The 121,896-nt window shown below is 46.3% G+C and overlaps 1 protein-coding gene across 1 annotated transcript; it reads right to left on the bottom strand.

Moving 5' to 3' along the window:
- Positions 1 to 17,173: 17,173 nt before the first annotated feature.
- LOC119431425 (uncharacterized) lies at positions 17,174 to 69,612 on the bottom strand. The gene is made up of 5 exons (XM_037698917.2): positions 69,458 to 69,612; positions 29,586 to 29,721; positions 25,752 to 25,816; positions 25,525 to 25,646; positions 17,174 to 22,192 (listed from the first exon to the last, which is right to left on the bottom strand). Exons 2-5 carry the CDS (start codon positions 29,663 to 29,665, stop codon positions 22,013 to 22,015), a joined length of 447 nt encoding a protein of 148 aa, XP_037554845.1. The 5' UTR covers positions 29,666 to 29,721; positions 69,458 to 69,612; the 3' UTR covers positions 17,174 to 22,012.
- Between the last annotated feature and the right edge of the window lie 52,284 nt (positions 69,613 to 121,896).

Here is a 121,896-nt window from a genome sequence, read left to right as displayed (position 1 = left end):
CATCAGGCCAACCATACTCATTGCGGCTAAACAAGCTATTTTTGAACAAGAAGTGTTACGTTTACTGTTCTACCACTGACAATGTATGCGAAGTCGACATGCCACGTGCAGCACGCTCTTCAGTTCGGTCGCGTCAAACTGTCGAAGGTAATATTACAACAAAACTAGCACATGCGCAATGGACTAACAGCATATCAGTTTTTTTCACTAACGTGCGAAGCTTACTAAATAAACGTGCTGCAATGTCCTCACTGATTGATTCATGCGCTGCTGACATCGTATGTCTCACCGAAACATGGCTCTCTGCTAAGATAAAAACTAGCGAAATTTTTGATCGTGAGAAACTGTATTCATGCTATCGCTGCGATCGTGGTGGGCGAACAGGTGGAGGTGTCTTGATTGCAGTTACTGAAACGCTCACTTCTAACTCCGTTTCCATAGAAACATCGCTAGAACTTGTCTGCGTGCGCGTTGTACTCGACAACAGAGATGTCATTTTTTGCATATGCTACCGCCCTCCAACTGCTTCGACGTCATTTTGCGATGACCTTCATGACGCATTAAACAAATTAGTTGTCAGATACCCTAACTCGCCGCTTTTTCTTCTCGGGGACTTCAACTTTCCCGATATCATTTGGCATAACGACACGGCAAAGCCCCAGTCTTCTCAGAGTACCCAGTTTTTGAACACTTATTTGGACTTCCACTTCACTCAGCTTGTACTGAAACCTACACGCGTGTCTGCATCTTCATCTAACATTCTTGGTCTGATTCTCACTACGAACCCTGAATTGTAGTTTGCCCAATTCACTATTTCAAGGGCTTAAGTTATCACCTTGCACTCACTTTTCATATCAACACAGGGACTACTGCTAAAAAAACTGCGAAGGTCATCCCCGATTACAGCAAAGCCGACTTGGCTTCCATTACCGCTGAAATGGAAACTTTCGCAGCTTCTTACATCGCTAATTGCAATCAGCGTTGTGTTGAAGAAAACTGGTTCATTTTCATAATTAAATTGTTGTCATTTATCGAACGCTTCGTGCCGCAGAGAACAGTCGTTTGCACCCCACGGTCCCCTTGGTTCAACCCCTTTTTGAAAAGACTTCGTAAAAAAAAAAAAAAAAAAAAAAAAAAAAAAAAAAGCGGTTGTTTCGTCGCGCAAAAGCTTCACGCAGTGAAGTTACTTGGCCCGCTTACTACCGCACTGAAAGTGATTACAACGCAGCTGCCGCTAGTGCGAAGCAGCATTTTTACTCTGTCACACCTTCCGCCCCTCTTGCAAACCAGTCCTCGTAAATTTTGGACCATAGCTAATGGTACACCAAGTAAAATAATCCAATTAACATACCCCAATGATGAACCTCTTGCTCCTGAAGAGTGTTGTAATATATTTAATGATGTATTTTCTTCCCATGTTACCGCGATGCCACATAGATTACCACTTTTATCCAATTCAGGTTTTTTGCCCATGGATTCAATTTCTATTGACTGGGTTGGTGTTAGTTGTCTAATTAAGAATCAAAAAACGTCTTCCTCTGCCGGCCCAGACCGCCTGAATTAAAAAATTGTGAAGTGTACCAATGTATTTCCTGCTGTTATTTAGTCGCACATTTTCACTCAGTCATTGCAGCAGTCTGTTCTTCCATACGACTGGTGCGTGGGAAAGTGATTCCAGTTCACAAATCATATAACACGCACTCACCCAGCAATTACAGGCCTATCTCACTAACAAGCATTTCATGTAAAATTCTCGAGCATATAATATATACGCATTTGGTTGAGTTTCTAGAATCCAACTCCTTTTTCAACTCCTGTCAACATGGTTTCCGTAAGTTTTTTTCGTGTGAAACACAGCTCTTATCATTTACGAACGATCTTTTTGCAATCACTGATCTAGGTACAGAGATCGATTGCATATTTCTCGATTTTGCTAAAGCATTTGATTCTGTGTCGCATGATTTTCTTCTGCTTAAGCTGACTGAACTTAACCTGGACGTAAAAGTACTCGAGTGGATAAAAAATTTCTTTCTAACCGGACGCAGTTTGTAAACGCTAATAACTGTACTTCTCGGTTTTCTAATGTACCAGCAGGTGTTCCTCAAGGCTCAATCCTGGGTCCACTTCTCTTTTTAATCTATATTAACGATCTTCCGAACTGCGTTCTTTCTTCTTCCATAAAACTATTCGCAGATGACTGTGTTATTTACCGTAAAATTAGTAATCCTTCCGATTCCTAAGAACTGCAGGACGACCTTAACCACATAACTGAGTGGTGTTCTAATTGGTGTATGCAACTAAATTCAAGTAAATGCAAGGCCATGCGCATATCTCGTAACTCTGCCATTCACACGTACTTTATTAATGGTGCACCTGTGACGTCAGTTACCTCTTACAAGTATCTCGGCCTTCACATATCAAGTAACCTTTTTTGGCATTCGCATATTGACTATGTTACTAATAACGCTAACCGCATGCTTGGTTACTTGCGCCGTAATTTTAGCTCTGCCCCTTCCTCCTTGAAACTAACTTTATACAAAACTTTAGTTCGCTCCAAATTGGAGTATGATTCAGCCATCTGGGATCCGACTCAGTCCTCATTAGTTTTCACTCTAGAGAGTATTCAAAACCACAGTGCATGCTTTATCTTGAATAATTATTCTCGCTATGCAAGTGTCTCATCAATGAAACGAACTCTTAACTTACCTGATCTTTCGTCACGCCGCAAATGTTCCCGTATCTCCCTTTTTCACAAAGTTTTTCATTTGAACCCCCTTTTAAAAGAAACCCTTCTTGCCCCTCCGTCTTTTACTTCGTCCCGCACTGACCACAGCACAAACCGGTACAGTGACTCATTCATCCCTAGGACAAGCACGGACTGGAATCGCCTTTCCGCATCAGTCGCACTCATCACCGACCCTACCAACTTCAAGACCGCTGTTCAGAATGCCGTTTGTTAATATTTTTGTTTGTATTTTTACTGCATTATTTTTTGTTTTTGACTCCACTCCTTTCTGTAACGCCTTCGGGCCTTGAAAGTATGTGAAATAAATAAATAAATAAATAAATAAATAAATAAATAAATAAATAAATAAATAAATAAATAAATAAATAAATAAATAAATAAATAAATAAATAAATTCTTTTTAATGAACGATCAAGCGAAAACCGGCACATATAATATATTCATCGCGACGTTAACACATTTTCCCTACGTCGCGTACATCCGACCGGCGGTAATGCGCTAGGAATTAAGTGAATGCAGTGCTGATTTTGCTCTGGAATACGAGCGGTAGCTAGACGTTCAAAAGACACTTGCTCACTTATTTTTGCGTTTAAAGAATGGTGGAAGATTGAGCTAGTTGGTAGCTAGGTACAAACTTTATTTTTGTCCGGCAAGTTGATAGGGTTGGCTTCACCCTGCCTAGGCGTCTGTCACGAGCCCTTGGGCTCTGGCGGCGTCGACGGCCCGCTGGACTGCCCACAGTTGATCTTCTGGGGCTGAGCTGAGCAGCACAACACACCAACGCGCGCGGAGGCTTTCGCTAGAGTCTGTCTCCCCGTTGCTACTCGTCAGCCCTTGGCATTCCCACAGCATATGCTCAATAGTTGCTCTTGAGCCGCATGACTTGCATTCGTTTGTCTTGTATATATCTGGATATTGTATATTCTACATTACAGGATTACAGTATGTCCTCGTTTGTAACTGCCGCCATTGGACAGACTGCGATTTATTTAGTTTTTGATGATGTGGTGGATAAATACACCTTTGCATTTTATAATGTGTTGTTATATCTTTGAATTTGTCCAATCTGTCTCCCCACTCCCAATCTCCGTCCTCACCTTCTTCGGCGGCCCCCGAGTTGATGGCACCAATGTTTGTCGCAACTCGGTCGGTTAGCCCTCGAGCTGCGTTGTGTGCCGCCTCGTTGTTTCCGCCGTCCCCCGGTGAGGTCGGAGTATGGGCAGGTGTCCATAGTAATTGAACGTGTTTGCTTTTGTTTACATTCATGGTTCCTTTTAAAAGTATGAATGATGTCTGCCAACGAGGATTTACATAACTAAGTTAGTTTCATTGTTTGCGAGCCGCTGCCTTTGCCATTACATGTGCCCGTCTGTGATTTTGCACATTTAAGTACTTCTGTTTCGAAGAAGCCGCCATTGCGTTGATCGTTGGTAAATATCGCCAGGAAAATCACGTACATTGGGCTGCCAGACAGCGAAATCCCGATTTTTCCCTGGATCCCTCTTTAAACATGACATCCAATTTCTACTCCCCGAATATAAAAAAAAAGAGTAAAAAATGAAAAAGACCGCGGAAACGAAGGACCCTACCCACGAAGAAGAGTGCTTTGCACGCCTGATACGCTGGTCTGTCAATTGCTTGATAAAGCATGGCGACCTTTATCCACTGCATTGCAGCGCGCTGTTCATTGATTAAGGTTTGCGCTGGGGCTGTAGTTTGGAATGACGTAATTAGAAAACAACGCTGCAGAAGTTAGGAATACACACAACGTGAGCATTATAGCACATACGATGAATCGATTCGTCGTCTGTGCACGTGTTCACGTGTTCACGTGTGTGTGTGTGTGTGTGTGTGTGTGTGTGTGTGTGTGTGTGTGTGTGTGTGTGTGTGTGTGTGTGTGTGTGTGTGTGTGTGTGTGTGTGTGTGTGTGTGCGTGCGCGTGTGCGTGCGCGTGTGCGTGTGTGTGTGTGTATTACGGGCGCTGTAATTTATGAACGCACATTTAACCCCACACGCGCGTTTTGCTATAGTTCCTCCCCCTTTAAACAAATTTCATCGTGGTGGCGGTTATAGATTTTAAGGTGGGAGACCTAAATATTGAACCCTTTGTAAAGCATACTTAAAACGTTCAGGAGCGCTTGCATACGTAATTTACTGGAAAAGCCACAATTGACCCACACACTGTAAACTATGCCTGCACATTTTGACTCCTTATTTTCACCAAATACAAAACAAGTTCCTCCTTTACTTCGCCGAGGTCATCGAAGAAATATATCTTCCCTCGTGGAACGCATAGAAATAGACAGAAAACGAGTATTTAGTAATTACTGCCAGCGATTGTAATCAGGTAAGAAGCACTAAAATTTTTCATACATCACACCTAACGTGAACCCCATTTCCACTGAATGTGAACTTAGTGCCATGCAAAATAATCCTAAACGGCACTTCTAAACAGCGAATAACCCTCCGCGGTGGAAATTAGCGGCTATGGTGTCGCGGGATCAAATCCCATCCGCGGTGGCCGCATTTCGATGGGGGCGAAATGCAAAAATGCCCGTGTCCCGTACATTGGGGGCATGTTAAAGATCCCTTGGTGGTCAAAATTCATCCGGAGTCCCCCTCTACGGCGTGCCTCATAATAAAATCGTGGTTTTGGCATGTAAAACCCCAGAATTCAATTCAATTCAAAACAGCGAATAACGGCAGACTCACGCTTTGAAGCACTTGCTAAAGCAATTTTAGAATTTAACAACAAACATAACTTCGCATGCTGATTGGCCATAACGTCTCCCCCATCGCCCCCCCCCCCTCCCCCCACACACACACACTTTTTTTTCCCCCATCAAGTTCGATTTGGCGGCAACTACTATAGTTCTCGCGGGACAGCGCCGTTTTGCTGTACTAACTCTAATTAGCCCACATACTTTGCAGTTAACCTAGCGATTACCCATAACATTCCCCTTATTTTCACAAATTATAAACAAGGTACTTTGTTTATACTGTATTCCCTGAAGACAACGGAGAAACCGACTAAGAACCACTCATTACGCACAAAAATAAGGAGAAATTGAGGGTTAAGTATTTATTTCGAAAGTTCATGATTGAGCCAGAAACGTTAAAGTTTAGGCATAGATTACACTTAACATTCCGGTCCCTGTTTTCACCAAATGTAAACCTGCATGGTGTGACGCTGAGTCCTCTCGGGACACTGGGAAACATAGCTGAAATGGGTGTACGAATAGTGATTTTTGAGACCGAATTGAATACGAATCGAATAGCGCCAGAAGCGAATTGAATCAAATATCAAATAGTTTTCGAATAATGAAAGCCGTTATCACAAATATTATAAACCCTTTTCAAGGCGATCTCGTGGGCGCCGTCATGTTTGATCACGTGGTGACGCGTCCATTGCTTGCCTCAGGTGCCTCCGCGTTTCCAATGGATGTGCATGACGCCCGGTGCGGCTCAGCAAACCTCTGTTTCCGCGGATATCGTATAGACGGTGATTGGATGCACGACACGAAGCTTAAGTCACAGCTTCAGAGGACATGCAAGCGCTTTCGGTGCTCATTACGCTTTGTCCAAACAGCGCGTGTAGTGTATGTGTGTACTAAAAGCGGGCTTAAAAATGTATTCCAAGCTGTCCAAACTCTCCGCTTATGAATTAAATCAGGATCAGTGTGCTTTGCTCTTCGTTCTTTAGCTGGCAAGAAGTTTGAAGCAGTGGCTTGTCATGTTTCTGACTCGGAGATTTCCTCGATGCGGTCACTATCTGATTGTTTATTTCCGCTTAATCGCTCGCAAGTATGCTCAGTTGCGATATATTTGTTCTAGCTGCGCGCAGGGCTTGGAATGTAGATGTTCTGAACTTTTTAATAGCTTGTAACACAGACGTATTATCGCTAGTCACTCGTTTACTCTGTGGACCGTCGCGAAACGTTCAGCTTCGAACATTCGCGTGTAATTCGGCGCATTGATTCAAGTGTGCGCCCATTCACTTATTCTTGATACGCTGGCGATCATAGTGGGCGTAAGTTTACGTGTGAGTTCGGGTTGATGTGTGCAGATAAAGTGCAAGAAACTTACTATTCCAGGAAGCGGCGCTACTCCCTTCGCCCCTGTGCAACTAACAGTCTATATATATATATATATATATATATATATATATATATATATATATATATATATATATATATACTCACTCTTGCCGACGTTCCGGGGTTGAAGTCCTTTCTTCGGAGGTGAGCGATACAACACTGGCGGAAGAGTGAATTATCTTATCCTCGAAGAAAGCCGTGCATCGCGAAGGGTCGGCAGCAAAGTCAGTCCTTATGTAGCAGAGGTCCGTCGACCTGGCCACTTAGATTCGTTCTATTGCAGTGGCGCACCTACGGGGGGAGGGGGGGGGGGTGTTCGGGTGCTGTACCCCCCCCCCCCTTCTTTCCCTCTGAGGCCGAGTTAACCCCCCCCCCCCCCCCCCCCCGTCCCCACGCGTCCAGCCCCACCAGTCCAACATGTACATTCAGTGCTTTGTTCACATTGTCATTACAATTCAGGAGGTGGCTTGAGGTCGAATTTGCCTGATTAACACAAACACTCTATCACTGTCTTGTATATATATTCATTGTATTCATTCACTCTTAAATTACTTTGAGTAAAACACATGGAGAATCGTCATCATTCTTGGTGTCAATATATTATTATAATTATTAGGCATTTTATTTGCTGTTGAATTCCTCTGGCTAAAGCAAGAAAATTGCATATTATGCAAAGTGCTTGCTCCCCCCCCCCCCCCCCCCCCCCCCGGCAGAGATCTTGGGTGCGCTACTGTTCTATTGCTTCATATTTTTCCTTTAGTGTCCGATTAAAAGTATGCCCTGAGAACACACCTTCTGTGGGATTCATGCGCATTTTATTACCAATGATTTAGCTTCGGACACCGCGCACAAGCAGCGGCAAATTTGGAACAGCAGATAGGGACAAAAGCAACACATTGTTTCTATAAACCACAGTTACTTTTTCAGCAACATTTTTGCTTCTGATTTCAACTAAGGAAGTTCCCTGAAGGAACTTGCTCGGAGCAACTACTCCTCTGCTATAAGGTGTCCTGCGCTCCCCAAAAAAGGCTGGCGCAGGCACCATTACAATTTCTTGCTTGTATGGCATTTCTTGCAGTCTTGCGCCGCGCCGTCTTTTAACAGCTTTCGAACATTTTCATGAACAGAATGTTTTTCGTAAAACTTATCGCACCATTCGTAAAATTGTAAAACGAACCCGCATTCGTAAACTTTTCGAAATATTCGGGAGAGTTGGCAGTGTGTGAAAAACTTTATTGAAAGCACACGGAGGTAGCTTGAGGTGGCCCGGAGGGGGCCACCTCTCACACTCACTAGGTGGGCTCCTCATTACAGGAGCCCATTGGCGGCCGCCGCGGCTTGTGCTCGGTCGACCAGGGCCTTCTGGCTCGCCAGGTCGGAGCAGCCGAGCAGGGCTGCCTCCCAGTCCTCTCGGGTGGGGTTTGGTTTTGGGGTGAGGTTCGGGGTTTATTGGCATGCCCACACCATGTGGAAGATGTCCGAAGACTTCTCCGCACAGTGCGGGCATTTTCCTGTACAGGCAGGATCAAAGTGTTTTAAAACTGCTGGGCACAGCAGTGTTTTGGTGTAAAGGCGGAGGAGTGTACGTTCCTCTGCCTTTGTAAGGCCCTTACAGGGCTTAGGATAAATTGCGTGGCCTAATTGGTATAGTTGAGTAATTTCTCTAAAAATGAGGGCCGGATTGGGTTCGGGATTCATTTCGGAAAGGTCTGAAGGCGTTGCCCGGAGAGTGAGCGCGCGGGCCGCGGCGTCTGCCATTTCGTTGCCTTCGAGGCCCATGTGAGCAGGAGCCCATACGATCGTTCGAGACGCGGGGGCCCCGAGGTAGTTACTGTTTTGATAGATGCGAGACGCAATGAGAGGAATGTACCCCTGTTCAATATTTCTGCAGGCCCCTCTCGAGTCAGTATGATGACGCGCGAGTCCTGGTCTGCAGCAGCTAGAGCGATGACGACTTCCTCCGCATGTGTTATGTCTTGAGCTCTGAATGTTAGGCCATTCACCGCGACGTTTTCATGGACGACTGCGGCCGTGTATCACCTCCCCATGGTGAGGGCCGGAGGCGTCCACGTAGAAGATTCCGTGCTTGTTCCCATAGTGGCGGGCCAGTGCCTCCGCCCGCGCAAGGCGCCTGCCACTGTGGTCGTCACGTATCATGTTGGCCGGAAGAGGCCGCACGTGCAGGGCGTATCTCCAGACTTCGGGGATGCGTACGCCCTCTCAGGGGCGGATCCAGGTTTTTTCTGAGGGGGGGGGGGGGGGGGGGGTCAGCTTCTTTCAATGATGATGATGATAGTCGCCTTTCTCATTTACCGAAATTCACCGTTTCTGCTCACGATAAACCCACGTTTTATACGACAAGAGCAACACCTGTAGCCCACCGTGGTGGCTCAGTCAGCTCAGGCGTTGGGCTGCTGAGCACGAGATTGCGGGATCGAATCCCGGCCGCGGCGGCCGCATTTCGATGGAGGCGAATTGCAAAAACGCCCCTGTGCTTGCGTTGTAGTGCACGTTAAAGAACGCCAGGTGGTCAAAATTAATCCGGAGCCTTCCACTACGGCGTGCCATAATCAGAACTGGTTTTGGCACGTAAAACCCCAGAAAGAGGAAGAATACGTGTTGCGAAGCCAGGTATCGTTTTCTCCGAGCATATAGTAAAATGACGTTACCCAATATAGCCATGTGCTTGGCGGCTGTGCCTGATAATGCAGGGTGTTCAAAATTAAGCTTTATGCTTTTCTTAAAGTTAGGCACTGTGAGGCACGCGGAGACCACCTGTGCAAATAAGTTATGTGGCCAGGGGGGCACAAAGTGAGATGATAATTATCGCTGTCAGCAGCTCAATTAACTAAAATTGAACAATTATTTTTGGTCGACTGCAGTGAGTGGGTATGTTTATATTGAAAACTTAGAGGCAGTCGTGTTTCTACACAGTATCAGTCGGAAGAATTATTCTAGCGTGTTCGTTCTCCGAGATATCCGACTCCAAATTCGACGCGAGAGCTGTTTATGCTTCGCATTGCTGTTGAAGGGAGGCATTTTGAACATCTTTAGGGCATTGACATCTTGATGGTTGAAGTGTTTTCATGAGATTTGTGCATGACAACACCAAACTTAAAGCGGCAGTCTGAAATATTCGTTAGCATATATAGCTAAAGAGGTTTCTGTTGTTAATGGTGGAGTTGTTGCTCTAGATTTCAATAAAACTTACAATACTCGGAAATAAGCAGTCAATTTATTTGCGAAGCCCAGGCAAGGACCATGCCCGGTCGTCTAGTCACTATTACGCACGCGCACTGCCCTCCGGCTTCTCCGCGCGCGCCACAGTTTATCTCGGCATGGCAAAAGCGCGCTATCCGTATTCGCTCGCGCATACGGCGCGCGGCGACGATTTTATCATCGCCCTTGGAATCTATACGGAACCTCACGGCGACGGCGACGCCGACGGCAGAAATCCGGTTGAAGTGTCCATATAATTGCTATCGCAATAAAATGGATTTGCAACCATTTTTAACCCAGCCTTTGCTTTTGCCGACTTTTCATGTTAGCTGTACACCTGCCCTTACATGGAAAATGACATCCACCCAATAGTAGCAATTGCTGCAAAGGAAATCCCATACGGGTTCCTCGAAAGAAAAGCCTTGCAGTTGAAGAAAAATTCGTCCTCGTCCGGGACTCGAACCCGGGAACACCGCCTTTCCGGGGCAGCCACTCTACCATCTGAGCTAACCAGGCGGATAGCACATGGCAGAGCGAAGTCGAATTTATCAACAACTCGAAGCAAAGGCAAGTGTTTGACGTAATAGTTCAGTGGAAACCCGCTTGGTGGAGAGCAGAAATTAAATGGAAAATGATATCCACTCAATCGTACCAATTGCTACAAAGGAAACCCATACGGGTTCCTCGAAAGAAGAGCTTCGCAGTTGAAGAAAAATTCGTCTTGGTCCGGGACTCAAACCTAGCAGGTTCTCCACCTGATGATGATGATGATGATGATGATGATGATGATGATGATGATGATGATGATGATGATTTAATGTCCTCCTCTTTGAAACGGGGCGGTGACAGATAGTCGCCTAGCCTGCGTGATTTAATCAGGTATGCTATAGATGTTTTTTATCTAGCATTTTTGTATACATTTTATTAACCTTTTTTTGTTCAATATCTACCTTGTACCTCTACCCATGACTAAGGGATCAAATAAGGTCGTATCAATCTCTTCCCTGCTTTTTTCCACCAATACTCTAAACGTCGCTTGCTTATCTCGACTGCTGACCGGTTGATGCTTCCGTCCAATAAACCCAAGTGCTTCTGGAAGGTGTACGTTACCTACTGTTCTCACTGGGTGAATCCCTTCGCATTCCATTAGGATGTGTTGAGTGGTCTCCGGATCTTTGCTGCAGCATACACATGCCTCATCTACTTCTGAATATTTGCTCCGGTATATTTTGGTCCTTAGACAACCGGCTCGAGCCTCAAATAGCAAGGCAGGGCCATTTGTGTTATCGTACAGATTTCCCCTTCTAATTTCTTTCTTCTCATTCTTGTAAATATCCTTTGTCCTTTTTGTTTCCATTCTTTGCATCCAATTAACTTCTCTATTTCTCTCACTTTCTTTCTGATGACTCCTGGTTGTGTATTTACGAAATTTCTTGACCTCTTCCTCCATTCTATGACCACGCTTTTCAGATACAGATACTTGTGCACTTTAGCCGCCCATTTATTTTTATCCATGTTTTTCCTTCAAAACTAATTTTGCTCTGTGCTTCTGTGACTTCAAAAGAGGCCCAACCCATGTCACCTTGCACTGCCTCATTTGTGGTTTTACCGTTGGCTCCCAGAGCCAACCGGCCTACTGATCTTTGGTTAACTTCCAACCCCGAAAACATATCCGATTTTAAGAATAGAATGGCATTTGCGAACTTCAGCGCTGGCACCATTATTCCTTTCCAGATTCCACGTACCACCTCATACGTATTGTGGCCCCACAGTGCTCTGTGTTTCATTATTGAAGCATACCGCTTCCCGTTTATTTCCAGGTTATCTTGGTGGATGCTTGAGTAAGTCTTTCCTTCGTTTATGTATACGCCGAGGTACTTATATTGCTTGACTATGGGTATGACTTGTTGTTGAATTGACACCACGTAATTACTCGTCTCTTAATTAAAGATCATAATTCGTGATTTCTCTGTGCTAAACTTAAGACCTGGATTTGTCCCTGCGTTGCCACAGCTAGATATTCGCAAGTGTCTGTAAATATCTTTTATTGAATTGAATTGAGCTTATTAATCACTCGAAGATATGTACATTGGGTATTATATAAAGGTGGGGCCCTATAAATCTCGTAGGAGTTGTGGAGGGGGCCCCTATGTTATATGCTGTCATTTAAACACTAGAGCGCGTGCGAAAAAAAAAAGAAGTATTGTCCGCTAGCAGCGCTATGTAGTCCGCAAACATCAGTCGAGGGACCTTCTGTTGCAGCCATTTATCCATTACACATGTAGGATAAATCAAACCCTAATTCAATGTTTTCCAGTCGTCTTTCTATGCCCTTAGCATAAAGCGTGAACAACAGAGACAGAGGACATCCTTGCGTCAGTCCTTGGTGAATTCCTACCACTTCATTACCTTTTCGTCCTTCCGATACAACTTGTACTCGGCTGTCTCTATATATCTCCCTCAGCAGCTCCACGAAATCGTCACCTATGCCTTCGTGCTTAAGAATTCCCTGTCTACGTTGTCATAGGCTCCTTTAATATCTAGCAATGCTATCGATAAAGGTCTATTCTGAGCTACTGAAATCTATATGCACTGAGCTGGTACAAACATATCCTCTAAGCGTCTGCCTGGCCTGAACCCATTTTGTAGTTCCCCCAGTACATCATTTTTCTCCACCCTCTTCGACAGTTCTAAGTTCTAACTTTATGGCTTGCATTGCCATTCTATATATCACCGACGTTACTGTAACTGGCCTGTACGAGTTCGTCTTATCCCTATCTCCTTTTCCTTTGTAGGTCAGGTTCATCTTGCTTTCGTTCCATCCAACGGGAATTTTCTTCGTTCTAATTGTTGCTCTATGGCATTAGTCAGCAGTGCCTTGGTCTTTGGGCCGAGGTTTTTGATTAGCTGTATTGGGATTTCATCGGGTCCTGCTGCCGTGTTATTCGAGACGTTTTCTGCTGCCTTTTTCCAATAAAAGCTTTCTATGCTAAATTTTGATCTCTGAGGCTTCTGTGTTGTTCCTGGATCTGTTGTCTGAACTACTCTTTCTTGCGTGCCGAAGTTATCCCTATTAACGTCTGTGATGTACCGCAACGCATCGTCTCCTTCGTAGATGTTACTGTCTTCATCCCTTATAGCCGTTTGCGAGTTTTTAGTTGGAGTTCCGAGTGCTTTTATAGGGTTCCAGAATCTTTTTGGGGCGCCTCTGCCTCTTTTGCGATGGTTATGCACCAAATGTTCACTTGTGCATTTAATTTTCTCTTGCACGAGCTCACTCGCCATCCTTTTCTTTTCTCGGTATTTGTTCCATCTAAGGAGCACCTCGTCTTCATGTAATTCCAATTTTGTGGCTTCTCGATGATCCCTAGACGCCTGCTTACGCTCTTCTATAGCTTGCTTTATTTCCTTGTTTCTCTACTTACGTGGTTTCCTCTTTCCAATCCAACAATTTTTTTCCGTGTCTGTCTTATTTCGTGCTGCATAACGTCTACCAGTTCCTTATATTCCCAGACGGCTGGGAATATAAGGAAATAGCCTGGGTAGCGATCATAGGCGCGCCTATGATCGCTACCCAGGCTATTTTTTCCATTTTCGTCTATTATCATTTGGTTTAGTTGTTCGTAGACCATTTCTGAGACTAAGACGTAGTCGATACATGAGTGCCTGTTTCCGCATTGCCACGTCACCTGTTCATGACACTTATTCTCACTGTTAACTACTATAAGGTTCTGTTCATCACACAGATCCAGCACAAGAGAACCGTTGTAATCAGATATCCCTCTAAATCGTGCATGTGCGCGTTCATATCTCCCACTAATATCACCTGACTCGACTTCTTGAACTCATTAATATCGCTTCTAATGCATTCAACCAATTCTTTATTTTTTTCTCTGCTATTACTACCTGCCCATAGGTAAGCCACTCCCATCCACGTCTTTTTGCCTTGCCATAAGCCGCTAATTCATAAATGTTCCTTACATGTCTATTTTACCCTTTGCCACTTCAGACCTCGCCTAATCAGAATGTCTATGCCTCCGCCTTTCCTTGACCCGGTCATTCTGCTGCACAGTACACAAAATTGTCATTAACAGGCGGCTGCTCCAAATCTCGTAGATGCGTTTCGGTCAAGGCGTGCACGATAATCGCTTCGTCATTCAGCTGCGTTTGAATCTCCAGCCATATTTCCTGCTTGCGACCACTCTGCATGTTTATGCAACAAATTTTACCTTCTCTATTCTTATCCTTTGTGCGTCTTTTCCTAACTCCTTGTGGTCTAATTCTACCGTTTACTGGTGTGTCGCTACATTAAATAATTAACTATATTCAATGCTTACCTAGCGCTACATTCAATTATTGCCTGGATGGATGGATGGATGGATGGATGGATGGATGGATGGATGGATGGATGGATGGATGGATGGATGGATGCTATGAGCGTCCCCTTTGAAACGGGGTGGTGGGTTGTGCCACGAAGCTCTTGTTATTATTTTGCCTAGTGTATTACTCTGCCTAGCGGGTTTCCGGGACTCCACCTAGCGGGTTTCCACTGAACTATTACGTCATACACTTGCCCTGTTGAAAAAAAAAAAAAACAGTTTTTTTTTTCGCAATGATTTGTTTTTCGGTGGGAGCGAAATGCAAGAAAGCTCGTGTACTGTCCATTGGGTGTACGTTAAAGAACCTCAGGTGGCCAAAATTAATCCGGCGTCCTCCACTACGGCGTGCCTCATAATTAGACCGTTCTTTTGGTGCACAAAGCTCCAGAATTTAAGTTAATTAATTGTCACTGCAGTTTTATTTTAATGTATTTTGATGTACGTCCGCCTAAGCAATGAAATATTTAAGGCATGTACACACCGGGTTTTTTCGGCGGGCCAAGGCGGGGCTTGGAGCCATGGGCCCATGCTGGGCTTGGACTTCAAAGGGTGGGCCAGGGCCGAAAAATCAGGCCCGTGCAGTGCTCTACTTCAAGTTGGCACGCGTGCGCCTTCTGATGGAGCGATACCCGGTTGCGCGTGCTTCTTTTTTTTTTTTTTCTTTTTTTCATTTTCTCGTAATAGCAGATATCTCTTACCACTTGAGTACTGTGTAATCCGTCGCGACAGTGTTTAAGTCCGAGCGATATGTCAGTAATATTGTTTTCTGTGCCATTAAGAATGTCATTCCAGCTGTTGTTTTCAGTGCTTCTCGCATCAATTGGTTCTTCTTGACACGCAGGAAGACTGATAGAGCTAAAATGTTTAATGAGAAAAGCAGAAAGGTCGGCCGGAGGAGCTTGATCTCTGGCCTACTATTGCGTAGAATGAAAGGAGAAGGTGAAGGAGAGAGAGGGAGTGTGCATGACGATGTTAGTGTACAATGGACTACGTACACGTGCTGTACAAATACATAATCAGCGCACAGCGTGTCCTTGTGCGCATGCGTCTGTCATGTAGAGAGCCTGCAGGTAAGGCCTCTCTTCGTTAAAAGAATTCACACAGAAACTCCTCTGGGAGTTGACTAAGTACGCGTAAGCATTGTGCCACTTGTTCATCTCCACGCAGCCCGGTGTCATTATTAATGTTATGAAACTTGATAAACGACAGCGCTGCGGCAGCAGGAACTGCTGCGGACGGCAGCGCAAGGTGAATTTATGACGCACGCCAACTACTGCAGGTGGCGGCGCCAGGTGCGCTGATGACGTTCCGGTAATTATAAGCCGTTATCGCTCTTCAGCGCCTTATCCATCCGCGTCGAACCCTTATCAACCGTGACCAACCGTACTCCGGCGGTGGCAGCGTATGGCGCGGCGGCGCGGGCCCTATCTGGAAAGCGATCTGCGATGGGGAAGAGCGCGCCGAGTGCTGTTAGCTTCGTGTGCACTGTGTTCTCGCCGCTTAGTTCGCGTTGACGCGAGATGCAGCACTCGTTGCTGCTGGCCCTATATTGAAAGCGGCTGTCCTACGCGATGGACGGACGGACGGGTTTTCTCGTCGGGTAGGCATAGAAATGCTTATGCATTTAAAACGTCAAGGCGCTCGCTCTCGTTACTAGCAGTGCACTTTGAGCGTTGCCCCATGGCCCCAGAATCTTTCGCTCCGAAAGAGGTCTGCCGTCCAAACCAACCAGACAATGTGCATGGCGAGTACGAGGTTCTGTGCCAGTAATCGGAGTGATCGTCTCTGGAGTATCACATGTCTGACAGTTGGGGTCATTTTCGCTGTCTACCTTATGATAATCCCCGTAAATGCATAAAGCAACGAGAACAGTCTATGAAGCTCTGCCCACTAAGGCACGCTACTATTATATTAGCTTATTAGGATAATAACTATTATATTAGTTATTAGGATAAAGAAAAAGGTTAGAAGTAATTACAATTTAGCACCGTAAGTGCCTTGATGTTTCGTGACTCTGGAAAACTGGGGTCGTTTGAGGATAAGTCGTTATGCTTTACGTGCTCTGAATAAAATTTGCAGGAAAACAGCACCTACGTACTTCATGTGCTTCCCACATCATTGTCGGGAAAATACGTTTCTCAGCCAAGGGAACGTTTTTATACGGCGCCATGTAGCATCTGCGGTCTCCAGTGCTCCGCTTGAAGCCGTATTCAAATGCGCTTAAAAATTCGAGCTTTGAAGAAAGGGGTAAAAACAGCGCGAATGACAGGAAGAAAACAGAGACGACGTGCATAGCACTATGTACGTCGTCTATGCTTTCGTCCTTTCCTTCGCGTTGTTTTTACCCCCTTCGCCATGAACCAACCAGCCCAATTCCATTTTATGGTTGCGTCCACTGTACCTATGTAACCCCAACCGCAAATGTCTTCGGAGCATGGGATTCTGTAAAAAAAAAAAAAAAAAAAAAAAAAAAAAAAAAAAAAAAGGGGGGGGGGGGGAATATCGTCTCAACCAGTGCATCTTCGAAGCGAAGCGTTCAGTGCGCTTCCGTACGACTACCGCATTTTTAACATATATATTTCCGGCTGTATGGAGAAGTGGCGACGAAATTAAACTTTTGGGGAACTTCCATGCTACGAAAACTTTTGTGGTTGGCTGTACATTCCTGTGCGTGCTTTTGCTTTCAAGTGATAAGTTTCACTTCGAGCTACGTAGTTTCAGAAGTCAAAATATGTCATCGGGGACGTTTTATTATTTGTCAACGGTTTATACACATCTACACACTACCGAAACAGACGAACAGAAAATAAACACACGTATAAAAAAGCATCATACCTTGCTGCCACACCTGTCAATGGGACCCTCGATTCTTGGAATGTTACGAAAGTTACAAGTGGTTAAATGCTATGTTAACTTGGCACATGATTTTAATGTTGTACCTACACAATAAAATGTTGTGTTTTATACTCTACGAAGAAGGAACTATGTACACTTCGCGCTACATGTACGCGAAAACAGACACATAAGAAGAAGCGCTCTCATAAATAAGATCAAGCTCAAGAATTAAAACAGTCAGGTACCATTAAAAACCATCCTTAATAACATAACACTGCAGGAGGCCAAAATGAGTCAGAGGACAAACACAGAGAACAATAAAAACGTGACAACGCTTAAAAGCACCACCACGTTTGACTTTCACATATTAACAACATTAGCAGCATTTGTCATGCGAAAGCCCGAACGTACATTTTGATATATCACAGCAACAGTTAAGAGCTGCGTTCCTTTTTAATGCAGGAGTTGACATAATAAAATGCATTGAGTTCGCCGCTTACATAATGGTCTTTCAATGAAGTCACGTCAAACGGAAATAAAGAGCTTTGTTTTTATTCATATCTGAAGAGCTGTATTACTTGTACGGATCAAAAAGAACATGACCGCTAAGCAATCTCGCAAACGGGATCATACGAGTTTTCTATTGAATAATTATTATCTGGCTAATTGGATAAAATAATGCTGCAAATGCTATACGAAGCAAAAATATGACTTTACGAATGGCTACTGTATAGCCTTATTCGCATCGCCACATTAGTACGAATAAGATATAGAAAATATGCACAAAACTAGTCAGACTATACCTTTAGACAGGTGCACCGCGCGATACAGTGAAATCCCATTTCAATGAACAATTACAAAAGCCCCGCGCTGATAGCAGGTTCATGTGCTGGTTTCCTTTTTTTCCCTTTCACTTGAATGAACTTGAGCGAGCAGCTACTTGAAGTCTCTTGAAGTTTGTTCAAGTAAAGTTAAATCAGGCTCCTTTAATAAACCTATTAAATGACTCATAAAACTGTAATGAAATTTATGGCAAGTTAAAACAATCGCCAGACAAAAAAATAGATATATAGGCATACATACGATGTTTCGGGGTCCATACGGGTCCTCTATTCTTAAAGCCAACTGCAATGAAATTTCACTTTGGCTAAATTGGTAATGAAGGAGTATGTATAGTAAATACTACTTAAGGAATCTTGGCAATGTTGCAGGGCTGGTAATTGTCTAATTTTACTTATTAGCAGCCCTTAAATAGCACCTAAGCAGATGAAGCGTGTAGCCTGGTGGTTAGCGGTCATGGCGGAGCTCCCAGTACACCGCCTCAGAGATGTGGGCTTTACCGTGGGTGGCGCTTAATACCGGAGAGTCGCGCCAACACCACCACCAGGTGGCGTTGAGTCGCGCGTTCTGAGTCATGCACCATTACCGGAGTTTCGGTATCAAGAAACTGCAACTTTTGGGAGCCTTTCGTGACGCATCCACTCGTACTTTAAACGTAAACATTTGCATGGAGTCTGCTCTATAGCTACACTATGTTAAATTATTAGACTTTTTTTTTTCGCGGTCAAAAATTGTGTTGCAGCTGGCCTTTAGGGGTCCGTATGAGTCCTGAAACGTCATTTTTCCACTTATCTTTTATTTTTAGATGACTGCTTGTTTTAATATGTCATGTACCTCCCTGTCAGACGGGCTTCCATCGAACACTTTATTATGTAACGAAGGTTAGAAGGAAGCCTGTGGCCTCTAAGAGGGTGAAAGCAACGAAAATTCGGCTCAAATCCACTGAGCGATCGTTACCGGCCATCTCATTCATTACTCATTTCCATGGACAATGCATTGTGCCGAATTGCAAAATATCAGAATGAGAAAATAAATGGATCGAAAGGGTGCCTCTAATCCGAAGGTTACTTTCATGGTAAGAAAAGTCATGCGCCAGGGACGCGCAAGACAGAGTCGTGATATGCCCATATTACCGTTGCCACGTTACTGTAGATATACAGGGCGAAGCCACAACGTCATTGGCGACACCTGGTGAAGCTTCAGTCGAAGACGATTCATTTAAGTAAGCAAAAGTTACATAATCGTGTGCACACGGTGACGGACAGGTTAAGGCATGCGGCGCCATCTTCATTCAGCTACTTTCGTTTAACTTCAGGTATGCTGCGCGACACTGTGAAGTTATGGTCATTTTCGCTGAATACGAACTCAAGATGTTGTCACTGCAGCTTCCTGGTACGACTCAACGTAACGGTTCTTTGGGAAAGGTCTTTAAACAAATTTCGGCAACATTTTTTTGGCCTTGGTTTTATTGTCTTCGATAACATTAGTTTTCTTTTTCATGCTTTTCTTTTCAACTTGCCGCAGCTTATGCGGGTCACGCTTTACAAGTTTGCGTGCTGCCGCGAATTTTTCTGTCAATACCCAATACGTAATGAAAACAAAGGTGAGAAGAAACTAGTTCAAAATACGCTTACCTTCGTACTTTCATTGCACACAACTTCTTACGACCTTCTCTTAAGACGCCACTTGCTTTTTAGTAACTGCTGTTTCCTGAAGTAAACACGCTTGTTCAAGCTGTGGATAACCTCAGTGCTTCCAGTGTATAAAAAGCCAGCGACATAGTTCTGCTGGAGAGAAAGCATTTTGGTTATAAAATTAAGGCAGTGGCCAGAAAATCTAAAAAAACCTCCCAGAGCTGTAAGCAGAGACAAAGACACTTCTTATTTTTTCGGTGTGTTTGTGTGTGCGTGTCTGCGTGTGTGAAGCTCGAGACCAAATAAGCAACACGAAAACGCAAGAACTTGGTTGCTTTCAATTTTTCGAACTATATATCAGTGAAACTTCATTTCGATGCAGCTGTTGGCAAGTGGCTTGCTATAGCACACATTGGCGGCGTATAGTAATTGCAGTTGTTTCATCAATGAGCTGTCCTATAATCAGTATAGGGGGCGTGGCGTTTGCTGAAGTACCGGCGCGTAGTATCCTCTGATAAAGTGAACAAAATCGGTAACCACAGTCACTAAGCCAGTTTTTTTTTTTCGAATTTACTTAAATAATTAGAGTTTACATCGAAGCAAGATCTTGAGTACAGCTTTGGTGTAGAGCCGCTTTTACATCACTGCCCGCGCATAGCAAGTGATGACTAACAGACGCACACCTTAGTATGCGGTAGAAACACAATGTTTCTTGCTTTACTAGTGCCGATTTCATGACTGGCCGTAAGTTAGATCCAAAGCCATGGCTAAGAGCACGCAGAAACACAATGCATAAAAGTATGACGTAAACATGTCACGTACCGAGCACAATCTGCAAGACAGATATGGCACACACAATATACGAGTATAATAAGAAATATCGTCAAAGGTTCGTTTCTTAATGTCCCTGAGTGTCTACCTCGTTAATGTTAATAAATGCATGCTCAAACAACCTTGTTCATGTATGTTCACAGTTATAGCGATCAGTGCCCGCATTCACGACGCAGTTGAAAGCGAGTTGGTAAGAACTGGCGTCGGCCAATCGTGCTCGCGAGCATAACAGTGCAGGCCGCCGTTAAACGATAAACAGCTCTGACAAACGAAAGGCTTTACAAAGTCGGTCGGCCCTTTATATGCGTGACATATACTGCTTTGAAGTATGGCTTAATCTTTTTCTGTAGCGCAGTACGTGTGACAGAACGGCCAGTACTATCACAATGCTCAAACTTCAAGCATGTTAGCTATAGACCAATATACTTAATTTAGTACATAGCTCTGTATATGCAATCATAAGATTTTTCTTAATCCAACGCTTTGTAGCAGTCGAAAACTACATCGGTAATAAAATTACGTCCCTAAATTAAGTCAACACACACTTCATTCCACGCATGGGATGCTCGTGGTCTTGCAGCGCTGTTATACGATTATACTAGAATAGTTTGTTTATACACAAACTTGATAGGCTTCAAAATATTCGCAACGCATTCCTAATTCGCGCATAGTGATAGGTTTACAAAATGTACCCTGAGGAGAAGTTACCACAGGGCGAATGTTCTAACGTTCATGGGTCAAGGACACAGAATGATTAAAACACGACAATGACACACAGCACGTCAGCTGGACCAACTTTGCCCTAGAAAGCCACAGAAATACGCCAAAGTGCGCTTTTTCTCTCCTCTCTCTATAGCGCGAAATTTGTTTGCAGAACAGGGTCCTTTCGTCCAGCTCGTTTAACAAGTTCATCTCAGACTGTCGATGCAAAATAGCGTGGTTTCGTGTGCTGGCGGTCGTATACTACTACAGAAGGCGGCCAGATGCACTGAAACAGCAATGCAACTTTTAAAAAACCTACAGGAATAACTTATTAGTGTTAGCCAGAAGAGCAAAACACGCGGCACAGAGACGTGCGCTTGAGTGAACTCCGCATACATGCAGTGAGTAGTAGTTTCACCGTGCGCCAGTGTTACGGCATGCAGTTCGACAACGTTCACTGTCAGACTATATTTCATTCATTCAGTGAGCGCTGAACCAACAGCAACAAAGATTCGAATATTTAAAATATCCTGGCGTAATAACCCTGTGTCCAAACTTATTTCCAGACATGCATCGAAACCATTACGATGGTAAACAACACCAAGGAGGGGATCGATGACGTCCCGATGGTCGAGTATGACAACTACATCCACATGCGCGGGCTATTGGTGGACGTCAGCCCTGTATACGGAGAAGGCGTCGCAGAGGGTATCGGGCTAGCCTTGCACGTCACTTGAGGCCTTTCTTCTTTGGCGGGAGCTCCTCGATGTCTTTTATGCCGAGTACACAAACTCTGGTCTCCCAGAGGGCGTCCGCCAGCTTTTTCCGGAAGCGTTTGTCGTCGAGACCAGAGGCACGGCGCTTCCGACAGGGTTTCTGACGCAGCTTGTCTAGGCAAGCAAAAAAGGCCTGCAGTCGGAAAAAGAAGAGCGAGGACATGAACATTAAGTGTACCAGATAACACATCAATAACATGTTCGCAAATGATACAGTCACGTGGTGGTAACGGTACGCAAGTGGGCGAGGGAAGCGACGATCAAGAGGCAAGCTGTTTATTAGGAAAATTGCGACAGCAAAGCGAGGAAACATTTTGGCGGCGGCGATAGTAGAGATCACGGCCAGAAGTTGTCGAATCGAAAACTACTTATTTCATGTGCCTTTTATTTAAAGGGGTCGTTGTACATTTCAACTAATTTGGTGACACTTCGAGAAATTACCAAAGGTATTTCGGTCAATGATATGTAGGTCGTACCTACTTTAAGTGGAATTAGGTGACAACCTTTCCTACTAAATTGATCGCACGAAGTACTCCTTGTATGTCTTGCTTGGTTGGAAGGTGGCGCGAGTTTTACATTGTATGCATTATTTCACCGCACGTGATGTTCTCTATTCACTAAGGGGCGATTCACACTGGGCGACATGGGAACCAACACTCTCCGTAACCACGTGAGCAAGAGCACAGCCAAGGTGGGTGGAGGGTGCACAACTGAACCCCCCCCCCCCCCCCCTCCCGATATTTGTGTGTACCAGGATACCTGCCATAAAACGACGTGCGACAACACCCGCCTGACTCTGTTCCCTGAAAAAAAAAAAAAAATGCTGGCTACGCTACTGCGCGCGAGAAACGTGCTGGGGAATGTGTTCAACGAAACGCCGACAGCTTGTTGGCCATCAGTTGGGCAACACAATGTCAGACCGAAAAAGATGCTGGATAACGCACTCGGAGGCTGTTCCATGCATGTCCCGAATGAAGCGGTGTTCCACTGTAATTTAAAATATTTTCTTTTTTTTCATGCGAATATGTAAGCATGCTTACACCGCAAATGCAGTGGTCGTACAGTTTGCCTTTCTAAGGTATGTGCAGATGTCAAATACATGCGACATGATTCTGCAGGCGACCGTCCTCAGCAGCATTCAGAATTTCACAGTACGTGCCACGAGTAGAAGAGTGGATGAAATAAAAAAAAAATGCGATTGCATCTTTAAGGCGCGCGCCATGAAAAGTGCCCCCTGAACAAAGCACGCGCGAAAAGATGTTACAAAAGCACGTAGCGCACCACAAGATGTGCGACAGAAAAGGTATACGTATAAGACAACTCGCCCGCCCGTTTTAGCCCACGCTGTCGCTCATTTTCGTTGTCCAATCTGTCACACCAAGCCATATCATTGTTTCCAAAGTTCTTGTGCAATGTGACAGCATATTTGACAGCACTGGTGTTGACCTACGTGTTGGCGCTTGGGAACTTTGACCGGTGTTTGGGAAACATCTTCCGAAGTATTAGTAGTCGTTAACCAAGAAGCCGTGAGGGTAATAAGGGCACCAGCGCGTCTCACTCCCAATCTCGACACTCCGAGCATGTCACTTGTCATTCGGCGCGAGCATGCAAAACAACTTAAACGACGGCACGTTCCATCATTCGCGGCTATCCGCTCTCATTTCTGCTAAGATCCACTCCTAAATATGACATTGGATGACCTCCCGTCATAGTGCTATTAATTCTGTTACCATCAATAAAATAACAAAGCAGTAGCAACCAGCCGGCCCCAGAAAGAGAGAGACCTTTGTCCTATGGGCGATACACAGGTGCAGTTGTTTACAGGAATAGATGGCGAGTCGAGTTCATCAGCCCGACACCACAAATTCACATCGTTCACATCTATATACCGACTCGCGCAGCGTTGTGAACCGGCTGTAACAAGTTACCGAAGCAATATGTACCTGTGAAGAGATTCATAGACTTAACATGTCCCAATTCGCCACCAAAGTCCACTTGGTGCTGGGTCACGGTCACCATCACTGTCCAGACGAGCTCGCTCCTTCCCCACCTGACAGCCCACCTACTTCCCTGCCATTCGACCCCCGCTCAAACCATGTAGCCAGAGTTATCTCCTCTCATTAGGCACAAACGCTCTAATTACCCTGTGTGCCTGTCCCCTCCCCGTATACTATATCGCTCGGGTGGAGGAAGTCTCTCGTCAGAGACTTGGACCGGAGAGGCCCTTACACCTTCTGCAACCTGCGCCTGGGGTAAACATGTAAACATGTCCGCTATAGAGATTAGTAAGAGGCGGTTGGAGGTTTGGTGGCAGAAAAGTAGGGAGACAACAAACAACGGAGACGTACAGAAACAGAGTTCCCAGTAATGGTTCAAAAAGTTTGATGCTTGGAATTCTTTGTATTTGTGTGTTTTCTCAAAAATAAAGGTAGGACATTAAGCAAAATAATAACAAGAGCTTGGTGGCGCAACCCACCACCCCGTTTCAAAGGGGACGCTCATAGCATCCATCCATCCATCCAGCACCCAGAGTCATACAGAAGGTATTGTTGTATTGTATTACACAGTAGGTATTGCTGCGGCTGTGTTCGACCCCCCTCCCCCCCCCCCCCCCCCAAAAAAAAAAAATCGCATTTTTGCTCCTTAGCGATGAACGCGCATCCTCGCGCCTTTTTGTTGAGTGGTCGAATTACGTACGTATACTTCCAGATGCAAACGCAGAAGGGAAATCAATTTTTGAAGCGAAGTTTTCTTTGCCTCTTCTTTCGACTTTACCCCTGCTGCTGCTGCTGCTTCTATCTTGCACACCGCGTCGGGGGGTGGTTCAGAGCGTAGGGTCTAGGCGACACTACAGAAGCGGTCGCACATCAAATAGACACTTCAGTGCTGGCCGCGGTAGCTATGCGGCTATGGCATATTGCTCGACGTCGCGGGTTCGATCACGACTGCGACAGCCGGATTTGGACGGGAGCGAAATACAAGAACGCTCGTGCACTTAGGTCTAGGTGGACGTTAAAGAACACCTAATTGTCAAAATTAATCCGGAGTATGCGGCGTGCCTCATAACCTTATTCTGGTTTTGGCGCATACAACCCCTAATTCCATTAAAGTTTAAAACTTCTGCTACGATGCGATGTGCCGCGTGATTCAATGACAATGCTCAACCCTCTCATAGGTTATGAACAATGGCGCACAAAAACGCATCAAGCAGACACATCTCCCTGCGTGTTCTGTGTACTGCGCAGACAAACAGCAGTGGTGCACGCAAGGTAACGTTTAACATCAACTCATCACTCTCGTATTGGACTAAACGTTGAAGACGTTAAACCTTCGCCGTCAACATCACCGCTAATTATCGTCAGTCAAAGCAAACAGCACAGAAAACTTCGCTTATATCGGTTCAAACAGTGCGTGGGACCCGCATAATTTTTTTTCGTTTTTTTTTTTTCTTTCTGCAGCACTCACCTTTCTCAGAGTACACTGAGTGTTGTAGTAGTCGGCGCCAGACAGATATTCAACCAGATTGAAGGCCCGCATGAAGTTCTGTCCGCAGCGGCGTAGCGCCACCTTGTGACAAACGTCGTATACTGAAATAGGGAAACCAAACAGTTGGTTACCGATCGTGCTTTCAAGCAAACAACCAAATACAATTAGTAAAGGCCATATAATGACGGAAATTAATAGAGGCTCACCATTTTCTTCAGTACGATTCTTGTTCTCTTCGTGATACCTATGCAAGAAGTCCTGCTTCTTCACTCTGCGGAGAGGTGAACAAAAATGTAAACACCACATGCAGACAAAGACTTATACAAAATTAAACTGGACTGGAAGCGTATAAGAATCGCAAGAAACGGGTATCTGCTGCAAGAAATAGAAGTAGATCTAGTGATTAACATATCTGATGGTAACAACGACTGGAAGGTTAAGTATTTCAATCCAGCGGTTCTAAATTGCACAGTACATCGCGAAAGTTCGGTGACATGAACGGAAGCCGACCGCTGCATAGTTAAGCAACTACACAGGTCTCGTAACGCAGTGAGCTTACAAGCAGATTTGTGTAGCGCTAAGGTGTGTATAGTCTTTAGTGCTCTCTTTAAGATAGAATTCCGTTATACCGAGTGTGCTGCTGTTTTTTCGCCATGGCGTCAGCGCGGTTTAAGGCTTCATGACAGCAGGGACGTGAGCTTTGCATGGAAACCATGGTGTGAGCGGGACGGTGTATTACAGCGCTCAATTTATCGTACTTCTTTGCTGCAGGCACTACCTGAGACAACTGCTGCCTACCTGCCGTGGTCGCTTGAGGCTCATTCACACTAGGCCGCCACGACACCGATTTTGGTCTGCCGACTGTTGGCGACAGCAGCTTACAGGACGGAAACGCTGTGGCCAACGGTTTAAAGGAAGGAAAACGCTGTCACCAACAGTCGGCAGACTGAAATCGGTGTCGTGTCGGGGTAGTGTGAATGAGCCTTTAGTGGGCTATGGTGTTGGGCTGCTAAGCACGAGGTCGCAGGATCAAATCCCGGCCACGGCGGCCGCATTTCGATGGGGCCGAAATGCGAAAACACCCGTGTACTACTTAGATTTAGGTGGACGTTAAAAAAATCACATGTGGTTCATATTATTCCGGAGTCCCCCACTACGGCGTGCCTCATAATAAGATCGTGGTTTTGGCACGTAAAACCACAATTTATTTTTAACTGCTATATGTCGCAGTCAATACCGGAATCTTGATATAGGACTGTGCAGGCCAGCGCTGTCTATATGTGGACGCTTCCTGGTCAGCGATTCGTCGCATGCAGTACAGTGACATCAACCACGCTCCGACTACAAATACTTAGACACTGCAGAAGACGCTGTTTGCATGGCAGCAGTGGCGCGCGCAGGGCAGTGGATGGCAGGGCTCAAATCAAAGCACTTCTTTGATGCACGTTGGTGACCTACATTGTATGTCTCTCATATTGCCGTATTTGAAATGTGCCATGCCACTGCTGCCATTACTGTACTAGTGCAATTGTGTTACCACTGCAAAATGTCTTATTCGTTATGTCAAAGGTAAGCAAAGAGCTGGTCTCTGCTTTCGAAGAGCTGAATAATGAAATTGAAACGGAACTAAAATCTCCTAAGGATTGCTTGAACAGGGACATCCGCAACGAGTTCAGGGGCAAAGGCAAGTCCATAGAGTTTCATACAATAGCAGCTAGAGCGAACTGCGGCGGTGGTGTCTACGGGAGCTGCAAGCAGGGCAGTTCAGCCCGCATGGGAATGATGGGTATAGTACACGGATTTGGCTAAGCTTCGTCCTTTTGACTTTAAATGGCTTCATAACTTTGCAAGCTGGTCATTTTCAACAAATCGCTGTGTCATAAGTAATTAAATTGACATTGTAATTGCCGGATGCCAGGATTCGAACACAGGACCTCTAGCACAGAAGCCCCATATTGAAACCATTACGCCACGGACGCATGCGTCGACAAGTGGCAGAGAATCTCGCAGGCAAGCCATCGCGTTGAGACGCTTGGCGCGCTTCGATTTGGTCATCTCGGCAGGCGGAACCGCTGCAATTAGTATAGCGATTATGCGTGTTCTCAGAGTCTCATTTCCTTCTGTATTAAAAAAAAAGTATAGATTTCTGTGAAATTTAGGCCAGTAAAGGCAGATAAAGCGTAGTGAACGAAGCTAAAAGATCGTATGAAGCCACAAGCGCGAAGATAAGACAAATCCACGTACTAACAGTCATTCCCATTGTGGCTGTACGATCACAGCGACAGAGTTCCCTCTAGTAATTATTGTAGGAAGCTCTATGTCCAATAGTCATGACATCTTAACGATAACAGGCGCGCGCCTTGGTCCAGATTGAGTCCAGGCCATGACCGACCGTGCACGTTGCGAGGGGCATATGCGTTCCCACGTCCCGGCACGTTGGTGCCAAGTCAGGTCAGAAGCTGCGCGCATGTGCCCCATTGCAAGATGAACGGTCAGTTCGACGGCGCGAAATCGCAGCATGTGCTGTTAAAAACTGTTTTCTGCGCCCGCTATAGGCTGTGTGTTGTGGCGCTGCTGTTAGCACGCGAAGTTTCAGGCTGCAAAAGAAAGCCGAGAGACCTGTTTGCAGCGCGGCAGGAAATAAACTGACGCGTGCCAGCTTTCGCAGTGCGCGTTCTGCCATCGGCGGCACGCCTTGCGCGTTTTCCCCGCTAGTGTGACGTAGCTATGCACACACCGAATCGCGCTTACATTCTATAAGCCCCGATAAAAGGACTATATGCTCAAGGTTAGTCCGTTAGAAGACGCTTGATCTGGGTGTTTCATGACATAAGCCAACGACCACATACCTCATTAATAGGTAACTAAATAGGAAATAAGAAAGTGTACTCAGAAGAAGGACAGGCAATATGTGTGCGAACACGCAGCCGGTTTTCATAATCGCTCAGAGACCTTGGTTATTCTTCTTGCCTTGGTGACATTTATAGTTGGCACAGCTTATATTGCGACAGCTCACCCTGCACGCTTTTCTGGGGCAGCCTCGTGTCGCCCTCCTCCACACACATACCGCCTGTTTATGCAGCCAAAATATCCGCGTGTACAAACGTGCCGTCGAGATCGAAGTGATCCTGTATGGCAGCCTTCTGTATGGCGTTTATTTTTGCACCGATAATCGCCGCCATTTTGACCATGTTCAGGAAAAATCTTGCCGCAGTACGCCAATTTATCTTTTCTCAAATTCTCAATTTGCGCACTACTGTGCGCGATGTTCCAATGTCGACGCCAAATAAGGTGGTGTGCCTCGTGCATTATTATAAGCTGAACGTATAAGCTGGCGGAAACTAGCCATGGCAGTGCTTGTCGAGAGTGTGTTTCCTTTTCCCGCTCTCTTTGCAATGGTGACATACACTGTGCCCCGACGTAAACATGTATCAGAGCCTAAGTACGCGTAAAGGCATATAGTGATGCGGACGATCCAGGAGAGCTACGTCACCACTGTGAGCGATTGGCATATATATATATATATATATATATATATATATATATATATATATTATGAGCGCAGAGGATGCTCCGACAATATACTTATTAAACACATTTCTTCAGTAGTATATGGACAAGGGATCACCCTTGTCCATATACTAAAGTCGTTGGTACACTAATATACCAAAGTCGTAGATCGGATCACCGTAAAAAAAGCATTTAGAAAAAGGCTGCGCCACTCTTTTGTCATTTTCGTACTTTTGTTCTTGTTGCTTTTAACGCAATTGACGACTTGCGAGTAAATCAACCCTACAATAATTTCTGCATCTCTAATGAAAAAAAAATCTGTTGTGCAGCACGCTGTTGTGAAGTTTTGAGCTTCTATCTCTACTTTCGCCCATTTATACAACCGAGGCATCAGTGTTAAGAAAGAAGTATACAGAGCTCAAAGTTGTCAGCAACGCGCATGCATGTCACATTAACGTTATTAGCTCCGTATGTCTGGCCTCGCGTCGACACTGTGTACGTGCCCTCAACGATCACACGCGTTCTCTCACTTGTATTTGATCTCTCGTCGGGGTTCGGCGACGACCACCAGCACAGTGATGAGCAGGACGGTCACTGCAGGGAAGCCCATCCCGGGCAGGGGCTGCGGCGGGAGCGCCTGGCTTGTATGCTGCCTTAGTATGACACCTGGAAAGGGGCACATTATCGGTTATTCCGGCCGGCAACGCGCAAGTGCTCATACTGCGAGTACAAGTGCTGCGAATAAGTAATTGCATTGCATGCTAGAAGAGCACGATCCTGCGTAATATAAACGCAAGTTAAGAAGTAAAGCTGGCGGTCCCAGGCGCCAACACGGCATCGTACTGCAAATATGGTAAGCCTTTGTAGTCCACACGCTGTAAATTGATAGCAGCGCCTCATGCATTGTAATGGATGTTTGCTGGTGCAGTTCATATACGTAAAATAATCTGTAAGAGATAAAATGCTAAACGATTGCATTCCAGTGATTAAATATAGAAAGACTACTAAAAATGACGACGAAGAAGCAGAGAGGGGCGCAGCGCGGTGAAATCATTTTAGAAAAAAAGAAGGCAAAGACATTTGCGCCTATCACGACAACGAAAAGGAAGCAGGTTTTTTTGATGCCTTTGCCGATAAATCGTGGAACAAGTCCAGTCGGGGACTTGTTCAGTCGGGAACCGGGGACCAAAATTAGCCTGACCCAGCAAGCCAGAACTCGCATCATGGTTGACCCCGTACCGCGAAACATCCACCCAGTGCATAACGAGGGTAGAAGATTCCCGAGAGCCAAGTCGATCCTTAAAAAGATCAATCAGCACAAACTAGGGGCCCTCTTTGTCGATGCTGCCAGATATGACAGTGGGGATAAGTTCGCTGTCTCGGTTGTAGACGCGGAGGGCAACCTGCTTAATGCAGCTTCTGTCTATACTAAGTTTGCACATGTGGCGGAGGAAGCGGCGATCGCTCTGGCTTTTCACAGCGCAAAGTTCCCCTTATCATCTTCTCGGACTCACGCACAGCAGTTAGATCCTTCTCGGCCGCACTAGTGTCTGAACAGGCGAACCATATTGTGAACAAAGCACTTCAAAGAACTCGGGAGAGCAGCGAAGGAGGATACCACATCTCGTGGTTCCCAGCCCATATAGATGCCTCAGTTAACCCGCTCGGATGTAATCCTAACGAGCAGGCCCACCGGATAGCGCGCGATTTCACGTACCGCGCTGTCAGGGGTAGCCAGGCTCGGAACGAGGTCAACATCCACAAAGATCCATTATGTACCTTCCACGAAATTGTTTCCCATTATCGTCTCGGCAGGAGGAAATTTCCACCCCCCCCCCCCCCCCCACCCCCCACCCCATATTGAACAAACCTCAGGCTAGCACACTCAGACTTCTGCAAACCCGTTCGTATCCCACTCCCCGGTCCCTTAACAGGATAGACCCTGACCATTCACAGTCGTGCTCCAAATGTGGTCATGACTCATGCTCTTTTGATCACATGCTCTGGTTGTTCCCAGCCCTTAACGCCTCTCCACCCATCACGAAAGAGCAATGGGAGGAATCCCTCAAGAGCAGCAATCTTCAAATCCAACACCAGGCTGTCCAGAGGGCCCACGACACCGCGACGGGACTTGGTCTCCCGGTCCCATCGTGGGCGGAGCCACCGACTTAATCTGGGGGAGCCTTCGGCTCGCCTAGATCTTAGTTCCTCAGGACTGAAATAAAGTTCTTGTCATGTCATGTCAAGTCCAGTCGGCGTAAAGCTACTGCGTGTGCTTGGCAATGTTGCATCCTATTATTGTGACGGGTTCGTGACGATGCCATGATAGAAGTACGAGGTGGTATCAAACAGTTTCGAGACTGGTAATAACGATATGTATAAGTTGGTAATTGGAAGATGCTGCCAAGCTCGCTGTTTTTATCTTTCTACTGCTTCTAGTTCCTGTGCTTAAAATCAGTGGTTTGCGGTGACAAGTCGTCAAAGTTCACTTCATAATCCTTCTTTTTCCCAATCTTAAGAGGGAGCTTTAGCTCAGGATCTCCTCTCTATAAATACGTGAGAACGGAGAAATCATTTTTCTCAGCAACCACAGTACCGAATTTCATGAATGTTGTTGAATTTAAAACAAAAAGTTAAAATCTAGTGACTGTAGCAAGCTTAGGACGTCATTTGTTAGTTAGTTCTTTGCCATTTGTCTGGTTACATTTATAACTGCACTTACGGCATGTCTACGTGTATACTTAATCAAATTATATATATTTATATCGTACCTAAGAAAAATATTCTGCTTGGTCACTAGATGTATATCCTGTATGCATCTTGCTAGTTTATTGCATATACTGAGGGTTTCCTTAAGCATGAACTAAACTTTGTATTAACCACATCTTCATTGTGAAAACTATCCTTGTTTGATTTATTCTGTATCATGTACTTGTATTTGGTCTGCATTTCCTGCCCCTTCTGCAATAATCCCCATGGGGATTGGCAGTATGTCTAACTAAAATAAATAAAATACATAATTTTTTACGAAAATTGTTGAATATTGCATAATTGAGAAAAACGCAGGAATCAAGTCTACAGCTCTATGACTCAGCATTTGAAAACGATATCACTATTCTGTAAACCGCACCTAATAATACATCTAAAGCGGACAAAATTGATGTATTTCACACCGCTCTGAAATATACTAATAATTTGGCAGTAGGACTCTTGCAAAAATAAACAATGTAAACAATGTAACAATTTTACGTAAGCTGCAAGTTCATATATCACTTTTTTCCGCTTTAGATGTTCTAATATATGCAAGTTACAGAACTGCAATATCTCTGTTTGGTGCAGAGTTACCTATTTGTAAACATCCCGCTCCTATTTTTTTATTTTCTAGATTACCAATTTTCGAAATTTTTGTAATTCCAGGCCCTAGATCAAAACGCTCCTTCCTACAGCCACTAGAACTTACTTTTCTCTCTCAAATGCAACAAATTTCATTCAAATCAGTCCAGGGGTTGTCTCATAAAAGCAGTTCTGTGTTTTACATGTATTTGAATTGGGAAATCGGTGTTGGCCCTAGCTAAATCTTCCTGCTATGTCTCGGACAGCACTCTTGCCTCTACAGCACGTGCACCCCGTTCACATTTCCTTAAACCTTTCGTAGGCTAATACGTATACCTTTGTGTAGATACCATTACGTTCTAACATAACTTCCAATAAGTTTTACCGCTTCTACAAGCTACGCACGACTCGCCTTTTTCGGTGCGTTTTCTGCCGAAATCTAGTTTGAAACGACTGGGTACAGCCCTTTGTATTATGATATCCCGTTTCCGTTCTGAATTCAAGTTTTTTTTTAATTTTTTTATCGTTATAGTCCTCCAGCTGGCTTCCTTTCAACTGTACTTATCCAATGAACTCCTCCCGCACTTTTTACTTAACGCTTAACCCGCATTGTCTGCCTGCCATGTGTGCATATTAGACTTGTACTGTTTACATGTCTGGGTATTGTCTTCTTTTTTTTTTCTTTTTTTTTTACCCTGTGTAATACTTAGCCACGCATCTATCTTTGCTAGTATTCCTCAGTAGTTCTCCGAAACGAAATTCGCCAAGGACTTCCAATACTTATAACAACGCCCAGCCCGTGTCTCCCGGTGCAGTACTATTTGTATCGTTTCACCATGCGCACTTAACGTTGCTCCTTCAACAACCCTTTGGTTACCAGCTGTAGCCCAGACTACACTTCAGATTCTAAGCACAAAACCGAGTTCAACGCAAGTCCGAAGACCATTACACGCCTTCCCGCGCCTATCTTTGTTTCTCTTTCTTTATTTTTCTTAATACTTCGTCACACTTGCACTCCAAAAGAGCTCTAACGACATTTTGGTTTCGTCCAGTCCGAGTTCGCCGAAACTCGTCTTTGCAATGCAAAAGCACATAGACAAAAGGCACACAGAAACGCGAATGTATAGAGCACACACAGACTCGCGTGTGTTCGTTTTTACGCGGGCCTCCGCGCCCTTTTGCGCTGCTAACACTAGTCTCGCCATCCGTTTCCCATGCCTTTCGTTTCGATCTTCTGTCGCGTCGCGTAACATCGCGTGGTAGATGAGTGGGGAAGCTAAACCAGATGTACAGAACCTCTAGGTTCCGGTGAAAAAAACAAAAAACAAAAAACAAAAGAAGATATAAGCTGGCTAAAAGGTGCAGCCATAGCGAGTAAAAAGCAGCAATTTTCTCAAAGACAAGCGTGCTAGCTTATAAATATTTCCAGCTAGTGAGGCAGTTGCTTTTGTTATTGCCAGTTTGGCACATTATTTTCCATTTATTTTCCGCAACACCGATTCATAACAACGCTGGTGTTCCTTCATGTGTGAGACGCTACTCCTACAAATTATTACATCTTAATGAGAGTTTGTACAAGCATAAGCAAACATGCATCTCAGCACAGACGTCGAGGGCGACAATACCCTCTAGTGCGATCATAAAAGCAGAGAATTCTCATGTTTAGGGTATTCATAGAGAAGGTCACTGTACATATTGTTGAACATATAGGAAGCTGCATGGAATAGGACATCAGGAAGAACAGATACAAGGAAAACAGAAAGCGGAGCCCACGTAAGAAAGGGGTCAGGAAACTCGAGTCATGCATATTATTTGAACTCGGAAATATCGTAGCTCTTCGTAAGAAATACTAGGATGTGTTCATCATATATAGGTAAATTCAGTGGCCTGCTAATATTAGGCACTTCGAATAGGAATCGAATAGTCTTTGTTATTCTATTCGTATTCGATTCGACAATTCACTATTCAAATATTTGTTGCTGTTCGAATATAAGAGATAACAGCCCTTATTGGAGCTTCGGGGGAGAAATACCGAAGCTTGAAATGAGGGACGGATAATTCTGCTGCAAGGCAGCCGCGCCTGTTGCACAGATGTGCTGGTTTCTGAGCGTACGCATGGGACAGATAACTTCTACTCGATAGCTTCCAGTCATTCAATAAGAGTACCTCGCTTTTAGGCAGCGTACGTATTTTTCTGCCTTTATTTAGGCAAAACAAATTCATTGTTTTTTTAGTTCTCAATATGTTTGCATCCATTTAATACAATGTACGGTGCTTGAGCATTACACTAATCTCCTTCAACGAACGAAACACTCTGCGTGCATCTGGTGAGGTGCTGTTCCCTTGTTTGAGTACTGCAATGCGATGGTAAGCCATATTATTAAAGGTAATTTATCCTCAGCTGACCGGGCGTCAACTTGTGAACTGCGTTATATACATGTATCAAGTGATACAAATCAGCCATTTTTTACCATACGGACTCAGCGCAAACTCTCTATATTTCACTTTGCTGAGAAATATAAAATATTCAGCATTCGAATCGATATTCTAAGGTCGTATTTCTCGGATATTTGTGTTTGATTCGATACGGAAGTTTCACTCCTCGAACACCCCTCGGTAAGTATTTTTCTTTTCTGCGCACGAGCGCTTCTACTGAAGAAGGCGCGCGAGCAATCATCGCTGTTTTGAGGATGTTCACAGCTGCAATAAAACGTCGCTTTATATTAACAACAGAACGCTAATAACTATCCGCAGATAACCATCTCGCAAAGAATAGACGACGAATACATGCTTCACCACGCTAATATATGGCAGGGTTTCTCATCATTTATTCACGCAATATATCGTACTATCAAGTTGCAGCGCTAGATTAAACATCAGGTACGCAAACTCGTATATGTGGTGGGTAGACGTCACGAGAACTTCAGGCAGCGTTCGTCTTGATGACATAATTGATAGCATTCTATTACAGCTGGAATCACAGGCAGGATCCCAAGACATCATTAAATGTGTCTGTGACATGTTCCTAAAGAAATTTCGGAGAACAGCTATAGATCAGGCCTGCGGTATGCCACACATGCAGAAGACATTGCAATTAAGATCACCAACAGTTCAGTGGTATGAAATAACATATTGCAAGAAAGACTAGATGTCATCGCCAATTTTTGTTACCATAAAGCATTCTCTGAAAGGACGGACTATATAACAGTTTTAGAAGTTCTTCCACTATGGGATCCTCGGAGCACATATAGTAGTGGATCAAGATTGGAGTAGGAGTAACATGAACCTCCAGAATTAATGAGCAAAAGATGCCACTGCATTCTTCATCTGTAATACAATATATTGCGAAACTTCAACGGAGTACGAAGGAACAAGACGCTAAGAAAATTGTTAAAGCGCTCGTAACCTTACACATAATTGAATCTTCTTAGGTTAGATCAACAAGAGTGGTCGGCAAAGCTGACCGCTGAATCCGAACGTGTACATTACAGTATGGGCCGTTCATCATTTCAAGTTTGAAACAACCGCAAGCGCGCGCGTACCGTCATGTGCCTCGGCATGCGAGTCCTACGGGCTATACTACCATCTCAGGTCAGCATTCCGCAGTTAATCCTCACAAGAGAACGGAAAGCCATTCACATCGCGACACTGGGCCTGAATTCGGAAATTGCCCACGATGCTTGCATGCGTAGGAGTCGGGCGGCGTCCGTGTTACCTCCGTGAGGCCCGCCCTGAGTGGGAAGCGTCTGTTCGTCACAAGGACTGTGCCGTGCTTGCTCGAAAACGTCGAAGCTATACTTTTCACCTTTATCGCTTTTCTCTCGTCTCGTGACACAAGTTATGTGTCAAGAAAGGATGAAGTTGTACGGCTTTCCGAAAAGTACAGCATGCATGTCCGCTACAGAACCTGCTTTGAGACGTCTTTTTTTTTTTTTTTTTTCTTGCCGAAAGAGGCCAAGAATTTAATCCTATCGTAATGTTGTGATGCACTTGTTCGTCATTTATCACTTCTCTTTCCCTCTGCTCTTGCGCGACACCCTTGAAACGCATCACGCAGTAGATTTCTGTACACCTAGGGTTTCCCTCAATTCATGCACTTGGGAACGTTTGCGTTTGTTGAGTGCACGCAGGTCCTGCTGAGAGCTATCGCGTCCTGGGATATTATCATTATTCTTTCTACCACTCGCTCTGTGTTGCATGGAAGCAAAAAATATTCGGGGATAGTTAATTTTGCAATGTTCTCAGTAATCAACGAACAACAACTAGCCCGATTTCTCCCTGTTCTCAAAAATAGACGCGCATAGGTGGTGCTTTTGAAAAGTGCTCCCTTTTAAAAGGGTGTTTTATATTTAATTCCTAAAAGCGACTTGTACTGGATTAGGTTTTCACGTAATCGTCATGTTACTTATGCACCATGGTACGTTTACGAGAAATGAGACGGCTAATGCGATTAAGTTAAAGCACCATCCGAAATTTTCTTTGCGCCCTGCTCATACAAAAAATAAAAATAAAGTAAAGGTGCAAATATAAGGACGCCAATAAAATTTTCGGGGATCTCGGGGGAAGTGTGTGTGTGTGTGTGTGTGTGTGTGTGTGTGTGTGTGTGTGTGTGTGTGTGTGTGTGTGTGTGTGCGTGCGTGCGTGCGTGCGTGCGTGCGTGCGTGCGTGGGTGTGTGTGTGTGTGTGTGTGTGTGTGTGTGTGTGGTGCGTGCGTGCGTGTGCGTGCGTGCGTGCGTGTGCGTGGGTGCGTTGCGTGCGTGTGCGTGCGTGCGTGCGTGGTGCGGCGTGCGTGCGTGCGTGCGTGCGTGTGCGTGCGTGCGTGCGTGCGTGCGTGCGTGCGTGCGTGTACTGGCGGTGGATATGGGCACACAAGAACTTGAACGAACAGGGTCGTACTATTCGTCGCTTTCTCACTATAGCACGTGACGGGTGTTGGAGGACCTATACCGCTTATAGGGCCAATTTTTTACCTCATGACTTCAGTTCGTCCGCTCTCAACTCAACGTCCGTATTGATGGGACCGCTCGCAGGCAGCAACGGCTCTTAAGTCATAAGCGATGATAGCGTAGATACCGGTTCCACGTCAAATGGTCTTTGCGAGCGTAAACTGTTATCCTTTTGGCCGAAGTCTTACAAAAGTTCCAAGAACGAGGACGCACGCGGTGTGCACAGACAGGTGAAGCAACTGCCGCGCAGCTTCTGGAAGTGGTATTCGCTGCCGTTACGGTTCCCCATAAAGTCCGCGCGGAACGCAGCTGTTTTCGCCGCGGGAAGCAGGCCGCCATCGGCCCCCGCGAGTACCGAGAAGGCGAGTATCGCTGCAGACCGCGCGAACGGGCGCTTGTAACAAGGCGCTGTCATCGCTTAGTAGGCCGCTTGCAACAGACTGGCTGTCGGAGACCGCGAGCTCATTTTACGACTAGCGGGCATCCTTCCCCGGCTCGCGGTGGCTGCCGCGACAGGCCGTCCGTTCTCGCGCGCCGTCTTCCGTCGCGGGCGGTGAGTGGGGCACGTCGTTGGAGCCGCGTGTCGTGTCTGCCGAACCGGAACAAAGGTGGTGGCGCGGCAGAACAAAAGCTCAGGCATCCGGATGCGGCGCGGCCCTCGCGCGGGCCCATCTTGTGGCGGAGCCGTTACCTCGCCCCCGGTGGCATCCTCTGATTTACGGCGGGGCCAGCGGCGACGGCCCGCGCCACGCGAGAGCTGCCGAAAAAACGAGCGCGCACAATGCGAGAGGCTGGCCACGACCGGAAGGAGCAGAGGTCGAGATGAGGCGGCAGGGGAATGCGGCCCCTCGGCTCCAGCGGGAGGCCAGCGCCACTCCGACGCCGTCAGGAATCCGGCCGCCGCGCGTCGGTTTTCCCAGAACTCCGGGACGCGAGAGTCTTCGAGGCTTGCGCCGCGGAGCCCCGGCCGCCGACGGTGGTGGTCCGTTGCCACTCCGTAAATTTGCGCAGCTTGAACCGACCGTCCTGCTCACCCGACCACGCGGCTTTGCACAGCCATCACTCCTGTCTCCGGATGCGGTCATCAGCGGGTGTAGGAAGTGTGTTCCGAACACGACCGCAAAGCCGCTCTATGTTATTGGGAGATATCGTCCATCTGAAGCTGAGTCGGCAGTACATAAGCAGGGCTCGAGTCACTGCCCCAACAAGAGCAACGAGTGCAAGACGTGGTTGCGTTCCTCGACGCCATTGCTTAACAACAGAGATTATTTGGAGGGATAGAGAGCAAAACAACTAAGTGGACGCATTCCGAAGCGAGCAAAGCAGTGAAGCCCGAATGCCCCGGGGATATACGCTTGCATCATGCATGAAGAGCATTGTACGCGCCCCTGGAGAAACGAGAAAGGGTTAAAACGGGAAAAGTGGGAGGAAGTGGGCGACGATACAAAAATGTGTGTAATACTATAGGACATATATTTATCATTTTAGCAGGTAAGTGCCATGTACTGTAATGGGTGTGTGCGTTTATTAACAAGAGCAACGAGTGCAAGACGCGGTTGCGTTCCTCGACGCCATTGCTTAACAACAGAGATTATTTGGAGGGATAGAGAGCAAAACAACTAAGTGGACGCATTCCGAAGCGAGCAAAGCAGTGAAGCCCGAATGCCCCGGGGATATACGCTTGCATCATGCATGAAGAGCATTGTACGCGCCCCTGGAGAAACGAGAAAGGGTTAAAACGGGAAAAGTGGGAGGAAGTGGGCGACGATACAAAAATGTGTGTAATACTATAGGACATATATTTATCATTTTAGCAGGTAAGTGCCATGTACTGTAATGGGTGTGTGCGTTTATGGTAACAACATTATAAATAATCAAGGCCGAAATGCTTCAATACTTCTGTTATACTTCAAGTGACATTGGTACGTGGCCGACGTAAACACCCGATACATGCGGCTGCTAAAATGTATCACGCCTGTTGCTTTAAGACCATTTCCGCGCACTCTCACTGTACTGTTATCGTCGCTGGAACTGTGCCGAGGACCATCTATATCCCCAGAAGCCCCCGAAAATATATAGTTGATTTTCTTTCCTGTTTAGCTCACTTATATATAGGGTGTCCCACGTAACTTGAGCCAAACTTTAACAACATGAAAATGCCGCGTAGCTGGACAGAACCAAGGTAATGTTGTTTGCCATCGCTTGCAGATACTCAGATTATTTTTTGCATTCCGCCTAATTGCATAATCAGTCTTAATTAATTAATTTTCTCAAATATTGTAATCAGATGAAAAGTGTAAACGAGAAACTTGTAGGGCAACATGAAAAACTGCCGATACAGCTTTCTGTTCCTCAATACGTGCTACATAAAAGTGTTTTTCCAAGCATGAAAGAAGCCCGCGAATGCACTCAAAATGCCTCGAGCGGCCAGTCGCGCGGCAATTGTGCGTGTAATTATGTATTTAGGCGGAATGTAAAAAAATACTCTGAGTATCTCCAAGCAACGGCAAACAACACTACTTTGGTTCTGTCCAGCTACGTGGCATTGTCATATTTTAAAAGTTTGGCTCAAGTTACGTGGAACACCCGGCAGGGGCGCGCACATGTCGACTATTTGAGCAATACTGGTCAACTTCCGGGAGTACTTATATATATATATATATATATATATATATATATATATATATATATATATATATATATATATATATATATATAGCAAGAACAGTCGCTTTATGCTATTGCATCCCCAGTCGCAAATGAAGGAAAAACCGGCAGCGGCAAACAAAATTTTCCTGACATCTATTACGGCCCCTCTCTGCGGCTATACGCGCGATTTCTTCCTTGCCTCGTCACAACTGGTAAAAATATGCCATCGCAGATACTAATCGCACACAGATACGTTAAACAAGATAAAAAAAAAGTGGTAAAAACATGATAGGATGGCCATGACGTTGGACGGTGGAAAACCATGTGACTTATAATTTAACGTTCCTTTCCGGGCCGCCTTTTGGAGTGCACCATATGCGTGTATACTGGCACAATGTGCGTATGCATATGCAAGAAGCTGCGACGACGCCTTTGCGGTCACACGCTGCCGCTTTTGTCTGCGTCAGTTCAAATAAATTTTGGACGAACGCTTTATAGTGCATGTCGGCCCATCCGAGTGTGTTTCTCATCGCGTATACACGCCGTTAGCGGCGCTTGCGCTGGACGGCCCCGCTGTACGCGAACATTTCTCCTGAATGTCGTTGATGATAGGCTGCAATTAAGACCGTTTACGGAGATGCCCGCCGCTTTTCCTGGTGGTCAACTCGTGCGAGAGGAACGGTCGGCGCGCGAGCAGCTTTTGCGGCGACAAAAGCTCCAGCCCTTCATACATCTCCCTTCCACTCTCACTATTCTCACGCGACCGTCAAGACGGAAAATGCCGCGAGCAAGTCCTTGGTTTTCTCCGTAAATCGAATTAAAGATGTTGGCAGCGAGGTATTGAAGCGCATGCACGGTCGTGCTCAAGGCAGTTATGTACAGCCGCACGCACTTCGGACCAAAAAGCCGCGCGCGCGCGCCCGAACTGTCGTTCAACTTGAGCGTCGACTCCTTTTCTCGCACACCAACCCGACTTTCCTTTTTTTCTTTTCTTTCCTTCTCATTCTCCTCCCACTTCGCCAAGTTGCCTAATAACAGGGTTACGACGACCGTTCCGGAGATGCAATGCCTCCTGCAGTTACAGAAAATGGCCGCGCCAATGATTCCTGCGCCTATGTACACTTGCGCTCCTTTTCGTATTATACTTTTCTCGTTAGAGGTTATGTAGTTCAGCAGAATGCAGCAGCTGGGCTCGACGCAGCTGCCAGAGCCAGCGCCCATCGGCGCAGCCCTCCTTGCGGGAACGGGTTCATGACGGGAGGCACGGCCCGCGGTGCGTGCTCCAGAATGAAAGAAAAATGACCGCAGCAGCTCACCCCCTCCTCATTTGATGAAGTCAGTGGACGCACGAGCATGACTCAGGGCGAGAGGGGCCGGCGAGTAAACGAAATTCCCGACCGAGCATGTGTCCGTGCTCCGGAAAGCTCGGCGATTTGCTCCGTCATGAATTCTCGTATATACTATATATGTGTGCGGGCGTAGCGCGACCCACGAAGAAGAGTGCTTTGCACGCCTGATACGCTGGTCTGTCAATTGCTGGATAAAGCATGGCGACCTTTATCCACTGCATTGCAGCGCGCTGTTCATTGATTAAGGTTTGCGCTGGGGCTGTAGTTTGGAATGACGTAATTAAAAACAGCGCTGCAGAAGTTAGGAATACACACAACGTGAGCATTATAGCACATACGATGAATCGATTCGTCGTCTGTGCACGTGTTCACGTGTTCACGTTTTGTGTGTGTGTGTGTGTGTGTGTGTGTGTGTGTGTGTGTGTGTGTGTGTGTGTGTGTGTGTGTGTGTGCGTGCGTGCGTGCGTGCGTGCGTGCGTGCGTGCGTGCGTGTGTGTGTGTGTGTGTGTGTGTGTGTGTGTGTGTGTGTGTGTGTGTGTGTGTGTGTGTGTGTGTGTGTGTGTGTGTGTGTGTGTGTGTGTGTTATCTTCTGCAGCGCTGTTTTCCAAATGAGCTGCTCATTACTTCACATTCGCATATACTATACCGTGTTAACTTGCTGCTATACTATAGTACCCGCTCTCCATTCTGAACTAAAACGAACAGATGATCGGACGGACGATGCTGATTTTTCAAGCTACATCCGCCGCGTTGCCGGCACCATATATAGCAGCCCCTCAGTAACGATCGTCGTCATGACGTCATTCCAATGGTACAAATTATATAGCACGTGTTTATGAGACCAGTGTCTCAGATTATTAAAAATTGGGATTCGAGATGAAATTATCATTTTTAGCTTACCACGCTTCATAGCTGCGGCAGACATAAAAAATTGCGTTATGATCGTTATGACATTTATTTTTAACCAAATTTTACTAATTAGCTTTTCTTTATTATTGCCTTATGGGGCATGTTCTAGTTGCAGAACTGAAGTTAGTACTCAAAGCACAACATTTTGCTAGAAACTTCGTGCAGTACCAGATTCGAGAAATATGGACTCAAAATGTGCATCATTGCTCCCGTAAATAGTTTTTCATGCTGCATTCTTTCCACAGTGTGGAAACACAGTATAGCGTGGACAGCAATGCATTTCGCTGCCGGTGTTGAGTATACTTTTCCTGAAACTGGCACTGCACAGTGTCTAGCAGAGTGTTTTGCTTTGAGTACTAACTGACTTAAACTCTGCAATTAAAACATGCCCCGTAAGGCAATGAATAAAGTAAGCTAAATAACAAACTTGATTCTATAACAAAAACTATGTGCTATGAATACCGTGGCTAACTTTATTCCTGCAAACATGCCCCTAAAGGCATTATTAAAAAGCAAGTTAGTGAAACGTTGGTAATTCAAATCAAATTGGCAACTATTGCGTTAATTCTGATATCCGCCGTAGTTATGAAGCTTGGTCAGCAAAAACTATCTATCCGTTTCAAATCCTCCTTTTCTTTTTAATAATGAAAAAAGAACAGTCATCGCAGAAGCCCGCGGTATGCACATTCAAGAATGGAAGACCGATGAAGCACAGCTGTGCCAATTGTGTGTGCGTACGTTTATACGCGCGCGCGCTGATCACGTCGTATAAGAATTGCTATCATTCATTCATTTCCTTTCGCTCTCGCTTTCCATCATCTCTTGGGATGCTCGCCACCTTTCTGCGCAATATTATCGTTCTTGAGCGCCCAGAGCTGCGCGTGCAAAAAAGGTCGGAAACAAAAGACACAAAACAAAAGAAACAAAAGAAACAAATATTGCATATTTCTTTCTTACTATACGGCGGGTGAAATACCACCATTGGCGAAGGCGGTCATATTTAACCGAGGAGATTGATTACGCAACGCATGTCCGAAGAAAATGAAAAGAGAGAAGGACGCACGCCTGTATGAGCGCCGTTCTAATTCTTTACGCTAACGTGCGCAAACTCCATTCCCAGCTAGGTTGCTTCCTTTCATTACTTTTTTTTTTTTCTTCCTTCCCAACAACACGCCTGGGCAACTGCTCTCATCTTGCCTCATTTGGGCCGAAATAGAGGCCGTTATTCAATATCCAATTTATAAAATTGGCACTACTCATCTGTCTGCGTCCCATCTCGCACTATCTTTTTTTTTTTTCTCCGAGCCCGGCGAAAGTAAAGAGAGAGAGAGGGAAAAAGGAGGAACAAAGGACCGCGGAGAGATGAGAGAGAACAGGAGAAGGTTAAAGATGGCCCGGATCGCGCTCGCGTACCTTATAGCAGAATCCGCGCAGCAAAAGAACAGGGCAAATATGGCAACGCAGCAGCGTTGGCTCGGATGGCCGACGGAACCCAAATGACACCGGACTAATCAGCCCGTAATTAATGCATACTGGGCGCAGCGGAGCTCTCGATACGGCTCTCGAACGTGGCTAATTGAAACCGATCCCTGGGGTAATCAGCAGCAGAGCAGGCCTCTCCTCACTGCGGCATCGCGGCGCCAGCTCGCTTCGGGTCGTGGTGCAGCGCGAGGCAGTCCTCCTACACTGCTACGCGCTGCTCGCCACCTCCGGATGTTATTACGCTCTCTCCTCGGTAGGTGCGCTGCAACGGGCTGTGCGGATCTCCCTCCGCCTCATCGCCGCGTTCCCATTACTGCAAATGTAGTCGCGGGCGCTGCACTTTTTCAATTCGCCTTCGGTTGCAAACGAGCCGCCGCCGCTCACCTGAATTTGTTTAAAAGCTTCAAGCCGGCTTTACTGAGCTACATTTGTGTCCGTGTGCGCTGCGGACCTCCCAACGGGTACCTATAAAGTCAGCTTGCTATAGCGCACTGCAAGAAGAGAGGCGCATACGATACGATTAGTAACAGGTGCATACACGAAGTGTTTATTCCACCTAGTAGCGGCAACGTAAGAAGGAACTTGAACAGTGAACTATCATATAATGAACCGTTTTATTGCTTTGTTTCCGGTTTAGCGACCCGGAGATTCCGATTGTGTTAGATTACAATGTATTCCTAACTGGTCGTTTTTCAAGCGAATTTTTTGACATCCCAAAAAGATGCCAGGTGTTAATGGCTGTAGGCTAAGCTCTCTAGCTACCACTAAGTATCTCTCTACCTGGGTTCTTAGGAACTGCAAATAAAGTATGTCGAGAAAAAAAGTAATAGAATGCCCTGGATGTCAATGCATGCTCGTGGTTATGACCATACAATACCACTTGTGTCAACAAAAAAAGTGACTTTAATAGACAAAATCAAATATTTAACTTCCCTCGTCGGCATGAGTACCGCGCACTGTCACATATTTTTAAGGAAGAAGCTTTTCATGACTCGGTTAAGGGTGTCTGACCTCCCGCGGTCGCCTATACTGCGATTTTGAAATCATACAATCCCACATTTTCTTTGCTTTCCCGAGTTTCTTTTTTTTTTTTTCGTTTTTTTTTTCTCTATGGTGCCCCCTTATATAGCGTCGACCGAGAGAGCGCTATATAGGAATGATCATTTTAAAGTTTTACGGAATTTTAAAAAATCATCTATTGCAGATAACATAATTATAGTCCTTGAGCCGGATTATTCAGAAAGGCGAACATATCTTGCACGAGAAATGGAAACAACTATTTCACTAATTAACTTCTTAATTAATTACCTTACGGCACATATTACAATTTACGAATTGTAGCCGGTGCGCTTACAAGGCGTATGCACTAGGAATTAATTTCCAGAATGACGTCAGTTTGGAGATATGCGCCATCAAACTCGCCGTAAGAATGCACTGTTGTTGCACTCACTTTTTTAACAAAACGCTATTTTATGCATTGAAGCACAAATGTAACTGGAATAGCCATGTATTCTGTCCCACAATATCGGAAATATTATCTCGAAACTGGTGTCATCCTGGCAAATCATTTCAAGTGGATGCGTCCGGCAAGATCAAGGGCTACAATTCGCGAATTGCAAAATGGACCTCAAAGTAATTAAATAAGATGTTAATTAGTCAAATTTCATTAATTAGTCGAAAATGTGTTTCGATTTATCGTGCTAGTGATATCCGCCTCTTCGGATAATCCAGCTCAAGGACAAGAATTACGCTAGCTACAACAGGCGATCCTTAAAAATTGCATAAAACTTCAAAATGATCACCCCGTAGAATCTTGATATCTCGCAGTTACATGTGCGAAAGCAAACGCTAGTTGCTACAAAAGCAACAGCAATGTATGCGAGTCGCCATTTTCTGCCACTAAGCCTGCGGGCTTTCGTAAGGCCGGTTTTCCTCGTGCGTTCATTCATGGCGCCCGGAGAGAACATGAAACTCCGCTTGAGCGCGCAGCGCACTTGGGCTATACAAGCGCGCGGGCCCGCGGAGCCGCACTAAACGAGACGCGCGCATGTGCTTTACGCCGCACATGGCTTCTTCTGTCGAGAAGCAGGACGCGTGACCGGTCTAGTTCGCAAGGGCGCCTCCTTTTCACATGCGTTCGTCACGCAGCGCCGAATCACGTATAGACCACGCCAGTCAGTGCCAGCGTAATTCACGCCGCCCGCGCGCCTCCGCGCCGATGGTTCCGTGATGATGGATGGCCGCCGCCCCTCCACCGATCTCTGCTCCGCGCCACCATCCATCGCCTTCGCTTGCGGCTGGTTTCTCCGCACGGTCCACTTGTTTTTTTTTTTTTTTTTTTTTGCCCCGACTTTTATCATTCCTTCCATTCCGTACCCGTTTCATCAGAAGAGGGCCCCGCCTTTTCTTGCAGACTTGGAACGCACGGGCTGCGCCAATTTTCGCAGAATGCGCGAATTGCATTGCATGCACTTACCTGCTTTGAGCGCAAGACCTGGCCATGCATGAAAACACACATGTTATATACGACCCATATATGAGCATCGGATAGCCGTTAAGAGGCAACGCAAACAGCGCTTAGCTTGTCTTGTTAATCATACTTCCCAAATGTTATTCTCGCTCCCGGCAAGTCTGAGGCAACTCATGGCTCTTACTAACCTTTCCCCTGCCAAACGATGAATTTTCTTTCATGATCTACCTGATCAGGGCAAGTGTTCCAACTGGTAATTGTCGAATAGTACTGAACACATCATTTGGACCTGTCCCCAGTTTCAAATGGAACGACCGGTTCTCGTAGACACCCTCCTAATTAACTTAAGACCCCGGTCATGTAAGGACCTCCTAATTGCGCCACATCCACCCCAACTAGTGAAAGCAGTGTGGGACGGTCTTTTACATTTTTTTATCAACCTCTATTTTTTGCCTGTTATTCCTTTCCCATAAATCACCATAACCCTTTTCTCTTCCCTCTTCCCAAAAGGTCTGATGCATTGTCATGAGACCTCTGGTTTCCTCTTTGCCTAATAAACATTTGAAACAACAAATTATACTTACAGATGAGGAGATGAGGAAGAAGAAAGTTATGAACACTGCTCACAAGCGGTCAATCTGGTCGCGCGTTAGCCGTACGACAAACGCCGTGTGATTGGTTTCGAACGGCAGATGTGTACAATATCTGTCCCACGATAGTGCTAACATTTCTGGAAGCACAGAGAGGAGAAGCGAGATAGTTCACAGGATGAGCTCGGGCGAAAAATTGTATATGGGCCGAGGAAACGACTGAGAAACTTCGCACACGAACAAGGCGAGGAGGGTAAACAGGCGTACAAAGTAGGACCTTGTCGCCAGTGTTGTATGAAACAATGTTGTGTGTATACAGTCATAGCGGCGCTTGCAACTTCTCGGCCTCGTTGAGTTGGTGGCAACCGGCGAGTCTGAATACGAACTGTTCGCAAAGGGGGGATGTGATGTGTATGGTACCGAGAAGAAAATTAATGGCATCGAGGGCATGAGAAAGGAGCTTCCGTAGACTAGGAAGAACGCAGGATAGCCGGGTGGCACGTTGGACGGCGGTGTTGTAAGCACAGGTGATAAACGGAAGAATTATACGTTCCATTCTGTGTGATTGGGCTGGTTGTACATGGAGATCGTATACACCATTGTACGGTGGAAGCGCTATCAGTCAAGCAGCTGGAAGTCACCTTGTGAACAGCGTTGAAAGCGATCACGAAGAGAACTTAAGAAAGTGTGTTTGCAAGAAAGATCTGGCCGCAATCGCTAAGGACGCGGGGCGCCAGGGCGTAAAAAAATAAACGCTGCTAAAGTGGAAGCATACATACATACATAACATACATACATACATACATACATACATACATACATACATACATACATACATACATACATACATACATACATACATACATACATACATACATACATACATACATACATACATACATACATACATACATACATACATACATACATACATACATACATACATCAATGATTGAGGAGCCCATTATGCATGCATCACCCCTCCTACCCGGCGCACAGGAAGGTTTCGGAAGCAGCCACGAAGGCGTCTCAAATTGTGCAATCACGCAGGCGAGCACAAAAATTTCAGGAAACTCCACGTCGGCTCGCGTTTCGATTTTCCGAAGTGCCCTCGTTTGCTAACGCACATCCAAGAGCTTCAGTGCCAAAGAACGGAACATTTAATCCGACGTTCCCTCTGTTCGCTCGTCTCATCCTTTGTCACGCTGTCGTTCTCAAGGTGAAAAAAAAAAAAAAACGCTATAGCTGAACTGTCCAAGTTTAAGGGCACCGGGCGTTCTCTCACAGTTCTTCGAAGCACGGTGCGGAGAGTTCTCGGCGAACGAGCAGGGTCATACTCGTACTGAGCGATTCTCTCTGTGCGATACCAGCGCCGACGACTCGGACTAAGCCATTTCTAAATGAAGCTAATCTCCCTCTCTCAGCTTTCGTGTTCCACGGATTTTGCAAACACCTGCAAAACTCGCCCGCCCGGGTTGCTGATCATCCCAGGAGTTCGATCCATGGTTGCTCTTGGACGGTTTTTTGCCAAGAGCTTGTACCACTCAGGTGTCGGACAAAGCGAAGCGGTACGCAAAGCGAACGCACTGAGGTGCATGAACCAGACAAATCTCGCGATTCCACTTGCTGCCGCTCAACCATAGCAGGAGCAACACGTTCACGCATAGAACCAGACGGTGCAAACTGTCCATTTGCTTTTCTTTCTTCTTAATTTTAATTAATTTCTCATCTTGTTATTATGATGCAGCCTCGTCCTCGCTAACCGTCGTACTCACCACGTGCCGTCATTATAATTATCGCAGGAGAGGCCCGTTCAGGTTTCCTACTTCTGTCGCGCGCGTGCCATCCGCGCCGCAATTTGGGCGCAGGAAAAGTGGGGAGTTTGAATGCAACGCCAGTCAGTGGCCTTCTTGCGCGGATGCTGAGAAATTTCTACGAAAATATTATTTGTATGCGCATGCGTAAACATTTGATAACATTGAAAGCACGTTAAAACATAAAATAAATATTAAGATGATAAAAAAGATGAACGATTTTTTTAAGTCATGACGCACGCAAGAACCGCTTATGAGCGAAACAAAAGACTCTTATAACGCGTGCGAGTTTTCCCGTCTTTATAATCATACTTTCAAAAGTACTGTTTCACGTGAATAAAGTTTTCTTTCTTTCTTGCCGTAAACTTTGTCAGCGTACAACGACGGCAATCGCCTAGCGATTTGTACCCTCCACTTGTTGATTGACTCTTAATTAATGGGAAGTATTATTCTAGTGCACTCTGGCCACTTATGTGCTCGTGACCGTGATGCAGTCGTGGTCGTTTCTCTAAATGAATATATATCAGGATATGCATGACATGACAAGAATGGCATGCTTTCATGACGTGTATGGCATGACATGAATGACATGACCTGAATGACACCTGGTAACGCTTTTCGGAAACCCAAACGATACTGGATAGCTGCAGTTACCTGCAAAATGCTTCGCATAACATCGATTTCCACAGTGCGTATACGAACTGCATAATTTTTCTCTGCGACTTATTTTAATATTTAATGTGCATACAAATGCAAAAGAAGGCATGACATTGCATGCATGAACAAGCACAGTTATGGCCGTGTTTTCGTTCGTGGAAATTCTTAGCTTGACGTAACATCGCAGCTCTCTTTCCTTGCGTATACACCGAAGATTACCTGTGTGCCGGTAATCTTGGACAGCTGAGAGCCAGCGCACAATATATAACATTTTAGCATCGCCACTTTTGTTTAGACATCTAATCTTAATTTTATCCACATAGACCTCAATAGTTTTTGCGAAGGCGAAATAACAAAATTTGGTGAGAATTGCGCACCTTAGGAATGCGCTTCTTTTATCGGCCTGTTTTGGGAAATACAACGAAGACTGCCGTAAAGAAGCGTGATCGTTGTGGCTGTGACAAAGCCGACATGGTATGATAGATATTTCTAAAATAGACAAAAGGAATGGATGTACGTCTATTTGAGGAATTTTATTGCAGCTAAACGATAGACGGGCACACAGTACTCGCGAGAGCGTTGAATAAGGCTTGTTGTATACTAAAAACAATTTCTTTTCGTCTTCTTCTTTTTTGCTCTCTCTCTATCTCTAGAACAAACGTCCCAGTGAGTTACCGCAGTCAATGCGTCAGCGTTTTTGCTGCAGTGAACTTTCCTTGGCTGTTGATAACCACTCTTACGTGACAGCCAATTCCTTTGTCCAGTGACTGATTCTTTAATTTTATCGTTCAGCTTCCGCAGTGCGCAACACGGAAGCTAAAGTTCATACTAGGAACCCTCAAGGAAAGAAAAGCCAATAGGAAGAAATGGCGAAGCGCTCATCCGGTACGGTTTATTTCTCATTGCCACCATAAGCTCACAACATTCGCCATGGTCAGAACTGATAAGTAATTCATTTTGTTCCGTGCGCCCCTTCAATTCTAACACACGGAGAAACTCAGACAAAATCCACAAAGTCGTTGGTATACGCAGAAGAGAGTTCGTATTCAGGGACGGGTGCAGTCCAATTGTGATAGCCCACGAGGTGTTAGCGAATGTGCTGGCTAATAAGATACAGCACGAACGGAAAGGAACGAATACTTGACCTTTCTCAAACAAGCGCGAAATATGCGAAGTAAGGGATTTGGGGCTCAAGATAAGCAGATGCTGCCCTTGTGAGAGCGATCACTAAGGATCACCGTTGAACTGCGACATGCATATACCTCGTTCGCATAGAAACGCGAACCATATATTGGTTCGAGTCACTGCGCCGTGCCCTATAAAAGATAATGTATATATGATGGCTGAATTGCGTGTTCCACGTGACACCAATAAAAATAAAGCTTAAAAAAAGCGACTGTGTATGTTTCGTTTCTCGTCGTTTTTTTTTTCTCGTTTCCACACCTTATGCAACCCACACAAACAAATGTATGTGCGCGTGCGCGTTTACCGACCAATGATAAAACGCTTACGCAATTTTACTGCAGCCCGCAACAGCAACAAACAACAAACGCACTGAGAAAAGCGCGCACTCTCGCACAAACACGGCCAGTCTCTGCGTCCCCTGTCCTCCCGCGCACGTCACATGCGCGCAATCCGATGAAATCTGTCGACCGCATTTTGGCGACGGGCAGCACAGCAATATACGTACTATAAGCCAAATACGCGTGGTTTATATTGTGTGTACCGTCGCTGCACGCATGCGCGCGTCCCCTCTCGAGTTCGTACCGGTACAACGGTGTTGCAGAGAATTTTTTGGTCGTCGGGGCCTTAATTACGCGGTGCCTCGCACGACATATGCGACGCTGTCGCTGCCGGGAAACATCTCAGCCTGTCACAGCACGACGTGCTGATTAGGCGTCGCGGAGCGAAGCGACCGTATGTAGGTCAAGCTCATGCTTTCGGGATAAACAAACAGGTCGTGGCAGGGAAGAGAAAGCAGTGACAGAGCGAAGAGGGAGTGTGGGGGGGGTTAGGTCGAGCGAGACACCAAGTGCAACCAGACCCGGGATTGGACGCAATTCGAGCGGATTTACCGGATCCGCACCGCAGATAGGCTCCCGTGTCAGCAACAAGTTGGCACCGGTGCCACGGGGAAATCGATCAGGCTCGCTATGTACGGGAACCGCGCCCGAACTGCCAGTATGTCACCGGGGGCCCTTAGCCAGTGTTTGTTCGGCAGCGAGGCGCACGTGGAGGCCACGCACGTCTACATGGCAGCTCAAATTTATCTCTGCGGATGCGGCTACTATAACAGGGGTTGGACGGTTACCCTTCTTCCCAATTTCCGTGACAAGCTTTGGTTTCGTTCTGGCATATTGCTGCTTCGTTCCTCTCGTCGCTAAGGCCATAAACAAGGCTCTGATCTGGGGTCACCTGATGGGCTAAGGTAGGGTAAAATGCCACAGGAAGCCACAGCACTCTGTTACGAAAAGAGAGAAATGGTTATTTCTGAAAAGACAACTCGTCGCGTGTTCTGAAAGTACTAGTCGTGAAAGGATATACTTAAAGCACCCATCAATCGTACGATACCTTACGTTATTCTTATATATAGATAGGATATCTACGTTGAATTTTAGCAGAACGGTCTTCGTTTCTACAGATCAAAAAGGACTGGCCTTTAGGCAGGTATAATGTATGAATTCATTTCACTTGATTCTATTTCTTTCTTATCATCCACAGTTCACGACCGACCGGTCTCGGTGATAATGAAGCTCGAAAAAGAATAGCGTTGTAATAGAATCCTTAAATTATTTCGGCCTTGGGAGATAGTTGGTGATGGTTTATCTTTGGTTGTAGTAGCGCAGAGAATCCAATAGGCAAGGAAATAAGGCGACATAGAGATACTATCGACTTGCTTGGCGTTCGTATACGCGAGCGAACTTTTGAAGTTCTGCTGCCGTGGCAGTTCGAATGTCCCGTGCCAGCACGTTCTATTATATTGTAGCTTCTACAAAGAAGCTGCTAGTGGACTAAACGCGGAGGAAAATGTCAGCTCCAAACGTCGACGAAGAATCGTTCAGAGAACAATTAGAGCTAGTCAGCGTCCTAAATTCAATGTCCCGAATACTAATCAGGCTATGAAATCAAACATCCGTGCTCACTTTCGTTCGCTTTGGATTCCACCACATGCGCTCTGCTTTACCAAGCGGTTTCGTCCAGAGGAAACATCACTACTGCATGGCATAAAAGCAGGGTCTGCTTATATACGCCAGCATGGCTATTTCAAACGGGGCGTACCGATTCTCCGCTCTGTACTCGCTGCAACGAGACAGGACACACTTTCTGTGGGACCATAGCTACATTGATGGAAGGTACGCTCTTCTTGAGAACCTATACAGAAGAAAGACGTATACAATGGCTTGTGCTTCCAGAATGGTCCGTTATAGCTCGAAAGGAAGCACATAGTTAGCACAATGAGAGAGGCAATATAAGAGCGCCTAAGTAGGGAGGTTAACCGGAAAAGTGTCCGATTGGCTACCTTACACAGGGTGCGGAGGGAAAAAAGCTATGAGAGCGAGAGAGAGGTTCCCCGAAAGCGTGTGCGCACGAGGAAAAAGTCATTTGGTCAAAGGTGGTCAGACAGGCCCACTGATATAGTATAAAAAACGCAGTAGCGCCTTCTGAGCCTTGTGCGCTCATGAATGGGGAGTTATGTGTTCTATTTGGAAATCACGTATACGGAATGTACAGGGTAATACGTGGGCAAATATATAAGTATGTGGGAAAATTAAGGGCGTTGTGGTAAATTACCAAAATTTGTTAATAGCGCTTTGGAGGTTTTGTAGATTTCAGCAACCTGCGCGTCGTTTAGAACTATGTATACGTATATCGGGCGTATCGAGGTGGAACTTCGTGAGAGAGTGTTTGTCAAGAGAAACATGCTGGGGGAACTATTTCAGTGTTGTGCATGCTTTGGCGGTATCGTATAAAATTATTCGAATTTGTGCTAAATGAGGTTTTTCTCAACGCTTGTCGGGTTTGGCGTTTGCAAAGCGCTATAGGCGTATCAAGATGAAAATTTGTACGAATTAAAGCGTAAGTTGGGGTGAACGTGTTCGGAATAATTTAATAGTTGCGGGTGCTTTAGGGGCAGCGCAGGAAAATTTCAAAGTGCCAGCGGAGTCCTTAAGGCGCTCTTTCGAACAGTCTTTCGAACAGTGAACAGTGAAGTTACGGATTATCGTAACTGAACGGCCACGCATTACCACTTTAAACGTTGCATGCGTATGAAGGAGACACTCTATTCTTAGAATCAACCGTTTAGAGTGTTTTTCTCATTTGAGAAGTGTAAATTCGAGAGTGTTAACTGCAAACTGTCGCACGTCCGACGCAGCTGGCGCAACGCCTGTGGCTTGGCGCGCCGAAGGCTGCACAACGGCTGCAAACAAGTTCCACGGGAACCAGAAACGTCTCTTTGTCTTTGAGAACTCTGCTTCGCTGGAATTTTGGGCCTTTGGGATGCGATTCTGCGGATCGCACAAGTCTGCTGGGGATTGTTTTGACCGCGAACACGCGAGTGTCGTGGAACAAACACACACACACACACACACACACACACACACACACACACACACACACACACACACACACACACACACACACACACACACATGTATCTTGGTTACGTTATCTTTACCATTCGAGTGCACCGATTGGCGGCCTCTAGATGCAGAGCAATTTCCGCACTTACGTGCGTATTTAGCGAAGTTACGCTAATTAACTTTCTAATTATCAACAGTAGGTGGCTACAGCAAGTGAGTACTTTGGGGCCCGTCCTCAACACTACCTATCCCAACGGTCAAATTTTGAATAGCGGAGTTCATGTGGGAGCTACGCGACCAATTAGTTCCCCTTGGCAGGCTCCTTGAAACCGAAACTGGCCTCAAAAAGAGCGTCTGTGTCGTCGAACTGAAGCACTTCTCCAAAAAAGTGAGCTTTCAACGAATTATTATACTTTTTTTTTCCTCCTGAATACAAAAATCATAGTTCTACAGGCCAAAATTCACAGCTAGCCACTTTAATTTAACAAAAACAAGCCGCAGCGTCTGCCGGAGACGCCGCCGGTCGGTTAACGGGCTCTGACGGCGAAGACGATCGTGACGTCATCTTAGGTATCGGCGAGGTGCGTGATTCGAATAGAGTGCTCACGTGACCCCTGTATTGACGTCATCCTCGCGCCCATTGTTTCGCAGCTACGTTCAACGAACATTTAAACGGTGATTTCAGCACTACTTACTCGCATAATTGAGAAGATAACTGCAAGAGTAGAATTATATACTAATTATATACTGTGTCAGCCTTCCAAACCCCCTTAAATGTACGTCGCACTGATGTACCGGCGCTGCTGCCGTTTCGACTCGGAATCAAATATATATATATGTATTTTTTGACCTGCATAATAGTCAATCTGTTACCGATAAATTAACGAAAATTCAGCTTTCAAACAATACTTTATCAGTCTAAAGAGATTTAGTGTTTCACTTTAGTGTACCGACTGGAAGAGTAAGGCGCTGTAAAGTAAGACAAAAGTATTTGCATTGATTCCATTTATTTCTTTTTAATGCAGAGGGGAGAAAATCGCAGCGTAAATTATACTTCCGCGTCTTGCCTTTACGTAGCAATAGATGTATGCATGACACAAGGTTGACGTCACAACCGCAACGCCTCATAGCACGCACGACAATTTCAATTTCGGCACGCAGATGTATGCTCAAGATGGGCAGTCGAATTATATACTAAGACAGTTTACTTGGAATTTACTTTTACACAGATGGCGCTTAATTTCCCATGTAGCTCACAGGAAGCACATTTGGACAGCACCATCAATAACTATGAGCATGCCATTCCATAATAACAATAAAACGTAGGGAATAACGCTACTTCGACACTCAAATGTATATGCTAATGTGTTCATCCTAGCTTACACGGGCCTTTAAGGAATGTTCCTACAGCAAAAACAAGTAACGGAAGCCTGCATTAACGATCTACGTGGAGACAAAATTAATGCCCGTCTAAAGATGCAAGAATGCATATTTGTCACGTTTACAGCCTACAAGCACGTTCTTCGGCAACGGAGGAGCTTATTAGCCGCGGAAGTGAGCAGGACCCGACCTGCATGCGCGCGCAGCCAGCCCCCGACTCTGTACCGTCTGTGTACTGCGAGAAGGTATGCGTTCGTGGCATGCGGCAGCACACTATGCTCACTATGTTTTCTTGCTTTGAATAAGCAAAGGGGTGGGGAAGCGACGCTAGCGTCTTACGAGCGCATACCAAGGTTGCGTGCGCGTGATGGGTGGAAAATCGTAAAGTGCGGGGTGTAATCGTAAAACGCCGTTGGCCGCTGCTCCCAGCCATGCGCACTGCCGCGTCGTCGTCGGGAGGCCAGTGTGCTTCGCCGAAGAGTTTCCGTTCACAGGTCATCGCAACCGAGGGAGTCAGTGGCCGCTCGCGGCTGCATGGGCCACCGTCCTTGGTGCCTTCAAGGACGGCCCCTGGAATTCCCCGCGCTGTGCCCCTACTCCGTGCCATTAAAAGCGTGCACCGTTGTAGAACATAGAGTCGGCGTCAGTCATTCAGGGACGAGAGCGTACTGCAACGCAGTGTTCCTCCGCGGTCTAGTCTTGAGGCGAAACCGTAAGTAGACGACGGCGTAATGGATGTGGCGTTGGTAGAATTGGAGTGCTCTGGTAAACTGCGTGTGCTTTGAGCTGTCACAGATACGCTGTACGAGAAGGAAACATCGAAACTTGGCATCACGTGCTGGTGAGCGCACTCGTTGGCAGCCTCAACATCGCTGCGCGGCTTTATGAAGACAGGGTGGCAGGCTGCGCGCAGCGCCGGGTGGGTTTGGGGAGAACCCTCCTCTGGCCGCGCGTTGCAGACAGACAAAAGACGCTCTCCGCCGAGGCCCTCGACGGTGGCACGGCTTTGTTATCGTGGCGGCCATTTAGCTACGGTGTGTGTCCAGCCCGTGGCCAACTCCGTGGGAGCGCTTCCTGGAACGCGTAACTGGCTCCGCGACAAAGAAAGAAAGCAGCGGGCCCTCATTGTTGTTTCGCGGCTTCTCTGGGCCACAAAAGGCTCGCATCCCCGCGTGCGGCCGTGCTTCACGGACGTGACGAAAATTCGAGACAAGTCGAAAACTACCGGCCTTCCCTCGTGTCTCAGCTTGTTAACATGTTTGGGTTCGTGCGGGCCTTCCCTGCTTCTTTTATTCACCTTTCCCTCCGCTGTTTGCGGTTTCGGCACTGTTGGAGAGACAGGTAAGTAAATGCAGAAAACGAATGATTTCCGAAATGATGTCCCGTCACGACAAGCCCCGCTTTCGGCGCGAAATTTGTTTGCACGGCACCACGTACCATTTCGTGTTTAGCATTGCTATAGAGAGCGCGTATGTACTTGCAGCGGCCGTGGTACTCCTTTCACGAATCACCGATTACGAAGCGGGAAACAAAGGTTTAAAAAAACGCACAAAAAATCCCGTTAAAATAGCGGTGGCCTTGCCCATTGCAGGGGTCCTCCCTAAGAGGGCTTTTTTTTTATAGCTGCAAATTATAATGGCACGCGATATCGAATGAGGGATCAAGGCTGCGCTTGCTGTTCTTTCTTTATTTATTTTTGAGAGAATTCCATATGTTCTAAATATTGCCAAGTGAGCTAGGCTAGGTGCTACACGCCATGACAAGCGCGATACACAAGACGTCACCTGGCGATAACGTCTGGGCGGCGTTCGTATGCAGCGCGTGTCACCCGCTCCGTGCGAAGAAGGAACTACATGGGACGCGGACTTCCTTCGCCGGAATTCCCGCTACTGCCGTCGCATGTGGCGCACGTATGCCGTTCGCGCCCTTTGCGACGTCGCTGCTGACGCCTTTCACACAATGTCTATTTATCAGGTGCTTGAAGAGCCCTGTGTCACTTTCTTACGACAGAGAGAGCAAACGATCCAGATGGGCCGGCCACAGGCCAAGGACTCACAAGTTGCTCTCACGGATACGTGGTGTATGCGGCCTCGCATCTATCTTCTAAGCTCATGGATCGGTTGACTGCTACGCATAAACAACCTTTGAATTACCGATATCATCTGCTTTACTGAGAAGCTTCATCTGGTGTGTGCACGTGTGCGACGGCGTTCTAGCTTGCTCTCCTTTCTTTTTCTTTTATATAACGTTGGTATGCTTGCGCGACGGCCCTCTATATATTACTTAAAAAAGAACTGTTTTGTGCATTGCTGATTAGGCACGGTGCTTTGGACAAGCCGGCTCTTGAGAAACCAAATTTTCCTTATGTTTCCAGCTAAGCCGAGCGAGCGAATCTAAAAATAGGCAGGCTTCAACCCTGAACACCATGCAGCTTCTGCCCAGCCATCCTCAGGGCTACTGCGCACTTTGCCAGAGGTGGTTAGAAAGAAAAATTCCGGCGGAACCCATCTCACGATGAATATCAACGTTAATGCGATTAGCATTGAAGCAATGTATAGCGACACACCGTATTACCACAGCCGAATCACGTCGTGTGTGAGGCGTGTATGCCGCTGGGCTCCTCTCTCACGCTTCCCTCCTTGTGTGACTATATAGGGTGTGAACATGTATTGAGACGAGATTGTCCGACTATATATGACGCGGGTTCAATTCTGCCCAGCACCGAAGAAATTTTGAACGATTTCTTCGTTTATCGAAGAGCGCCACATACCCATTGGTACACACCCCGTGACCCTGCTTGGCGTGAAAGAGGTTCGTTGAACCCAGGGTCGCATACACCCAGTGACCAAAGTTGGTCCAACGATTAGTTTCGAACCCGGTTCCTTTAGCATAGCAGCCCGATGCTACACCCATTAGACCATGTGTGCACCCATTGTGACCCAAGTTAGCGGGATGGAGGTTAGGCACGGACAAGCAAACAGACATCCCGAAAACTGGCTGAAGTTCCCGAAGAGTGCTAATCGAATTAATGTCGGTGGGGGGAGGGTGTTTTCCACCGCTATTAATGAACTATGCACACGCCAGTCTTAAAAAGTTGAGAGGCGATTCAACGTCTATAGTTTGAGTCGATAAAATATAATGTCTTCTTGGGCGAGCTGGGAGTGAGAATTGGGTGCACGGATCATATGATTTATTGTGAGAGCCGCGCTTGAGCGACGTTTGATCGACGTCAGCTAGAAGTTGAATCGCCTTGCAAATTTTAAAGCGAAGATTTCTTTGCGGACCCTCCCGGACTTTCTTGACCATGGTTGCTGGCGCGCACACTGCTGCTGTCTTGCCGAATAGCTCGTGCAGGACAGCACTACATCATTTACTACCCTTATAGGTGTCCAGGATGCTGGACACCTATAACATTTGAAATACATACGAAATTAGGAAATGCAAGGCAATATAAGAGTTCTCACATTAAGGCACGGGTGCGCGAGAGCACGTACGCGCGTCAGTTTCCTTTACGTCAAAGACGCAAGAATTAAATGGGCAAATTTATAGCACTTCATTAACCGCTACACAAAAGTTTCGCTTCACATAGATTCGAAAATGTGCGTTGTGTCTGCATAATTTTTAATGCGTTAGCATTAGGAGTGTCGCAGTTGAAAAAAAGTGTGTGCGTGAAGTGTGGGAAGCCGGTCACGTGATATATAAATAGAATATATAAAAAATGCAACTGACAGTGTCTGCTCCGGACCATCGTCAGGTGCACTTCATACCTCGAAGAAGCAGGACGTGTGTCGAGTGAGCTCCTGAACAACACTTTGCACTGTGATGAACGCGGTTTAAATCGTGGATCCGGGACCCCAAAGAGGTGCGACGTATATGCTAGCGCATTTGTCTCGCATTTACTATTAAATTTCGGCTGAATTTTTGACATCAGTTAATTATGATCATCATCAGAGTCATCAGATAGCCAGTGGCCTCAGTTGCACCTATACCCGGTAACCCCAGGGGCCCATACCGAGTGTCCCTAGTGGAACATATATTTATACTGCAGTATGTTCGCGATCGGCCCACGAAATAGGCTAGAAACAGGTTATAAAAACTTAGATGACGCTTAAGGCTTCGCCTTTAAGAGTAGAACGCGATAGCGTTATCGGGACCCGTTCGCATCGCATCGTTCGCGTACGGCAAGTAGGCTTCATTCATTGCAACACTGAACGTGGGAAAGCCAGCTTACAAAGACCAAGCTTACACCGATCCTCTTAAAGTCGGCTTCACTTTTAAACTGAAATGCATTGCTGGAAAGATATTTTTCCAGGAGCAATATAAGTGGTCTTATATTAAAATGTGAAGGCCCTAGCATCTTTTTTATTATTTTATTAATTGTTTGCTATAGCCCCGACGCGCGCAGGTCTGGTAGAAATGTTTGAGTTTCCTCTTAGCAGAATTAGGTTTTCTCGTACATTCAAATTACAATCCCTCGCCGATTGGTAAACAATCCGACGGCGAATCCGACGCCGAATGGTAAAGTCGTACTTTACCATTTTTCTGGCGGATTTCACTGGGAGAAATTCAATTTTTGTTCCCCAAAACCTTGCACCACGTGGAGGGCCTGCGCGGTCGATGTGGTTGGATGATTTTCTCGGCCACCTGCGATCACAAGCCGGTTGCCGACGCCGGAATTTCGGTGACACGGGGCCCTAAACGCTATCGCGTTAAAAGACATGCCCGATACAAAAAAAAAAGTGGTGGTAACTCGCCAAGGAAGACATTGTCTTCAAAATGAGCCGATACTAAAATGACTGTGGTAGAAAAGAAAAGTATACTTTAATCGGAGCATTGTACCAGTACTGTGCTACGGTGCTTACACTTGGAAGATACGAGTATAGAACCGAAAATGATAGGCATAACGTAATGATAAAGGAAGACGGATCACCGAACAAGGGGGGGGGGGGGGTTAGCTGATAGTCTAGCGAAGATTAACAGCAAGAAATGGAGTTGCTAATGCATAGAGCAGATAGCCGGTGGTCTTGGAGAGTAACAGAACTGGCGCCAAGGGAATGGAAACGAAATCCGAGGACTGCAGATGATTCGATGGTGGGATGATATTAAGAAATTTTCGGTCATATGATGGGGTCGGTTGAGGCAAGACAAGGGTAATTGGAGATCACTGGGGAGAGGGCGTTCTCCCAACTGTGGACATAAAATTTATGCAGGTCCAACGCACTCGTTGGAATCTATGTGAAGCGAAGCTTTAGTCAAGCGGTGAGTATATTAACTTCTATATAACTAACAGCGAGGCATGGAAATGTGTTTACTTTTACAGGGTGTGCGAGGTATTTGAGGACATAATGACGACTTCACGAATAGCAACAACATTTCAGACGTAATCGTATATGCGTTCCATTGTTTCTTTTACTGTTGTTTGTTAAGGATGTCGAATAAAACTGTACCTAGCTTCAATTATTGACTGAATTCGGCTCCGATAACGGTCGTATACGCTAATCAGGTAGTGAGTGTTGATTTTTGGCAGTGATTACACAAGAGCAGCCTTTAGCGAGTTTTTAGCATTGATAGGCTGTTCGTTAGTCTCCCCATCAATGACGCCCATATTAAATAGCAGCGCAGTATTTTGATAGTGAGAACTAGGGCACCACATTGAGCGTGACGTGATAGTAGCAGAACTTCACAGCCAGTCACGCTTGGGTTGCCCAGGCCCTGCGGAAGCAAGTAAAACCATTACTGAGGAGTGACGCTTAATGAAATCGTACACTGAAAGCTTGGCTGTTGACTCTGCCACTTGTAGCTGCTCTACAATTGCTATAATTTCTGACTGGGTTCTGACTCATCATCTCCTCCACCTGCTTGAGAAACTCAACCACCTGTATGGCGTCTGATCACTGGCAGTGCTTATTTCTCTTTGTCACTGATCGTAATTGGCTATAAAATGTTGTCTCACTCCGAAAAGAAAGTATTAGCGGCATTTAAAAAGACGGTGATTTCCACGTCACTGTGGTCGGCGCGTAAAACGACTAGTACAGCGCACGGCTTCATCTCCTGTGTCAACCTGGAAACTGATACTCCGAAATGAATGTGATAGAGAGGGGACAGAACAACATCTAAAATGGTCTGTATTCTGCGACTCGAAGGCATTCTTGCTTTGCTGGCTATGGTTAGTATTAGTATTCTTGCCTTTAGGAAGTATTTTGCATTGCGTATTGAAATAGCCGACAACGCTGTGTGTGTCGAGTGATGACTGTACATCTCACCAGGGCGGAAAAGGAAAAAGTGGATGCCCTTATACGCCAAGCGTATAAGACAGCGCTTAACCTCCCCAGGCACACGCCAAATGAGCGCCTCCTTCGCATGGGGGTACATAACACACTTGATGAGCTCACGGAAGCCCACCGCACAGCCCAAATCGAGGGGTTGTCCTCTACCACCACAGGACGGTACATCCTGGACAAACTAGGACTAAGCCCGACCTCCGAGGAAGATCAGGCACGTTCCTTACCATGAGACATACAGAACTGCCTCACTATCCTCCCCCTGCCTAAAAACATGCACCCCGTGCATCACGAGGGGCGCAAGCAGGCCAGGGCAAAAACCCTCTACAAGCAACACCACCACGACCGCCTCACGGTGTGTGTCGACGCCGCTAGCTACCCACACAAACCGGCCTATGCTGTTAGTGTAGTGTCACATCAGCTTCGTTACACCACAGCAGCCACAATACATGCACGCACGTCCCTAGAGGCGGAGGAGGCTGTCATAGCTCTGGCCATATCCACCACTGCTGCCGAGGTCATTCTTAGCGACTCCAAAACTGCAATCCGCAACTACTCCAAAGGCCGAGTTCATGAACTAGCAAGGAAAATTATCAATCGTCAGACCCCCCTCAGACCAATTACGCTCATCTGGGTTCCCGCGCACGCGGGCCATCCAGGCAACGAGATGGCCCATTCCGTCGCTCGAGTAGCCGTCAACCGAGCCACGCCATCCGATGACCTGGATAACGCCAGAGACCGATTGGTAGCATATCATGAGATCACTCTCCACTACCGCGAAATGCGCTTAACATATCCTCCCCCACACAAATCCTTAACCAAATTCCAGCAAACTACCTGGCGCCAGCTCCAGGCACAAACCTTCCTCTCTCCAGCTTTTCTCGCCCTGGTTCATCCAGGTTTATATCGACAGCGATGTACGCTCTGCGGCGCACCTAAAGCCAACTTTCAGCACATAATGTTCATATGCCCTGAGCTCCAGCCGCCCTCTGAGTGGCAACTCACCGACGTCGAGGGATAGGAGACCACGGTGTCTAGCTCCAATCCAGCCTACCAAATACGGCTGGTGGACTGGGCTTCGAGGGTCGCCGAGGGCCACAAACACCCGGCCACCCTACGCACTCCTGAGCCCCCTCACAAGTAGTTTTGTTTCATAAGGCTCACGAACAATAAATGTTTACCACCACCACCACCACCACCCCTGTGGTCGCGAGAAGACCCTTGAACGCATTCTTTGTGACTGCCCTCGACAGAGAGTACAGAGGCGATCGGTCGCTACTGCGCTAGCTCGTTCATGGCAGACCACTTTCGGAACAAACCATCTTAAAATCTAAGCCTCGGCATCCGTCGCAACAGAAGGCGACAGAGGCATTGCTACGATTATTAAGGGCAACAGACTTGTACAAACAGCTTTAGCACTGACTGGTGTTAACTGCGACTCTGTGCTGCGAACGTATGCTGTGGACGCCTGCGAACGTGTACATGCGTTCGATGTTTCTTATTTCCTTCTTGTATTTCTACTTCCCTGTTCCCCGTCCTCCAGCATAGGGTAACAAACTAGATTTTCCAATCTGGTTCAAACTTCCCTACCTTTCTCCTCTCTCTCTCTCTCTATCTCAAGAGGGAATATTAACAATGGCAGGTTGAGTGAGACCCACGTATTCATCATTCACGTTCGTCGGGAGTACGTTATAAGTATAGCTGTCGAGGCGCAGTCAGAAAGTTCTTCATTATGTATAATGGTTAACGAAAATCTCAATATTTGTCCTGCCACATTCCGAGGGAAGAAGGAATGTCCGTTAATCACCCTGCCGCCTAATCCCGCCAATCCCGATTTGCCTATAGCCTGCTGTGCGCCCACAAACATAAGATATACAGTCGCTAAACCTGAAGACCACCACCTTTCCAGCACCAGTGAACCTACACACCCAGGATGGCAGAAATTTACCGAGGCTATGTGTATTCATTGTGCAACGGCTGTCATGTTTTCTACCCAGGCGTGTACTCTTGCCCCAAAGACACGCTCCCTGCGGGGGCCTTGAAATACCCATTAGGGTGCGTCCATTTCTCTGCCCTCCCGCAGAGGCCGCACTGCAAAACAGAGAGGCCGGCAGCGCACCTTCGCACAGCCACGCAGTGGGGGCGACGGCTCGTGCGCCATGCATGTATCGGATAGCGCCGCGTGCATCCTTGATTAAGGAAACCTGCGCTCGTCACGCCGCACGCCCTTGCATCCATCGCGGTTACGCTTACATGCATTACGCGCGTGCGGGCAATCTTTCGCTGCGCTCGCTATCCTCGGAGGTGAGCCACCCGCTGCGTGGACGCCGCTGTCGCCTGCAGCGCGGACATTTATCGCGCGACAGCGACGAGTGTCGCGAAGCCCTGCCCTGGCCGTGGCCAGACGTGGCCAGACGGGCGCGTGACCATTGCGCAAAGGAGAATCGTGAGAGGCAATGCTGGCGTCACCGTTGTGAATGCCTTTCTGCGCACTGTTGTTAGGATTCCATTTGTGGGAAAGATTAGTTAGCTAGTTGGCTTTTGTGTTTTTTTTTCTCTTTTTTGTCTTCTAATGCTTTGCACCTGACACGCATGCTAAACCGTATAGACTAATCATGGACCTGAAAATTTGACCATACGGGCTTCTTTAACATGCACCGAATTTCAGTACATGGGCTTTCTTGCATACCTTCCCCATCTGAATACAGCTGCCGTGGCCGGGAATCAATAATTTAAGGATTGCAAGTTTGACTTAATCAGTATATATTACCGCAAGCATCATGGAAAAATGACAAATTGAAGCCTTTCTCGTAGTTCGAGAAAAGATTGAGAAAAGGCTAGATGGAAGTGGGGCGTGCCTACCAATGAAATATTTGCCAGGACAGAGATCTTCTAATGTATAGAAAGCTTCGCCATCAGTTACATTCGCGAAACATAGTTCTCGAAGTTGGCTTAAATCAAACTGTGAAACAATATGTGTGTGTGTGTGTGTGTGTGTGTGTGTGTGTGTGTGTGTGTGTGTGTGTGTGTGTGTGTGTGTGTGTGTGTGTGCGGCGTGCGTGCGTGCGTGCGTGCGTGCGTGTGTGCGTGCGTGTGTGTGTGTGTGTGTGTGTGCGTGCGTGCGTGCGTGCGTGCGTGCGTGCGTGCGTGCGTGCGTGCGTGCGTGTGTTTTAAAGTTTTAAAGACAACATTGCAGGTCACACGCACTTTCCAAGCTGTCTTCAGGACAATAATGTATATGCAGAGAATGAAAGTGTTGAAGAAATGGTGTTCTTCAACGTTACTCTACAGCATTGCCAAATTTCGACAATCCCAGCAGGGCAGGTCTACCCCATGTTGAGAGTAAAGAGCTTGAAAACCCTAAGAAAAAAAAATGCGAAAACGTTTACGAGGATGCATCGCCTAAGCTCTGCGTTACCGAAAGAAAGCATTTAACACAGCGCGATGCACAAGAGCATTTCTGCGTGTTGTGTTTTGTTCTGCTCTATCATTGTTTTTCCGATTCTCATTAAATGGGATTTCAGCAACATGAGACGGCGAATGAAAAAAAAAAGTTTCATTACGGATCGAAACAGTGGAAAGCTACTAAGCACGCAATGAAACGTACACCCACAAGCGCTCACTCGCAACTGAAACGTTATTTCAAAGACAACTTGGTTAAGCACTCAAGCGAAGCCCAAGGAAACCCCATGACACACGGGGTTCTTTTATTGTGCATTGTTTAACATAGAGCTGTTCCGCGCTGATTTCTTGCGTGCACCTGTCCCTTTAGCGCTGAATAAAAATAAACTGTTCCAACTTTCTGCTGTGCTAACCTATATAATGTGCGTTCTCGTACCTTAGTGCCACCCACTCTTCTGGTCCTGTATTCCCAAAATACTCTTACGCTAGAATTGTTCGTAAGAGAAATTTTCAGCCAATTTTGATGCATGGGCATATTATTAGCGGAAGCCGCCGGCCAATGGCAAAGGGCACTTACGAACGAAATGCTTTTGTGAATTCGCCCCTGGTTCATTTTTGTACGTACACTGCGTCTCGTTCTAAACAGTCGTGGAATACCCTTTGTTTTCGCGGCTATAGCTACTTGGGTCCAAGCGGCGTCGAGCCACAACGACCCTATTCTACACATTACTTTAGCAAATCAATTCTTTTCCATGCGTCGTCGTGAGTTCTTGTGGCGCCCTGCTTACGCTTCGTTAGGATTGGCCCAGTCGGTACGGTGACTAACACGAACAGAATTGAATAAAACGAAGAAAATCGTGTTATGTGGGCCCATGATGCCACCGGCATCAATATATTCGGTAGCCTCCTTAATAATGGCCACGGACAAAAAGTTGTGGTCCTGATGAAATCTAACGACGACTTGTAATCGTTCTTGCTGCTTGAATTATTTTTTTATTATTTATTTAGTTTTATCATCTTCCATATTTGTCTCGATGGCTGTGTCAATCTAAAATAAGCGTTCACTCGATACTTGGTGCACGCATGGCTTAATTTCGACACGCCGTTACGCTCCTTTGAGCAGGGACTGCGCGAATATTCCTCTGTAATTACGGGCGCCTACGCTGAGACACCGCACGAAGGCGCGTATATATAAACGCCCAGACGCCGGCTGACAACCTTGAATTCGCTCGCGAGGCAATAATGATCTGTCGTTGCAACAGCTGCCGCAACTGCGCCTTGACCACAGAGCGAGGCTCCAAACAGCTTTTGCCGTTTTTATCCGCCAGCGTTTGTGCGCATAAACCAAACTACTGAGTGCATAACGAGCGAAGTAGCACAACTTGAAGAGCTTCTATATTTCGGGCAAACGTCTCTCGGTGATGAAATCGGAGGATGTGGTCCATAGGTTGTCACAATGCCAGAGGAATGTGCGGAGAAGTAAATTGTGGCATAACTGAGCGAGAAACGGTCGTACGGCCAGGAGTGGATCCATGTCTTCCCTAGGCGAGGGGTCAGCTTCTCAGTTATTGTGCTGGTCGTGATGGTGATCATCATTGCACGCTGCTTAATTTTATGCAAACTCACCTCATTTTAGCTCTTGAAGCACTCATGGTGCATGTGTTACATTGAGAGAAGAGAACAGACTAATCACCAGCCCATCCTTTTTTTTTAGTGAGATAAACTTTCTTTGAGAACTTCCCCCAGTTTGCGGTATGTCTCTATGTAAGGGTATGTATGTATGTATGTATGTATGTATGTATGTATGTATGTATGTATGTATGTATGTATGTATGTATGTATGTATGTATGTATGTATGTATGTATGTATGTATGTATGTATGTATGTATGTATGTATGTATGTATGTATGTATGTATGTATGTATGTTAGTGTATGTATGTAGTGTATGTATGTATGTCCGTGCCTAACCTCTTTCACGCCAACTTGGGTCACTGAGTAGTCCATGGTCAAATGGATAGAGCATCGGGGCTGCTGCGCTGAGCGAACCGGGTTCAAAACCGACCGTCGGACCAACTTGGGTCACTGGGCATGCGTCACTGGCTTTGTGCCGCTTTGATAATCACCATGTAAAGCATATTATCACAAATTACGCACCCATCATACGACAGGTTGCTAATCGCATTAAAGTCACCAATCATCTCCAAAAGATGGACGTGTCGCCATTTTTTTTTATGTCTTCTAAGCGGCTTAAAAGCAAAGTGCCGTACACGTTTGAGTGCGCGGCTTTGGTCAGTACCTAAGATAATAGGTAGCGCGTAACAGCTAGATGTATGCTCTATTAAAAATTCCAATGTCTGACCACTAACCAGAACAAAACTCACTGACAAGCTACCCAGTATACGAACGGTTATACGCGTATCTGGACATCGCTCTTGTATACGCTCCTGCTGTACTATACCGCTGTCGGGCGCAGTACAAACACACAATTGGCAATGCTAAAGACGCTGTATAAAATAGACGCAGGCTGTTGAAAGCGAACACTGATGGTGTCGGCGACATGACCGGCCAACACAACGTGTGCAAGTCACTCCAGAAAAACTCGAGCTCCGTCCACAAGAGAAGCGAAGACGTGCTTTAGGCGTATAGTCCGCTGGTTGAGTACAAAAGCGTGTTTCTTTTTGCTTTATTTTTTTTTTTTTACCGCAGGGCGCTCGCGGCTGATTTTGTCAATAAGTTGTATGCGATTCTCGTTGAACTGCACGCATGATAGGCGCATGGTTCCAGCGAAAACACGCCCGGCGAGCTGACAGTATGTTCGGACGAAAGGCAACATCGCTCGTCACTAAATCTAAATGCGATAAGTAAGGTAATAATTAGCGAATAGTGCGTCATTTTTCACGTTTCTACTGTTATCATTGCACCCACGATGCGCAAAAAGGCTGCAATATAAGGACGGCATCTTCCGTGAACTCCTAGAGTTTTTCCAACTCCGGGATCACGAATCTGCGCAGCGAAAGTGACGACGTGCTGTGGTTAACCAAGAATCGAAGAGGACGACTCGAGAAACACGCCTATAGCACGAAAGCACGTCTTCGCCAAGTTAAGTGTCTCTAGTACTGCTACACGACGCCGCAGAACCAGTTCGAACTAACAACACGCCGAGGATTTGTGTACTCGGGAAGTTAGCGCTCTGCCAATTAACCGGTCGCACGGTTTCTGCCGAAGCAAGGGAGTCCCACACGTGCAGGCAGTAGTCGTGCCGCGCAGTCCAAGTCTCGGCGCGACAAAGGAGCGCAATGCAAACAGCGTCGAAAGCGTGACCGTTTCTCGATGCAAAGAGAAGCGGCACTGACGCCCCGGCTGCTTGCTTGGGCCACTACGGCACTTTTAAGAGCGCACCTCCGGTTGGCATAGGGAGGGTGAAGAGGGCTGGAAAAAAAGGGAAGGGGGGGCTTAGCTGATGGAAGAACGCATAGTATGCGCCCGCGGCACCCTTCGATCAGGCCCCCCTCGCGTGCAACGTCGCCGTCCGTTGACTTCACGAGCGTGCTCGCGCTGCCGCGCTCCTCCCCGGTCGTTGGCGAGTAATTTTGCGCGCATGTTCGCCGGCATTGCTGCTCGTAAGACGCCGAGATCGCCGTACACGGCCCGCAGCATGCAGGCCGCGCACCGCTCGCGTTCTCGGACCGTTTGCGTGACCGCAGCCATTCCGCGGCCGCGCGCACGTGCCGTGCGTGGTTGAGGCAACACTGAGCGTCTTGTAAGCGATTTGCGACCGATAACGGCGGGAGTACAAAACAGTGTTTCCCAGCAGCAAGTGTCCTTTCAGTGTGGCGTCTTCTCGACGCCGTTCAACTACAGTGATTTCCCTCACCCGCGTTCCTTCGATGCCGACCACTGCTCGATGCCCTTCGAGAGATTTATTAGGCATTCGCCACTGGAACGTGAACTCTTAGTACATACACTGCAAGTAGAGTGAGAAAGAGGGCTGTAATTGGGGACTGCCGCCATTGTATAGTCCGTATAGCCCGGCGACGTACAGCCCCACTTGCCAACTTTATGAATAATTCGGCGAAACATTTAGTTAAACCTAGCTCACTTGTCATTCTGTTTCTGTCAATTTTTTCACTTTGCTCCCGATAGACTGCGACAGTCATATCCTCAACATCGGTGTGAATGAGCGTGCGGTGGCATCAAACGTTTTCATCCCAACAGTTTTACGTTGTTAGGAGAGAGGGACACAACGTTTGCAGAATGAAAATGAAGCCACCGGTTCCGCGCAAAGTTTTCAAACATTCACGCGCGCGCGCGTTGAGTGACCGGACGCGCGGTGGAGACTTGTTTACGCTGCAGCCAACAGACTCGTCATGTGGGCCCCCAAAGTGGATAGAGGGAAGCGCTTGTTAACCCCCCACCCACGGCATTCTCGCCGTGATTTCGCTCCAGCGTCCCGTGAACGGGCTAGAGCTCGGAGCGCTGCCCAAGCAGCCACCTGTTCAAGCGGTTGGTTGGGAGCGCTCTCTCTTTCGCCCGGCTTTCCCGAGGAGTCACTCACCGCTGTCTCCCCTTCTCTGCAGGCGACCCTCGGTCAGTGGCGGTGTCCGCGCAACTCCCTCGTCCTTCGGCTCGGCGGCTGGTTTTTTCTCGGCGCGCGGCTTGGACGCTGCTCTGTCTCGGGAGCCGGCGGCGTGCGTCTGGCGGCGGGCGCAGCTCCTTTCTCGCCCGCGGTGAACGTCGCTCGCCGGCACTTGCGGAGGCGAAGGCGAGCGGCGCGCGACGTCACGCGTGACGTCATGAGAGAGGCGGTGTCCGAGGGCGAAGGACAAAGGCTGAAACGGGAACGCGTGGAGGAAACTGGTTTTTAGTGAATGGAGAGACGGGCGCGCGCGCGCGCATATGGTGCGGCCCGCGCAGGGACCGCGCTCGGTTGCATTCTACGCGCGCTTCTATGGCGCGTTCGACGGGCCCCTGTATTGAAAGCACACGTATATGTGTGCCATTTGGGCGGCGCGGCGACAGAAACGGAGGGAGATGGGGAAGGCTACGTCTGATGTCACGGTCGATGACCCGGGGGTCTTACGCGGATCGCTGCGGAAACGGGATCACGGCAATTCCAGAGCAGTGCACTTGTGAACACAGTGGCGCGCATTGGGAGTGCTTCTTGCCAGTGGATCTTAAATCTCTGATATTGCAGTGTGCGCCCACGAGATCATCCGACACTGACACAGTCAGGGTTATCTTTCATTCTTTCTTTCGTTCTTTTTTCTCTTTTTCTTTGCCGGATGCAGTGTCATGACGCATTGGGATCATTTTTATGTCCATCCTAGACTTGTCGGGCTTCCCGTCTTTCCTGGTTTACTGGTTCCCAGTATACGCTCTTGCAACAAAATTAATGGAATCACGCTTCTTTGAACGCAATGGGTAAACATCTTCTCAATGTCACAGCTACCGTTAGCAATGCAAAGAAACGTCAGCGCTGCATTATTTCGCTTCCTAGTGCATTACCGCCGTTTACATGTGCGCGATGTAAGGGAAGAGCGATGCAATGCGCCATTGTCGTATTCAATTAAACGCGGCTACTAATCATGCAACTAGCGTTCGTTAACACAATGTCCTGAATATATTATATTTGTATTTATGCCGGTTATTGCTTGAGTGTTGAGCGAAAACGAGGTATACACCATATTTAAGTAATAATAATAATAATAATAATAATAATAATAATAATAATAATAATAATAATAATAATAATAATAATAATATATTATTATTATTATTATTATTATTATTATTATTATTATTATTATTATTATTATTATTATTATTATTATTATTATTATTATTATTATTACACATCTTAACCAATTGCTCACAAATGGTGGGTAGCGTTCGTTAGTTTTGTAACGCCTGCACTTAAGGAAAGGCAAACTTCGGGGAGGAATCGGGTGTAACCCAATTTTTACAAATTTTGTTCGGTGTGCGAAAATCGGGCATTATCGGGATTTACCCGAAAACGGAGGATCCTAGATATACCCTAAATGTATACACTCCAAGATATAAAGGGCGATGCTATACGTTTACTGAGAGAGGCAACTGCTTTATGACCGGCTACCGTTTGGTTCATGCAATAGCGGTAAAAAATATCCCACTTATGTAACCACGAATCCTAGAAACCATGTCTGGAATTGGCATAAATTGGTCACTGCAGCGCTAGTCCATCTGCCGAACGTATACGTCATCGCTGTATTCACCGTTGTCTTCGAGTGCGCATAAAACAACGCGGAAGTCGTATATGAATGCCGGTTTCGTCTGACGTCGGCACGGCAACAGGCAGCATGCTGTGTAGATCGCCAATCGAGATTGTGCGCGATCTCGTCGCAGTGCACTGCGGCGCTGCTTCGATCGCGTTGTCGACGCTTAACGGCGCCGATGCAGGAACTAGGAAATGTTCGCTTAAACAATGGCCTTGATTTTGCCTCTCCGCTAAGATGTCGCTACTATGTAAATGAATTATTAACTGGTCATAAGCGAACTGTTTGCCCACCCTTGCGAGCAATTGGTTAAGATGTATCATAATAATAAGAATATTATTAGTATGTAAATATGGTGTATAACTCGTTGTTGCTTAACACTCAAGCAATAATCGGCATAAATACAAAAAAGAAAACGATCGGCATTTCTTATGGGCACGCTGTTGTATTCGCCCTTTTATGTACTTCAGCCTTTATCTTCAGTCCCTATAGTTTTCTTGGACCCAGTTGCGCTAGCATATACCAAACTGCAGTATTGCTGAAGACGAAAGCCGCAACGTGCACATTTTCTAGCCAGAGGCGGGAGAGTGGGGCACTTCGAAGTGTGACATACGTAAAAGAAAATAGAAATGGCACCGCGTGACTGCGTAAAATCGCAAAATACCTTCTATTTAAATTACGGTGTTTAACGTCCCGAAGCTACACGGTGGGCTAGGAGGTACGCTGTAGTGATGGGCTCCAGATTAATTTTGACCACCTGGAGTTCTTTAACGTGTACCCAAAGCACCGGTGCGAACTGAGCCACGGCGGTTAAAATACCTTCTATAGCTTTGTCATCGCGCGTGATGTCGTGGCTCAAATAACTCAAGACTTCCGTTATCTATAAAATACCTCCTATGGATAAAGGAAGGCTTCAGCGCTTTGAGACGTGACGTCACGCACGAAGGCAGGGATCCCGTGCTTGGGGGAAAATGGCGAACGCGTCAGCCTTCACGCGTCAGCCTTCTCTTATCTATATAGGAGTCGTTGCAGCACACCGACCCGTGACGTCATAAACGCGAACTGACAGCACGCGAGATCAAATGGAGACATGACAGGCGAAGCAGGAAAAACAGAACAAAATGGCGGTGCATGCATCTCTTGAAGATGGTTGGTGACGTTAATGCGTTTAGTAATATTTCCTACGAGGGGTGTGTAATTGGCGTTGATATGGTTTATATGTTACGACGATTATTATGGTTATAATAACGCACGTAATGAGACGGAGTTGTGATATGTCCAAGTGCAGAGTGTTTTTATAAAAGAGCCCGACGTATACATTTTCTTTATGTGCAATTTCTCTGTATACATTTTTTAGACAATACAATTTAAAAAAAAAATGCTATGACCGTGAGGCACCTGTCGTCTCTGTCGTCTTCGCAGACGAGCTCTACAGCGAGGAGGAAATACTTTGCCACTGCCTAAGTTACTTTTCGATCGGAAAGATATATATATATTAACATCATCAGCCTATATTTTGTTATCTCCACTGCAGGACGAAGGCCTCTCCCTGCGATCTCCAATTACCCCTGTCTTGCTCTAGCCTATTCCGACTTGCGCCTGCAAATTTCCTAACTTCATCACCTATACATATCATATCATAAGAAGGCAACTATATATACATCTTTCTGACTTGTGTAAAGGCTAAGAAATTAACAATTTAGTCATAAATACTGATTAGTTAAGATTATTGGCAGCGAAGAAGGTATGCACCTGCTATCTTAATAACAGCGCATATTACCGGTTACGCTCACCCCTTCTGTTCGATAATGTGGCGCTGCATATAGTACGTAAGAACACTGCTAATTGCATCTGGGTGGGTAAATACTATATGTATCGGATTTCTTGCGTCATCTTACTAATATTTAGCGCGTATTGATGCTTTTGGCAGTCTGGTCAAGGGGACGTCATCTTCAGATAATGCGATGAAAACTGTCCTATGCACAAGGTTCCGAAGTAAAAGCTTCACGCTAGTCTGCCCGAGCCACTACTTCACCTCCGTGCACGAAACCGAACGCTGTGGCAGCTCGGAATCACGCTTGTCAAGTCACCACCTTGTAGACGCGAAAGATAGAAACCCTTACAAATAACTCAAGCGTCGATTACTCACTTTGGTATATAGTGAGTAATCGTTCTAACTGGCAGAAAGATAATTGACCGCGTATTTTGGCGCCTCCTGCAAAGCCCTCTCCTGCTGCGTTGGGGAGATAATAAACTACAGTCCCAGAACGCAAGTCGTTGAAGTAATGGCAGTACCTCGCTACAAATTTAGTGTCGAAGGGTGTGCAAGCGAAGAAAATTGACCCACTACTTATCGATGACATGCAGTTAGTGCTTCTTTTTACTATTCCGTGCTTTTGTTCTCTTTCTCTTTCGTCCAAGTTGCATTTTTTCGACATAAGAGTTCTGCTGTGGTCATGATTCTGCGCTTTGACACATGGTCAACAAAAGGAAAACGCGGGGCATGGCAGCAGATGAAGTAACAAGTAATGCAGCGGAAGCGTCGGCTCGACACGCGTTCTTGGTATACACGTGCCCGTAGGGGCCATCGTTCAGCTGTCCTTGAGCTGCTCGCGCAGGGCGTTCGAGGCAAGTTGGCGCTGCCTTCGCCGTCATTCTTTTCTTCGTGCACTAGCAGTTTATTGTCACAGCCAATCCATCATCCTCGAGAGCCATGCGACGTGTTCGTACAAATTACGGTGCCGCAGCGTTGCGTCGACTCGGCTGCGACACGGTGGTATAATCTCTGTACGCCTTGAAAATTTGCTTTTACCTGCGGTGTGTCATGCTGCCGGCAGGAATACCCATCTCTTATCCACATGACATATACTTATAATATGTTTCCTCATGTGGGCCCCCGTGTTTCTTGATGTCACCAATGCCAACATGTAGTACTGCTGTTAAATATAAGTTTTCAGGTGATTGATTGATTGATTGATTGATTTCTACCTTCCAAAGCTACGCCTAGCTTAGGTTATCACAAACGCCGCAATGAAAGTCGCAGAAAGACGACACGTAGAGAGAAAGGTACGGAGCTTAACCCAGAAAAAGTTCCCGTTGGATACCCTACACTTGTGAAGCGAGAAGAGGGAATAGAAAGTCAGAAGGTTCTTTGAACACATGCGCGCAGAGCAAAAATGCTACGTTGTCAAAGGCGATTACATAGGCCAGTAGAAAAACGCAATGGCACCTTTAGAGCCTTAGGTGATGATGAATGACGAGTTCGGTACTCCGCAATCTTGTCGGCAGGCAAACGCCAGCCGTCCAGTTCTGCTAATGTGATGGAGAGCGATTGTTTCTGTGCATCAAACTGAAGACACTCGCACATAGATGACGGTGGTCTCGCAGCAACCCGTGAATGTCCCGATGAAGACATGACTTTCGTAAATACAACTCCGTCTGTACGGGAGAGTTTCCTCGCGTCGACAGTGTCCGGCTAGGAGCGTGAAGCGAAGAATTCAGAGTATGCAGCCTGCTAGCGTTGATTCTACCCCTCTGATAATTACAAATCAGCAAGCCGACAAAGTTTTCTAGTACCATTCGTCCTTGAAAATGGGATCGGAATACATGCAGTGATGTTCATCTGAATGTTCGAGCAGCTTTACCTATGCGATCATTGCCAATTATGCCACAGTGGGTGCGTAACCACTGAAGTATAGTTTCACGGCCTCTTCGTTTCGCGTGGTGATGAACGTTAGTGACTTCAACTGTCAACTCTTCTTGGTAGCTACGTCTTAGCTACTGGGATTGTCATTATCATGTCGGAACAACCACAGCTCCGGCTAAGCTGCTGCAAGTAGCCGAGCCGCTGGTGCGGATGTCCATGTGGTTACAGCACCTTACGATACTAATAGAACAAACTCAGTCGTTGGAGCGCAGTAGCGAGTCTAGGTCAGACTTCTCAATCACTAAAATCGTAAGGTATGAGCAGTGATCGAACAAAGAATGTCGCTGGAGCCAACGTTGGCGTACTTGACACCCGGTGTGGCGTTGCGGGGGAAGGAACGGTCTTGACCTCAACTCGAAGCCCAACGAGAAGTAATGCATGGTTGCACTGAATGTTGTGTGTGTCTTCTGCGTAGGTTACTGCGGTGATGGCATGGAGCCTAGGCAAGATGCCTGACATGCTCTCGTATCGTCTCAACAGCAATGTTTGTTTTAACTGGGTGATCCTGAGCCATAGTTACGGCTTCTGCCGTTGATGCCTTTTGTGGCTAACCAAGACAAATCCTGAGAGCCTGAGCTTGGATGCTTTCGATTGTGTTCATTCGACATGTGTTGAATATCACATACATGTTGGAACGCATAAAGCCGACAAAAAGCCTACAGAAAGCGCCCGGTCAAAAGAAGCACCCTGCACCTTTCCACCAAGAAATTTTAGCAGATGACAAAATTGCCGTAAGCCGTTTCTTCGTCCTTGGGTACGTCGCAGTTAGGGAAACCTCAGGAGAGGTCCTTGTATAGATTATGTTCTCCGAGAAAAGTTTTTTTTTTCTTATAATATAAATAAATTATAATATAATATAATAAATCTAATATAAATGTGTCTTGATTCAGCGTGTTCCTCAGTGCCATCTCAAGCAGCATTAGAACCTTCACAAAAGAATGATTTTGATTCAAGCCATATGTCGTAGCTCATTTGCCTACCGTGTTTCGCCCAGTCCAAGTAGTCAGCCACTCTGTTTATGTTTATTATGTTTAATGCGTTGCATTTTCTGTGGTGGCGCAGATTGTGTTCTGAACTTGGTCTGCGACCTGCGGAAGTGATAAAACGAAATTGGCACACTCGAGCCCATAAAATTTTTCTTTCTTTCTTTTTTTCTTTTTTCAGTGAAGGAGGCGATTGTGAAATGTTGTCGGTGCTAGCTTGAAGGACGATTAATGACCTGCTCATGAAGCAAACAACCTCAAAGTTGACTACTCGCGTTAAATCAAACAAATCCAGTGGCGTAGGCAGATTTTTTTTTTTTTTTTTTTTTTTTTTTTATCGGGGAAAAGGGGGGGGGGGGGGGGGAAGCGAAGACGCGCACTTGACTGGGAACAGGGAGGGGATAGAGCGGGGGGTAGGCCACGTTCTAACACGGCATTTTTTTTTTCCTGAAGAGGGGGGGGGGGGGGGGGGTTGCACGTGCCTGGTGTGCCTGGTGCGCCAACTCCTGGCACTAGCAGGTGATCATCGCACCTGGTCCTATAGCAGGAGATCATCCTGATGACCATCCTGTAGCAGGTGATCCCCCTCTTCGTCCTCTTGCTCTGTTCAGTATCTGTTGGGGGAGGTATGCGCGCTGATCCCGTAACGACGGAACCAGATTCAGCCTTTCTACCACTGTCGCTTCACTATACGCGTCGACACCAATAGAACGCTGGCGCCGTGATCTTGTGCAGTCCTCTTCGTTCTGGCTTTTCGCCTCTTTCCGCTACTCCGCTTAGTTACATAATGCCAGCCGCCGCTGGCAAAACGATGAATGTTGATCATTCTTATAACACCGTGTAGGGGAACACCATGAGGCATACGAAATAAAATTTAATTTCTGAGACTGGCGTAGTCATCCGAAGTAACAACCAAGCACATATGACACAGCAAGACGCTATGCTTGCCCGCTGCCCGGGCCGTCACCGCTTGCACGGTCGCCTTCAGCAATTTTACCGCAATGTGATGTCAATGCTAAAATTATTGGAATGTATTTGTAGCCAGACCATCGAGGAAGAGAGCCACTACGTAATCTATATGGCTCTCTTTTCTATGAAGCCACGTCTAGCGTGGCTGACAAATGTGGCCGCGAACAGCAACTGCTCGCATTGCTCACCTTAACGATCGCCATTTTGGAACATGTCTGATGCTCTTGCCAGCAACGGTATCTCGCGAGAGCGCACCACAAGAGCCCGCAAAGCGTGCACGCAAACAAGAGAAGCGTGCGTATGCCCGCAACGCCAAACGTTGCGGTTACATTCTACGCATGCGCACTTTTGATCCGCAACTGGCTTGCGGATGCAAGGCCGTTGCGTACGTTAAACTAAAACTGTCTATTAGCGACTATAATAACGTACTGAGTCACTGGATTGTGAGTGAACTCCATCAACGCACATTTTTCAGGGGATACCTCCAGGCTTTGGTCGCGAAGGTACCATGATAAAAGGGCATTCGAAGCTGTGCACGCAGTTGAGTTCTTGTCACGCGCGACGTACAAATGCGAATGTCATCGGTGTACTACATGCAAAGCTGGACGGTGCTTGGCAGGTACCGAACGAGTCTCATGAATGCAACATAAAATATCGTCAAGCTCAGTACTCCGTCGTGGGGAACGCTGGGACTCGGAGTATATAGTGCTCAGTGCTAGGGATGTGCATAAGCAGCTGCGGACCCAGTGGCATAATTTGTCACGAAGTCGTATACCTCTTATAACGTGCTAAGGATGGAACCATGTGCGACGTTAATTACCATGCACCGCACTGACATTCAGAAACGCAGCGCCAGGCAATTGTTTGCAGGACTTCTAACATTGGACGTATGTCAGTAAATCAATAATTTTATAGAGAAACGACAACGACGGAAGTCAGCCATAGCGGCTTAGTGGGAGAGAGAGAGAGAGAGAGAGAAGTCATAAGGGAAAGGCAGGGAGGTTAACCAGGCTGAGCCCGGTAGGCTACCCTGCACTGGGGAAGGGGGAGAAGGGATTGAAAGAGGAGAAGGAAGAGTGAAGTTCACAGTTCACACATTGCACATGTACAGTCAAGCGTTCATCGCTGATTTTCATCACAGGCGGTCATGCAGGCTTGTGCCCTTCGAAAAACGCAGCAGCGCCTTTGTAGCCCTGTACATTGAAGACGTACGAGGCCACGGGCCCAAGATCTTCTCCTCCGTAAAAGGCCTGTCGTCTAAGTGCCCCAAAGCAGTCCGAAGGGCAATCCTCTCTTCTTCGTATCTAGGGCAGTCGCATAAGATAAGTCTGGTGGTTTCCTCAACACCACATGTGCTGCAGTTGGCACTGACCGCCATTCCAATTAGGAATGAATAGGAGTTTGTAAAAGAAACTCCTACGCAGGCGGCACAGTAAGGTTTCTTCATGTCGTTCAAAACCGGGTAAAAGTTGCAATTGCATCTGTGGGTCCATGGCATATAGTCGCCGGTTGGTAAACTGAATTATAGAATGGGCAAGACTGCTGAGGTGCCGCGCTGCATCCGTTCTTGACAATGGTATTGGGATTCTTTCATATTCGTCATGTGCTTCACAGGCTGCTTTGTCGGCACATTCATTGCCAGTGATGCTGCAGTGCCCAGGTAGCCACTGAAATACAATATCGTGGCCTCTGACCACCGCTTGATGGTAGCGTAATCGTATCTCTACTACCAATTGTTCATGTGGGCTGCGGCGCAGAGCTGATAAAAGTGACTGTAGGGCTGCCTTTGAATCACAGAATATAGCCCAATTATTTGGTGATTGTTCGTGCACATAAAGCACTGCGCTACGGAGGGCGGCAAGTTCAGACCCTGTCGATGTTGTGACGTGGATGATCTTGAACTTCTTGCAGAATGATGCCGACGGAATAACTACCGCACCAGTAGAGCTGGTCAGAGTCTAAGAGCCGTCTGTATAAATGTGAATGCGATCAGAGTAGGAATCATTCAGCAGCTGTAGAGCAGCTTGATTCAGGGCACAAGTTGGCAAGTCGGACTTCTTTGTAACTCCTGGAATGGAGAGCCGCACTTGGTGGCTGCCGGAGGCACCATAAAGGACAAGGCGGTCTTGCGGCAGGCGTGAAGTCTGATGGAAGAGAAGATCGATAGGAGCATCTTAGTGGAATCCGTTAAGTTCCAAGAACCTCTCCGGACGAACAAGAACCATTCTCTCCATCATCATTGCAACGCAGCTGTCAAGTGTGATGAACTGGTATGAAACATGGGCGATTTACCAAGCCTGAGAAAGGGAACTAAGCTACCTGCCTTCCATTCATGAGGGTCTGTACCCGCCTGCCAGGAGTCGTACAACCGATAGAGTTCTTTTCGTGACAGTTCGCCAAGGTGACATGAGCCGCGTTTACATGAATGCGACAGTAGCGCATCGAATTTCCAAGCGCATTTGGGAAAGGTGATGCGACGTCGTTTACATTTAGCGCATTAACTCTCCAGAGAAGGGAGCGCCACGTGCGTGCACGAGTCGACTCACGCCCGTAAGTCTGCCCTCGCCTGGCGCCTTTCTAGCGCGTTACCGCTGCTTACATGAATGCGATGCGCCACTGTCGCATTCATGTAAACGCGGCTATGGTGCGCCGTAGTATATCCCATCCAGACCTGGCGATGACGAACGCGGGCACAAAGCAAGCGCCGCTTAGAGGTAATTTATTGAGAACGGACAGTCCATGCATGGGTCACATGAAGCCCATACATGATACATGATAGGACGGCGAGGGTGCAGCGTGGCCTGCTTCGCCGAAAAGTCTCTTGGAGGGCGTATCCGCCACCTCAATGTCTTCGCAATCATCGTAGAGCACAAGAGCTCGAAACGGGTGGCGCTGACCAGGACTTATTCGCAGTCCACGGGCGAGTTGGCGTTCACGAGACTGCGTTAATTGTCGCGTCCCATCCTTAATTTCTACATGCACAGATCTGGACCCGCATTCATGAAAAATGTCTTACGCTATAGAACTGTTCGTAAGAAAATATACCAGCCAACTGTGATGTTGTGCACAGTCATAGCACAGGTGGTCTGCCCATAGTATAAACAGCACTTACGAACGAAAATCTTTGTGAATTTGGCCCCGTATGATCCTGCACCCTCTTTCCTGCACCATAGGCTGCACCCTATTTATACTATATTTCTTGTGCAACGAAATAGAATCGATTTCTCATTTTTTGATGGCTGGTCGTCGTTTCTCCTCACTGAGGATAAGAACTGAACGTTCCCTGCCCTGCTGTCTTTCGCATATAGCATTCATGCTGGGGAACACCCACAGGAATATACGCGTATGTTGTTGTTTCAAATTATGTCGATCACTATGAAAAACTTTCCCAGTTTCCCTTTTGGGGCTTTTATTTTATTGTATACTCAAATCGAAACTTTAATGAGGCACGTCTCAGTGCTCAATCACACGCTTTCTTTTTAATTTATTTAGCTTTATATATTTTTAAGTTTATCCTAATAATGCATTTTGCCAATGTCGCACCGTTTTTGTCCCGTCACCCTTACCTTTGAGATCATCATCGCATAAAGTGCGCTAAGGGTGGTTTGGTATTTCCGTTCCGCGTTGGAGTGCGGTCGCTACGGCTGGGAATCGAACCTGGCACCTTGTACTCAGCAGCAGGGCGCCATATTGAACGCCGCATCGGGTGCTATATATTTTTGACAACGAACGTGGCAATGCCACCCGTTGAGTACAACGAACTCTCATAGCCGTACCAAAATAATTTATACTATAAGGGTATGTATGCTACCTGCGCTCACAAATTCGCAAGAGACAGCCAAAAATGTGCACAGCTTTACTTTTACCACGCACTTGCTCATTCTTATTAATTATACCTGGAATATCGCAGCCTTGATATAGGCTGCAGGCATGTAATCAAAATAAAAAATTATGTTACATTTTCTTTTTAAGTGCAGGAAAGACTGCTTTAGATATGCGAGTCCACACTGATTTCATCAATACGAGTCTCCATCAGTGACATTTTGATCATCAGTGATTTTGATCAGTGGTCTCTATATAGAGCGCGTTTATGCTGCGCAGCAATCCGCGTCGTCTCCCCTCTGTACCACGCTCGAGCCTGTATTCGGCAGTCAATAAAGCTCGAGACAAGAACGGAAACAAGAAGTTACGATAACATAACGTAATTGCAAGTTCCTCTGACTGCGATCATTACGACGTGCCCGTCCGGCACAAGTCATCATGACATACACACACACAGTAAAAGATTAATAATGTTCGCTCGCATCGCCATACTATGCAGAAAAACGCAAACTCGCATACTACACGAGAAACTCGCTACCAAAGTGGCGCTGAATCATCGACTGGGCAGATGCGCGAGCTGCGTAATGGTTCTACCGCAGTCTAATCGATGCGCCACTGTCGTTCATATATCTATACTTATGATTGCCTGCAAAGGCCTACAGCACCCAATTTTTTCAGTAAAGTTTGGCGCGACGCCATTTCGGTGGTATACCTCCTGAAAGCATAGTTGTGACGTAAAAAAATCGCTTTGCATTCATTATATTTTTTACGCAGGCTGCGTCTACTTACGACCGGTTCGTCTTCGTATACGTATTTCCCGATCACTTTTCGGAGTAAATGCGTATACGCAGTATCCCCTTCAGCCACGCCGTCAAGCCTGGAGTCCCATAAATATCCCCTCTCCACTCGCCCACCACTCTTCGGCCTAATTTATTACAAAGAAAATACTTTCTAAGAGCCACTTTAATGCCACAGAGTGTCTTTGACGGTGCGACCATTCTGCATCCCCTTGAAGAAATCCCGATTATACACTTAGCTCGGTTTCATACTTCGGACGTTATTCCCCTGAAACGACACATTAATTTGCGCTGACTGCTTTACGTCACTGCGTTCACTGTCGGAAAAAAGATTTTTTTTCTTCCGGTGGCGAATTCACTGAAGCCTCCAAAACAGCCCAACCTCAGCAGAGAAGCGTTGATGGCGCGTGCTGACGTAAATATATTGTGTGACTGAAACCTTTTGACGCCAGACGCAGGCGGAGCATTTATATTTAGAGCTCGGCATCCTTTGTATGAACGAGAAGGCTACTCTCTTTCCGCGAATCTCTCCTTGGCGAAAGCTAACCGCGTACGCTTAATATTCATATATGTGGTCCACAAAGGGCAGAAAATACACGAGCTGCAGATGTCCTTTTGTTTAACTTCATTCCAACGAACGGTATACGAGTCTTATAGCCAGACAATGGGCAACTAGGGATGTCCGTGCAAGTATAGATTCCCAATAAATGTGAATGATTCAACGGGCCGCCGCGGTAGGGATGACCGACTCGTCAACGCGTGCTGCAACGGCACAATGCTACCGCAACGGGTTGCTATGTTCAGTATGTGCCCAGGGGGTGCTCACATGTACTATATCCGCCTCCAGCTCTCCCGCCGAGACAGTCGTCGAGGGTCATCGGAAATAGGCGTCGCACATTCTTCCGGAGAATAGCGCACCTTCCAGAATGACCATGGTTTCGTATGTATTATTGCGACCCCGGCCTACAGACAGAGAACGAAAGTGATTTAAAAATAAAGAAGCGGCAAGGACAGGCAGACAAAGGAGCCCCACGCTCCGTCCATGCATTCGGGTCCGCCGAAGCAGGAGGCGGGGGAGGAGCGGCTCTCCGGCAGCCGTGGCTCTCGGGCCACGCGGCTCGCTATTTCGGGACTAGCTTTTATTCCGAAAAACCGGCGGCGGCGCATCGGCGCTTCTCGGAAGGGCGCCCAGAAGGGATTTCGACGAGCCGATCGGCGACGGCGAGCGCGGACCCACTCATCGACTGTATCGACGGCGCGCTCCTTGAATGGCGCCGCTCTCGCGCACTATAGCACACTCCTCCCCGCCATCCCGTGTCCGGACGCTAATTTGGGCAGCGGGATTTTCGGGACGGCACACCGTAGTGCTCGGGTGCTATATGCGTTATGCGTATAAGATACGCGCCGGACATTATCGATTTCGCATTGGCCCACTCCGAAGTGCTGATGCTCTTCAGTGCATGGCGCTTTTTTTTTTTTCGAAAAGACGCGTGTCCCCGTATACGTATGTATTTATACCTACTGAGCTTCGAGCGTGGACTATATCTGGCGCAATCGCGTCACCGCCCGCACTATTGGTATTCAGTGAAGGGGGACATATTATAGGTCGCAACTTAAACCAGGAGTTTTATCGATTTAAATATTCGTTCAATTGTTCATACTATATACACGCTTGCCTTTTCCGTGTCCTAGCACAACGCTGCATGACGCCAAAGCAAAAGTAAATCTCGCAAAAGGAAAGGAGCAACTGCTCTTCGCACTCAGCTCTGCGTACTTAAAGGAATATGAACACTTTTTTTTTTACTTTTTTTGCTAGATGGCTGTTACTCATCTGATCACAGTGTGAAACGTCAGCTCATCCAAAGCGCAACAATTCAATCATGCTTTCACATTAACCATTTCAACTGGCGCACTAAGTGCACAGTGGATTCAGGCTGCAGGTGGCATCACGAAAAACGCACACACACGCGCCCGCACACAAACACAGGAGGATGTCTGTGTTTGTACGTGCGCGGCTGCATGAGTCATGTACTTTAAAAAGTGCCCGTTCTTTTCACGCAATTTCTTCCTGTTAAAATTACCGCACTATGCCTGTACTGAGAGAAAATGGTGAGATTCTGTTTATCAAGTCACGCGCATGCGCAATGTTTGAAGAGGGAGAAAGAAAAGACAAGCAAAAGGGTGAGACTGCAACACTTGTAGCAAAAATACAACGCGTACTTTTTTCGCCGCCTGGCCCGACTATAGCCTGAGCTCCTCTGTAACAGATGCTGCAAGAGGCGTTCCGCAGTGTATGATCTTGGGTGAAAAAATTGAGCGACTGAGAGTGCACGCGGTGGCGGCAAGAGATTTTTACTGTTTCACCACTTGACTTTACCTACGATTATGTCTTCTACGTTTGCCGAGGAGCTACAGTTGATGGGTATGCTGTGAATTTGACGGTTTTTTTTTTTTTAGAGTTTCTCTTACCTAAAAAATACCTTGGCGCGAGTGAGGTTAAAAGCAATACTTAGCACTTGTAGTACAATATACGTGCCCGTCGGTCTGGGCGATGGCGTAGCGTGCCTCGAGCACATCGTTGCCGGTGAGGGAGGCGTTGTCGGACTGCCATGCTCTGTTATAGAACATGTTCGCGAAGAGCAGTGCAAGTGTATTGTGTTACGTATTTTCTCCATTTTCTTAAGTTGCGTTTAACTGCACCAGCACGTCAGTTCGCACCAGTTTCTTCGCTTTATGCACCGCTGTGCTTAAGCTCGAAGCATGCATCCATTATTTTTTATTTGTCGTTCATGTCACGCGGGGAAACGTCATGGGAACTTGCCAGTTTCAGGCAGACACACTTTTGGGATATGCTTGTCATTTCGATAGCGAGAGCTGTTATTCCACCTATAATTACCTTGCACTTCTGCTTCCTGCTCTCGCGAAATTGGGGGTTATGCTGCATTGACGTGGTCATATTTTTCGCATACAAAGAAACGAAGTTCACGAATGCAGTTGTTTAATCTTGAACATGTATGATCGAGTTGGTGGGAATAATGATGGAGAGCCTAGGCTATTGAGAATGTTTGCACCTGAAGGGAGCTTCTATAGTTTTGTCCATCTTGTCAGAAATCCCAACTTCACTGTATCAAAGGTAAGTAAACTAGGTCCCTTACTGTAGCTTAACCAAGAGTTCAGTGTGCCTATGTTTATCAACAAAGAGGTCAGTACATTCTTCACAGCATCAGCTGTCTGTATTTTATCGATGAAGCGTGGTGCCTTTCATACTCATTGTTCTCTTTCATCGGGCTTGCTATGCAAGAGCTGAAATTTTACCATATTGCAACCTATTTCACAAACTGAAGAATTTCGACTTCAAGTTTCTTTTCCATTTGGTTGACCTCCTTCCAGAATACTCCTTGGGATCAACCCAGGTCGCGGCACGAAATCAATGGCAAAACCACCGGGTGATAAAAAAGATGCTAAGCCTTGAGCATTGGAGCATAGAAGCCAACTAGGCCATTTTGGTATATGTTTTTTATACCTGAAGCATCTTTCTTCAAGTGTAAAAGTTAAAGTGAACTGTCGCGTAGTGAGAGCGTACTGCGCAAAAATTTTCATGCCCCAGAACTCTGTGTTCATGTTCTACTCCACACATCAAGAATCCTGCCATTCTCCGCAGCGTGGACTTCATCAATATTGAAACTGTAGCCTCAAATGCCTTTTTTTTTAATTCAAAACTGCCAGAAGAAGAACGTAAACTTTATTATCAAATCGATAAGATTTGAGTCCGGCGTATCTTTAGTGGGTCTGGGCACCCGCCGCGGACGCGGTTCCGAGACCTTGTCTCGAAGCGGCTTCCTCGGCTCGCTGGACGGCCCAGAGCTGTACTGTCAGGTTCGAGCTGAGCAGTGCGGTCTTCCAACGCGAGCGGAGGCTGGCGGTGGAAGAGACGGAGGTGTCGGCACTGCCCGAATTGTTTGTTATGTCCTGACATTCCCATAACATGTGATTAAGTGGCAACCTCGCCACAGGATGTGCATCTGTTTGTAGTGTGCATGTCTACATACATGGCGTGCATGAGTCTTGGGTTTATGTAAGAATCAGTTTGTAATTGCCTGTAGTGTACTGCTTGCGCCCTGTCTAACCTAGCGTGAGGGAATGGGTATACGCGTCTCTGTAACTGGTAGTGTGTCGTGATTTCTTGGAACCTGGTCAAACGATCCTCCCACGCCCAGACGTTTGCAGTACCCCGCAAGATAATATAAGACGACTTATATTAAAATATGAAGACCCTAGGACTTTTTAAATTATTTTACAAATTTTTGTTATTGCCCCGACGCACGCGCGCGCATCCAAAACGCATTAGGCAGGCCAAGTCCCAATTTGACCTGCCGAGGATGCGAGCCCCATCTGGATAAGATTTTCGCAAGTAACCTACCCGAGCGCGCCGCTGTTGGTATGGTAGAAATGATGGAAAAGGGGTTTGTGTTTGAGTTTCCTCGTAACAGAATTATTCTTTCCCGTATATTCAAATTACAGTCCAACGCCACCGTGTCTATAGGTTGCGGTTAAGTCGTACTTTGCCATTTTTCTGACGGATTTCACTGTGAGAAATTCAATTTTTGTTCACTAACACCTTGCGCCACGCAGAAGGCCTGCGCGGTGGGGGTGGTTCGGGATGATTTTCTCCGCCACGGACGCCGACATCCACGACGACGCCAACGCCGGATTTTCTGCGTCACGGGGCCGGGGCCCTTAACGCTATCGCGTTAAAAGGACGGCGCATTTTTGTTTTACAGTGTGCGGTGCGCCAAATGCGTAATAAGTCGTGGACGCAATTACTTTCTGAGTGCCTTATTGAAATTTACTAAATGCATATATGCTGCGAGAAAGAAATGGTTACAAAGTAGTAGGAATAACCGATCTTCGCTGGGCACTGTCTACGCGTAGCCGATCTATGCGAGTGTGATTTGCAGTCTTCATGCAGCATAATTAAGATTAACATGTGCAATAACCACATGAAAGTCGCTTTTGTAATAGGCTTAATACTTAAGAGGATAGTTTCGTTCTGTAACAATTGTCAGTCAAAATACAGCTGTTCAACTAAGATGCAGTAATCAGCTTGTCCAATAAGGACAAACTGATTACTGCATCTAGGGACCGTGCAGTTTACACCTCGGAAGCATTTTTTCTATCTTTCAAGTGGCCCCCCGCTATAAGCCCCGTCGGATATTTTCGTTATAGAAGTTGTACCCTAAGTCTGAATATTAATGGTGAGCAGCTTTGCGGCGCTCAGTTGGGCCGACGCTTTGAATAACTTTCTCACGAATGTATAGCTATTAACACAGCCTCGTCCGATGTGTGCGAATATTTGAAACAACAAAATGATTAATCTTTATTCTTTCACCATGTGACGTTAGCTGAGGTTATGCTAATAATTAGAAGTTTGAATAACAGCCGTTGCAGTTGCATCGATGGTATTCAAATGCGGCCGGTAAAATAAGTTGCCGATATTATAGCACCAACACTCGTGCACGTATGCATATAATTCCTATTTAACCACGTTCGTTTTTCGGAGTAAAATGACCAGATTGCGAAAGTAGTATTGTTGTACAAAACGGGCGATCGCAATGAATTAAGCAATTATAGACGGGCATGTCAGTCCTGCCATTTTTTTTTCAAAAACCTTTGAGAAGGCAATACACTTGAGGCTATCAAAGCTTGTTGAAAAAATGCAGTCTGCCTACACAGTGTCCTCCCCCCCCCCCCCCCCCCAATTCTAATAAATATACAGAACCGGCATTAATTGAACAAAAAGCGTAAATTTTATCACAGTTTGAAAAAGCAGCTATAACCGTTGAACTGTTTGTACATTACAGTAAGGCGTTGGCTTTAGTTAAACATAAACTTCTAATAAAAATGCTTAGTCATTATGACATACGTAATTGCACATTGGGGTTAGTAAAATCTTACCTATCCCATCGGCAACAAACCGTCGAAATAAATGAAAAAAAAAGGGGCCACAGATTATGAAGTTTATGAAGGTAGCTTGCGGAGTTCGGCAGGGGAGCTCTATTGTTTATTCTATAAATTTATCATGAGATGCGAATGCACTTTGCGTGCATTTGCGGGCTTCTTTCATGCTTGGAAAAACACTTATGTAGCACGTATTGAGCAACAGAAAGCTGTATTGGGAGTTTTTCATGTTGCTCTACAATTTTCTCATTAACACTTTTCATCCAATTATAATACTTGAGAAGTTGATTAATTAATTAAGATTAATTATGTAATTAGGCGGAATTCAAAAATAATGTGAATATCTCCAAGCGACGGCAAACAACATTACTTGGTTCTGTTCAGCTACGTAGCATTTCCTTATTTTTAAATCTTGGGGCATGGTAGTTGGGACACCCTGTATTTCTCCCTCAGCAGCTCCACGAAATCGTCATCTATGCCTTCGTGCTTGAGAATATCCCATAACAATTCCCTCTCTACGTAATCGTAGACTCCCTCAATATCTAGAAATGCTTTTCGTAAAGGTCTATTCTGAGCTACTGAAATCTCGTATGCACTGAGTTAGTATGTACAAACATATTATCCTCTAAGTGTCAGCTTGGTCAGAACCCATTCTGTAGTTCCCCCAGTATATCATTTTTTTCCACCCACTTCGACAGTTCTAATTTTATGGCTTGCATTGCCATTCTATATGTCGCCGACGTTACTGTAACTGGCCTGTACGAGTTCATCTTATGATTATCACATTTGCCTTTGTAGATGAGGTTCACTTTGCTTTCACGTCATCCAACCGGAATTTTCTTCGTTCTAATCACTTGCTCTATGGCATTAGTCAGCAGTGCCTTGTTCTTTGGACCGAGGTTTCTGATTAGCTGTATTGGGATCCATCGGGTCCAGAGGTCGTGTTATTAGGGGCATTTCCTTCTGCTTGTTTCCAGCAAAAGGTTTCTATTCTAAATTTTGATCTCTCAGGCTTCTTTGTTGCTGCTGTATCTTTGTTGCTGCTTTTTGAGTCTGAACTACGCTTTCTTTCGTGCCTAGTTGTCCCTAATAACATCTCTGATGTACCACAGCGCATCGTCTCCTTCGACGATGTTACCGTCTTCATCACTTATAGCCGTTTGCGGATTTTTAGTTGAAGCACCAAGTTATTTTTTTTTTGGTGCACCTTTGTCTCTTTTGCGAATGTTATGCACCCAACGTTCACTTGCGCATTTAATTTTCTCTTGCAAGATCTCAACCGCCACCCTTGATTGAAGTTGTAAAGCGCTGTCTAGCGAGCGTTCTACCTTACGAAAAAAAAAAAAAAAGAAAGCGGGGAGGGGGGGGGGGGGGTGCAGTGGTATCCAAGTTGGAAGCAAATAAAGTGATGGTGCGAGGAGACAAGCTGCCCCCCTTGCATCAGAGGCTATTTCCTGTTGATCCGACCGGCGGTCGCAAGTGACATCGCCAGCCTCCTCCCATACCGGAGCCACCTGCTTTTCGGTCACTACTCCAGGCCTCTGCAAACCCCACCTCCTTTCTTTTGCCTCCCTTTTTTTCTTGCCGCGCGGCACAGAAAAAAATGTCCCTATTCAACGCGCCAGCAGGGCTGGATGAAATCCCATTTAGCTGATCAAAGAGCTGGGCCCAAATATAACAAGGTACAGTTGACTAGCGCCGTCGAGGAAGTGATTAAAGCAGCGAAAATTCAAATTGGGTGTCGTGATATGAACCTATAATCTATAAAATTAAACGAGATAAGGGTAAGAGGAGTTTGTAAAACCAGATGCAGTAACGTCGGTGAAATATAAGAATCACAATGCAAGCCGTGAAAATCCAACTGTTGAAGCGGGTGGAGGAAAAGGAAATACGTATTGGGGAAAGTACAGAATTGATTCTGGACATACCGACGCTTAGAGTACAATAAATTTTTACTAACGCAGTACATAGGAATTTCAACAGCTCAGAGTAGACATTTATTTCTAGCGTTATTAAATATTAAGGAAGCTTATGACAATGCGCATGGAGAGTTTCTGTTTTATATTTTCGAGGGGAATGAAATAGTTGCCGAGTTCGTAGAGCTGCTCAAGGAGGCAAAACAGAGCACTACAAGTAACATGCATGGGAAGGCCGGAAAGTGAAGCAAGGACGCCCTCTATCTCCATTGTTGTTCACTCTTTACGTTATGGGGAGCGGAAGAAGATTGTAAAACAGTAAATTGGATTACAGACGATTCCGAATACCTGTGGCAATCAGGCCTCATGCAGCATATTTCGCCCACAGAGAAGTCGGGGATTAGGGTCTTTCACGACGAAGCGAGTAATGAATTGCTGCCAGTTCAATAGGAAGCAATACCCACACAGTCGAGCAGTATAGATACCTGGCTGTATATACCTAAACGAAGGAAGGACGTTGCGCTGCTGAACTCGAGGTCGCGGGTGTGATCCCGGCTGCGGCGGCCGACGCGGGCGAAATGCAAAAGCGCTCGTGTACTTAGATTTAGGTGCACGTTAAAAAAAAAAAAAAAAAAAAAAAAAAACGCAGGTGGTCAAAGTTAGACCGAAGTCCACCTCTACGTCGTGCCTCATAATCCTATCGTGGTCTTGACACGTAAAACCCTAGAATTTAATTTTAAATCAAGAAAATACTTAATCAAACACCTATACCAAGAATAGCTGAGGATGAAGGGAAAACAAACGCGGCTAAATGAAACATGGAGCCCTTTGGGGTTACAATAAATATGAGGTGGTGGTACGATGAATTCAGGAAGGAGTAATGATGACAGCGCTGTTCAGTGCTTAGAATTGGAGATCTTGTCTAGGCTGGAACCTCATCAAAGGGCGGTGGGTCGATTGGCATTGTGTGCCCACGATAAAATTACTATTGAGGCATTGTGCAGGGTAACGTGGTTTGGCCTCTTTTAGAGTACGAGAAGTAGAGAGCAAAAATTGTCTTGCTGAAACACTCGGAAACATAAATTATTAGAAATTCACATTTAGAGTGCACAAAGACATCGGAAGCCTGGGCAAGGAACTTGAGGAAGAAGTCAACAAAGTCGGCGGCCAACTGCAGGGTAATGGCGAGCACAAGACAACCCGCATTCATCAAAAAGCAAGTGAGAGAAAAAGAGATGGTATATTGCGTGCAAAGTATGCGAATAAAGATTTCCCTGGAGCTTTATAAAAGGACGCCAAGCATGAAAGCAGGGAGAATTAAAACTTGCAAGACGACACAAGGTCGTGCCTTAAGAATTAAACTTGCACGACGACACAAAGGTCGTGCCTTGCTTTTTGAGGCCCGAGCTCTGGATGTCTGAAGGAAAGAGCACACAGGAACAAATATTCGCAAATAAAGATATGGATATATATATATATATAACACTTTTTTTTTCATCCTTAACAACTCTATTGCAAAAGAGAATAACCGTGGAACATGTTTAAACCAATTATTGTGCGTAAGTGTGGATTAATGACTCAAAATACCGAACAAAACGTATACACAGCACAAATAATACAAAACAAATACTACCTTTTCCGTCTGGTTTTGGCACGTAAAACCCCAGAATTCAATTCCATTCACTTTTTCTTTCCTTTTCTTTTGTTTTAAGGTTGAACAAATATACATTTTTTAAATTGCCTGTGCCAGATAGAACTGTTCCGCCTTTTCAGGTGTAGTAAATTATGGAAGAGGCGGAAGTTTCCTACGCGACAAATGGCACTGTCCAGGTAGATAACTAAAAATTCACTAATTGACTTTTTAATTATTCACTCGTGGAGCATGCTACAATTGCTGAAATTGACACCGAGCAAGTCTAGCGGCTAAGACGTCTGCTGCAGGAAAATATCCGGAGACGAATCAGTACACTTTAATGGCATGCTAAGACATTCACCCTACCAGAACTGGAAGAAACATATCCGCCTCCTGAAGTACTCGTATTCAACGCTGACGGGTACGTAACTGACCAGCGGTGGAGATCAGCAAGGGACGATTGCAGTATCAGTGGGGAAAAAAGTAGGGAAATAATGGAATGTTATCGTCGCAGGCGTATGTAACTTTGCAAGCTGAACCAGAGATAAACAGAATGCTAGATTATAATAATAGATATAGCAACACATAATTAGCTCATGCAGTCAAGGGGACTATTAGTCGCCACATCGACTGAAATGACATGCCATTAGCTATCATAATCATAATTTTGCGAGGCGGTCTTTCGCTGTGCGTTTCACAGGGAGTTCCCCGAGTTCTATGTGTTACCATTAGCTATTTGTTTACTATTTTCATAGTGTATTAGATTACTATATACTATTTGTGCGCTGCCGCCGCCATATGCGAGTGACGCGGAAGGGCCACATATACGTTGGACGTCACCTCGCTTGCGGGCCTACTCGCCCATTCGAGAATGGCGCGCGGGCTTTTATTTGGATTGTCAATCGTTTCCGCAACGAACAGGCTCGTACGGCTGCGCGGGAGGTTATGAGAAAGCCCATTCTCGGAAAAAGCCGTTCTATACCGTAAAACTATTAGGCGCAGTATTCTCACGTGTCTTATTTCTCACAATGTACACATTGCTCTATGACGTAATGCTATCTATCTATCTATCTATCTATCTATCTATCTATCTATCTATCTATCTATCTATCTATCTATCTATCTATCCTGTAGGCCTTCATAAGCCAAAGCAGGAGCAATTCTACAAAGATACAAAAGCAAATCTGAGTTAAAGGGCGTGCGTGGGAAGAAATAAGTAGTTCAACAGTAAACACATTAGGCCGCCGGAGGGCAAACAAAGGCGATAAAATGAACATAAGCAATGATCAGTAAAAAACAGTATTAACACGCGCCAACATTGTAGCTTGAATCCGTCTTCAACGTTCCCATCAATCGGGGCAAGGATACCGCGTAAACTGAAAGTGTGCTCCCGAGTACTTCGAGAATGGCCTCGCCTCCGCGACAGGTAAAGCAAAGGAGCGGACAGAGCAGCAAAGCCCCAACGCGCAAGGTGACAGGATCCCGCGCAACGGTGTCCCTGCGCAGTCCGGGCTGTGAGAGAGTGGGGCCCCACAGGTGTTTATGGCGTAGCCACACCCTGCGCTTCCGCGAATCCTGCGGCTGATCAAGAAAAAGCAGCGCCGGGCGTGGCTGGCTTCGGCCCTGACCGCTCCCGCGTGTCTTTCCGGGAATTCTAATTGGCCGTCGCCTTCCGCGGCCCGCCGATGATTGCGGGGCACGCGGCGCGCGAGCCTATTTTTCCGGGTTACTGCCGCCCGCTTGTTTATTTACGTCCGCTACCGGCGACCGCGCTCCATCGGCCCCGTACGGAAGGCGCAAGAGCAGCACACCCACCCTCACGTCGCCCGAGCGGTTGGCCAGAATAACGCCGTTACAGTGCCTATATAGTGTGTCCCCATTGACGCCGCCGAGGAACTATATGAAAGGAGGGCCACGTTGGGGGCATCAGTGTAGGCGACGCGAAGCAAGTGCGCACGCGCGCATGCACGCAAGCGCACACCGACACGCACGCACTGCTAACTATACGGAAGAGCCTCCAGAAGTGCAACAATAGAAATACGTCCAGCAGTACATGTGCCGGGGATGTATAAGAAAGTAAACGATTGTAATGAATGTAATATATGTGCACACACACCCACAAACACGCACGGAAACTAATACGTACGCGTTGTTTGATGAGGGTGGAATTGTATTTTTATGACAGTTATTTGGCCTGCGCACTAATTAATTTACCATGAGGAGGATCAGAAATGAAAGGATAACTCGATCATACTAGTGACAGTACGAATGCGCGCAGTTATTTGGATGCGGTTGGAAATGGCAGCTAATGTCCCCGGCCACTAATGTCACTAAAGTCATTAGCATCACCGGCCACTAATGTCTCACGATGTTCCACTTCTACTTCCGTGAAAACCGCAACTGATCACAAAAGCATAAGGCGGAAACTCCATCTCTTACAACTTCGGAAATGCTAGAGCGAAGACTATACGTATGCTTTCGTGCAGGCCGTCCTGGTTTCGGGAACGGCATTCGGTGCATGTGCTTCGAGAAGGCTGACGGCGCCCCTCTAAGCGATGTGTAGTAGATATCCATACTGCACGTTGCCACCATGGGCTTCCTCGTCACTCGAGGGTGGAGGACTGTCACTACGCAGATCTACCAACACTGGAACATCACCATCGTGGAAAGGAGAGGGTCTAAAAGCAATCTGTGAGGAACACCGGCTGAAGGCTATGAGAACTGGATCGAGCATTCTCACAAGTCACAAGCCCTCTCTGTGCATCACCGCTTACACACCTACAAGCTCTTCGTCATAGGGAATTAAGTGGATTAAGTAGGAAAAGGCAGCCTCCCATCGACGGCAAAGTTGGCTTTATTCTTGTTTCCGAAAGTTCGTGCTTTTTCAACGAGGCTCACAACCTTGTCTATAATGCTCGTACCCTGTGCGTAGTGTGATGTGTTGTCGTGTGACTCCCTGTCTTTTTTCCCCCCCCTTTATTCACCTTCTTCCTCTTCTCTTTTTCATTTCACTCCTCTTCAAGCAGGTTGGCGTTTCTTTGTGGTGTTGCACACAACACGTGTCTAGCCGCCCAAGCTTTTGACTCAACTAATCTCTATTTTTGGACTGCGTTTATGCCAGGGGGATAAAAGGGGAAAACGAGCAAGCCTGCAGCCTTGAAGGTATAAGCTATTGAGCGACTTAGTAGTCGTGATGGAAAGGAAGTGAAAAGAAAGATATTGGTTAAAGCAACCCTTTCCTTACTTTTTTTTTAACGAAATGCCGTCTACGTCATTGAACAACCAAAAGAACTGAAAGTGCTAAAAGAACTTTCCTTACGAACACCTCCAATGACAGGCAAGTTACGATTCCCGTGTTCTCATGCAAACCTGATGAAGCAGTATTGAACTTGTGAATTAAAAAGAAAGTGACGATTTAGCGGTAAATGCGAGAGAAATGCGTTATCATTACGTCGCATCTTATTTGTTAATTTCTGGGGTTTTACGTGGCACAACCACGGTATGATTATGAGGCACATTGTTGTAGGGGACTCCGGATTATTTTTGACCACCTGGGCGTGCTTTAACGTGCACCCACTGCACGGTACACCGGCGTTCTTGCATTTCGGCCCCACCGTAATGCGGCCGCCGCGCCCTCGGGATTAGCAGAGCACCGCGAAAGCCACTACACCACCACGGCGGGTCTATACGTCGCGCCTCTTTGAAGTCCCAGGTCCATGATTTAAACTGCGTTCACCACTTGTTGCAAAGTGTTGTTGAGGAGCTCATTCGACACACGTTTTGCCTCTTCGAGGAGCGAAGAGCAACTGACGGTGGTCCGGAGCAAACCACCGCCAACTATCATGCACCAAGATTTAAAAACATGCAAATGCGTCGTAGCTAGACGGAACCAAGGTAATGTTGTTCGCCGTCGTTTGGAGATACTCAAATTATGTTTTGCATTCTGCCTAATTACACAAATAGTCTTAGTCAATTAATCAACTTCTCAAATATTATAATTAGATGAAAAGTATCAACGAGAAAATTGTAGAGCAACGTGAAAAACTCCCGATACAGCTTTCTGATCACCAATACGTGCTACATAAAAGTGTTTAGCCGAGCGTGAAAGAAGCCCGCGAATACACGCAAAATTGCAGCGCGGCTGGCCGCTCGAGGCACTTTGCGTGTATTCGCGGGCTTCTCACTTTCGAGAACACCAAAGTTCAAAAAAAAAAAAAAGAAGAAGAACATCCATAAAGCAATTTGCATAATTAGGCCCTATTTTTGTTCCCCATCTATGTACCACTAATCTGAACGTACAGTGCCCGCCGTCAAACTCGGTTACTTAGGTCGAATCAATTTCCGGTAGATGTGGTTTTACAAAGCTCACAGGTTTGTCAGCATAGTGCAGGTGATAGGCATAAACAGTTGAACGAATACCACCAGCATGACCGATATTAGAGCTATAGATATACGACATCCATTGGAAGAAGTAAATCATTGTCAGGAAATTTCAAGTCAAAAACGTCTTTCAATAGGTGATTTGCGTCATTAATAAATGGCGGAAAAGTGGCTCGGATTTCATGAATATGTGTATCAGACGTAGCGCCCGACAGGTTTTCTGAAACAGTATAGCAATACCCCGAACGACGGCAAGCCAGGTGAATCTGGGGTATAGTATGTATACAAACGACCGGCGACAGGGCTAAGTGCAACAAGCGAATGAAACACAGTTTCCTTCACCTACTTTTCTTTCACTGAACTTTCAAGAATTTGTAGAACTGATCACCTGGGTGGTTCTGCAGTGCCGCGGCGTTGTGCTGCTGAATTTGAGGTCGCGGTTCCGATGGAGGCGGAAGGCAAAAACGATCGTGTACCGCGCTTTGGGTGCACGTTAAAGAAACCCAGGTGTTCAAATAAATTAATCGGGAGTACCCGACTACGGCGTCGCCCATAAGTTCATAACCAACTGCGCAGGTTCGGGACGTTAAACCCAACAATTTAATATGGAGTTGTAGAAATAGCGCACCCAAGCCTCTTTGCTACCCAAAACTACACGCCCTGTTTGCATTCTTCTTTACTAATTTTCCGTTCTTCTGTATACCTTTCTGCGTTCTTTTGTACGCCCGACGGTTTGCGTCCCAAAACTTTGGGTGAGAAATCTAAAACTCCCTAATAATAATAATAATAAAGATTATCCTGAGCTTGGCCCGAGCGACTCACGGGACAATGTATATTCGTATTATTTAAAACTTCCCTCCAGCGGCATCTGAAATTAGATGTCCTCGAATTGCTTCGAATTTGCAGCCTATATATATATATATATATATATATATATATATATATATATATATATATATATATATATATGCGCGTGTGCGTGTGTGCGTGCGTGTGCGTGTGTGTGCGCGCGCGTGAATTCATAAAACCTCGTCCGTACGTATACACTGGGTAGTGCGATGTACTGCGGTTCTATGCACCAAAAAAGAGCAGCATTACGCATGCTTTGAGGTCGGTCGCTCGACGTCGTCTTTTCGGTAATCCAGTAGCGTGCCAATGACTTTCTTTGATATCAACGTGTTGAATACAGCGCGCGTGCGAATGGTCCCTGGTTTAATCAAGGAAAACGTTCCCGCAAATAAGAGCATACAAGAACTGAAAGCTAACTCACTGCGCGCAACTTCTTGGGCGAGTTAGTACCGCATCGGTGAGGGCGGATATACAGGTTGCGAAGAATAGAGAGTGCATGCATAATGAAGCGCTCCGCTGTGTTTACACCTTGTTTTCTTTGTCATTGTTCTTCAGCGTTTTGTAGACGAGTTGCAAAAGCTACAAGGCAGCTTTCACGCACTGCAAAATTTCATTCACGTAGCGTCTCACGCGTTCGTCTTTCGCGAACGCCTGCGCTATAAGCAGCTCGTGACAGCGCCATTCAAGCGGAAATGGTGGAATCTCGAGGACGCGTCACTGTGGAGAGGCTACAAAGCGATGGAACTCCGGTATGCAGACTTCTCCAGTAGTCGTATACGCGCCAACAGACGCTACATGCACATGACATCTGTAGCGAGGACGGGCGACGCCGCCACACTGAATAGAATTTCGCGCTGCGGGAAAGCTGAACTTTAGGTATTGCAACTCGTCTTGCTCCCTTTTGGATCGCATCGCAGACGCATCGCAGACGCATCACATTGCAGACGGTCGGGACATACGCTTTTTATTTGTCTTATTTACGGATTATAGCCTCCGTTTCATTTCTGTACACCGCATATAGCCAGTTAAGGTGGTCATTCGGCCTTGTTTGTGGCTCCCGCATCACCGTATAAAGACTATAGAAAGGCAGTTATTCATTGATACATTCCTTTTTCTTTTCTTTGTAAATCATTATCACTATTTTCTTCAATAACGCGTAACAGTTACCTACGCATGATCATGCGTAGGTAACTTGGTACCATAGTCGCAAGAAATTCTGCATTTTTTTCTCCCTTGTTTCACGTTCGCTCTTCGCATCCGCTCATTCGCACACCACCCGGAAGTCTCCGGTGTCGTGCAAGAAAGCGCGCTTGCCGTGCCGCGTAGTCGGTGGACCTTTCTCGACAATGCTCTGCACTGAACTTTCCTTTACAGATAAATAGCATAGCTATACGATTCGGCGTTTTCTGAAATCATTCTTGAGTAAGTTCAATAATGTTTTTCAAAAGTTCCCTTTTTTTTTTTTTTTTTTTTTGAATGAGTCAGTCCTTTCTGTGGGGCGGGAGGGTGGCTTGCTGGAGACTTTGCAAATACCCAAGCAGGAGGGACGTGTTTTGCATTTTAAAAAAACAAACAAACATAAAAAACATCACATTATGCAGTAAACCAGAGAATTACTGCATAAACAAATTATCGACAAGAGGGTACGCAGGCGTAGAAATGGCAAAATGACAGCTTAGATGCAGTACCGCATGCAAAAAAAAAATAATAATAATAATTGTGAGGCTTTAGGTGCCAAAACCACAACATAATTATGAGGCTGGCCGTAGTGGAGGACTCTGGGCTAATTTTGACCACCTGAGGTTCTTTAACGGCCACATAAAGCTAAGTACACGAGTGTTTTTTTTTTTTTTTTTTTTTTTTTTTTTTTTTGCATTTCGCCCCCATCGAAATGCGGCCGCGCGAACCCGCGACATCACCTCAGGAGCGGCGCAACGCCATAGCTAATCTAACTTGCAGGAAGCGGAATACACTAAAATAATTAGTTTCGTAAAATATGTAGAATCAGTCATCCTGCGGCTGACAGAGGGGGTTGCTGCAGCAAGCGTCATAGAACGCGCTTTGTAAACTGCAGAGATTGTGTCGCGTATCAAATTCGTCTCTCATGCGGAACGTTCTACATAGGCTAGACGGGACACCGTCTAAATGACAGATTAAGAGAACAATGTAAAGAAAGAACGAGATGGCTATGGCTGGTTCTGCATTGTATCACGTGTTGTTGTGAGCCGTTGTTTCAACGTCGCATCTCAACGCATGAGATGAACTCACTAGGCTGATTGTAGAGGCAGCAAGGAAACAGCAAGCTTAAATGACAAGTGTGTGAACATGCCTTCGCTTGCTTTGTCAAGAAAATAACTATCTTTTTCGAATGTGATATAGTGCGCGCAAGGTATCATTGATTCCGCCTGTGTGTGATATACATGCTTATAAATATGCATATGAACCTGTTTTTAATAAAGCATTTGTTGAAATTAGCGCTTGTGCCTTTGTGCAAACTTCCCTGTCCTCGTTGTCATGTGCTTAAACAATCGAAAGTGTATATGTTTTACCAACAAAGCCGAACGTCAATGCTTGTCAAGTCAGTTTGTAATCACACTGTATAAAAATAGCCAAGGAAGAGAACAGAGCATTATATGTAGCCTTTATAGATATTAGCGGTACAAATAGGGATATTTTTGTGGAGCATTCTTAGAAGGGAAGGCCTTGCAGAAGGCACTATAGAGTATCTAAAGAAAATATACCGGAATAATACAGTTAAACCAACACAGAAAGGGCTAACGAATGACACGGCAGTATACAGGGTGTTCATTTTTAAGTTTTATGTATTTTTTTTTAGAAATCGCCTGTGGCTGGTAGCATAATTGTTATCGTTAAGCTGGGTTATTCGATAAGGCGGACATTAGTAGCACGAGAAATTTGAACACATATTCAACTAATTAACAAAAACTCACTAATTAACTGGAACGGCCATGTATTTCGTCCAACACTTCGGGAAATAATATCTCGAAACTGTTGTCATCCTGGAAATTCATTTCAAGTGGATGCGTCTTGCAAACTCACCGGCTACAATTCGTAAATTGCATGATGTGTCGTAAAGTAATTAACTAAGAAGTTCATTAGTCAATTTTTGTCAATTAGTTGAATATGTTTCGATTTATCGTGCCACTAATGTCCGCTTCTTCGAATAACCCAGCTCAACGATAAGAATTGTGCTACCTGCCACAGGATATTTTTAAAAATTCCGTAACGCTTAATTTTGAACACCCGGTATATCTGGAAGGCTTTGCGCCAAGGTTTCTGCCGTTCTCACGAGTTCTCTCTATGATACACGATAAGCATGGAAAGGAAGCTAGCGCAAGTAAGTTACATGTAATCTTTTGCATAAACGAGATGGTGTGGTGGTGGAACAGCGTCTTGAAGATTTAATGAACGCGGATACCACATTGTTTTGTTAGCGTGTAATCGGAGAGGTGTAGAGCTTCTTGAAGATTTGCGTAGAAAAGAGGACGAAGTTCTGGGATTTGAATATATATATATATATATATATATATATATATATATATATATATATATATATATAGTCTTGAAAAATTGTCGCAGTTTCACCCGAAAGGCGAAGCATCACTTGCGATAGCAAATTAGTAGAGAGCTATACGGGGTAAGGATAGTAGTTTTATCAGCTGTATAAACTTGGACATGCAGCAGCACCAGCAACGCGCAGAACTGTTGTTGACGCTGTCGGCGTTTTTCCCGCGTTCGCACCGAACGCGCGCAGTGTTGGTGACTGTTGCCGGTGCCTCTGGGGGCGGCTCGGAGGTTTTCAACGAGATCAGAACGGGACACTCGTCGAGAAGCGTCGGAAGTCTTTACCACCTACTCGCCTCGCAACCTTTATATATATATATATATATATATATATATATATATATATATATATACGCATTTGGTGCCGCATCTAAACTTCGCCTCCCCTCCTTCCCTCCCGTTCCCCCACGGCCTTTCGCGCGACGGAAGTAACGTTTTCTCTCCGCCGTGCGTTCGCTCCCCGTGAAAGCGAGCGTCCCTCGCGCGCTTTCACTCGCACATAGAGCATACGGCGCGCGGCGACGATTTCATCACCGTTGGACTCTATACGGAACCTCACGGCGACGGCAGAAATCCGCTTGGAGTGTCCATATAATTGCTATCACAATAAAAGCCGGGTTATATGGAATTCAATAACGTTACTGATCAACTGGCCAAAATTCAGGATAATCATAGACGAAGGGTAGCAGAGTGCAAATATAACTGGGAAAGTGAAAGTCCCTTCATGAACCTTCATTCACATTGCGGGCTTCCACAGAACTGATTTGTCAAATACATATATGAGTATGGATTAAAGAGGGAGAAAGGTACATAGAAAGACATGAACCAGTAATTAAAGCGAAAGGCTAGAGAAACGCGGTCATAATAAAAAAGTTGTCGCAGTTTCACCTGAAAGGCGAAGCATCAATTGCGATAGCAAACTTGTAGAGAGCTATACGGAGTAATGATATTAGCTTTATCAGCTGTATAAACTTGGACATGCAGCAGCATCGGCTACACGCAGAACTGTTGTCGACGCCATTGGCGTTTTGCCCGCGTTCGCTCAAAATGCGTGCGGCGTTGGCGACTGTTGCCGGAGCCTCTGATATAAATAGGCACTTCGTGCCGCAGCTAAACGTCGCCTCCCTTCCCTCCCCCTCCCCCACGGCCTCTCGCGCGTCGGAAGAAGGCACGTTTGCTCTACATATATGGTGATTGTAAAGGAGAAAAGAGACGCCTACTTCTGCAGCCCTTAAGCGAGCACGGCGCAGAACGCGCGTTTGTTCTCCGCCGTGCGTTCACTCCCCGTGAAAGACGCGCCCCTCGCGCCCTTTCACTTGCACATACAGCGTTCGGCGCGCGGCGACGATTTCTTCTCCAAATGACGTCATACGGAACCTCACGGCGACGGCGACGGCGACGCCGACGGCAGAAATCTGCTTTTGAGTGTCCATATAATTGCTATCGCAATAAAAGTGCTGTGGTAGTTCAACAAATATGAAGCTGTATGCAAGGCGTACACCGAAAATTGTTTATAATTGTTCCCGGCTTTTGTTTGCTAACTCGGTGCTGCGCTTGAAATCTGACGTGCACGCGAGACTGGAAGTTAATCAGCGGGCTGTTGGAGGACTAGCACCAAGCGGCGCATAGAAAATCCCCAAATGAGGGAGAGCACAGGGAAACAATCAGCTTGGCGTCCTTCGAAGTGCGGGAGACTTAGAGCAAAATATGTGGAATATGAACAAAAATCGATGGGCAGCTTGGGTATCTGTAGAGGGAAATGTTGACTCAGAGTGAACAAATATAACCAGGAAACTAACCAGTAAATATTACGCTAATGGGGAGGACAGCGGCAGAAAAAATTGTCCTAAATCTAAAGTCGGAGATTTAGAAACAGCGTACGGGATAGGAGCAATGGAGAGGAAGCCAGCTATGGAGCAATTTCGAATAGCAAAAAATGAAACCGGAAGGTAAAACTATTTTGATAATTCAAAGAGAGAGTGAAAAAATACGAGATTAAATAAGATATTAAAAACAGACTAACTGGTCTGTTGGATACTCTCCACTGTAGATGGGGAAACGGAGGAAAAAAAAAGGTGAGGAGGGAAGAAGAGAATCTGACCGCACAAATACGAAGAAGGCAGCTGACAACGACTATATAATTCTTCATTCATTCGCGATGTTTTTAAAATCACAATTTTTAGAGCAACTCAGGCTGGCGTCGGCTATGACCAGGATCCAAGAATTTCGCTTTCAGTAAGGGTACGGTTGTCAATTTCGATCACCTGGGGTTGTTTAGCGTGCACCCAATGCAAGGTACACCAGCGTCTTTGCATTCCGCCCCCATCGGAATGCCGCGGCCGGAATCGAACCCGCGACCTCGAGCTCAGCAGCGGAACGCCGTGGCCACTGAGCTATACCGTGGCGGGTGAAGCAAAGCATTCAACCGTGAATAATGTAGCTTAGTGTATGACGACATTCAAATATGCAAATGCACCAGAAATATTCAAAGAACGAGTTTGGTGACATATATGCAACTGCCCCGTTTCAAATAGGATGCTGTATTGGGGGCGAGGAGTTACGGAGTCGCCATCTGTCGGAAGCGCCTCGCTTGCGTAGTATGAGGGATAACGCGGCGCGCTCCTCATATGTTTGGCTGTCGACGCTCAATAAAAACACCACGCGGGAGCCCTCCTGACCATTTCTGTAAGTACTCTCCAAACGAGGGAAGTCTAAATAATAATCTGGGGAAACAGAAAGCGCAGAATAGTTTACAGGCGCTATCTATTTACAGAATGCGTACAGTAAACGCCCATAGTGTGCGGTTGCCGTGATGGAGTCCCCCGAACCAGCTTCTTGCGTGAAAGGTAGGCAGTCGCTGAGAGCAGACTATGTGAAATGTGTTCTTATAGTGTGCAGTCTGTATAACCAAATGGAGCTTAGCAGAATGAAGCCTCAATGCAGCGATCGCACGGGTTCGCAGCGACCGACTGCGCTTGTGCATGCATGTCCGCGCACTATGTTTCGCTGTCACTGCGAGCGCGTCTTCGCACCGTGCCGTGAGCTTTAGGCCGCAGTGTATGAATATTTGACAGTACACAAGCAACCATTTCGTTATAACTAGGGACTTCGACGCTATACGGCGACTCGAGTTGTGCCATCGCGACGATTCAATAATTTTTTTTCTTCTAAATTCTTGGATGTTTCAATATCGTTATTTCTCAAGTTGCGTCGCACTGCATGTTTATCGGTCTTCTCAGTGAGGAATTTCCCGCTGCTTCTTTTTGTTAATTCAGTACATTCATTGTTTGGTGCTAAGAAGCATGAGCATATGTCATGCCTTTTTTGAATGTGCTTCTTTCCCTTTCCATTCTGGTGAACTTGCCAGTATCTAGCATCAACAAGTTCATATACCAAATCTCCATGACATTAACCGGGCAGCGCGCGCTGTCGAGCTTCTCAGTACGCGCTTTCTGCTACTTAGCGAACATCGCAGCCCCAACGCCGTAGCAGAAATCTTCCTCGCGGAAGTGCTTGCTGCGCACCCGAGTTGTAGCCGATGGCTGCTTGCCGGTTCTAACTTTCGCAATCCAAGCTACATGCAGCTTCTTGGCCTGCGGGTACGTGTGAAGGCTGACACCGGGCTCCGTTGCGTACGCGTCCGGCACTGCGTTACCGAGCAATAGCCTACCATGTCGGACGCCTTCAAAGGCAGCCACAAACTATTATAGTGATTTCAAGTGCAGTCAAGCAGGCACCTGAAGCGGGAAAACGCCGCCACTTAATCAAAACCGTAGCGCAGGTGGGACTAAACTTTCGTTTTCAGCTCGCTTCGGCGCTTCCACAGCAGACGACGCGGCCGCTGTGTCCACGTGATCCCTCATGCCACGTCACGCCGATGGTGGCGCCAGCTTTTCCAGTGGTGGAGCTCGCCCCCAATATGGACCCTTTTCGCAGAACAGTTTGCTTTAGAGAAACGAGATGGCGCTCACGGCGGCACGCCATACCTCTCCTCAGCGACCGCGCACGAAAACGAAACCATTCCCGCTTCTACCTTGCTTCTGTGCGGTCAGCTGTCGGAAATGCAACTGAGTTTTCGCTAACACACTGTGCTTCAATCATGCTAGATTGAATCATGTGGATTGGAGACGTGTGCAGTAGTTGGCTGCAATCTGTGTGGCCAAGTTCGCGGACCGCTGCTGCAACTGTCCGAATGTGTTACCGGCACTTCGTGATGTACGGCTTTCCTCGAGGATATAGAAATTTGCTCATCTACCAGCCTTGTATCGCTAACATTCAAAGAAAGGGCTTCATCCCCAGAAAGTCGGCAAGCGTGAGTACCACTCGTTAAGCAATGACGAAGGAAGTAGCGTGCTTCCGGTCATAGTAAGTTTCGCGCAAGATATCTATACACATCTGTCCCAAATGGCAGGAAAACTTACGCCCAATTTATCGCCGACGTATCAAGAATAAGTGAATGGGCGCACACTTGAATATATGCGCACTGTATGCGCACAATTAATGACGGACGACACCTATGGCGCACGAATGGTCGAAGCTGAATGTTTCGTGACGGTCCACAAGAGTAAGCGAGTTGCTAGCTGTAATATATATTTGCTACAAGGTATTACAATGTACAAAACAGCTACGTTTCAAGCCTTGTGCGCAGCAAGAACAAATCTATCGAAACTGAGCACACCCGCGAGCGAATATAACTATAGGCAGAAAATAATCAGATAGTGGCCGCACCGAGGAACTTCACTGAGTCAGAAACTGACAAGCCACTGCTTCAAAATAATCGCCGAATAAAGAACTAAGAGCAAAACACACTAATCCTCACTGAATTCATGAGCGGAATGTTTGGATAGCTTGGAATACATATTTAGCCCCGATTTTAGAACAAGCACCATATACGCTGCTTGCGCCGTTTGGACATAGCTTAATCAGCACCGAAAGCACTTTAGCGTGTTCTCTGAAGCTGTGATCAAAGCTTCGTGTCGTCCACCTAGTCACCGTCTACGACATCTCCGAAAACAGAGGTTTTCTAAGCCGCGCCGGCGTCATACATTTCCATTGTAAACAAGGAGGCAACGGAGGCAGTTGAGGCAAGCAATGGATGCGTCACTACGTGATCAAACATGGCAGCGCCCACGGGATCGCCGCGAAAAGGGTCAATAGGGGTGCCTCGGTAGTACCGCGTCTCCGAATTTAGGGTGGTCCCGGTTTAATTTAGACCAAGCACTTTGGTTTCTTTGAAGTGCACCCGCTAAAGCACGGTGAACTAGCGTTCTTAAATCGCGCCCCCGTCGGAATGCGGCCGCCGCAACCGAGAATCGAAACCACGACTCACCAAGAGAACGCCACTGAGCCACAGTGGCGTTGTTTATCTAAAGCGAAGCCGTTCAGGTGTCAGCCGCTTCAGACATTGGCAGTTACAGTGCTGTTAGTGGGAATTTTCCTTTCTTCCTCCTCTATTTTACAACCCCAAAGCAATCCAAGCTCTCAAAGGGCTAATGAAAATTTGTGCTTTGATAGCTATTTTTGATAGTGTAATTTTTAAGTTGCGGCTTTACCCATAAAAAATTATTCGTGCAAAAAAATGTTACAGCAACCATCGAAGTTGATTATCAAAGTATAAGCTAAGAGTTTATGCAGACCACAAATCAAATGAACGCACTAGCAATAATACCTCCGAAGTACGTATACTGCATGCTGACGTCGGTATAACGGTGCTTGATGATGGCGGCAGAAATTATTGTCGGCATGTTTTCGTAGACGGCATGATAGTCGCCGGAGCGGGGGAGGAGGTGCACATGCGCCCCGAACCTTGAGGTGGCGGAAAAATAAGGTACCTCGTAGAATTACGGTATAATCATCATCATCAGCCTATATTTTATGTCCACAGCAGGACGAAGGCCTCTCCCTGCGATCTCCAATTACCCCTGTCTTGCGCTAGCGTATTCCAACTTGCGCCTGCAAATTTCCTAACTTCATCGTCCCATCTGGTTTTCTGCCGACCTCGACTGCGCTTCCCTTCTCTTGGTATCCATTCTGTAACCCTAATGGTCCACCGGTTATCCATCCTACGCATTACATGGCCTGCCCAGCTCCATTTCTTCCGCTTAATGTCAACTAGAATATCGGCTATCCCCATTTGTTCTCTGATCCACACAGGCGCGGATCCAGGGGGGATGTCCGGATGTCCTGACCCCCCCCTCAGATTTCTGTATCACCCCCTCGCTGATAGGAGGATGGCCCTGTCAAAAAAAAAAATATGGCCACCAGCATTCTTCAAAATTATTTTTCGTGAGTACCAGTGGTATCAGCCATGTAGAAGTAAAGGTATCTCGCTCACACGCTTACTTGTACTCCGTAGGGGTGTGGTGTCGTGAATTTGCCGTAGTTAATTTTTCTCATGAATACCTTGGACCTCCTGGCGCCGGCCGTGCCTTACTCGTCCCATCGGTGGCGTCGAATGAACGAGGGGACCGACTTTTGACAAGCACGCCGATGTCCGCGCGAGCGCCTTCGCGCCTGGTCAACTTAGTTCCACATTGGGGTGTCATCGGTTGCCTCATTTGCTGTCATCGGTTCCGCGACCAACCTGCTTAATGAAAGAGATCTCTCGCTGAAGTGTTCATATATAAATAATAACAACTAACAGCTAAACTAAGAACTACGCATAGGCAACTTTTTCTTTAACTGTAGCACTCATTGTGATCACAGTTACACGTTGACAATATCCAGTACGAGCACAGTACCGTTCGTACGCTACAAGTTTTTCATTGTAACTTCGCAGTTTTATTGTCGTACATTAAGCATAGGAGGCTCAAAGCCACCGGATCCGTTTATCTGAGTGGGCATTCTCGCGGAGCGGGGCGAAGCCTCGAGCAGCGGCTGCGAAGTGGGGGAGCGTGACGTCAGCGGCCAACGCCAGTGCGCGGGCCTAGGATGGCGTCGCGTGGTTAGAGAAACGGGAGCAGATGCGCGCCTTGTCTAAAAGGATGACGTCGAGTGGGAAACAAAACTTGAAGACGCTGGCTCGCGCTCACGGCTACTACGCCGCATCGTTCTTCTTGTATGTGGCGTCGTGAGTCTTCATACGCGGTGATTCGCATATCGTAAACAACCAGCGTAGTGGTTGCCGCGTTGAAACGAAGGTGTCTCAGCCGAACACAAAGAATCTTCTTAAGGAAATCAAGGTGTCCCAACAGAACTCCAAAGACGGACCCGTGGTTACGCATGGATAACGAACCTGCGAGAGACCATCCAAAATTTTATTTTAAGAAACAATACAGGCTGATATACCGGGTGTTCAAAATTAAGCTTTATGGTTTTCTTAAAATTAGGCACTGGGAGGCACGTGAAGCCCACCTGCGCAAATAAGTTTTGTGGCCAGGAGGACACAAAGTGAGATAATTATCGCTGTCAGCAACCGAATTAACTAAAATTGAATAATTAACTTTTTATTGACTGCAGTAAGTGTGTATGTTTGTATTCAAAAGTTAGAGGCAGTCGTGTTTCTGCACAGTTTCACTTGGAAGAATTCTTCTAGAATGTCTATGCTCCGAGATATCCAACTCCAAATTTTAATTGTCGTTCGCATGATTACGCATGCAAGAAAGTGAGGATCGGCGCAAAGCTCCTCCCTGATGTGACGCGGCTGTTGGGTGCAGCGTTTAGTCTGACAAGGCGGCGGAGGCATTGGCAAAAATAATAACTGCCCCCCTTCCCCTCAAGGCTGGCGAAATAAAAATAAAAAATCGAAGAACCCGTAACCGCTGTCGTAACACGCGACCGCGCAGCCTGTAAAGGTGGCGGCACCTGCCATGCCGAGATAATGGCGCGAGCGGAGAAGCCGGAGGGCAGTGCGCGCGCGTAATGGTGGCTAGACGACCGGGCATGGTCCTTGTTTGGGCTACGCAAATAAAGTGACTGTTGATTTCCAAGTATTGTAAGTTTTATTGAAATCAAAAGCAACAACTGCACCATCAACAGCAGAAACCTTTTTTAGCTATGCTAACGAATATTTCATACTGCCGCTTTAACTTTGGTGTTGTCATGCACAAATCTCATGACAACACTTCACCCATCAAGATGTCAATGCCCTAAAAATGTTCAAAATGCCTCCCTTCCACAGCAACGCAAAGCATAAACCGCTCTCGCGTCGAGTCGATAACTCTGCGCAGTACAATAGAAATTTGGAGTCGGATATCTCGGAGCACGAACACGCTAGAATTCTTCCGACTGATACTGTGTAGAAACACGACTGCCTCTAAGTTTTCAATACAAACATACCCACTTACTGCAGTCGACAAAAATAATTGTTCAATTTTAGTTAATTGGGCTGCTCACAGCGATAATTATCATCTCACTTTGTGCCCCCCTGGCCACATAACTTATTTGCACAGGTGGTCTTCGCGTGCCTCCCAGTGCCTAATTTTAAGAAAACCACAAAGCTTAGTTTTGAACAGCCTGTATTATCAGGCACAGCCGCCAAGCACATGGCTGTATTGGGTAACGTCCTTTTCCTATAAGCTCGGAGAAACCGATACCTGGCTTCGCTATAGGGCTTCTTCCTCTTTCTGGGGTTTTATGTGCCAAAACCAGTTCTACGTAGTGGAAGACTTTGGATTAACTTTGCATTACATGCAATCACACGGGCGTTTTTGCATTTCGCTACATCGAAATGCGGCCGCCGCGGCCGGGATGCGCCCAGCTCCATGACTTCTTCCGCTTAATGTCAACTAGAATATAGGCTATCATCATCCATCATCATTGTTCTCTGATCCACACCGCTCTCTTCCTGTCTCTTAACGTTAGTCCTAAGATTTTTCGTTCCATCGCTCTTTGTGCGGTCCTTAACTTGTTCTCGAGCTTCTTTGTTAACCTCCAAGTTTCTGCCCCATATGTTAGCACCGGTAGAATGCAATGATTGTACACTTTTCTTTTCAACGACAGTGGTAAGCTCCCAGTCAGGATTTGGCAATGCCTGCCGTATGCACTCCAACCCAATTTTATTCTTCTGTAAATTTCTTTCTCGTGATCAGGGTCCCCTGTGAGTAATTTACCTTGATAAACGTACTCCTTTACAGACTCTAGAGGCTGACTGGCGATCCTGAACTCTTGTACCCTTGCCAGGCTATTGAACATTATCTTTGTCTTCTGCATATTCATCTTCAACCCAATTCTTACACTTTCTCGATTAAGGTCCTCAATCATTTGCTGTAATTCGTCTCCATTGCTGCTGAATAGACAATGTCATTTACAAACCGAAGGTTGCTGAGATATTCGCCGTTGATCTAATGGGTAGAGATGTCCCCTGGCCTGGTGCTCGGCTGTCGTGGGGGTCCACATCTCAAAAGAGGGCCTAATATAGATTTCAGCTCTTGTCCCTGGGCGCCTCTTGTCCAACCACAGACGGCCTTGTAGACGAGCATCCGCCGCGGCTGTGGGAGGCAAGTGCTGCCGCCGGGTACCTACCGGTAAAATAGGTACAAGCGCGCTCCCGTCCTGGTGCTCGGCCATTATGGGACCTCAACGCTTGGAAAGGGGTGTTTGACCTCAACCCGAAGGCGCCCCCACCTCAATAGGTGCTTGGGGCGCCACATGGGAAATGACCACCATGGGAGCGGCCCAGACATCACTTTTTTTTCCGTGCTCACGTTGGTTTCGACGGGAATTCAGGGCGCAGGCTCCTTTCCCAAGCGCATCACCCCAGAAGAAAGCCGAACGCCAGGCCGGGGCACCCTTGTACCCATTTGAACCAGTGGGTGCCCGGCGGCGGTGGGAATCGAACTTCTAAGCCTTCCCAATCTAGAGCTTGAATACTTCTTCTAAGCATGCTGTGAATAGCATTGGAGAGATTGTGTCTCCTTGCCTGACCCTTTCTCGAGAGGTAACTTTCTACTTTTCTTGTGGAAAACCAAGGTAGCTGTGGAATCCTTGTAGATGTTTGCTAAGATATTCACGTATGCCTCTTGTACTCCTTGATTACGCAATGCCTCTATGACTGCTGGTATCTCTACTGAATCAAATGCCTTTTCATAATCTATGAAAGCCATATAGAGAGGTTGATTGTACTCCGCGGATTTCTCGATTACCTGATTGATGACATGGATATGATCCATCGTAGAATATCCCTTCCTGAAGCCAGCCTGTTCTCTTGGTTGGCTGAAGTCAAGTGTTGCCCTGATTCTATTGGAAATTATCTTGGTGAATATTTTATACTATACTGAAAGCAAGCTAATGGGTCTATAATTATTCAATTCTTTAACGTCTCCCTTCGTATGGATTAGTATAATGTTGGCGTTCTTCCAGCTCTCTGGTACACTTGAAGTTGTGAGGCATTGCGTATAAAGGGCCGCAAGCTTTTCAAGCATGATATCTCCTCCATCTTTGATTAAATCTACTGTTATTCCATCTTCTCCAGCAGCTTTTCCCCTGGTCATGTCTTTCAAGGCCCTTCTAACTTCATCGCTAGTTATAGAAGGAGCCTCTGTATCCGGTTCATCAATATTTCTAATGAAAGTAGCTTGGCTGTCTTGGGCACTGAACAGTATAGAATTCTTCCGCTGCTTTTACTATGTCATCGAAATTGCTGATGATATTACCATGCTTATCTGTCAGTGCATACATCTTGCCTTGTCCTATGCCAAGCTTTCTTCTTACTGATTTAATGCTGCGTCTATATTTTACGGCTTCCTCAATCTTTCCCACGTTATAATTTTGAATATCCCTTACTTTCTTCTTGTTGATCAGTTTTGACAGTTCAGCGAATTCTATCTGATCTCTTGAGTTGGACATTTTCATGTTTTGTCGTTTCTTTATTAGGTCCTTTGTTTCTTGGGAGAGCTAATTACCTACTGGTTGCCTTGGTGCCTTACCTCCCACTTCAATTGTTGCTTCTGAGATCAACCTAGTCACAGTTTTAGTCATTACCTCTATGTTGTCTTCATCTTCCTTTTCTAAAAAGCTGCATATTTGTTTGCGAGCACCAGCCTGAATTGGTCTGCTTTTACCCTTAATTACTGCGTCTAGGTTGGCCTGTTTCTTCATGACTAACTTTATTCTTTCTCTCTTCAAATTGAGATAAATCCTAGACCTCACTAACCTATGGTCAGTGCACTTTACCTTACCTAACATTTATACATCCTGCACTATGCTTGGATCGGCAGAGAGAATGAAATCTACTTCATTCCTCGTTACTCCATTAGGGCTCTTCCAGGTCTCTTCCTGAAGAAGGTATTCATTATTCGGAGCCTATTCCTTTCCGCGAATTCCACCAACATCTCTCCTCTTGCATTCCTAGAATGGATGCCGTAGTTGCCAATTGCTTGCTCGCCAACCTGCTTTTTGCCCACTTTTGCATTGAAGTCGCCCATGACTACAGTATACTGAGTTTGCACCTTTCTCATTGCTAATTCAACATCTTCATAAAACTGTTCTATTTCTTCATCATCGTGACTAGAGGTTGGGGCGTAGGCTTGTACTACCTTCATTTTGTACCTCCTATTCAGCTTTATTACGACGTTTGCTACCCTCTCATTAATGCTGTAGAATTCATCAATGTTGCCCGCTATGTTGTTATGGACTAGAAATCCTACCCCGGATTCTCTCTTATCTGGAAGACCTCTGTAGCAGAGGACGTAGCCGTTAGTCAGCACTGTGTGTTGCAGTAGAGTTACAGAGGTACTGTATATAGTATTGCAGAGTTACTGTATATAGGCTCCCTTTGGGGAGCAATTAAAGGGAGCCTATACAGTACTTTAGTACCTCGATAGTATCGCGTCTCTGCTAGGTAGACACCCTATAAATGATGATGATGATGATGGAGGTGGTGGTGGTGGTGGTGGTTTCCATTGGCATCCCCTTTGAAACTGGGTGGCGAAAAACAGTCACCCTATAGCCTGCTTCAGCTACAGGCTTTATTACACCTATTGCACTCTAGCATTTTGCCCATCTCTCCTTGAGATATCTTAATTAAAACTTGCATCTCTATATTGCACAGTTACCTAAGCTTGTAACGACCCCGGCTTCATTGATCTCTTCCGTGGACTCTTTTTTTTTTGCCAGCATTCGATACGACTTCTGCTTATTTCGACCGCTTACCCAGTTCAACGCTCCCATCAGCTTTGAATACCATCGCCTTTGGAAGGTGGACGTTCCTATACCGTTCTTGCCGTGTGAATATCTTGGCAATTCATTACAATGCGCCGAGTCGGCTCCAGGCTTTTGCTCTAGACACATGCCTTATTCTATTGCGAATATTTGCTCCGGTATGTTTTTGTCCTCAGTTCTCATATATAGCAAGGCGCTGCCCTCTGTGTTTTTCGTGCAGGTTCTCTCTCCCGATTCATTGCTTATACTGTATGTGCAAATCTCCATGGACGTTTTTGTTTCCATCCTTTGCACACAATGTACCGTCTCTGCTTCTCTCACTTTCTTTTCAATGACCCTCGATTGTCTAGTTTCACCTTTAAGCCCAAACCCCATGAGAGCGATATTGTGCGTGACAGCGACGAGCGACGGCTTCGAATGACGAAACGGGCCGTCGCGCGAACAGATCGCTCGTTCTCATCGCTCGATCGCTCGCTTCTGGAAATCTAAAATCCGTCGCTCGGTCACCCGCGCCACCCGCGCGTGCTATGAGCGACTACCTAATAGCGCGAAACCATAACAGGATGTATACAACAGTGATACTACCGGTGGTCACATGAAACGAGCAAACAACCGAATTTTGATACGTGCAAAGACAAAAAAAAAAAAAAACTACTGCAAGACCTTCAGAAATACTTAATGCTGCTCTATACAGCAAAACAAATCAACTGAAATTATTAGAGCATGTGTCACGCCAGTTTCGGCGTGTTATGTCTGCCCTCATACCAGCCACACCGGGGAGACATCGCTCCAGTGGCGTACCAGCGATTTCTCAAGTAGGGGGGGGCACTGCAAACGATCTGAGATCTGTCTCTCTCTCTCTCTCTCTCTCTCTCTCGATATATATATATATATATATATATATATATATATATATATATATATATATATTCTCTTCGGTACCGTACACTGCTTTTATTCCTTCTCAGGATTATCTCAGCTGCAATCACGTAAAATATCCAACCCCGATTTAAAGTCTGAGGCATGCGGGACTGTGGGAAAGTGGTCCGTCCGTCCGTCCGTCCGTCCGTCCGTTGCCTCAGCGAAAGCGCGCGAATACGAAACCATTACCGCTTCTGCCCTGTTTCTGTGTGATCAGCTGTCGGAAATGAACTGGGTTTTCGCTCACGCGCTGTGCTCCATTCATGCTGCAAAATGTGGAGCGGTGGATTGAAGACATGTGCAGTAGTTTGCTGCAAAAGTAGTGACTGGCATATAAATAGAATGAATATGAGTGACCAAGTTCACGGACCGTTCCTACATACGAACAGCCTAGGTTGCCGGTCCTTCTCGATGCAGGACTTTCCTCGTGGATGAAAAAAAAAAATTATTCATCCGCCAGCGCTGTATCGCTAATCTCCAAAGAAAGGACTTCAACCCCGGAACGTTGGCAAGAGTGAGTACCGCTCGTTAAACAATGACAAAGGGAATTGCGCCGCTTCCTGACATGGTACGTTCCACGCACCTTATCTACACACATAACCCCCCCCCCCCCAAAAAAAAAAAATTAAATTATGGGGTTTTACGTGCCAAAACCAGTTCTGATTATGAGGCACGCCGTAGTGGGGGACTCCGGAAATTTGGACCACACATAAACCCCAACTCGCACGCAAACTTACGCACACTCTATCGCCAACGTATTAAGAATATGTGAATGGGCGCACACTTGAATGAATGCACCGAAGCATGGGTGACAGCGACTACATCAACAACGCATGAATGGTCGAAGCTGAATGCTTCGTGACGGTCCACAGGAGTACGCGACTTATTAGCGATAATTCATCCTTGCTACATGTTATTACAAAGTATAGAACGGCTGTATACGTTCCAAGTCTTCTGCGCAGCAAGACCAATCTATTGCAACTGAGCACACCCACGAGCACTTAGACAGAACATAATCAGATAGTGACAGCACCGGTGAACTTCACTGAGTCAGAAACTTGACAAGCCGCTGCTTCAAACTATTTGCCAAATAAAGGAGGAAGAGCAAAACACACGGATCTTGATTCAATTCATAAGCGGAAAGTGAGGATAAACTGGAATACATTTTTGGCCTCACTTTTAGAACAAGCACCATATATGCTGCTCGCGCCGTTTGGACAAAGGTTAATGATCTTCGAAAGTGATTTTACAAGTCCTCTAAAGCTGTGGCCAAAGCTTCGTGTCGACCCCAAAGTCAGCATCTACGATATCTCCCGAAACAGAGATTTCCTGATCCGTACCGGGCGTCATGTACACCCATGTTAACACGGAGGCAGCTGAGGCAAGCAATGGACGCGTCACCACGTGATGAAACATGGCAGCGCCCACGGGATCGACGCGAAAAGAGTCAATACGTCAACTCGCTAGCTGGGAGCACGGCGCCCGCTTTTACATATGCTCTGAAGCTGTGGCCAAAGCTTCGTGTCGTCCACCCAGTCAGCGTCTACAATATCTCCCGATTCCGAGGTTTCCTGAGCCGCACCGGGCGCCATATGCATCCATTGTAAACACGGAGGCAACTGGGGCAGCTGAGGCAAGCAATGGACGCGTCACCACGCGATCAAACATGGCAGCGCCCACGGGATAGCCGCGAAAAAGGTCAATAAACAAGATGTTCTCTCTCTCTCTCTCTCTCTCTCTTTTAGCTCACCGAGGACAGTGGAGAAACAAACTACGGATCTCGTATGACGAACGAAATGACATGAAAAAACGAGGGATTAGTAATTATGTGCAACATTTGGATTCAAAGCAGGAAAGTGAAAGTTTCGTCACGCATTGCGCTTAATATTATCCGTATTTTCACGGAATTTCAACCGCATCTCGTTCTGTTGTTTTAGGAGTCTGGGAAACATTTCCATTAGCTGCAGTATGACACCCTAGAACGCTTCAATAAGTAACTTTCTACAAAGGCTCTAATGAACCTACACAGAATAAACATTTATCACTCGTCACTCAGAACATTGCTTCGTACTTCGAATAAATATAAACACCGTGCCCGGCATATTTTACCGAGGATACCGGGGGAAAACAACTAAATGCCGTGTATATAACGCATAAAATTTGTGAGAAAGCGAGTATTCAGTAATTCTTTTCAGAGTACATAAGCAACCTAACAGTTCAAATTGTCGGTGCACGTCACCAAAAAGTGGCCTCATTTCTTCAAAATATGAAATATCTGCTGTTTTTTCTCCTGCCGGGAAACAAGTAATAGTGTAGCTCTTATTGTCATTGTCATTCTTGCTCAGTCATGGTCATGACTATGACTTCTACCATCATTCTTTAGCGCTTCCTTCACTTAGTACCCAGGTCAGAACGCATTTCAGTGGCTTTTGAGTGTTAATTTTTTTTTCGTTGAGCGATTGTAACTTTTGCTGAGTCATCCTCATGACTATGACTTCTACCATCATCCTTTAGTGTTTCCTTCACTTAGTGCCCACGTCCGAACCCATTTCAGTGGTTTTTGAGTGTTAATGTTTTTCGCTGGATCACTGTCATGACCTACATGACGCGCATGTTACGACATTTATGTCATGACCTACTTATGTTCGTCATACACTCCTGTCATACTGTGCCAATTTTGGTACCTACCAAGTTAACGAAACAAACCATGAGGGCACCAAGACGTAGGCGGCTATTTCATGACCTACATGACACGCATGCCATGACATTCATGTATTGAGATATCATTTATGTTCGTCATTTACTCTTGTCATAGTATGCCAATTTTGGTACATACCAAGTTAACGAAACGACCACTAGAGCTCTCTTGGGGTTGGATGTCGAAAAAGCTTTTGACAAAATTAAGCATAGAGCAATACTTGAGGTCATTTCTGAACTGGGATTAGGCAGAAAATTATATGAAGTGGTTAAAGCCTTTCTTGGCCATCGCTCAGCACACCTTAGATTCGGAGACCTTAAATCAAAGAAGATAGATCTCGGTGACAGAGGGACGCCACAAGGGTCGGTCTTGTCACCTATGCTTTTCAACCTGGCGATGTCAAAAGTGGCAAAGGGATTGAAAGGAATAGAGGGCATTAACTTTACCATTTATGCAGACGATGTGACAATATGGAACGCTGAAGGAAGTATAGGACAGGCGGAAAGCAGACTTCAGGAGAGCATTTATGAGGTAGAGTCCATTTTAGAAGACATGGGACTGAAATGCTCTGCTGAGAAGTCTGAACTCCTAGTACTCAGTAACAGGAAAAGGGGTAGAAAACCGAGGGGATATGTTCCCGAGGAAGAACCCAGGTTAGTACTAACTACGAAGGCAGGCAAAACTATTAAGCAAGTCGAATCCATTAGAGTCTTAGGGTTATTCCTGGAGGCAAACGGGGCAAACGGAAAAACAATACAAAACATCACAAGCAAGACTGAGGAGGTAATAAGACTGCTAAGGAGAATCACTAACAGACACAGAGGGTTGGGAGAGGAGAGCGCCATGAGACTGGTCCATGCTTTTGCCTTGTGTCACTTCTCATATGTAGCAGGGATGCTTAGATGGACACAGACAGAACTAAAGAAGTTGAACAGATTAATTAAAAGGCTTGTCAAAACAACAGTGGGATTGCCGGTTAGCACACCGGATGATAAATTAATGAAACTAGGGCTCCACAACACAATAGCCGAAATAATTGAAGCTCAGCAAGTTGCCCACAGAGAGAGGCTTTCCGAAACAAGGTCAGGTAGAGCAATACTCGAAGAGCTAAGGTGGTACCCAAGCGAATCAGAAAATTCGGAAGACACAGTAGAACTAAAATATAGCGTAATAGAGATCATCAAGACGACTCCTTTTCCCAGAAATATGCACCCGGTGCACAACCTGGAAAGAAGAAAGGCAAGGGCCAAAGCTCTCCTGCAGGAGATAGAACAGGACAGAGAACATGCGGCTTTTGTAGATGCTGCATGGGTCAGAGGAAAGAAAGCCTTTACGGCAGTAGTAGTAGATGCAGATGGACTCACTCGGGATGCTATTACAATCATGACTAAAGAAGCGACAGTGGCAGAACAAGTAGCGATAGCATTGGCTTTAAGGAATAATAAGTGGACGCGAATTTACAGTGACTCTAAGATGGCTATTAGACATTTTACCAAAGGCTTTGTAACCAAAAGGGCTGCCCAGCTTATCGGTGAGATGGACAGCCAAGGGATCGAAATCCGCTGGTTTCCTGCACACATGGGGTCTGTTGATCCATCTCGGAGGAATTTGAACGAGGTGGCTAACGCAGCTGCACGAGGACTTACTATCCGTGCACTACGCGACCAGGACCCCAATAATATGCTGGAGGAGAACAGGGACCGATTACTTACATATAATGAAGTCACGAAGCATTATTACATGAACAGAAGGGAATTCCCAGTGCCACATGCTAATATATAGCTCAAGCGGTGACTCTGAGATTGTTACAGACAAGAACTTATCCTAGTCCAAACTTTATTAACAAGCTATATCCAGAAAGAGAGGTACCAATCAATTGCGAGAAGTGTAATGGCATCATTACTCTGGATCATATGCTTTGGCAATGTCCTGTGGCTTTCACAGACTGCGACAAGGAAAGAGACTGGTGGCGGCGAGTGCTTCACAGTGGAGTGCTTTTAGATCAAGTACAGGCCGTCCAGAAGGCCCACGACACGGCGGTAAGGTTAAACCTTACTGTCCCGACGTGGGAGCCGCCTGCGTCATCCTAAGGGTTGATCTTCAGGACCTGAATAAAGTTTATCATACCATACCATCAGAGCACAAAGACGTAGGCGGCTAGATAGATAGATAGATAGATAGATAGATAGATAGATAGATAGATAGATAGATAGATAGATAGATAGATAGATAGATAGATAGATAGATAGATAGATAGATAGATAGATAGATAGATAGATAGATAGATAGATAGATAGATAGATAGATAGATAGATAGATAGATAGATAGATAGATAGATACTGTCAAAGTAGCAAATGTTCGCCAAGAAATGCTTCGCATTGAAAACGCTGTATCAGGTTAGATACTGGTTATTCTGCAGACTACTTCAGCTGATTTTAGAAATCGCCGGATGGCTGTTCCCGCACGCACGTAGCGAGTACCGTGCCTTAGAAACGGGCTGCGCCAATCGTTTTTAGTAATGGTATACTCTACAGATTTCATTTCTCTTCGACGTATTAAGTAAGGGTATGTATAAGGCTGTGCGTGTCTCGCACGTGTATTTAGAAAACGGCAGCATTTGAGTTTCATTTGCGCGTGGACGTACTTATAAATAAGCGCGAATCTTCTTGTCTTGAACGCGTAATTTGCGCAAGTTTTTTTTTTTTTTTTTTTTTTTTAATGCGTGAGTCGCACGCAGGAGTTTTAACCGCAAAGTGAGAGCGAGTCTGGTAGTACGTACGTGAAGTCAACGAGGCTCTCAGTGGCACTATTACGTGCGTTAATGACGGATGTACTATGTAGAGCACAAACATATGACATTTCAATTATCAATTATTTAGGGTCATTCTGCAGTTAAGTTGGAGGATTTTGGTGTTGTATGCATAGACGTGTAGTGTTCTGTTCGATCCATTTCTTTTGTATAGTAATCTGAAGGTCGTAAGTCCGAATCCTCCTCCAGTCCAATACATTTTCAGGCATGGAGTGGCGCCTGACACCGGCAAAAAAAAAAAGAAAAATCGCCGAGAGCTAGTGGGGCTATACTAGTCAAGGTGCAACCATATTAGGAAGGCCCACTAAGCTTCAACAAAGTCACTCCCTCACCAGAACAGGAATTGGCCTCCCTGGTGCAGTCAGTATTCGGCCGCTGCCTCCCAAATGACTCCTACAATTTACCCATGGCCCTCAGTCCCCAGCGGCTGCGGAGCACCTGACCAAGGCGGCGGTCAGACCTGCGACGCGGCAGAGGGTGCTAAGAATCTCTGGGTCCGGACAGGCCGCCAATGGAAACTGAACCTGGCAACGTTCAACACGCGCACCCTATCGAGTGAAGCTAGCTTAGCAGGGCTTTTTGAAGAATTATCGGGTATTGCCTGGGATATTATTGGCCTTAGTGAGGTGAGAAGAACTGGTGAGGCTTATACAGTGCTGACTAACGGCCACGTCCTCTGCTACAGAGGTCTTCCAGATAGGAGAGAATTCGGAGTAGGATTTCTAGTCCATAAGGACATAGCGGGCAACATTGATGAATTCTACAGCATTAATGAGAGGGTAGCAGTCGTCGTAATAAAGCTGAATAACAGGTATAGAATGAAGGTTGTACAAGCCTACGCCCCAACCTCCAGTCACGATGATGAAGAAATAAAACAGTTTTATGGAGACACTGAATTAGCAATGAGAAAGGTGCAAACTCAGTATACTGTAGTCATGGGCGACTTCAATGCAAAAGCGGGGGAAAAGCAGGCTGGCGAGCAAGCAATTGGCAACTACAGCTTCGATTCTAGGAACACTAGAGGAGAGATGTTGGAAGAATTCGCGGAAAGGAATAGGTTCCGAATAATCAACACTTTCTTCAGGAAGCGCAGCAACAGGAAGTGGACCTGGAAAAGCCCTAATTGAAAAACAAGGAATGAAATAGATTTCATACTCTCTGCCGATCCCAGCATTGTGCAGGGTGTAGAAGTGTTAGGTAGGGTAAAGTGCAGGGACCATAGGTTCGTGAGGTCTAAGATTTCTCTCAATTTGACGAGAGAGAGAGAGAGAGATTCAACTTTTATTCGTGCCAGCAATTCACGAGGGCGGACGCAGCCTCCCTCCGCCTAGCAGGCGGCCGAGATCACCTGGGTCTCAGCGGCTGCCTCACCTAGCTGGAAGGCCCAGACCTGGTCTTGCTGGTCTGAGCTGAGCAGCAAGGTCTCCCACTGCTGCCGGTTTTGAATTTTGCGGCCCTCGAAAGGAGCCGCCTTCGAGCATACCCATAGATTATGTGGCAGATCCGCCCTACCTTTACATAATTTGCATTGATCGTTGTATTGCCCTGGTTAGAATCTTCTGCGGGCTATCGGGTTTGGATACATGTTTGTTTGCAGGAGGCGCCAGGCCACCGCCTGTTTCCTGGTTAGCGCGGGATGAGCTGGTGGGTACCGGGCCCTTCCCAGCCGATAGTAATCGGTTATTTCTTTGTAGCTGACCATGCGGTCTCCTCTCGTTCCCGGCTGTGAGCCGCCTCGTTGCCAGGGAGAGAGGAGTGCGTGGGTGCCCAAATAATTTGGATCGTCTCGCGATGACGGTTGCTGTTACAGTTTGGAATTTTGAGCGCCTCTGGAGCGATGCGTCCTTTCGCGAAATTATGAACTGCAATTTTTGAGTCGCTTATGATAACTCTCACTTTTGTGGAGGCCACCGCTAATGCTATGGCGGCTTCCTCCGCAACTTCGGTGTTGTCCGTTCTCACAGTGCCACTCGCGAAGGGTTCTCCGTCCGCGTTTACCGCTACTACGGACATCCCTTTGCGTTCGGCGTCTACGTAGGCCACGCCCTCTACGTCATGATATTTGCGCTCAATGTAGCGCGCCCTTGCCTCTCGTCGCTCCTTGTGGTGCTCCGGGTGCATGTTCTTGGGCAGTGGAGGAATATTAAATTCCCTCCTCGTCTCTAGTGGAATGCTTAGTTTGGTGCCGTGTTGCGCTTCATATCGCTTCATATTGCTCGAAATAAATATTGTTGCAAGTTAGCGCCTGTGTGTGTCACCTCTTCATTCGTCCTTGTCTTTTCATGCGCTATAAGCCTCACGATGTCATACCAACAAGCCCAAATCACTGCATCACAGCACTTCATATCGAATTTTGAGTTTCTGTAGAATATGTGTCGCCCCGTTGGGGTTTGTGTGAGTCTTTCGTATTGGGCGGTAGTGTGCGCCTCGATTAGTTCGTCAAGCGTGTTGTGTAGCCCCAACTCTAAGAGTTTGTCAGTGGGTGTTGTGACTGGGATGCCAATTGCCTGTTTGAAAGCTTGTCTGATGATGCATTCCATCTTTTTTTTTTTCTGCCACACCAAATGTTAGGTACGATGCCACATTGACGACGCGGCTTATGACGAAGGCCTGCACTAAACGAATTAGGCTGACCTCCATCATGCTGTAGTGTCTATTGGAAATCCGTTTGATTAGCCTTAGTGTTTGCTGTGCGCTTTTCTCTAGCGCCTTGATGGTACCGAGGTTTCTGCCTCCCGCATGCAACCGGAGTCCTAGGACTTTGATTTGGTCTACGATAGGTATCGGGCCCCCGTTCTCCTTGATGTTAATGTTCAGTGTTCCTCCGTATTGTTTCCTGGTTGTAGGGTACAACAGCAGGAGTTCGGACTTTTGAGAGGAGCAACTGAGCCCCTTCTCTGCCACGTAGCGTTCGACGGCCTCCGTGACCTGTTGGAGGGTTTCCCCGATTTGGCGTTCGCTGCCTCCTGTCACCCACAACGTTATGTCGTAGGCGTACAGGCTGTGGTTGAGGCCGCGGATCTTGCTGAAGATTTTCGGCAGGTCGATCATGGCCACGTTGAAGAGAAAGGGGGAAAATACCGAGCCTCGCGGCGTTCCCCTACTAGTCTACTACCCAGTTTTATGTCATCCGACCTGATTTCTCCTATCGTGATTTGAGCTGTGCGGTTCGAGAGGAAGTCCCGGACGTAGGTGTAGGCCTTGCGACCTACCCCCAGGTCCTGGAGGTGCCCCAGGACCGCTTTGTGCGTAATATTATCGAAGGCCTTGGTGAGGTCCAGCCCTAAGATGGCTTTCAGTCCCGTTCCCCTGCCCCGCGCGTCGAGGATTTGATGTTTGATTTGGAGCAGGACGTCCTGCGTGGACAGTTTCGGTCTGAACCCGATCATCGTGAGCGAATACAGACCTCTGTCCTCCATTTGGTGCTTAATCTAGTGAGAACGACGTGCTCCGTCAGCTTCCCCACACACGAGGTTAGAAAGATGAGCCTGAGGTTCTCAATCAGTAATTTCTTCCCGGGTTTGGGGATCATCACTACGTGCTCAGTTTTCCACTGCGGCGGTATGGCAACCCGTTCCCAGCACGCGTTCATGTATACTTTGTTATTGCCGCGATGA

The sequence above is a fragment of the Dermacentor silvarum genome, chromosome 1, assembly GCF_013339745.2.
Source record: "Dermacentor silvarum isolate Dsil-2018 chromosome 1, BIME_Dsil_1.4, whole genome shotgun sequence".
Classification (NCBI taxonomy): domain Eukaryota; kingdom Metazoa; phylum Arthropoda; class Arachnida; order Ixodida; family Ixodidae; genus Dermacentor; species Dermacentor silvarum.
The sequence above is the reverse complement of the archived record's forward strand: the minus strand, read 5'-3'. Positions and strand labels throughout refer to the sequence as shown.

Excerpts from the sequence above, each read along its gene's own strand:
- LOC119431425 (XM_037698917.2), bottom strand. The coding sequence starts at position 29,665 with ATGGGCTTCCCTGCAGTGACCGTCCTGCTCATCACTGTGCTGGTGGTC. Across the intron at positions 25,817-29,585 it reads CGACGAGAGATCAAATACAA|AGTGAAGAAGCAGGACTTCT; the intron begins GTGAGAGAACGC and ends ACCTCTCCGCAG. Across the intron at positions 25,647-25,751 it reads GAATCGTACTGAAGAAAATG|TATACGACGTTTGTCACAAG; the intron begins GTGAGCCTCTAT and ends TCCCTATTTCAG.